The sequence below is a fragment of the Schistocerca serialis genome, chromosome 1 (genome assembly GCF_023864345.2).
Source record: "Schistocerca serialis cubense isolate TAMUIC-IGC-003099 chromosome 1, iqSchSeri2.2, whole genome shotgun sequence".
Lineage (NCBI taxonomy): Eukaryota > Metazoa > Arthropoda > Insecta > Orthoptera > Acrididae > Schistocerca > Schistocerca serialis.
The window spans coordinates 1,145,077,210-1,145,221,388 of record NC_064638.1 but is presented as its reverse complement, the minus strand read 5'-3'; the positions used below and the strand labels follow the sequence as shown (position 1 = coordinate 1,145,221,388).

General features: G+C 40.4%; 1 protein-coding gene across 2 annotated transcripts; it reads left to right on the top strand.

The window, feature by feature from the left end:
* The first annotated feature begins 72,090 nt into the window (after nt 1–72,090).
* On the top strand, nt 72,091–143,594 carry LOC126417668 (phytanoyl-CoA dioxygenase, peroxisomal-like). 2 transcript variants are annotated; one of them, XM_050085138.1, is made up of 10 exons: nt 72,091–72,403; nt 88,951–89,028; nt 101,595–101,758; nt 102,052–102,217; nt 114,080–114,193; nt 114,451–114,600; nt 124,956–125,090; nt 126,992–127,129; nt 137,578–137,632; nt 143,212–143,594. In XM_050085138.1, the coding sequence occupies exons 2-9, from the start codon at nt 88,963–88,965 to the stop codon at nt 137,629–137,631; spliced, it is 987 nt and encodes a 328-aa protein (XP_049941095.1). In that variant the 5' UTR covers nt 72,091–72,403; nt 88,951–88,962; the 3' UTR covers nt 137,632; nt 143,212–143,594. The 2 variants fall into 2 exon arrangements, with proteins under 2 accessions (XP_049941095.1, XP_049941094.1); XM_050085137.1 differs by having other exon boundaries at nt 72,092–72,399.
* Nucleotides 143,595–144,179: the final 585 nt, after the last annotated feature.

Below are 144,179 nucleotides of genomic sequence, written 5' to 3'. Positions count from 1 at the left end.
GGTCATGTATTGAAAGTAATTTCCGACAATGGACCACAATTTCGATCTGCTATATGGACACGTATGTTACGAACAAGAAACATTTCTCCGATCTATATATCCATGTATCATGCTTCTTCGAACCCTTGTGAACGATTAATGAAAGAAATTGGTAAACTGTGTAGAATATACTGCCATAAAAGACATATTGATTGGGACACACAAATACTCTCATTCCAGGATGTAATTAATTCCATACCAAATGAATCTGCTATGCTATCTCCGACTGTTATACTGAAAAATGTTGAACCACCTAACAAAATTAAAGAATTAGTATCCTTTCCTACATCTCGTCGACTACGACACCATGAAATAATTGACATTGCGCTGAACAACATCAAACGTGCCGCAGAGCGCCGGAGAAGACAGCAAAAACAGGTTTGTACACGCCGTGACTTTGACATTGGACAGAAGATATTAGTGCGTACACACTATTTATCTAACAGAGGAAAGAGTAGATGTAGTAAATTTGAGCTTCTATACGCAGGTCCGTGTCGAATTCGCAGCATTCCTCACCCCAATGTAGTACATGTCGAAACTCTGAGAACCAGAAAAAGTAAAGGCAATCACCATGTCTCGAATATTAAATCCTTTAGTGAATGAACATACTTTATGATTTCTCACACTGTAATGCCATTTTCTGATTTTTATATGACCACTTATGCAATTATATTTATATGAACAATTACTGATGATTATCATATTTTTTCTTGGCAAGTGCCCGGCAAGGTAAGGTTAGCAGGTCGCTTTTCTTGTCGTTACACATAAGACCGTGCACATTTTTCCAGATAAACTTACATATTTTATGAACAATTATGCAATTCTATCTAGTGACATATTAATTTTATCAAATTCTCTCTCCATTAAAGTCTTCAACTCTCGCCTCTATCAACTACACAACATACAAGCTGAACACAAAGAAAGTCATTTCTTGTCGTTATATATCAGACCGTGCACATTTTCCATTTTTTATGTATGTATGATTGTTTTCCTGTTTCTTTGTATGCACTATGGAACCTTTAAGATATAACAAACACCAGTTGACCTTGACATTTTTGCCTTATGATATCTCAACATCGTGACTATTTTACATTTATTTGCTACTACATTATAATACTGTGTACATTTTTGCACCTGCATACTGTCTGTGTTTTTGACATATTACGTTTTCCGTCATGCTATGCTGTATGCTTAATTATATCACTAGAAACCAGTTTTTATTTAATGGGTATATGATTTAAATGCAAGACATTGATCATTGTTCATCATTTTCAGAAAGCAATAACGTGTAAAAGAAATAAATGAAACAAACCACAGTGGATTACTATGAAATGGGAATTTCACCTTCGGAATGAACGAAAGAAGATGCAATACCTCGTCACGAAGAGTAAATGGATCAGAATTAACAAACCTTAACATGAATATACTATACACATCGTATGATAGCAGTCTTAACTAATTTTTTCTTTCAGAATACGAGGCGATTGATGCAGGCTGTCAGACAGAACTACACATCTTAGTTTTAGTGATGAAATATGCTAGAAATAAGGAACTCTATACTATGAATAGTTGTATGAAGTAAATGGTAATATGAATAATGAATAATGAAGTGTCTTTTTGCAGATGATTATGAATGATGATGAATAGTGATGAAGAATATGGTAATATGAATAATGAAGTTTTTCTTTGCAGGTGATTATAATAATGAAGTTATGGTGATATGAATAATGTAGTTTTTGTTTACAGGTGATGATAGTGATAAATTTTATATAGCCACTAAACGCATCAATTTTAAGTTTTTCTTTGCAGATGAGAATAATGATGAAGTTTATATATTTACTGTTAGTTAAGAAATGCTATGTAGTTGTTTAAGCATTTGTTGCAGTTCGTTTTGACAGTATGTCTTATGTCGCATGGTATAATGACTGAAGGTTTTGGAAAGGACAGCTAGAGTACATATCTATTGAGTACACATTTCATTACCTGTTAATTTGAAGTTCACTACTTTTCAGCATAATATGCGTTTCTTCTTTCAGCTTAATAATCCATTTTGTATTTTTTCTAGGAGAAGCTATTCACGAAATTAATATGCTATAAGCAGTTAATCGTTAAACTTGTTCTAGTACTTGCAATTTTTTTTACCCATTTGTGTGTATCATTCATGAATGTGATCACATGTACTCTACTTGTTTCATAACCTTGCTACAGCTGACTCATGACAAATGACGTTACCTATCCTCATTTGCAGCAATAAGTCAAAAGCAAATATTTTCATGCCCCAGCAATTAATTATCGATCCCAACGCAATGCATTGCTAGCAACAAAAAAAAAGTATTACCAGTCCCAAATAATGCTACCAGTTTAAGAAAATTCTGAGTAATACTGAATGATGTTTTTTAATCACAGACCTTGAGTAATAGTTACAGTGTGTTACATTTTCAATATGTCCTATGTCACTTGAATGATGAGTTCTAAGTAACACTGAATGATGCTTTGTAATAATGCATAAATACTATGCCAATAATTTCTGTAAATAATATTTTTGCTATACTCTATAAATGCTAAGCCAATAATTAACTCTCATTTTGAATGATAACTTCTGAATAATACTGAATAAGGTTTTATAAAAATATAAGAATACTTTGTAACTGGCCAATAAGTGCCAATAATTATTTTAAATATGTCGTATGTCACTTGAATGATGTAAAATGTTTTGTACTATTCAGTACTTGCTATATGTTTAGTAACTGGCCAATGAATGCCCTGTTTCTTATTTTAATTTTGTATTGTGTCACCTACATGCTATTGTATATGAATACCAGTAGCTTGATGCTACATTCATTAGCTCCTGTTTTGAATTATGACTTCTGATGGTTTGTAACTGGCCAATGAGTGCTAATGATTACTATAACTAGGTGAATTATGTTAATACTATGTCATTCATTAGCTCCTGTTTTGAATGATGACTTCTGATGATTTGTAACTGGCCAATGAGTGCCAATGTTTACTGTAATCAGATGATTTATGAACATTATTCTGTAGTACTTCATACATAGTACAGAAGTGTTAAGTAACTAGGCGATGAGTGCCAACAATTAGTCAAATTGGTTGATAGACGAGTGTAATTCTCAATGATGACTAGCATGAGACTTAATGTCCTTCACCTTCTGACCTAATTACCAGAAATTACTGCAATATACGTTTGTCCTGTCTATCCTTATGATCATGGAGCACTATATTTGGTTTCTGCACTAATTCTACGTTGGTGAATGAGTGTGGTGTTGACACATCATGGTGTCCACCCCCTTGAACAATGGAGATGATACTATGGTTCCACTGTTTGGTGTACCTAATGTCCTGCCAAAATGATAACATGGAATATTAATACGACATTTCAGTGTCTTGGCTGCACTGATTAATACTTCAGGGAGGAGAACTTCAGATTGTCTCACTTGGTGTTGTGCTTCTGTAGAAAGATATGGACTTTCAGTGCAGCTACGTGCTACCTAATGTGCTACAACCATGATGCAATCCTTCCCTTTCCTATCCTAGTTCTAGTAAAATGGTAACAAAAAAAATACTACAGTGCATATGCACTTTATGTCATTTGTTAATATGTTTTGTACTCATTGCGTATACATTTTTTCATTGCTTGATATGCTCTGTACTACAGTGTGATTGCCCTTTATGTCATTTGTTAATATGATTTGTACTCTTTGCGTATACATTTTGTCATTGCTTGATATGTTCTGTACTCAGTGCATGTGCACTATATTTCATTTCATGTTATGCACTTATATATATATGTATATACTCTGTGACTGTCAACTTAGTTAATTAAGTAGATTTTAGAAAAATTTGTTGCTCATGGCAAGTCCAATTGACTCGCCATCACTGCCAAATTTTTGCCCCCCCAGTGGAGGGTTATGTAAGAGGTATGTGCTGCCTGCGATATGTAAGCTATAAGAGAATATGAGACCAAAGAGCAGTGTTGACTGCAGTATGAAGTGTGTAGCAGTAGCAGTAAGTTGTTGCTAGAGAGCAGTCGCCTGTCTGCGCTTGTCAGTCGTGTCTGGTGTATCATGTTGGCTGGGCCGGTCGCGGTGCAGCGATGCCGGAGCCTGAGTATTATTGTATAAGGTAAAAAAAGCAGCCTCGCGCATATCTAGTAATATTATGTAAACTCACATGTAAATCTTTTAAAAATGTCCTAATAATAATCTTTGTCTAATTTCTAACAAGCATTCATTTCAATTTAAAGAATTTAATATTTTTTTTAATGCATGATCATTCCGATTGTTGCAAAAGAAAAATCATTTGCTTCCTTTCATAAATAACAAATGTATAGGCCAGCATTACACAGAGCTGTGCGGGAAAAGAGCTTTTGTAAGAGCAGATAGTTGCCGACTTTATCGAGGTGAGAATTTTTGCTTTTTATTCAGAATGATCTTACAGGGCCATGACGCAGCACTGCTGTCGTCCAAATTTTACCAGGTTACTGAATTTATTTTTTATTACGAGGTTTAGGAATTTTTCTGTTTCGAGCTTTCATTAAATGGGAAACAAATTTTTGTGTGTACATTAAATGTGAATGCATTTCTGTACGGAGGTTACAAATGTGAAAGGAATGAATTTTGTGGGGACGTTAGACTTAAATTAGAAACATTAACACAATAATATTCATTTATTTTATTATTTTTTTGTGGGGAGGTTACACAGTTCACTTCCTCGAAAGGCATCGGTGATGCAATTCTTGCTGAGAATGTCTCTATTGTACCAGAATATTCTGTGTATGCCATGAGTGCAGCATCTTTAAATACGAATTTTCTACACTCATCATCACAGAAACCTTGAATATCGTTCACACTGGAAGTTGTCATTGTGAAATGCTCTGGGCATGCCACAGCACTTGGTCATTTATATAGCATGCTGCACACCACCAGTAACTGGGCAGTAATTAATCACACGGTCATGTACAGCTAGAGCATAAGCTGCAGTGTGTTCTGGGAAATTTGGTGAAGATTCAAATTCGATTCGTACATCTATTGGTCCTCATTTAATTATCTCATACTGCTTAGAACAGTCTGTTACGATGACTGGTCGCAGCTCCTTTAATTTGCGTGGACTGAGTAGACATGCTTCTTCTTCAACACCTTCATAGTAAGAAGCATGGGACCTTGCATACAAGTTAAATGCTAGACTGTGTACATTCTGATCCCACTGTAGCAGTAAACTGTCATACGGAAAGAATTCTGAATTCAAATAGACTCTGGGATTAGTTAAATTACAATTCTCAAATAAGGTGGAATGTCCGTGTTCAGGCCCCGTGAGAGGACGGCTTCAGGGTTCAGTACGCTACGAGTAATCTGCCATTTGTCACTTTGAATCAGCAGATGAGGTCAATAGCGGTGTCGTACAATTAATGCCCACAACGTGCACCGAGAGAGTGCCTTTGTTGGGCAAATTTTCATCTACATTTACTGTGCAGTTTAAACCAATAACATCTGCACGCGTAGTATTTCACGTCGACGTGAAATTTTGATGGAAGCAGACGGGATTGTCGGCTACTACACGCTTAAACGTGGTTGCCGTTAAGTGCCCAACGCAGATAAAACATTCTCACCACCTTCGGAGAGGATCTCGAAACAGGTAACCACAAAATCTTTACAAGGTTTTTGCTGGTGCACTAGTCCCGTTGTCCGTTTCAACGCACGCTACCTTCATACCTTGTTTGCCATTGTCCCACAGTTTCACCGTGCGCTCACACATGAAAAAGCATTTTTAAAATAAATTTCACTGGATCGTAGTCTTCCAAACATTTACATTAAGGCGTTGATCTCTTCCTACAGCCTTTTGAAACTGGAACTTTAATTATGGTCACTCTGTATCCGTAACACATATTTGTGCGAAGCTAGTTAATCCTAATACCAGGCAGTTCGACAAATACTTCGACAAGAACGCTTTCTCAAATTGCTCGTTAGTTTGGCAGCATTAAGCCGTTTCAGATGCCAAAAGTACGGCTTCTCCTTGGCTGAATCTGGCAATAGAATGTATTTTCTTCGTGAGGGGAAGTTGAAAAAACAGCTAAATCAGTTGCGGTAGTAAAAGGTTTATTGAAAACCCCTTGACCTAAGTTTCGACGTCTTTATAAAAGTCTGCTTCAGAAGGAGCAACGATTAACATATAAAGTGGTTAACATTACATACAGGGTGTATGTAAAATGAAGGCAGAAAATGAAAGGGCAGCGCACGACGCCAGGCGTCGTAGAGCAGCGTCGCGCGCCGCCGGGAAGGTAGGCATACAGCATGGCATCCGGGCCGTCATGGCAGCAGGTCTGCAGCGCAACATTTTCAATGTACACTACTGGCCATTAAAATTGCTACACCAAGAAGATGACGTGCTACAGACGCGAAGTTTAACCGACAGGAAGAAGATGCTGTGATATGCAAATGATTAGCTTTCCAGAGCATTCACACAAGGTTGGCGCCGGTGCCGACACCTACAATGGGCTGACATGAGGAAAGTTTCCAACCCATTTCTCATACACAAACAGCAGTTGGCCGGCGTTGCCTGGTGAAACGTTGTTGTGATGCCTCGTGTAAGGAGGAGAAATGCGTACCATCACGTTTCCGACTTTGATAAAGGTCGGATTGTAGCCTGTCGCGATTGCGGTTTATCGTATCGCGACATTGGTGCTCGCGTTGGTCGAGATCCAATGACTGTTAGCAGAATAGGGAATCGGTGAGTCCAGGAGGGTAATACGGAACGCCGTGCGGGATCCCAACGGCCTCGTATCACTAGCAGTCGAGATGACAGGCATCTTATCCTCATGGCTGTAAAGGATCGTGCAGACACACCTCGATCCCTGAGTCAACAGATGGGGACGTTTGCAAGACAACAACCATCTGCACGAACAGTTCGACGACGTTTGCAGCAGCATGGACTATCAGCTCGGAGACCGTATCTGCGGTTAACCCTGACGCTGCATCACAGACAGGAGCGCCTGCAACGGTGTACTCGACGACGAACCTGGGTACACGAATGGCAAAACGTCATTTTTTAGGATGAATCCAGGTTCTGTTTACAGCATCATGATGGTCGCATCCGTGTTTGGCGACATCGCGGTGAACGCACATTGGAAGCGTGTATTCGTCATCGCCATACTGGCATATCACCCGGCGTGATAGTATTGGGTGCCATTGGTTACACGTCTCGCTCACCTCTTGTTCACATTGACGGCACTTTGAACAGTGGACGCTACATTTCAGATGTGTTACGACCCGTGGCTCTACCCTTCATTCGATCCCTGCGAAACCCTGGATTTCAGCAGGATAATGCACGACCGCATGTTGCAGGTCCTGTACGGGCCTTTCTGGATACAGAAAATGTTCGACTGCCGCCCTGGCCAACACATTCTCCAGATCTCTCAGCAATTGAAAACGTGTGGTCAATGGTGGCCGAGCAACTTTCTCGTCACAATACGCCAATCACTACTCTTGATGAACTGTGGTATCGTGTTGAAGTTGCATGGGCAGCTGTACCTGTACACGTCATCCAAGCTCTGTTTGACTCAAAGCCCAGGCGTATCAAGGCCGTTATTACGGCCAGAGGTGGTTGTTCTGGGTACTGATTTCTCAGGATTTTTGCTCCCAAATTGCGTGAAAATGTAATCACATGTCAGTTCCAGTATAATATATTTTTCCAATGGAAACCTGTTTATCATCTGCATTTCTTCTTGGTGTAGCAATTTTAATGGCCAGTATGGTAGTCGCGGAACCAGGACAAACGAGACGTCGGATTGAAGTTTTATAACCTTTATTTTAAAACATTTACAAAAGGTGCTCGATATTACGCCCCCCCGCTTGAATGCACGCCGTGCAACGACGCTGGAGCGGCTGTCGCACTCTTTCAAATACAGAGTGCGTTCCATAAGTAATACGACCAATTTTTTTCTGACGCAAAGGTACACCACAGCGTGTTGTAACCGGCTGGGCTAAGTAGAGGGGGTGTTAGCTTCAAAACGCTCTTTGTCTCATTCGGCTGCGAGCTGCCGGAAAGTCGGGATGTGCGTTTCCGTCAACCCCAAATGGTTCAAATGGCTCTGAGCACTATGGGACTTAACTTCTGAGGTCATCAGTCCCCTAGAACTTAGAACTACTTAAACCTAACTAACCTAAGGACATCACGCACATCCATGCCCGAGGCAGGATTCGAACCTGCGCCCGTAGTGGTCACGCGGTTCCAGACTGTAGCGCCTAGAACCGCTCGGCCACCCCGGCCGGCCCGTCAACCCCGTTTTGAGTTTTTGTAACACGGCACAATGGATCATTCTGTAGAGCAACGGTACGCTATCAAATTTTGCTTTAAACTTGGGAAGTCCGCCACCGAAACCTTTCCATTACTTCAGCATGCCTTTGGGACTGATATTTTGTCCAAACCACAAGTTTTCCGATAGCACAAGTCGTTCATGGAGGGCCGAGAGGAAGTCACCGACGAACCTCGCAGTAGACGGCCATCAACCGCACGAGTCGACAAAAATGTGACTCGTGTGCGTGATTGTTTGAACTCTGACAGACGGCTGAGCCTTCAATTGATAGCACAAACTCTAAACATGTCAAAAACAACCGTTTTCCGCATTGTGACCGAAGATTTGAACATGAGAAAGGTGTGTGTCAAACTCGTCCAGAGTTGACCGACGAACACAAGCACAGGCGAGTGCTTCGGTGCTGAGAAATGATGGAAATGTGTGAACACATCCTCATTTTTAAACTCAGTTATCACTGGGGATGAGTCGTGGATTTTTGAGTACGACCCTGAGACAAACAGGCAGAGTTCAGAGTGGCACACCCCATCGTCGCCTCGTCCCAAGAAGGCACGCATGAGCAAGTCCAGGATCAAAACCATGCTCATTGTCTTCTTTGACGTCAGAGGCATTGTCCACCACGAATTAGTACCTACCAGGACTACAGTGAACTCAGGTTTCTACTTCGAAGTTCTCAAAAGACTGAAAAGGAGGGTCTCGCGCTGCCGAAGTGACATCAAGGACATGTGGAAAGTTCACCACAACAACGCACCGAGTCACAGCGCCTTCATTGTTGACGACTTCCTGGCCAAGACCAAGACCCCATTGGTTCCCCAGCCTCCCTACAGTCCTGACCTGGCTCCCGCTGACTTTTTTTTGTTTCCTAGGTTAAAAGGAGTTATGAAAGAAAAACATTGGGACACGATTTAAAGCATCCAGGCGCCTGTTACATCAGCTCTAAAGGACATTTCGGAAAGGCATTCCAGGATGCCTTCCAGGCATGGAAACACCGCGTCCGGAAGTGTATCGACGCAAGAGGGTGCTGTTTTGAAAATTTTTGATTATTTGTACGAATATATTCAATAAATGATTTTTTATGAATTTGGTCACATTACTTATGGAACACACCTTGTACTCCTGGCAAACTGGAAATTGCGTCGGAGGCTGCCATAATGAGCGCTAACAGCTTTTCATCAGTCTCAATGGGTGTTTCATAGAAAACAGATTTCAGGTAGCTGTTGAAGAAAAAATAATTGGGCGTCAAGTCAGGGGAACGTGCAGGCCATGTTACCTGCCCACCCCGCCCTACCCAGCTCTCACCAAAGACTTCAACATACCATCTCGTGTAAAGGAGTGTAAGGAGTTAAGCAAAAAGTACACGGTTCGGGAAGTTCTGTTGAATCGCAAATCTCTGCAAAAACCACTGGTAGAATTCAGTTCGACGTGGAAAATAGTCTCGGTGAGGGGCGTGAACCTCCTGAAGGTGGTAGGGGTACAAATCATCTCGATGCCAGACACGTCAAATGTGGTATTTCCCGTGCAACACGCCGCGAGCTTGTTGAGGGCATATTTTCCAGCAGTGCTAACGCCTCCTCTTCAAGCCCTGATTTTAGGGGGGTAGGACGTTAGATATTTTAAAAAATTCGATTTTTCAAAAATATTTTCATTTGGCCGTGTTTTTTGTGTTCGTTTGTGGCATATTATCGCATAAGGTGCCTAGAATTCGTTGCTTCAACCGTAAACAACGTCACCAGGGCAACAGATACACAGTAAAGGAGGCTACAACAAATGTTACACCAGTGGCTCAAGACTGCACCCTCTCAGAGCCGGTAAACAAACCACCTCAGAGTGCTTCAAGAAGGAGTTTCTGGTGCTAATGAAAACGGAGGCTGTGAATCCGAAGGTTCGTGTAATATTATTGTTGATGTTAAAATACCGTCACAGACAATATTGGACAATGTTATGTGCGAGCATTGCTTTGGTGTACAGTGTGTTTCTGTGATGGAAGACGAGAATGCCAGGAAAGGTCTTGCTACGAACTTACCTGCGATATGCAGCAAATACAACGTTGGTGCGTCTTGCATGACATCTAAAATCGCAAACAAAGGTTATGATGTGAATTTGAGGCCAGCATGACATCAAAAGTCGTAAACAAAGGTTATGATGTGAATTTGAGGCTAGCATATGGCATGCGCTGTATTGGTAGGGAACAGAAGACAGCAAGAACACTTTGTGCAGTGATGAATGTTCGACCTCCTCAAGCAAAATTTGAGAGATATTATGGCTTACTGCTTGGGGCTGTAAAGGAAGTTGCAGAATCATCAATGAAAAGTGCTGCAGAAGAATCTGTATCGAAAATGATGGTGACAGGGATGATGGTACCTGGCAAAAAAAGATGGCACTCTTCATTGAATAATGTCATTACAACAACTTCTGTTGACACTGGCAAAGCACTAGGTGTTGAAATGTCGGGCAAATTTTGTCATAGTTGTGTGAAAGGGATTCCAGATCATGAATGTAATATGAACTATGAAGGCTGAAGTGGAGGTATGGAAGTGCAGGGATTGGACAGCTTGCTTACCAGATCTGTTGCCTCCCATGGCCTGCGATATGTGAAGTATCTTGGTGATGGTGATACTAAAGCTTTCCTTAAGGTTCAAAAATGTGCTCCATTTGGAGCTGAAACTATTGTTCAGAAGTCAGAATGTGTGGGACATGTATAGAAAAGACTTGCACTAGATTTAGGAAGCTCAGACAAGATTCTTCAGGAAAAAAATGATATGATGGGAAGGGAATAAAAGGGAGAGGGCGACTGACAGATTCAGATATTGACAAGCTACAGACATATTATGGCCTGGCAATAAGAAGGAACACAGGAGACTCGGAAACTATGAAGCAAGCAGTTTGGCCCTCATACTTCCACAAAATGTCCACAGAGAATGACCCAATTCATAATTTGTGCCCAAAAGGAAGTGAATCATGATATGGCTACCAAAGGTCAATTGCTGGTGGTGAAGAATAACATCACAGGAATTCTCTACCTACTGCTGTAATCGAAGCCATCAAACCTATATTCAGGGACCTTGCAAATTAAAACTTGCTGAAGAAATGTCTTCATGGCTTTACCCAAAACCCAAGTGAAAGTTTTACCAATATGCGTGGGAAATATCGCCAAAAACCATTTTTGTGGGAAGAAATGCACTTGCTATTGGTGTTTACGATGCAGTTTAATGTTTTAATGATGGTGTGCAAAACAGGAAATATGTTTTAGGCAAAATTGGAATTAAGCCTGGAGTGAACTGCATCAAAGCTTTGTTATGTGATAGACAGAGAGCGTGTAGTGAAAGCAGATAAATCATTTTTTAGGTGGAAAAATGAAGAAGATTGTATCATAGGAATGTGAAAAATAAGAAAACTAATTTATTAAATGAAAAACAATCTGCTTATGGCGCAGGACAGTTCCAAAAAGAATGCCAAATACAAGCAGAAACTTGAACGGCATTTTCCGCAAAACACAAATTTCTATACTTAGGTACATGTAACATTCAAAATAAATATACTATTACTTTCAAACTTGTTTGCTTATTAATCACAAACTTCTTAATGAAAAACTCTGGATTTTTCCAAATATATTAAAAACTGTGGTAAAAATTGAGATAATTAACAATAAAATTTGAGTTTTTTCTAAATATAAAGTTTAAAATGTAACAGTTTATTCATTTTTTACTAAATTAAATAAATTGTAGAGTTTCATACACCTGTAAGTATGGTTTGTATGCTGTGCAAAATTCATTGAAGAATATCTCTTACTTATGAAGAAAACTGTACCTATAGCAACAAATTCAGCCAATAGTAAGTGAAAAAATGATGAAATTTCACAACTAAAAAAAATTATTTTGTTATGTTCATGAACTTCCACTGCTATGAGTGTGAATCCTGAAAACTTCCTGGTCATGCTGGCAAAGTTTTATGGATTTATTTGTAAAAGTATAGACAGTGGAAATGAAAACGTTCTGTGGTGCCTCTCCTGCTCCAAGTTAGCCCCATCGACGTCCTAATCCCCTTAAATCTAGAAGGCCAGCAGGGCACATTCGAGTGAAGAGCAGGCGTAGCCACTAACATAGATGCCACTTTAGCAAACCGCATAGCAGCAGCTAAGATTAACAGTTGGCAAGTGCTCCAGTACCTAACATCCGGTGATTATAATGCAGTTGTCATCGAAGGGGGAAGGACAATAACACAGGGAGCCAAGCCGAGCAAAGCAGGATTCGGTTAGACATTGGGAAAACGAATTGGGATGGCTTAGTTGCCTACCTTGCAGCATTTCCAATGGAATCATTGCCGGTACCTGTAGACTAGGGTGTGCAGCTACTAACAGAGATACTACAAAGATCACAGGACATGTATATTGCTAAGAAAAGGGATAACAGTCAGGCTACAGTCCCTTGAACCAAGAACTTTGCACGCTGAGGCAAAGGGCTAAATCAAGAAGAAGGGCCTTTCAACGTGCTTTGGGGCAATCATAGGGAACTGCTAGGCTCCATGAATATAGGGCAACTAAGATGGGTCTGCTCTGTGATCGGTTGCAAGGAGCTCTCACGTTTAAATGTGTCAGTATGGATTCAGAATAGGGGTTACTAGAGCTCTTCAGATTGCAGGGAATTCGACAAAGAAGTATAGAGTCGCATTCATGAAGGACATCGCAGATGCATTCGACAGTCTTTGTTGGCCTGCAATGTTCGCACGCCTTCGACATCGCAGGGTCCCCAAATGTCTGTATAAGAGCTTTGTAGATTACTGTAGTGGACGTAGCATCCAGTGGCTTGCAGGGCAGAGAAAAGTGATAAAAAAACATTACCAGCAGCTGCCCTCAAGGTTCCATAAGTGGCCCACTGTTCTGGTATATTAGAACTGAACCCGTATTACATCTCTTAAATGGTGCAGATGCTATTGAAGGTAGTGTTGCATACGCAGATGAAATCCTAGTTGTTGTGTTTGCCGACTCCAGGGCGAGACTTGAGGAAAAGACGAACGATATGGTTGCTCAGAAGCAGCATTGGTGCAACAGCAACAAACTGACTATAGCTGTTCATAAAACCACATACATACTTCTGAAGGGAAGACTTTCTCATGCCAGAAATCCTTCCGTGAGGCTTGACGGAATACCTGTGAAACGCAGCACTGTTTGTAGATATTTAGGCATTCTTCTAGACGAGAAAAGAAACTTTCTAGAACACATAAAATCTTTCTCAGAAAGCAACCAAAATTATCCATAAGATTGCTGGTACTGTCGACTATAAATTACCGTCGCATGTGGTGCGGTCATATCACGAAACTATGGTCAACGCCACTGTGGGCTTCGTTGCTAGCGTTTTGGTGCATCGCCTTACACTAGGCAGCTACAAGACGATACTGTGACCAGTTCAGTGGAGAGTACTTCTGATGCTCAACAACCCCTTTCGCACTACCGCTGTAGAGCGTTTACTGGTGGCTCTCTGAATATGCCCGAGAGATGTCGTGGTACATTACAGGGCAGCGCTGTATGGGTTGGGGCATGAGCAATATGATCGTGTGTACGGCATCACAGGAACTCATATTACTGATAAAAGACATCTACGAGCCTGGACATTAGATGGATGGCAGTCTGACTGGGACACCAGGAGCACTGCAGAGCGTGTTTACAGCATATTCCCATGCAACAGGCTCAGACTGCGAGGTATGGTGCACCTATTAACAGATCATGGTCCATACCCAAAACATCTACATCGTGTGGGATGTAGTAACACACCAATCTATGGATGTGAAGAGGAAGGTTCTGCTGTTTATGTCGTTCCCCCTTTCTCAGGTAGAGAGAGACTGCAAACAGTTAGACTGCGACCTGCAAACAATTTTAAGTGACTAAAACTTGTGGACTAAATTCAATGTGATAGCACATCTGATATTTAAAAGGCAACTGCTTAATTTTCAATCTATAAGATCAAGTGGGCACTCTGAGTATCAAATTATGTCACAAGAAGCCTTTCTTCAATTTTAGATAATGACGGCAATATACATTTAATTAAGAGAAAAATGTTCAGATGTGTGTGAACTCCTAAAGGACCAAACTTCTGAAGTCATCGGTCCCTAGACTTACACACTAGCTACACTAACTTAAACTCACTTATGCTAAGGACAACACACACCCCCATGCCTGAAGGAGGACTCGAACCTCTGGCGGGAGCGGCCGCGCAATCTGTGAATGGCACCTCGAACCGCGCGGCTACTCCGCGTGGCAATTGAGAGAAACTTAAAATATGTTTCTCTTAATTATATATATATATATATATATATATATATATATATATATATATATATATATAAAATAAAAAGAAAATAAAGAGTGCTATGGCCAACCACACGGGTATCCGTAGAGTCGAAGATTGTCGAGGCATGTATAGGCCAGTGTGGGTGACGTAGAACAGTCTAGCAACAATAAGTTTAGAAATAGGTGTAGCTGTAATTAGTCGGCAAAACCTCGAGTTCCTCCGAGGTTACCAATAACATACATGGGATAGGCAAAATAATATGAACACCTGTACATACTTGGGAATGGTTTATTAATAAGGGTTAATAAGAGGCTGGACCCCCCCCCCCCCCCCATTTGCCTGTAATACAGCTGCAATTCTTCTTGGAATACTGACATATGATGATTGTGTAGTCTCCAATGAAATGTAATACCACTCTTCGATCAGAACCTCTTCTAACTCCTGTAGTGACGTGGGAGATGGAAATCTGCTCCGGAGTCTGCGCTGCAGTACCACCCACAAGGGTTCGGTAATGTTCAACTCCGAGGACTGTGCTGGCCATGGAAGACGGTGCAGTTCAGTTGCATGCTCCTCATACCACGATTGTACTGTCCTGGCTGTGTGAATGGATGCATTATCGTGTTGAAATATGGCATCATTGTTGGCGAACAACATTTGAATCATGGGGGTGAACCTGATCACCTAAAATGTTCACATAATCGTTGCTCTAACACAGCCTTTGAGAGTAATGATGAGACTAGCAGAATACCATGATATGGCTACCAACACCATCACACTTCCACCTCCATGCTCAACCGTTGCAGTCAGGCAGTCAGGGTGGTAGGATTCTTTTGGCGTTCTCTAGACGTAAACCCGGCCCGATGTTGGAAATAATGAAAACGTTGACTCGTCGGACCATGTGACGTGTTTCCAGTGATCAGCCGTCCACGATTAATGCTGCTGACAACATGTTTTACGCTTCTTTGCGTTGGCTGCCATCACTAATGGTTTCGGTATAGCAACTCATCCGTCAATATTCGATTTATGGAGTTCTCAGCGGACAGTGTCGACAGAAATGGTCTCTAAGGTGGCTATTGAGCTTCGCAGTCACTTTAGCCGCCGTAGTTTTGTGTTGTTTTGACACAATTCATGCTAACGTACGACAATGACCTGTCATTTAGTTTTCAAAATGGTTCAAATGGCTCTGAGCACTATGGGACTTAACTTCTGTGGTCATCAGTCCCCTAGAACTTAGAACTACTTAAACCTAACCAACCTAAGGACATCACACACATCCATGCCCGAGGCAGGATTCGAACCTGCGACCGTAGCAGTCCCGCGGTTCCGGACTGCGCGTCGAGAACCACTATACCACCGCGGCCGGCTTTAGTTTTCATTTGCAGGCACTATTACGTTTACACGATGATGTATTTCTATGTTTTGTGTAGGCTGTCATAACTGTTGAAACAGCTGCTCTTGAAACATTCAATAAGTTGGTTGTCTCGGTTACTGATGCTCCAGCTACTGGGGCCTCCACAATCTCCACTCTTTGGAACTCTGTTAGGTCTTTAATTGCACGTCGACCTCGGCCTCTGAATGCAAATACGAAGTGTGCACTACTCGTAAATAATCTGAACTGGTGCCTAGTCCGTACTGAACACGCACAGTCCAGCGCCACACGTTCCTTACCGGCGCTGTTGACTGTCGAACACAACCATCCCATTACTACTGTTGTTCAGATTAGTTTGCCTATCCCCTTTATCTCGTGATGTAAGATGACAGTTATACACCTGGGACATGAGTTAATTCGATTTATTTTAAGTTACATTTTTTTTAAAACTGATTCTTATTTTTCAAATGTTCTGTTGTATATCTGCATTAATATTACCATTGGTTGCTGTTAACGTGATTTATTACTACACACACTACTGGCCATTAAAATTGCTACACCAAAAAGAAATGCAGATGATAAACGGGTATTCATTGGACAAATATACTACAACTGACATGTGATTACATTTTCAAGCAACTTGGGTGCATAGATCCTGAGAAATCGGTAACCAGAACAACCACCTCTGGCCGTAATAACGGCCTTGATACGCCTGGGCATTGAGTAAAAGAGAGGTTGGATGGCGTTTAGAGGTACAGCAGCCCATGCAGCTTCAATACGATACTACAGTTTGTAACGCCGGAAATGCATATCATCCTATTTCCATCTATTATACTATAAAAAATTTTTTCCTAATTTTGTTACCTGAAGATATGACATTTCTGTGTCTTTTATATTGTAATTGTTTTACTATTTGTATACATATATATATTTATTTATGCATTTATGTCGATGTTTAATTGGTTTGTTTTGCAAATATTATTTGTATTTTTACGCTGGGTCCTGCCTAGGGAAAACTGTGCTGTCGAACGAATACATCGATAGGTCGTGTGGAGAACCAAAGTGTTTAGGATCTTTGGTAGTGTGAACTCGGCCGCGTGGAGCGCGGGCAGAGGGAGTCTGGCTGGAGTAGTGCAGTGGAGCAGGTGTGTTGTGTGACGCTCCCGCGAGCTGCCGCGCTTTTGGGGTTTGGCAGCATGTAATTGCGCTCGACTTGCTATGTTAGCCTCTGACATGGTGTCACGGACGGGAGCGTTAGCTGGCACACATCAAGAGCCCGTTTCGGCTGGAGACCGTGTGGAGAAGAAGGCGCGCCAACATCCAGCTTCTGCAACAGCGGCGGCCGACAATGAGTGACTGTCGCTACCTCCTCGACAGACGACTTCAAACCTTCAATCAACCAACAAGGAAGACTGGTAGCACGTAAAGTTTTAGAACTGTATGGCAGACCTCAGCTTTTCAAACTGTTAAATTTTTCTCACTAAATTACAGCAACGTAGCATGAACCTTTGTTGCTCATTGTCCCAATTGCATTACCAAGCAGGGTCCCTTCCTTTTCCGAAATGATCCCGAGTGTCGTTGAAATTCAAACGCCAGCATTAAAGTAATATCATTCCATTTCACTGCTTTAATTTCAAAGTTCAGTTAAAAGTATTCATAGCTGGCTACAATATTTCGATTACTCAAGCACAAATTATGAGTGCGAGTTTTGTTACCGTATTTTAGCTTACCTGTGACTACAGCTCAGCTCGGTACGTACTAAATTTTACTATTGTTAATTGTTCAGAATCATTTAATCCAAGTTCAAAATTAAATCTCTTATTTCTAAATTGCGTAGATTCAAGTAGCTTTTGAAATGATTGTTGAGGTAGCCCAAGACTAACCGTATTTTACTGAATTTCGATGTGCTTCAGAAACAAAGCTCACTATTAATTTCAGTCACTAAATTAACTTTCAATTTTCCGATTTTATTAATTCTTTTGCTAAATTAAGTCAGAGTGTAGCGAAATTTATTACTTCTGACAAACTTTCAGTTTTCACACTACACGTGTCAACCTTCAGTTGCCACGCTTCTAGTGCTAATTATATGTGTAATAACCTTTCTTTTTCAGTTATTGTAGTAGTTGTCCATAGGACTGGCGACCGTAATTTTCCCCAAATTTCAAATATCTAATTAACGCCAATTAATTGTTAACGTAACGGCCGCACAGTTACTTTCTTTATTAACTTTACCCCTTTTCAAAATTAATTTCCACCAGTTTCATTTGCATTTTTCCTTTCATTTAGATGTTACCCTTTCCTCCCTCTTTACCGACAGATTAACTTCGGTAACGATTTCTTTTCCCAAATTTCCATTAGGTACACGCGGTTTAATTTTTCACTGTCATCAAGGTCGATAAGCGAGGGGGAGGTTACACGTGGCGACCGTGACAGGACAATCTTCAGATCTGAGGTTGTTCTGGATACGAATTTTGTATGGTGCAAATCTCGTAACAAAGTACTGGTTACGAACAGGTCTTTACGTCAGCGAAAATAAGTAGTGGGAGGAATCCTAATTAGATTGGAGATTGGGCATTTATATTGAAAATTATTAAAATGAGTGAAGGCAACAATTACCAAAATTTTGTAGACTTGGACAATGAACAATCGGTCGAACAGTGGGAAACGCGCTCCGCGGAACCCATTGTTCAGGGGCAGGCGGCTAGCATGAAAGACGCGACCGCCGAAACGCAACAAAGAGCAGAAATGGAATTCCAAACTTTAGAAAATGTTTCAGAATCGGAAGCGAAAAACAAATCGGTACCCCTTGATGACGAATACGGGGGAACATATATAGAGGAACCAGCTACGGAAGTAAAACCGGTAGTTTCCGGGAATTTAACTGATTTATTGAATGTTTTGATTAATGAAATCAAGAGTCAATCGGCAGAAATTAAAGCTCAGTCTGAAAAAATTGACAGGAAGCTAGACAACCAGAACAAAGCTATTAATGTTGTTAACAACAATGTTGGAGTTGTTAACACAAAAGTTGATAAAATCAAAGAAGATATTGTTGTGATTAATACCGAAATCGGTAATCTTAAACAGGAAATGATGGGAGTTCAGGCGGAAATTGCGAGCATAAATACACGTTTTGATTCCGAAATTAGCAGAATCGAGAAAAGTGTAGGAGAAGCAGTGGCTCCGAACATCGAGAATAAGGTGACGGAACAAATTCAATTAGTGAAAAAAGAGGATCAACAGAAGGTGGAAACTTTAAAGGCTTTAGTATCCGAAGTAGATACTAAAGTGACGAAGCAGGCTAATGCCTGCGAAGAGAAAAAAAGGGAAGTAGAAACGCTTGCGACAACCACTTGCCAAGTAATTACGAGAGTGTCGGAATTAGAAAAGAAACTTGACGAAAAACAGAGCTATGTGCCAATCTGTGCACATAGTTCGGAATGGTTGACGAAAGAGGAGCGGTTCGACCCCTTGAAAAAAGGCGGTATACACGTGACGGATTTCATTAAAAATTGTGAAAGAGTTTTACCCAGATCATGGACTAATGAGAGAAAAATTAATGCGGTTATTGATGTGTTGGCTGGTGATGCCAAGCGTTGGGGCTTAAACCTCAACATTACGAACCTGACTTTTGACGAGTTTAAAAGTTTGTTTCTGGCTGAATACTGGTCAGAGCAAAAAGTGTCTGGCGCGAATTTGTCGTTTCGAGGCCTTTCGATGCGAATTCGCGCGGCTCGATGAAGAAGTTTTGTGAGGGCTGGATCCGCAAGTTGGAATATTTGCGTGATCGCCGCATGGAATCCGAAATAGTCTGGGAACTCTACAAGAAGCTTCCAGATGATACAAAACGATACGTAGGAAGCAATTACAAGACAATCAATGATTTCCTGGAAAGAGTTGAGGACGAGGACAATTGGCGCAATAATCGCGACAGTGGTAGAGGCCGTGGTAACAACAACGGGTACCAAAACAACCACAACAACGATAACCATGGGAATAATGCATACCGGTACCGCCAGCATGGCAGCAATAACAATAATGGTTCGGACCGTAATAACAATCGGTACAATGCAAATAATAACAGGAATGACGGAAATCAGTATCATACTAACGTGATACGGGCTTCACAGAATAGTAATAAAGCCAGAAGGTGTGATCAACCGCCTCAGCAGCATCCGGGGAGCGTATCAGCTGTGACGAGACAGGGAAACCATTAGCCGCGCCGGTGAGGGGCCGACCGGGCGTGGAGAAATTTTGGCGGCCCAACAACAGTAGAAAAACGAGGTGTCGTCGTTATGAAAATTCCGTATGGAATAATCAACGGCGGGAGAGTGTGTCAGTGTTAGGAGAAAGGAGTGCGCCCACAAGTAGTAGATCAGCTGTAGACACGGCAGCAGAAAATACATTCATTGTCAGTGAGAACAATTTAAGCAGTGTTCCGGAAATCGATTATAAAGTGGCAGCTGTAACACCCACAGCGGAACTGGAGATTGAGTTTAAGAATGATTCGCAAGTGTTGAGAGAAGATCAGATGTCGGATAAAACGTCCGTCATCGAGCGAGGGGATGCAGAGAGGGATGAAGTCTGATTAAGGCAGTTCGGTCGCTTATACGACGAACTAACAGATTATAGGGGCCTGTATGGGAGAAGTGTTTATGGGGAGCGCGTGCAGGATTTTCCGCGTCTCGTCCCGCCGGAAGATAGTGTTTGTGAAATGATAGAAAGTTCTGGCCCTAATCGGCAGACTTTATCAGAAATAGTTGATGTTAATGGGGAGCACGAGCAAGATTCGTCGTGTTTCATACCGCAAGAGTTGGATGTTGAAGTAGTAACGGAAAGTTCTGGCCCTGACCGGCAGACTTTACCGAAAGTTATAGTGTTAGAAGTGGCCGACTCATCCGACGCAAAACTCCAGTTTAAACATTGCGAAAGTATTGAGGAGAAAGATTACGAGAATTTTAGTGATAGCCGGACACGATTGGTAGAAAAGCACGTAGATTACAGCGTGTATGAGGTTAGAGCTGACGTTATACGGTCAGACGGTAGCAGTGTGGGTTGCGCAGATCCAGCGGAAGTAATTGCAGATACTACTGGGCACATTCCTCCAGGTAGATTGGCAGATGAGATCAATCTGACCAAAGAGGAATCAACGAAGGTGACAATTAGTGAATTGATAGCAAAGCAACACTCGCTAGTTGATGAGTTACAGGAAAAGGTTTCGGTATTGGAGACGAAGCTACAGACTAAGCCTCAGGACAAACGTGTTGAAATTAACACTGTATGTGAACAGAGGCTGAAAAAGCCGTCAGATAAACCGGATTGGGGATCAAAGCCGGATGGTTTTTTTCTGGAATGACCTGGGTATAGACGAGGATTTATGTGGGAAAATAAAGAAACAGTCTAGGATAAGCGTAGACAGATAGTAGTGTCTGTTAATATGCACGGTCTACAACTAAACGTGTTGATTGACACCGGTGCAGAATTGAGTGCTTTATCTGGAAAAATCTTTCAATTACTGAAAGACAGACCTGGTATCGTAGTTATGCCAGTAACAGGAGTGAAAATTATCGGTGCTACTGGGAAGGCCAGTAAACCAGTCACAAAACAGATTTTTGTCAACTTCGAGATATGTGGGGCACGATTTGAAAAAAGAGTTTGTCGTTGTGCCACACGTAACTACGGAAGTAATTATCGGGTTAGATTGGTTATTAAAGTACCATGCAGTGATTAATTGCGAAAGCAAAACTTTGACATGTACGTCACAAGATACAACAATTGTAGTTAGTTTTGACAAGGCAGGAGACGGTGTGCATAGGCAATACCGGCCTATACACATTGTTAACTGGCTGGATGCCATTGGCGTAGGCATGAATTTGAACTACTGTAACGTGAGGAATATTAGCATTGACATTAGTATTGGTGTGAAAACGAATCGTTTGCGAGAAATAATGAAGCTAAAAGCCGATGCTCGTATACGTCGTAATGAAGCTAAAGCGCGTTTTGCTAAGTTTGCAATCGGAAACTTAGTACTTATAAAAGCTCATGAGAAATCGAGTGAGATAGACAATGAAATCTCTAAATTTAAGTTTGTTTATAATGGACCATATTAAGTCATTGTATACCTCATACAAATGCTTATTGTTTAGAGTATCCAAGCTCTGTAAAACTATTAGGTATACGGAACATTGTAGACCTGAAATTGTACCAACCAAGGATTGATTAATACCACAGAAAGGGTAATTTGTACAGTATGTAAATATAGAGTGTAAGATTTAAGGATGTGCCATGTTGCGATGCTTTTGCCTGACATAGAGGTCGTTAAAGAAGTTGTCATTAACAAGTAATTAAATTTGATTAAATGATTTAAGAGTAACTGATTAGTAACCAATTGCAAAATCCAAGCTGGTAGTTTAAGTTTTCAGCTGGGTCACAGTAGATTGAGGAATGTAAATATGATTTTGTTCAAATGGCTCTGAGCACTATGGGACTTAACATCTATGGTCATCAGTCTATGATTTTGTAACTAGCTGTAATATTTCATAAACATGTGATTTACTAGTCATTGCCGATGTACTTAGACGCTGTTTTAAGTTTCAAGCTAGTACATGCGTGTGATGATGAACAGTGTCGAGTTATCCACTATGATAGTGTTAATGGACTCCTTGAGATTACTCGGGAGCGAGTTTTTCCGAAAGAATTCAGTGAAACGGACGTTCTGGAAATGCCGTTACAAGGGCGAGTAAGATCAAGCGTGCCGCACAGGCGGGCGCAACAATACTGGCGAGGCGGAGCCGCTGTCGGCTCTTGTGCCGCTGTCGGCTCTTGTGCCGCTGCCGGCTCTTATGCCGCTGTCGGCATGCTTTGTACTTGCGGGTACGGAAGGCGGAGTTGTTTTTCTTCCCGGACAGCCTATGTGAAAGAATTCTGTTGTCAACATTTATGTTTTTGTCGATCTGCTGTATATTATTTTCTTGTTTAGCGTTAAGTGGACTCTCATGACGAGAATATTAATTATGAAAAGGTTATATAAAATGTGTATTCTATGTAATTAATTATTAATTTGCGTATTTTGATATACCTGTTTTTATGACCACGTACTCTGGTTAATTTTGTAAATAGAATTCCACTTCTTGATACTGTTAGGAATTTTGATGATTTTACAATAGCTAAACCATTTTCTATGTTTTCTATGAATTTCAATATGTTATCAACCTGTTTTCTTTTGTGTAAGATGACAGAGTGGAATACGATTAGGAGTGTCTCCACTCAATTATTATGGTCTAAAAATTGGTTTATGGTTAATCAGCCTAATGCTAAAATTTCTTGATGTTTTGAGCGTATGCATTTCCGCTGTTTTTTTCTTTTCTTTTGGGGACATTTTCTGAGTCTGTTTAGGTTACACGAACATCCTCAGACAATGTGGGGCACGTGTAACGCCGGAAATGCATATCCTCCTATTTCCAATTATTGCACTATAAAATTTTTTCCTTATTTTGTTATCTGAAGATATAACATTTCTGTGTCTTTATATATTGTAATTGTTTTACTATTTGTATACATATATATTTATTTATGCATTTATGTCGATGTATAATTGGTTTGTTTTGTAAATATTATTTGTATTTTTACGCTGGGCCCTGCCTAGGGAAAACTGTGCTATCGAACGAATACATCGATAGGTCGTGTGGAGAACCAAAGTGTTTAGGGTCTTTGGTAGTGTGAACTCGGCCGCGTGGAGCGCGGGCAGAGGGAGTCTGGCTGGAGTAGTGCAGTGGAGCAGGTGTGTTGTGTGACGCTTCCTCGAGTTGCCGCGCTTTCGGGGTTTGGCAGCATGTAATTGCGCTCGACTTGCTATGTTAGCCACTGACATGGTGTCGCGGACGGGAAGCATTAGCTGGCACACATCAAGAGCCCGTTGCGGCTGGAGACCGTGTCGAGAAGAAGGCGCGCCTACATCCAGCTTCTGCAACAGCGGCGGCCGACAATGAGTGACTGTCGCCACCTCCTCGACCGACGACTTCAAACCTTCAATCAACCAACAAGGAAGACTGGTAGCACGTTAAGTTTTAGAACTGTATGGCAGACCTCAGCTTTTCAAACTGTTAAATTTTTCTCACTAAATTACAGCAACGTAGCATGAACCTTTGCTGCTCATTGTCCCAATTGCATTACCAAGCAGGGTCCCTCCCTTTTGCTGAAATGATCCCGAGTGTCGCTGAAATTCAAACGCCAGCATTAAAGTAATATCATTCCATTTCACTGCTGTAATTTCAAAGTTCAGTTAAAAGTATTCATAGCTGGCTACAATATTTAGATTACTCAAGCACAAATTAAAGAGTGCGAGTTTTGTTACCATATTTTAGCTTACCTGTGACTGCAGCTCAGCTTGGTGTGTACTAAATTTTACTATTGTTAATTGTTCAGAATCATTTAATTCAAGAATTAAAACTGTGTGCCCGACCGAGACTCGAACTCGGGACCTTTGCCTTTCGCGGGCAAGTGCTCTACCACCTGAGCTACCGAAGCACGACTCACGCCCGGTACTCACAGCTTTACTTCTGCCAGTACCTCGTCTCCTACCTTCCAAACTTTACAGAAGCTCTCCTGTGACCCTTGCAGAACTAGCACTCCTGAAAGAAAGGATATTGCGGAGACATGGCTTAGCCACAGCCTGGGGGATGTTTCCAGAATGAGATTTCCACTCTGCGGCGGAGTGTGTGCTGATATGAAACTTCCTGGCAGACTCGGTCGGGCACACAGTTTTAATCCGCCAGGAAGTTTCATATCAGCGCACACTCCGCTGCAGAGTGGAAATCTCATTCTGGCATTTAATTCAAGTTCAAAATTAAATCTCTTATTTCTAAATTGCGTAGATTGAAGTAGCTTTTGAAATGATTGTTGAGGTAGCCCAAGACTAACCGTATTATACTGAATTTCGATGTGCTTCAGAAACAAAGCTCACTATTAATTTCAGTCACTAAATTAACTTTCAATTTTCCGGTTTTATTAATTCTTTTGCTAAATTAAGTCAGAGTGTAGCGAAATTTATTACTTCTGACAAACTTTCAGTTTTCACACTACACGTGTCAACCTTCAGTTGCCACGCTTCTAGTGCTAATTATATGTGCAATAACCTTTCTTTTTCAGTTATTGTAGTAGTTGTCCATAGGACTGGCGACCATAATTTTCCCCAAATCTCAAATATCTAATTGACGCCAATTAAATGTTAACGTAACGACCGCACATTTACTTTCTTTATTAACTTTACCCCTTTTCAAAATTAATTTCCACCAGTTTCATTTGCATTTTTCCTTTCATTTAGATGTTACCCTTTCCTCCCTCTTTATCGACAGATAAACTTCGGTGACGATTGCTTTTCCCAAATTTCCATTAGTTACACACGGTTTAATTTTTCACTGTCATTAAGGTCGATAAGTGAGGAGGAGGTTACAAATTCATCTAGAGTAGTGACTGGCGTATTGTGACGAGCCAGTTGCTCGGCCATCATTGACCAGACGTTTTCAGTTGGTGAGAGATTTGGAGAATGTGCTGGCCAGGGCAGCAGTCGAACATTACTGTATCCAGAAAGGCCCGTACAGGACCTGCAACATGCGGTCGTGCATTATCCTGATGAAATCCAGGGTTTCGCAGGGATCGAATGAAGGGTAGAGCCACGGGTCGAAACACATCTGAAATGTAACGTACAATGTTCAAAGTGCCGTCAATGCGAACAAGAGATGACCGAGATGTGTAACGAATGGCACCCCATACCATCACGCCGGGTGATACGCCAGTATGGCGATGACGAATACACTCTTCCAATGTGCGTTCACCGCGATGTCGCCAAACACGGATGCGACCGTTATGATGCTGTAAACAAAACCTGGATTCATCCGAAAAAACGACGTTTTGCCATTCGTGCACCCAGGTTCATCGTTGAGTACACCATCGCAGGCGCTCCTGTCTGTGATGCAACGTCATGGATAACCACAGCCATGGTCTCCAAGCTGATAGTCCATGCTGCTGCAAACGTGTCGAACTGTTCGTGCATATGGTTGTTGTCTTGCAAACGTCCCCATCTGTTGACCCGGGGATCGAGACGTGGCTGCATGATCCGTTACAGCCATGCGGATAAGATGCCTGTCATCTCAACTGCTAGTGATACGAGGCCGTTGGGATCTAGCACGGCGTTCCATATTACCCTCCTGAACCCACCGATTCCATATTCTACAAACAGCCATTGGATCTCGACCAACGCGAGCAGCAATGTATCGAACGATAAACCGCAATCGCCATAGGCTACAATCCGACCTTTTCTCAAAGTCGGAAACGTGATGGTACGTATTTCTCCCCCTTACACGAGGCATCACAACAACGTTTCACCAGGCAACGCTGGTGAACAGTTGTTTGTGTATGAGAATTCGGTTGGAAACGTTCCTCATGTCAACACGTTGTAGGCGTCGCCACCGGCGTGAACCTTATGTGAATGCTCTGAAAAGCTAATCATTTGCATATCACAGCATCTTCTTCCTGTCTGTTAAATTTCGCGTCTGTAGCACGTCATCTTCGTGGTGTAGCCATTTTAATTGCCAGTAGTGTACATAATATAAAGCACTGTATGTAACCATGATCAACGAATATGTACAACCTGTTTAGAGTTTAGAGATAACAGGTCTAAAATTAGTGGCAATAAATTGAATTGAAATCGTACGCACTGTGCGTTAACAATAGCCTCTGTCAGAGCTTCGCAACTGTAACACAGAATGATTACATCGGGTTTGAAGTAGGGAGGGCTTAAATGCAAACCTGCCATTACGAGAACTTGCTAGTGGAAGTCGTATGTCAACTGAACCTGTCTCTCGTAGAGACCTTCGGACGGCAGTAAATGTGCGTGGATCTGGCACTCGACGGTTCGGGACCAGCTGGGCAGCGTGAGCATTTCCATCCGCCACCTTGTAAACAGTGGGCCAAACAGCTGGAAGTCGAAAGGTGCGAGATCCGAGCTGTAGGGTGGATGAGGAAGAGCACACCAATGAAGTTCTGTGCGCTCCTCTCGAGTGTGCAGACTCGTGTGAGGCCTTGCGCTGTCATGGAGAAGGAAGAGCGCGTTTGCATTTTTGTGGCGCCAAACAGGATGAAGTCGTTTCTACAATTTCCTAAGGGTAGTGTAATAACTTCAGAGTTGATCGTTGCACCGTGAGGGAGGACATCAAACAAAATAACATCTTCAGAGTCTTAGAAGGCCGTCAGTATGACTTTACTGGCTGACGGTGCGGCTTTGAAGTTTTTCTTCAGAGGAGAGGTGGTGTGGCGTCGGTCCACGGATAGCTGTTTTGTTATCTACATCTACATTTATACTCCGCAAGCCACCCAACGTTGTGTGGCGGAGGGCACTTTACGTGCCGCCGTTATTACCTCCCTTTCCTGTTCCAGTCGCGTATGGTTCGCGGGAAGAAAGACTGTCTGAAAGCCTCCGTGCGCGCTCTAATCTCTCTAATTTTACATTCGTGATCTCCTCGGGAGGTATAAGTGGGGGGAAGCAATATATTCGATACCTCATCCAGAAACGCACCCTCTCGAAACCTGGCGAGCAAGCTACACCGCGATGCAGAGCACCTCTCTTGCAGAGTCTGCCACTTGAGTTTATTAAACATCTCCGTAACGCTATCACGGTTACCAAATAACCCTGTGACGAAACGCGCCGCTCTTCTTTGGATCTTCTCTATCTCCTCCGTCAACCCGATCTGGTACGGATCCCACACTGATGAGCAATACTCAAGTATAGGTCGAACGAGTGTTTTGTAAGCCACCTCCTTTGTTGATGGACTACATTTTCTAAGGACTCTCCCAATGAATCTCAACCTGGTACCCGCCTTACCAACAATTAATTTTATATGATCATTCCACTTCAAATCGTTCCGCACGCATACTCCCAGATATTTTACAGAAGTAACTGCTACCAGTGTTTGTTCCACTATCATATAATCATACAATAAAGGATCCTTCTTTCTATGTATTCGCAATACATTACATTTGTCTATGTTAAGGGTCAGTTGCCACTCCCTGCACCAAGTGCCTATCCACTGCAGATCTTCCTGCATTTCGCTACAATTTTCTAATGCTGCAACTTCTCTGTATACTACAGCATCATCCGCGAAAAGCCGCATGGAACTTCCAACACTATCTACTAGGTCATTTATATATATTGTGAAAAGCAATGGCCCCATAACACTCCCCTGTGGCACGCCAGAGGTTACTTTAACGTCTGTAGACGTCTCTCCATTGATAACAACATGGTGTGTTCTGTTTGCTAAAAACTCTTCAATCCAGCCACACAGCTGGTCTGACATTCCGTAGGCTCTTACTTTGTTTATCAGGCGACAGTGCGGAACTGTATCGAACGCCTTCCGGAAGTCAAGAAAAATAGCATCTACCTGGTTCTCATGAACAAATAAAGCGAGTTGGGTCTCACACGATTGCTGTTTTCGGAATCCATGTTGATTCCTACATAGTAGATTCTGGGTTTCCAAAAACGACATGATACTCGAGCAAAAAACATGTTCTAAAATTCTACAACACATCGACGTCAGAGATACAGGTCTATAGTTTTGCGCATCTGCTCGACGACCCTTCTTGAAGACTGGGACTACCTGTGCTCTTTTCCAATCATTTGGAACCTTCCGTTCCTCTAGAGACTTGCGGTACACGGCTGTTAGAAGGTGGGCAAGTTGTTTCGCGTACTCTGTGTAGAATCGAATTGGTATCCCGTCAGGTCCAGTGGACTTTCCTCTGTTGAGTGATTCCAGTTGCTTTTCTATTCCTTGGACACTTATTTCGATGTCAGCCATTTTTTCGTTTGTGCGAGGATTTAGAGAAGGAACTGCAGTGCGGTCTTCCTCTGTGAAACAGCTTTGGAAAAAGGTGTTTAGTATTTCAGCTTTGCGCGTGTCATCCTCTGTTTCAATGTCATCATCATCCCGGAGTGTCTGGATATGCTGTTTCGAGCCACTTACTGATTTAACGTAAGACCAGAACTTCCTACGATTTTCTGTCAAGTCGGTACATTGAATTTTACTGTCGAATTCACTGAACGCTTCACGCATAGCCCTCCTTACGCTAACTTTGACATCGTTTAGCTTCTGTTTGTCTGAGAGGTTTTGGCTGCGTTTAAACTTAGAGTGAAGCTCTCTTTGCTTTCGCAGTAGTTTCCTAACTTTGTTGTTGTACCACGGTGGGTTTTTCCCGTCCCTCACAGTTTTACTCGGCACGTACCTGTCTAAAACGCATTTTACGATTGCCTTGAACTTTTTCCATAAACACACAACATTGTCAGTGTCGGAACAGAAATTTTCGTTTTGATCTGTTAGGTAGTCTGAAATCTGGCTTCTATTACTCTTGCTAAACAGATTTTTTTACATTCCTACTAACTTACATATTCAGGGATGCTGAAACGGCCTTATGAGCACTGATTCCCTGTTTTGTACATACAGAGTCGAAAAGTTCGGGTCTGTTTGTTATCAGTAGGCCCAAGATGTTATCTCCATGAGTCGGTTCTCTGTTTAATTGCTCGAGGTAATTTTCGGATAGTGCACTCAGTATAATGTCACTCGATGCTCTGTCCCTACCACCCGTCCTAAACATCTGAGTATCCCAATCTATATCTGGTAAATTGAAATCTCCACCTAAGACAATAACATGCTGAGAAAATTTATGTGAAGTGTATTCCAAATTTTCTCTCAGTTGTTCTGCCACTAATGCTGCTGAGTCGGGAGGTCGGTAAAAGGAGCCAATTATCAACCTAGCTCGGTTGCTGAGTGTAACCTCCACTCATAATAATTCACAGGAACTATCCACTTCTACTTCACTACAGGATAAGCTACTACTAACAGCGCCGAACACTCCACCACCGGTTGCATGCAATCTATCCTTTATAAACACCGTCTGTACGTTTGTAAAAATTTCGGCAGAATTTATCTCCGGCTTCAGCCAGCTTTCTGTACCTATAACAATTTCAGCTTCGGTGCTTTCTATCAGCGCTTGAAGTTCCGGTACTTTTCCAATGCAGCTTCGACAGTTTACAATTACAATACCGATTGCTGCTTGGTCCCCGCATGTCCTGACTTTGCCCCGCACCCGTTGAGGCTGTTGCCCTTTCTGTACTTGCCCAAGGCCATCTAACCTAAAAAACCGCCCAGCCCACGCCACACAACCCCTGCTACCCGTGTAGCCGCTTGTTGCGTGTAGTGGACTCCTGACCTATCCAGCGGAACCCGAAACCCCACCACCCTATGGCGCAAATCGAGGAATCTGCAGCCCACACGGTCGCAGAACCGTCTCAGCCTCTGATTCAGACCCTCCACTCGGCTCTGTACCAAAGGTCCGCAGTCAGTCCTGTCGATGATGCTGCAGATGGTGAGCTCTGCTTTCATCCCACTAGCGAGACTGGCAGTCTTCACCAAATCAGATAGCCGCCGGAAGCCAGAGAGGATTTCCTCTGATCCATAGCGACACACATCATTGGTGCCGACATGAGCAACTACCTGCAGATGGATGCACCCTGTACCCTTCATGGCATCCGGAAGGACCCTTTCCACATCTGGAATGACTCTCCCCGGTATGCATACGGAGTGTACATTGGTTTTCTTCCCCTCTCTTGCTGCCATATCCCTAAGGGGCCCCACCCATTACGCGCCTGACGTTGGAGCTCCCAACTACCAGTAAGCCCACCCTCTGCTACCGCCCGGATCTTGCAGACTGAGGGGCAACCTCTGGAACAGGACAAGCAGCCATGTCAGACGGAAGATCAGTATCAGCCTGAGACAGAGCCTGAAAGCGGTTCGTCAGACAAACTGGAGAGGCCTTCCGTTCAGCCCTCCGGAATGTCTTTCGCCGCCTGCCACACCTTGAGGTGACCTCCCACTCTACCACAGGTGAGGGATCAGCCTCGATGCGGGCAGTATCCCGGGCAACCACAGTCGTAGTCCGATCGGGGGATGCGTGGGACGAGCTGGCCGTCCCCGACAAACCCCCATCCGGAACCCCACAGTGATGCCCATTGGCAACAGCCTCAAGCTGTGTGACCGAAGCCAACACTGCCTGAAGCTGGGAGCGAAGGGATGCCAACTCAGTCTGCATCCGAACACAGCAGTTGCAGTCCCTATCCATGCTAAAAACTGTTGTGCAAAGAACGTCTGAACTAATCTACAGAGAGCGCAAACAAATCGACACAAAATTTAAACGGTTATTAAAATACAAGATTGCCTAGTAAATGCAGTAATGCTGCTACTTGCGCACTGCTGACACACTGCTCGCCGGCGGAAGGAGACTACGCGATTTTACACTATTCAGGTACTAAAACGCGATGCTACAACTCTCAAATACCATAATACGCCCGAAATTTATGAATTAGACAATGCAAGTACCAAAAACACGCAAAGAAATTAAGAATTAAACTATGTAACAAATGAGTGAGCTAGGAGTGTACGACTTGCTGCTGCAGCTGCTTATCCAACGGCGGCAGGGAGCACACTGACTGTGACCAACCGACACTGGCCGTTCAAAACAAAAACAGAAGACAAACGAGTACGCGAATTTACACTATTCAGGTACTAAAACGCGATGCTACAACTTTCAAATACTATAATACGCCCGAAATTTATGAATTAGACAATGCAAGTACCAATAACACGCAAAGAAATTAAGAATTAAACTATGTAACAAATGAGTGAGCTAGGAGTATACGACTTGCTGCTGCAGCTGCTTATCCAACGGCGGCAGGGAGCCGGGTCGAAGTGAGGAGTCTATTAGGCGTCGAGGAATCCAACAGCCACACACCTCTGAGTACCCCAACTGGTGGCCAAGAGTGTCAGCACTACCACCACAGACGTCCAGTTGAATGGCGAGGTGTTCAATTATTGTGATCCGTCGATCACGTCGATTGAGAGTGTCCGCACGTTGCAACACTGCAGCAGTCACAGCTGTGTGCGGCTGGACGGCATGCGGAAGACCAGTCAGGTTCGCCGGATCTTGTTGCGATAATGACGGACACCATGCTCAACGACTCACCGTGCTTTTGTTCACTGCCAGGTTTCTGTAGACATGCTGCCAGCGCATATGAATATCTGCGATGCTTTGGTTTCCCGCCAAGAGAAACTCAGTGACAGCTCTCTGCCTGATAAGGGCCTCTGCTACAGACGTCGTTTTAAAGGCTATGTATAGCACCGCCATCTATCGGAACTTTGTGAAACTTTAAGGGCTGGAGTGGGAATATTCCGCGACGTTCACAATAAATTTCCCATTTTATTCAACTGAAAGTGGCCGTGAAATGAAATCTGTTGCGCTACTTATTGATCGCTACTCGTAAGATAAATGTCAACAAATGTAAGAGAGATAGTAATGGTATGTAGCCAGATTAAAGTTGGCGACACTGACATAATTAAATTTGAAACTGAGACACTAAAAGCAATAAATTATTTTCTCCTTTCGGGCAGCAAATTTACAAATGAACGCCGATGTAAAGAGGATTAATACGCAGGCTGACGATGAAAAAATATGTCTGCCTGGAAAAGATAAATCTGTTGACATCAACCAAACACGCGTTTAAGTGTAAGGATGTTTTTTCTTAAAGTATTTGTCTGCGGTGTCACTCGATGTGAAAGAGAAACGCTGACGGTCAACAGTACCGGCAATATGAAAACGGAAGCTGTTCAAATGCGCTGTTACGGAAGAATGGTGGAGGTTACATGAGTAGATCGAGTGCATGATGACTAGGTAGTGAACCTAACTGAAGGGAAACCAGCTTTACGGCACATATTGGACAAAGGAGGCGACAGTTGATGGACACACCCTGAGGTGTGGCGCTGTCATTAAATGCGTAACGTTGGAAAGCGTGGGTGGAAAAAATTTTATGGCAGGTTCAAGTGGGTGTGGGCCGCAGCAGCAGGAACGCGGGGTCTCTGGCTGCGTCACTCTGACGACAGCGACAGCCCAAACATTACTAAACAGCATTCATGTAGTTTGTTACTGATATAGCGTGCCGTCTTCTTGGTGGGACTTACAGAACACCACGAATGACTGAATGTGTCCACCTGGTCATTTAGCAAAAAGTTCATCTCGCTAGCTATTAGTGTCTCCCTCGCTCTCTCTCTTTTCAGTCGCCTTGCTGCTATCGACATTTCCTTCATTAGCATTTAATCTCTCTGTCTTATCGCACTAATGATAGTGCTGAAGCCATACTCTGAAGCGTAAATAAACACTCCTGATAATGTTACTTTCGAAAGTATGAAAGTTCAAACTGATAAAATCCATTATCAACGAGAGCTGACCACGCACGAATCGATGAGAGTCTGGCGAGTGCGTCCCTAGGCGTGGGCAGTCGACACGGATCCTGGACCGGCTGCGTATGTGTCTGACGAGTCCGCAGGGGTACCGCTGCCTGCCGCCCTCACCGTGAGTACACCCAACTTCTCTTCCGCATCACACTGCAATGTATCCGCCTCTATGTTGTTGTATCTTTGATGATTCCGCGTAGTTCGTCCTCATTTCCTCTCTTTTCTGTTTTGTACCACTCCCTACACCTGCTCTCTTTCAGTCCGGTATTTATCAAAGGTTGTGGATACGTTTCTCTCATGTTGTTGTAGTCTTCAATCCGAAGATTCTGTTGAAGCAACTCTCCACGCCACTCTATCCTATGCGAGACTCCCCATCTCCAGATAACTACTGCGACCGACGTCCATTTGGAGCTGCATACTGTGCACATACCTTGATCTGCCTCTACAATGTTTAACTCCCGCTACGTTCCAGGATTTGAGTTGGTGTGATTGTGCCAGTGATCATGGCTTTGATTGGAAGAGAGCGAATGCAGACTGGTTCTTACTTGTTTTATTGCATTTCTACGTCCAACCACATTCGCTTCGACTAATTTTCGTATGGGCGCTGATAACCTCGACATTGAGCGCTCTTAACTCACCCACCCATGCATCCACACACACACACACACACACACACACACACACACACACAACACACAGGCACACACATACTTCCCTGCCTTACTAAACTGACGATTCCTCGACACTACCTCGCTGATAACCCGCCATTGAGCGCCCATGAGCACTAAACTGAACTCGATACCACAAGATATGTCCCATCAACTGGTCTGTTCCTCTAGTCGAGTTTCACCATAAATCCTCCAACATCTCACGTTTCAAAACTTTCTGTTCTCTTCCTGTCTGAACTTAATAGTCCTCATTCCACTTTCGTACAGGGCCACAATACAGACAAATAGTGTAAAGATGGCGCCGGTAGAATTGTGTGTGGTATACTCCAAAACCAGTTGAAAATAAATGACTCTTCGTGGAGAAAGTGTAAAAAACTTGTAGTCAATCTGATGTAGATATAACAGATTATCACAACAAAGTAAAACCCTTTGGCATAGGTGAAAACTCTGAAAACTTTACAAAATCATTAAAAGTTTCTGTGGAGGATGTAGATAACGCTATTCCAACATTAAGAAACAAAAAATCTGCAAGGTGTGATGGAATACCCACCAAAGTTATTAAAGTGGTACTCAATAGAATTGCAAACCCACTAGCTCAATTAATACAATTCCAAAACGTAATGTACTTTGTGGATAGCCCTCGTATCTTAGTGGAAGATCAGGATTTGGAAAAAATTCCCAAATCTGTGATCACTACCCTCAGTACCTTAGAAACTTGGTTTCAGCTGAATGGGTTGAGTCTAAACGTATCTAAGACTCATGTGCTGCAGTTCCAAACCAGTCAGTCAAAATGTGAGCAGATTAAGATTGTACACAACAACCAAGATATGGAAGAAGTTGACTCAGTCAAATTCTTTAAGTTGAAATGCAGATAAAAATTTCAGCTGGCAGGCTCACATTGAATATCTGGCAAACAAACTGAGCAGCTTTGCATTTGCAATGCAAATATTATTAACTGCAACTGACATGGACACAAGAAAAGTAGCATACACAAGCTACTTCGAATCTATTATTAGGTATGGTATTGTTTTTTGGGGTAACTCGAGAAATATAGTGCAGATACTAAAAATACAGAAAAAATCTTTCAAAATATCTGCACTACAAATCACAGAGAACCATGTCGACCATTATTTAGGAAACTTAAAATATTAACTCTGCCATCCTTATGCATACACTACTGGCCATTAAAATTGCCAGACCAAGAGGAAATGCAGGTAATAAACGGGTATTCATTGGACAAATATATTATACTAGAACTGACATGTGATTACATTTTCACCCAATTTGGGTGCATAGATCCTGAGAAATCAGTACCCAGAACAACCACCTCTGGCCATAATAACGGCCTTGATACGCCAGGGCATTGAGTCAAACATAGCTTGGATGGCGTGTACAGGTACAGCTGCCCATGTAGCTTCAACACGGTACCACAGTATATCAAGAGTAGTGACTGGCGTATTGTGACGAGCCAGTTGCTCGGCCACCATTGACCAGACTTTTTCAATTGGTGAGAGACCTGGAGAATGCGCTGGCCAGGGCAGCAGTCGAACATTTTCTGTATCCAGAAAGGCCCGTACAGGACCTGCAACATGCGGTTGTGCATTATCCTGCTGAAATGTAGGGTTTCGCAGGGATCGAATGAAGGGTAGAGTCACGGGTCGTAACATGTCTGAAATATAACGTCCACTGTTCAAAATGCTGTCATTGCGAACAAGAGGTGACCGAGACGTGTAACCAATGGCACCCCATACCATCACGCCGGGTGATACAACAATATGGCGATGACGAATACACACTTCCAATGTGTGTTCACCGCGATGTCGCCGAACACGGATACTACCATCATGATGCTGTAAACAGAACCTGGATTCATCCGAAAAAACGACGTTTTGCCATTCGTGCACCCAGGTTCATCGTTGAATACACCATCACAGGCGCTCCTGTCTGTGATCCAGCGTCAAGGGTAACCGCAACCAACGTCGTCGGACTGTTCGTGCGGATGGTTGTTGTCTTGCAAACATCCCCATCTGTTGACTCAGGGATCGAGACGTAGCTGCACGATCCGTTACAGTCATGCGGATAAGATGCCTGTCATCTCAACTGCTTGTGATACGAGGCCGTTGGGACCCAGCACGGTGTTCCGTATTACCCTCCTGAACCCACCGATTCCATATTCTACAAACAGTCATTGGATCTCGACCAACGCGAGCAGCAATGTCGCGATACAATAAACCGCAATGGCGTTAGGCTACGATCCGACCTTTATCAAAGTCGGAAACGTGATGGTACGCATTTCTCCTCCTTACACGAGGCATCACAACAACGTTTCACCAGGCAACGCCGGTCAACTACTGTTTATGTATGAGAAATCAGTTGGAAACTTTCCTTATGTCAGCACGTTGTATGTGTCGCCACCGGCGCCACCCTTGTGTGAATGCTCTGAAAAGCTAATTATTTGCATATCACAGCATCTTCTTCCTTTCGGTTAAATTTCGCGTCTGTAGCACGTCATCTTCGTGTTGTAGCAATTTTAATGGCCAGTAGTGTATAGGAAATTATTATATTTTTGTGCACTAGACGTGAATTATTTGAGAGAAATAATTTTGTCCATTCACATGATACTAAAAACAAAGGAATTTTATGCTCCCCACCCACCGCCTCAGACTGTATGCCCAGGGACCTCAATAAATAGGAATGAAAATTTGTAATAATTTAAAAGGGAACAAGTTGATGCAGATGAATTTAGGCTCACTTAAAAGAAAGCTATATGAGGTACTGACATCGAAGTGTTATTACTCAGTAGATGAATTCAGGCAGGACGAACTGGAAATTTGAGCCGGATACAAGGTGTTACACATTCCAACAAATATCCTTATAGTGTTGTTATGTATTGTAGTGCTATTATTTATTAATGTGAAAATCATTGTAGCTGTACTATAAATTTTTTACATGTCTCCTGTACGCAAACCAGTTGGATTGCAAATTTATGTATGAGATGAATAAAACACAATTATCAATTCACAACACAAAATACTTCCATCACTTTAATTTATATTCAGCATTCAGAACATTCTCTTTTTAATAAATTATTTTCCTCCTATTGCTAGTCTACATTCTATATTAAGTCTTCTTCAGTCAGCATCAGTTATTTTGCTGTCGAGATAGCAAAACTCAAACAAATAGCTGGGTCTAAGTGTTTGTGGTGTTATGAAACGAAACGATCACATAAGCTCAGTCGCTGTTAAATCAGGTAACAGAACTCGATTCATTGGTACACTGTCTACACCACACTTGTCCGTCCTGTGCTACGGTACTACTGTGTGGTGTGGGATCTTTACCAGGTAGGATTCACGGAGGACATCGGAAACATACAAAGAAGTGCAGCTCGTTTTGAACGGTCGCGAAATAGGAGAGAGACATGGGTATGAATGCGAGTTGCGACGGCAAGCATTAAAACACAAGCGTTTTCCGATGCGGTGATATTTTTTCATGGATTTTCTATCACCAAATTTCTCCTCCGAATGTGAACATATTTTACTGTCACCAAACTGCACGGGGAGAAACGACCGTCATAATAAAATAAGAAGAGAGATTAGTGTGCTCATTTTTCCTGCGCGCTTTTCGAGAGTGGAACGGCATAGAAACAGGTGGTTCCATTAAACGTACTGCCTCGGCCTGAAGCCTGAATTGCAGGGTATTCATGTAGATGTAGATGCTGGGAAAATGCAGTCAGTGTACAACGGAGATAGCGTACAAACCACTCCTGCGACCCATGCTAGAGTACAGGGTTATTCTAAATGGTGGTCCCATTTTCAAAAATTCGTATGTATTCAAGTACAAATCCAAAAAAAAACAAGCTTTATACCAATAAAAAGAGGAAGTTTAAAAGTTTTTGTCGGGCAGCGGCTAGTGGGCGGTGATGGTTTCAGAAGCGGCCCGTAGAGTTCGCGCGGCAATAGGACCGTCATTCCATTTCAGTGACAGTTGAGGGTGAGATGGCGACTGAGGAGCACAGGGTTTTCCGCGTTCTCGAGTACGCGAAAAGTGAGTCGCAAATTTCACTGCAGCGGGCATTTCGTACCAAATTCGGTATTCGACCACGAAGTCGCAAAAGTACCCCGTGCGAAACGTGGAAGTAACAAACCTGTAACTCTCAACTGGTTAAAGTAATTTAAACAGACAGGGAGTGTGTGCAAAGGAAAAAGCACAGGCCAACCGCTTGTGTCTGAGGATGATGTCCGATGGATTCGAGAAAGTTTTGTGCGCAGTCCAGGTAAGTCTACCAATAGAGCCAGTCGAGAACTTGGAATACCCCAACCAACGGTATAGAGAGTTCTGAGACGGCGTTTACCGTACAAGCCCAACATATTACAACTTGTGCTGGCTCTCAACCGCGATGACGAAGAGAATCGTCGCGCATTTTCTTGTTATGTGCTAGCAAAGATGGAGGATGACGCATTTCTACAGCATGTAATTTTTAGCGATGAAGTGACGTTCCACCTTAGTGGTAAACTCAACAGACACGATGTTCACATATGGGGTTTGGAAAATCGACATTCATTAGCGCAAAATGAAAGATCAACGTGTTCTGTACCATATCCCGTACAAAGGTTTATGGAGCATATTTCTTTACGGAAAGAGCTCTAACGGGAATCACATACCTAGACACGTTGGAACAATTGCTGTTACCTCAAGCTATGGAAAATTCCCAGGACTTCATTTTCCAACAGGATGGAGCTCTGCCCCATTGGCTCCATGATGTACGAGGGTTTTCCTCAGCACTGGATCGGTCACAGGGGACTTGAGGACCTGGCTGTGCCCTTCTCGCCTTCGAGATCTCCTGATCTCACACCCTGCGACTATTTCTTACGGGGTTACATGAAGGAAGCTGTTCATATCCTGCCTCTACTAAACACACTCAACGATCTGCGGAACCGGATCACTGCTGCCGTGCACCCAGTAACAGCAGATACGCTTTCGCATGTGTGGGACGAGTTCGGCTACCGCGTCCATGTTTGCCGTGCAGCCAACGGTGGCCACATTGAACATTTATAACAGCTGTCACATCTCTAATTATTAATTAATTATTAAAAACGAATTAATTATAAATTATTAAATTTATTAACTTGATATCAAACATTATGGTTAAAAAAACTTTGAAACTTGCTCTTTCATTGGTATAAAACTTGTTCACGTTGGATTTATACTTGAATAAAAACGAAGTTTTGAAAATTGGTCCGTCATTTAGAATAACCCTGTATTTATCGCTAAAGTCTGTGGGATCTGCGCCAGATAGGACCAAAGATACGTACAGAATTTTATCGTAGGGGACATTGGTTAAATGCTCTGTGTGACCGTTACATTACACTCGTAAGCAAACGCAACCAATCAGGAAAGAGCAACGGACACAGCCTGAACCAGTCAGTATCGAACGTTCTGAGTACAGCTCAGACGGCCGTGTCTCAACAAGTACCAGAACTTGTTTCCTCACAGACATTAGTTGGACCATTTTTCCTAGTTTTGCCCAGTACTGTTTCCTGTAAGGATTCGAGACACTTTTAAACACCCTGTGCGTAACGTGGAAGTAACAAACCTGTAACACTCAGTTGGGGAACTGTCGATTAGTTTCACAACTGACCATTTCCCGTCATTAAGAAGCAACTGTCCCGTCCATAGGGCAGCCAAATCGCGCTATCGACAGTGTTTCTGTGACGGTTTCCACGATGGGTATAGCTTTTCCCCATCAGACAGATCTATCATTTGCAGTGAATAAGTGTTTGAAACCATACACATGGGAGATCAGCCCTTCGAGATCGATACGGACGTGAGAAAAACTCTGTGTAGGCTGTTTGAATGTACCGATTGCGCTGAGGACATGGCGTCCCATTTTAGCAGGCCGACGAGGGAAATAAGTTTAACCCATAACCGACAACCATCCCGCTAACCCTGTCACGCGAGTCTGGCCGTCACCATTCGTGTAATGGCGTCAGCTCCTAAAACGCGAGTTCGTGGATGGCGTTAAAAATCTGTTTCCGGGAACATAGTGGAATGAAAATTCGTGGTCTGCTTTGCGAAACGTCACACCACACAAAAAAGTTGACCATAGGTAACTGCTGTAGACGCAGTCCTGCATTTGATTTTTTGATAAACTCCTGTAGCTCTGCGTAGGTTTTTTGGGCTGTAGTCAGTTGTGTGAAGTAAACACCTGCGGAAACTGCACTTGTTCGGGAGAAGTAGTCAGGCACAACATTTTCAGCAGCACCTCACAAGTGACGAATGTCAGCAATAAATTGGCTCATGAATTCTATACCCCGGAACTACTGTGGTGAGAAAGAGCAGCAGGTCTGTTGAAAAAACCAAGGAAACTGGTTTGTAATCAGTAGAAACTCTCAAGTGGTCTGCCTCTGCATCCAGTCTAAAACGCTTAACGGCTTCGTATATCGCCAAAAATTCGCTGTCATAGGCAACAGTCACTGCATTTTGTCTGTGCTTCCTCCAGTGTAAGGGAGAAGAACCCTAGTGGCTGCTGTGTACTATTCACTTGCAATTGTAGGGCTGCTCCAAACACAATTTGGCTACCATCAACAACAATAGCTAGTAGTGCAGAAGGGATAGAGTGTGTGCTTGTCTTAAACTGGATCCGAAGACCTCGAATGCAGACAACATTGCTCGCCTCCATGTTAGTGAGCGTTGTCCTCATAAAATTGGACTATGAGTGCAGTGGCTACTGACACTTGTGTGGCCGCGGTATGGGGCAGACGACACCTACAGAAATTTGCCATACCGAAAAAACGACGCAACTTATGAAAGTTGTCTGGATGTGGAACCGACTGAATCGAGTCAGCCTTACTTTGTAAAGGGTGGATGCCAGAGGGGGCAACCCAGCGTCCCAAAAAAATCACCTCTTGTGTCGAAGCACAGATTCGTCTGCAGTCACAGCGAGAAAGTCAGTCAAAAATAATCTGCAGATCTTAGTTGCCTTCAGTGGTGGAGGCTGCGAAAACCGACACATCGTCAAGATACGCGAAGCAGATGGGCAGGCTATGAAGGACTTCGTCGGCGAATTGCTGTCATATTTAAGCCACATTCTTCGGGCCGAATGGCATTCTGTATACTGGGTGGTTGCAATTAAAGTGCAGCTACTCACGAAGGCCCAATCTAGCTGCAATTATCGTACGGCAGCAAAACTTGGTATATCCTTTAACATGGAACCGATCAATGCTGAAAAAAAAATAGTTTCAATTTCGGCCATCAGATACAGATCTGGAGCTGTGAATGTAAGAAAGACGTATAGGTATGGAAATGTTTCAACTTGTAATGGATAAGGAATAGGACATGGGCAGAAAAGTTCAGACATGTGAGAAAGGTTCAAAAATGGCTCTGAGCACTATGGGACTCAACTGCTGTGGTCATTAGTCCCCTAGAACTTAGAACTACTTAAACCTAACTAACCTAAGGACATCATACACACCCATGCCCGAGGCAGGATTCGAACCTGCGACCGTAGCAGCAGCGCGGCTCCGGACTGGAGCGCCTAGAACCGCACGGCCACCGCGGCCGGCTGTGGGAAAGGAATAATATTCATTTTATTATAAACTGCCACTTACACGGTTTGATCAGTGTGAGCACCAAACACGCTGATGAGATGCTGCATTCATAAAACGATGTGACCAACGGTTGCTCACAAGAGTTCCAGTGGAATCTGAGCAACATGTTCCTGTATACTGGCCTTCGGATCAGATAGAGACTGAACATGTGCCTGGTAGATGCGTTCTCTTTAGACGTCCCAGAGTCAAAAGCCACATGGATTCAGATCAAGTGATCTTGCACGTCATGCATCTGGAAAACCTCTGGAGATAACACATTCGTGGAAGATTGCGTTAAGCAGCTCTTCAGTGGGCGAGCGACAAAACTTTTTTCCCCATCTTGCATGAAATCAGTGATTTCAACGCAGTTGCGCTTTTTCAAAGCAGGAATCATATGTGTAAAAGGAGATCTCAACGTCCAGATGTCATGGTACACCTGACGGGTACTCTGGGTGCATTCCCTTCAAAGAAGGATGAACCAAGAATAAAGGTACTTCTGAATCCACACCAGACAGTCACATATGGCGAGTGTAGTGGCTCTTCATGCACAACACGCTGCTTAACAGTACCCCAAATTCGGCAGTTGTGTATATTCACCACACCCTTTGGTATAAAATGTGCCTCATCACTCTATAGGGCATAGCGCAATCACATGTCATCAACTTCAATCTATGTTAGAAACCGAAGAGCAAATTAAGAACATTCCTGCGGATCATGAAATTCCATTTGGCTCTTGTCCAGGAACATTTAGCTCTTGTCCAGGACCAGAGTAAAATAAACCACAACACTTTCTGTCTCTCCTTAGTCAATGACACTCAATGCAGCACTGTAATTGCTGCCACTTACATAAAACAGTTACACAAACACCGCCAGATCGCTCTCCACGATAGCCATACTGTTCACTCTTGATATGGCTTGTCAAATGACAGCCTGGGTGTCACCTGTCATGTAAACAGTGTACAACGCCAGATTTGGATCTGGTGGCTAAAACTGGAACTATTTTTCCAGTTATTTCGGTTCTGCCTTAACTTATTAGCATATCTACCGAGTTTCGCTGCCATGCGATAGTTATAGCCCACAAAATGAGCTTCTGTGAGTGGCTAAGCTTTAATTATAACCACCTGTATTTGAAGAGGCCAAAGGGCATGACTTCTACTGTCTTTTGTATATCGGCAGCTGTCAGTGTAATCTGCTGATCAGCTGAACATTTGTTAACACGGCCGTAAACACCTGGAGTTGCGGAATGGGGTAGCAGTGCGATGGTCCCCACAAACATGCCAGGACTCGTATTTCGTCTTTACTACATCTAGGGGGCACGCCCTCAGGCTATCTGTATGTTGAATAATCCCTGCAGAAAATTGCTTCTTCGATGCAGTGTGTTTTGCAGGCACCAACTGGCGGGCTCTGAAAGCAACTGGCAGTCTGGGTGTAGTAGTGATTAGTTGTTAATATTGTGCCGTACTCCGGACAGTGACACGAACTGGTGCCTTGCGATTTCCAAGATCAATGCAGGAATGAGATCATTCCGTAGCTCACTTATGTGAACCCAGCCCATCTCAAATCCAGCAGTGTGGTTGTTAATGCGTGTGTGCAACACATCGTTGTCTGTGGTAATGTGTGACTTCTCTTCTTCCCTTGTTGTCACTTTCCCAATAAGTTCAGTAACAGTGTTCACTATGATAAGAAGTTCATCCAGTAATGGTGATTTCACGTCTTCAAAGGAACACGCAGGAGCAGTGTTTGGCTAGTTATGTGTGTCACGTCAACACGCAGAATTTCAGTAATCAGTCTCATCACCCAGCCCGAGTTGCGCCGCTCGCATGGACACATCTGTGCAGAAGTGAAAGACCGTACCAAGTATAGGATCAGCAATGTCCGCATTCAAGAAGGTCCGCCAGAACTTTTGAATGAAATCCAGACTTAGTATCTTACTCCCAAAGTAGGTATTGGAGAGTTTTTGGTGGCCATGAGCCAAGATGCAACTGAAGAAGGGCCTTTGACGTTGCTGCTAGGACACTAACATCCAATCCTGTGTCAGTTAAATACGTTCGTGCATTGCAGGTGTCCTGACTGTACAAACAGTGTGCTGTAGGAAAAACGCGAACAGGAGAGCTTCTGTCAGACATCTCAAGGGCAGTCACATTTCCAATACATGAATGAGATCTGCTTTTTCGTGTTGCAGGGTTCTCTGTGGGCTTTGGGTCATATGATGAGGAACCGTCTTTACTGGAGTGTAGGCACTTCTGAGCAGTCAGTTGTGCATCGTTCCAGTCGCTGTGCGCGTCTGCAATCACTTACACGATCATTTGTTAGGAGATGTGAATATGTTACAGCAAACTGGAGTGCTAATATTTACAGGGTTAATACACTATCAGAATGAAACATAGTTATGCACTTTTAATAAATTTATGATACAAGAAATACCTAATCACGACTCTTGTGACCAAGTGCTGTCAAAACTGGAGTCTGACAAACATTTTTACTTAAGCTGGCCCAACAGTCTCTATTAGGATAGTTAGCTGTAAAGTAGAACGAACTACCTACCAAAAAGTCTTTCAGACTCTGTTTCTAATACTTGCTGGCAATTTATTGAAAATATGTGTTCCAGTAGACTGGACCCCTTTTCGGGCCAAGGTAAGTGATTTGAGGTCTTTGTGTAGGTTCTTATTCTTATTGTTCTTATGTAGACTGCTCTTATTCCTAGTATTGATGCTATATATTGAGCTGTTGGTTCAAAATGGAGACATATTATTTGCAACAAATTTCATCAAGGAATAAAAATAATGAGAAGCAATGGCTAGAATAACCAGTTCCTTGAACAGGTTTCTGCATGATGTTCTTCAGTTTATACCACAAATAAGTTTTATTACACACTTATTCACTCTAAAAACTATCACTCGGTTTGACTAGTTACCCCAGAATATGATCCAATATGACATAATAGAATGAAAGTAAGCAAAGTATACAAGTTGTTTTAAATTTATACCTCCCACAACTGACAACATTCGCATTGAAGATATAGACTTGTTTACGTGCTTCAGCAATTCTGAGGTATGCCCTTTCCAACTGAATTTATTATCGAGTTGTAATTCCAGAAATTTAACACTGTCAACTTCTTCTATCTGCCTGTGTTCATACACACTTACTGGATGGAAATCTCTCATCAGTGAAAATTTGATTAGCAGCCATTTATAAATCCATGCCTGACTTGCTGTTTATTGCAGTGTTTGTATCATCTGAAAACAGACAATAGGTGATGAATGTAGGCTACACAAGAAAAAGCAACAGACCCAAGATGGAACCTTGAGGACCCTCACACGTAATAATTCCCAATCAGATGAAGACTGATTGCTTACTCCACAGCTATTTTGTAATGACACCCTCTGTTTCCTGTTAGTTAGGTAAGACCCTAACTACAAAATTGTTAAGGTTTTCGTGGCAGCTTGTTGATAAACTGCCTATTGGCTTCTGTCTTGGGTTCTTCGGCCGACGTTCGTCTCATGATTTTGTTGACGTTTCGCCAGCACAAGTGGTTGAAATTGGCAAAGATTCACCTTCCATTGCCGGTTGTGAAATGGAACCGAGCTCGCGGCCGCACGCCAACGTCCGAGGGCTTCTCTTCGGTCATTTCCGGTGCGATTCTTCTCTTGCTGCCTGCGACGGTCGTTCTCTGCAGTCGCAGTTAGCAAGAGAAGAACCGCACCGGAATTGACCGCGGAGAAGCACTCAGACGTTGGCGCGCCAGGTATATATAATATAGTCTGCGGCCGTGAGCTCGGCTCCAGTTCACCATCGGCAATGTAGAGTGAAGCTTTGACAATGCCAACCACTCGTGCTGGCGAAACGTCAGTAAAATCATCAGACGAACGTCGGCCGAAGAACCCGAGACAGAAACCAACAGGCAGTTTGTCAAGACTACTTGTTTTCCAGCGTTGCCAGTGACACCATAATATTCTAATTTACTTAAGAGAATGCTGTGATTCACACGGTCAAAGGCTTTTGACAGGTCACAGAAAAAGCCATCAGCGTCTAATTGGTTGGTTAATGAATTAAGTACTTTCTCACTGTACTTGTAAATAGCCTTCTCCATACTTGAACCCTTATGAGACCTAAACTGTGACTTGGACAATATATTAATTTCAGTCAGAAGCTTAAGAAGAGGCTTGGACGCGACCTTTTCAAATTTTTTGTAAAAGCCAGCAAAAATGAAATTGGTCAATAGTTTGAAGGTATCTCTTTATCTTCCTTCTTGTAAAGAGTCTTAACTTCAGCATACTTTAGCCAGTATGGAAATGTTCTGCTGATAAGATATTGATAACACAAATAACTTAAGATAAAACTCAACTCACATGAACACTTCTTGATGAACTTCATTGATATGTTATCATAAATAATGGAATACTTTGATTTTAAGGATTTTATGATGGATGCAACCTCTTTGATAGAACTGAATCCCATTTGAATTTTACCGAAGTTGTTTGTAGAAACTGGTCTCAGATATTCCAGTGCACTGTTTATTGAACCTGACAACCCCAGACCGTCCCCAGACTGTCAGTAATAGAAACAAAGTACTTGTTTAAGGAATTTTCGACACTACATGCACTTGTTACCAATGTTGCATTTATTTTTAGAGCTATCTGTTCCTCTTCATTTCTGCCCCCTTTTGTCTCTGTCTTCACTATATTCCGTATAGTTTTTATTTTGTTGCCTGATGTAATTACCTTTGTCTCATAATAAAGCTGCTTAAATTTCTGGATTAATTGCTTCAATATTTTGCAGTATTCTTTGTAATGCTTTGAAATGCTAACATCAGAGTTGTTGATAGTAGATACAGTTTCCTTTTTGTCCCACATGATATCTTTATTCCTTGTGTCATCCATGATTTATTTGATTTCTGTTTGATTTCAGTTACCACTGGGGGGAAAACTATTTTCAAATGAGGAAGTAACTGTGTTAATGAATGCTTTGCATTTTCCATTTGAGTCAGCAGTATTATAAACACCTATCCAGCTAATGCCTTTGAGCAGTCTCCTAACATTCTCAATTTTTGACAGATTTATTACCCTCCTGTATTCAGATTACAGAGATTGTATATCCTGACAAATTTCAACGTTTAACATAAGATGCTGCGCATCATAATCAGATAGCCCATACAGGTTAATAGTAAAAAAATGACTTACATGTGTTGTGGTTTTTATTGGGGTAGCCACATGTGAGAATGACAATCCACAGTTAAAGAAGAAGAACGTTAACACTAAACTATTCATGACATGCATGTAACACATAAAAATTATACAAGTAACGCAAGTAAGAAAGGCAGGAAGTCATGGAGGTAAAAAAAGGGAGTTGTCATTACGTGACAAACTTAAAGTCGATGTCGCTGGTGATATCTGTCGGCTTTTGTGGTTGCATCCGAAATAGCATATGGTCTTCTGATTGTGTCGAGGCATAGTTGTTTCATCAAAAATGTCAGTTTGCTTCATTTATGTGCATACTAATCGATCCTACTGTAATCAAAAGATTAAGGGGCTCCGGAAAGGCTCAAAATCATGAAAAGTTCAGTTTTTACTTTTTTGCGTTTTCTGAATCTGCAGACTATTACCTTTTAATAGATATATAATTTATTCAATTCCAAAGACTACAACTATTTTTAAATTTTTTTTGAAATGTGTTCTACATGGGCGTGACCCACTGTGGCGCTGTTAAACTGCTGTCAAATGGTGTTATTATTAACATCCGTGTTCATCAGGTACATTTTAGTGATGTGAGATAAAGTATGTGTTGTGGCTAACCTGTGATGGTTCAATATATATCGCTGGTGTGATTGTCGATTGTTTCATATTTATTTACTCTGTCGTTATCTCGAAAATATTCGTAATTAATTCTGTTTCTTGAGTCTCTGTTTTGTTGAAGTATGATAATGAGTAAAAGTAAAGTTATTAGAAATCCTCTGAAGGCTTTTAAGAAAAGGAGAAATGTTGGAAAGCCAAAGGTATGTGTTATTACTGTAAACAATAAAGACGATAACCAAGTGAGTGAACCTAACCTCTCAAGTACACCTGCCCATAGCAGTCAAAGTGGGAAAGAAAATACTTCACAGAAGAAGCTTGGTTCAATGAGTGAAAACTATGAATGTTTTATGGGCGAATCGGATGTGAATGAAATATTTGATATGTCGGTTCTCAAAGGAATTTTTTCAAACTGTGTAAGATGTATTCATTGTAGTGAAGTTGGTCTGGAACTCTCCATAATAAAGCACGTAGGACTTGCTAGTGAAATACAACTGAAATGTGATAAGTGTTCATACATGACCACCTTTTGGAACAGTGTTGCAGTAACTACAACTGAAGAAAATGGTAGCAAAATCTACGAACACAACATTAGATTTGTTTATTCCTTGCGTTCAGTTGGTAAGGGTGCTACTGCAGGTGCAATTTTCTGTGGCATCATGAATCTTCCAAATCCCCCAACCAAGTTTACGACCTATAATAAATTAATAGGGTCTAAAGTAGAAGATGTCTGTATAGAATCTATGAAGAACGCTGTGGAAGAGGCAGTAATGGAAAATAATGGTAACAGAGATTTGACTGCAGCGTTCGATGGTACCTGGCATAAACGGGGACACACATCTCTTCATGGTGTAGTATCTGCCACCAGTGTGTATACAGGGAAAGTTTTAGATGTAGCAGTAATATCAAAGTATTGTAGATGTCCACAAAAATATAAAGGTACACATGAAAATAATTGCAAAGCTAACTATAGTGGCAGTAGTGGAGGAATGGAAGTGGCTGGTGTTGCCAGTATATTCCAGCATTCTGAGGCGTATGATAAAGTGCGATATGTTAATTACCTTGGTGACGGTGATTCTAAAAGTTTCAAACATGTTCAAGGACTGAAGCCCTATGGTAATGATGTTGTAGTGCAGAAATTTGAGTGTATTGGACACGTACAGAAGCGAATGGGAACAAGACTTTGGCGACTGAAAGCTTCGTACAAAAAACAAAAACTCAGTGATGGTAAAGGGTTAGATGGGAAGGGAAGGTTAACTGACAGTGTAATTGACAAAATACAGAACTATTATGGAATGGCTATTAGGCAAAATACACAAAGTGTCGACGAAATGAAGAAGGCTGTTTGGGCTCTTTTTTTTCATACTTCTTCAACCGATGAAAATCCCCAACATAGCTTGTGTCCCAAAGAAGAAGACAGTTGGTGTAAATATAACAAAGGGTTGCTAACTGGTGAAGTGTACACTCATAAGCATAGTCTGCCTCATGCAATAATGGAGGTGATAAAACCTATTTTCAGAGACTTAGCAGCACCTGAACTGTTGAAAAAGTGTATTCACGGAAAAACTCAAAACCCCAATGAAAGTGTAAATAGTGTTATATGGTCGAGAATCCCCAAGACTGTATTTGTTGGAATAGAAACACTTCACTTTGGTGTGTATGATGCTGTTGCGACTTTCAATGATGGCAACATTGTAAGGTGCAAGGTATTTAGAAATATGGGAATGAAGATAGGTTCTAACATGGTATGAGCGATGCTTGCTTTAGACAAGGAACGCCTTCGGGCTGCAGACAGGGCTGTAAAGAGTCTAGAAATACAAGCAAGAGTAAACAGGAGGAGGAACAAGAGGAAGCTGGAGGAGGAGTTTGCAGAGGATGAAGATAATCCATCCTATGGACCTGGAATGCACTAAAAAGTTAATCCAATCTTTGTCGTTCGATTCCCAAAACTTTTATTTTCTCATACTAATTACATGTTTTCTAAGGATCTTCCAAACATATTTGTTTCAAACTTTCAGTAAATGTTACACAGTACCTTCTGCATAATTTAACACAGCCTTTTTCCAAAAAACTGTATATTTTTGAATATATAAATAAAAAATTGCAAAAAAATGTTGTGAATTTTCATTACAATTGAAAAAAAAAATCATCTTTAATAACTGAACTAAAATTTTGTAAGATCCCTGTGTTAAGTTGTAGCCCATATTCCAATAAATAATCTGTAAAAAGTTCAACTTCCTACCTCAAATACTTTGTGAGGAAAGATGTAATTTATAAGCGTTATTTTAACATTGCAAGTATAGGGCGTTCCGGAGCCCCTTAAAGGAATCACATTTCGTTCGTAACGGGAATCATTCGAGCAATATTTTATTTTATTTACATGAATTACAGCTGTGCCGTGTAGTTTAATTTTTCCTGTGTTTTTCGTTGCCTTCCAGACTGCAAACGGTATGACATCCGAACCATACTATATCAATGGTCTCATTCCTGCATGGCTTTGTAACAGTGCTGATTGTTGGTGCATCTTCTCATGCTCTAAAATCCTCCAGCCAATAATTATTCATTATTCATATTTCCTACCTCCTTAAAAAAGATTGTTGTTAGAACAGCCATAGACAGCAGTTTGTGTGTGTGTGTGTGTGTCCGTGTGTGTTTGTGTGCTTTGCTTCCTTTCTGAATAAGGTCTTGGCCGAAAACTTATATGAATACTTTTTTTGTCATTCGTGCCTGTTGCTCAGCGTGCGAGTAAAAATCTACCCATTTCACAGTATAGTTATTCCCTCATGAAGTTTGTTGTAAATAATCCACTGAGCTTCAACAGGAACTATGACGTACTTAATTACAATACCAGAAGAAAAAATGACATTCATTACGCCAAATTAGGGTTTTCTGTAGAACAAACAGGTGTTGGTAACGCTGCAACCAACAGTTTGGATCAGTTATCCAGTGATATAAAATGCCTGACAGACAGGAAAGTAAAATTTGAAACTAAACTGAAAACCTTTATGTTTGAGAACTCCTCCTATTCTGCAGGAGCCTGCATATTATTGTACACTGTAAGTGGTGATGGGTAGGAATTACTAACGTCGGTCTGTCTTTACTTAGAAAATAAAAAAAAAATCGAATAGATGATCAGCCTGAAGGCATATTTAAAAAAATTGATGTTAATATAAAACGATTCATTCCACATCATTAGGATTTATTGTGCAAATGATTCATGGAACATGAAACCTACCAACTAACTAACTAACTCCAGAATGAGATTTTCACTCTGCAGCGGAGTGTGCGCTGATGTGAAACTTCCTGGCAGATTAAAGCTGTGTGCCAGACCGAGATTCGAACTCGGGACCTTTGCCTTTCACGGGCAAGTGCTCTACCAACTGCGCTACCCAAGCACGACTCACGACCCGTCCTCACAACTTCAATTCTGCCAGTACCTCGTCTCCTACCTTCCAAACATCACAGATGCTCTTATGCGAACCTTGCAGAACTAGCACTCCTGAAAGAAAGGATATTGCGGAGACATGGCTTAGCCACAGACTGGGGGATGTTTCCAGAATCAGATTTTCACTCTGCAGCGGAGTGTGCGCTGATATGAAACTTCCTGGCAGATTAAAACTGTGTGCCAGACCGAGACTCGAACTCGGACCTTTGCCTTTCGCGAGCAACTGCTCTACCAACTGAGCTACCCAAGCACGACTCACGACCCGTCCTCACAGCTTCAATTCTGCCAGTGCCTCGTCTCCTACCTTTAAACTTCACAGAAGCTCTTCTGCGAACCTTGCAGAACTAGCTCTCCTGAAAGAAAGGATATTGCAGAGACTAGGTTCACAGAAGAGCTTCTGTGAAGTTTGGAAGGTAGGAGACGAGGTACTGGCAGAATTGAAGCTGTGAGGATAGGTCGTGAGTCGTGCTTGGGTAGCTCAGTTGGTAGAGCACTTGCCCGCGAAAGGCAAAAGTCCCAAGTTCGAGTCTCGGTCTGGCACACAGTTTTGATCTGCCAGGAAGTTTCAAGTTTCAACTAACTAACTGTTTGTATATCACAAAGAATGGTACAGGCTTACATATTTTGAAAATTTCAAAATGAAGCTCAAAAGTAAAATGAAGCGGATGATCAAATTAGATGAGCGTTTCAGTTGTAATATGTTTGGTTACTCCTGAAAAATTGACAGATTTACTAAAAGAAATGTTCTGGGAGGTGGGGGGAGGGAAATCAAATAGCACGCTGATGGAAAGGTAGGCCTATATGTTACACAGATTAGGCTATTATTACTTATAAAAAATTACTTACATACATGTTAAAACGAAATATCTATTTTACAGGGTCTAAGCATTTGAGACCACTTCCTTAATCACACTGCAGCGTATTGATCGTATTCAGTCAAAAAGTTTTCCAGAGCGGAAGTGAATTGCAACAGAGCCAGCCGCAGGCAGGCAAGAGTGTTATGCATTGTGAAGCAAAACACGGTCAAAGGACATTGCTAAGCAGAGCCAGCTGGGCGCAGTATAGCAATAGCCGACACTGCAGTATATTAGCGGAAGGACACAAGCCTTTCCTTATTTGCCATTTGAAATAGTAATGGAAGTGTGAAGGGTACGTGCTTTAAGCCCTAAACGGATATAGTCTTGACCGTATTAGTACACAGCCATTAGTGGAGTTAATTATTCTTGCCTTACTATCACAGTCTACACCATGAGCCTGTGACACCCGTAATAACATCCTGGAATGCAGTACAAGATCTGCTGTTCGAAAGTGGGGGGACAACTTCTGGTGCCAGAAAAACCTCGAAATTTTCGGACTTTTTCCAGTTTTTCCCTTATAACTCGAAAATAGTCCACATTTTGGAAATAACCATTCTATAGTAAACTAAACGTGACAAAATCCTGCGTCGATTAAAAGAAAAAAATCAAAATAGATCCAGTAGTTCGACTTTCATGGAGATCCAGAAAAAGGCAAATTTTTCCAAGTTTGTCAAAAACTGTGTTTTACCCATTTTAAATGTGGTGTAACTTCCCAGCATTAAATTTTATCAATACCTCACTAGTTAAAAGTTGTACATCATCAATCCATGAATTCAAAAAGCACTAAGTTTTTCGAAATTGGACCAATTTTTAAATTTTTTCGACTCATAAAGCAAAACTGAGGAAAACATTAAATTCATACTATCAGGTTTTCGAATTTTTTATGTCAACGAGTACAGGAATCAATTCTAGGTTCATTCTGAGGCAATTATGCCAAATGAATGCTTTTTAAATTGGTTTTAAGGAATTTTGTGAGAATTTTAAAATTTAAATTTTTCATAACTTTGACCTGTTCCTAAAATTTGAGATCTACATTTTCCATGACTTTGACATGTACAGCTGGTTTCTTCGTCCGTGCATATATATTTAATTTTTGAAGACCTTTTTCTAAATGCTATAGGTATTTTATATACTTATATGTACATATTATACAAATGTTATTGAGAAAGAGTAAGTGCTTAAAAAATCATTTCATTTGCAACTTAAAATACAGGAAAGATTTATTATTTACCTACTTTTAATTCCAGCATTACATAAAAGGTTAGGAATTACATTTATTTACAGGAATGCTTACAGTAATTACATAGTTAATGGAAATATTTCCAATTTTGGTCGTTTTGATGGTTCCAGTTTAGTGTCTTCTTCTTAAGGCTGACTGGCGCTATTTGCTGCCTCAGGTTGGCCATCGCCAGTCTCTTCCTCCTCAGCTTCTTCGCCCCAAAGTGCCTCACCAGGCTCAGCCTCATCTTCCTCCTCAAAGAGGCAACCGTCCAAGTCTACGTCGAGTTCAGTGTAAGGAGTGTTTGTGCAACCCCCCCCCCCCCCCCCCCCACACACACACAGTTTTTGCACACAGTGGTGCACTTGAGGCCTGATTTGCGCCAAGTGCATGGACTGGTGCATTCTTTTTTGCAGCTGCAGAACACCGGTATCAGAAGCTCTTGGGGAGCAGGTTCTTTCATTATAGGAATGGGAGTGAGTCCCAGGCTGTCCCATATGCAACATCATTCGAGCGGGTCTAGCGTGTTTCCCATCCACCACTGAACCTGGAGGAATGATCTGTAACTGTGCAGGTCTGCAGTGTTGAGTGATGGAGGATGTCGATGAACTTCACCTTCGTTGAAATCCTTACAAACAGACGTTACCTCAGCATCATTGATGCTGCAGGTGGTCGTTCTTCCATTGCCATACATTGCCATCAGGGTCTTCTCCCCAGATCTACTGATGTCTGCTGGAGTTCCAGATGCCTTTTAGATCACCATAGCAGCTTCCCTCAATGCTAGGTTACTGTCGGCGAGAATACACAGTTTTATTTTCCCATGCCCAAATGGTGTATAGGTTGTGTCACACCCAGAAAAGGTATGCAAGAGGAGGAGGTGTTTCTTCTCAAACTGGTACAAGGAGGTGGGGTACTACGTTTCAGCCGGCCGTGGTGGCCGAGCGGTTCTAGGCGCTTCAGTCTGGAACAGTGAGACCGCTAAGGTCGCAGGTACGAATCCTGCCCCGAGCATGGATGTGTGTGATGTCCTTAGGATAGTTAGGTTTAAGTAGTTCTAAGTTCTAGGGGACTGATGACCTCAGAAGTTAAGTCCCATAGTCCTCAGAGCCATTTGAACCATTTTACTACGTTTCAGCTTCCCCCTTCCTCCCTGGCTTCAGTAGGTAGATGTTGTTGCAGGTGGCATTGCTGGGAGCCCCAGACAGGATGACTGGGATGTCAGTTCCTCACTGACCACAAACACAGTGTCGAATCTGGGTGACTGAGAGCAAGCTGTTGTCACAATCAGTAAATCAGTGTCCTCTGCTGCCTCCAGTACTCGAAGCGAAGATTCTTCCATGTGTTTTCTCAACATTTGAATGAGGCAGCTCTTATTCGTTTAAATCTCACGAACTTCTCCTGGGAAACTCTCATCAAACATTACATCGGCTGAAGTCTTCACTTTCGAACGCCGAGCTCTTTCTGAGCTTTTACTGCCTCGCTGATTCGCCTGACTTGGGTACCCATCGAACGCAACAATCACTCTAGATCTGTAGTGCCAAGAGACGAAGCTGACATACTTTTTGCAGATGACACCAAAAGATTCGTGCTTGTCCCACACAACGTTGTGAAGACGCAATCTTCTACCCACAACAACTATTTCATTTTGAAATCCTGTGGGAACAGTTGCTGGCTTAAAAGCCTTGTACGACAGAGATTTGATTCCATTTCGTAATCCGTCTTTGCTGAACAATGATAATGAATACAGTGCCAGTTCATGGGTGACAAAGTGCTTCAGATCTTCGTCAGATTGTGTCGCTCTGCAGATTCGTTGAAACAACGTCATAGGATCAACAGCAGTCAGCATTTGGGAGCCAACTTTCAGGTTTGTGAAACCTGGGCGAGTGTAACAACTTCATCCATGTGTTTCAACTTAAGGCTGTGGAAGTTTTGGCCAGTCATCTTTGTCATACATGCCTTGCCTATTTCTTGGGCTGAATGACACTTCATCGTCAGTTCGTGAGAGTCAGCGTTGTCTCCAGCCACTCTGGTGGGACTTGCATAAATGTGCTCCTCAGACGAAACAGCAGTCACTTGGCAGTAGGTTTCCACGACGTCACACACATATTGAAGGTTGATATTCCCATGTGTCCACTTGGCAAGAACACTTTCACTGAAGCCTCTACCACCACTGAGCGCCCCCCCCCCCCTCCTAATTTTCTGGACCTCATCGATGTCTGCTCTATCGTCATGTCCGACCAAACACCGTACCAAATTTTTCCATTCCGCCTTATGGGAAAATATTCTCCTCTGGTGAGACGGTCGAACTCAGTGGTGTCCATCCATTCTTCCAATATCATCACGTCTTGTACGTAAAGATGAGCACTTTTGGCATACAAGTGCCCAGCTGCATGAAAGAAGGCAACATTTTTTTAGTAGTGACCTGGTGTAGAGTCCAATTATCCATTCATTCTGCCTCTATGAAGTGTTTCACAAGGGGGACCGACTTGAAGTAGATAACCCACAAAGTTGAATTAGGCCCTTTTTGCTGAAGAGATATCAAGGTGCTTCGAAATTTGTCACTGACTGACAGCACCACGTTTTTCTCATCAAGGATCCACGATTGACCTCCTCTCAACAGCCTTTCCCTTTCAACTCTCCCCTCCTCACTCATCTTCACCATTCCCATGTCGCTGATGCCAGTGTATTGTGGGTGAGGACCTCTGACCTGACTGCTAGCTCATAGGCATGGCCAGATAGCATTTGGTCAACACTGTTTGTAGAATAGATAACTGACAGAAACTCCTTCAACTCACTCCTGCCATAATCGTTCCAATACAGCCCATAAAAGTCATAATGAGATGAAAACCTTCGAGCCCCACAACCAAATTTTTAAAATCAGAATCCCCGATCCATAGCCTTCATGTACAATGGTTGGTCGAAGGTCACTGCACAACTTTTTGGTCCAATTTCTTAACTTTTTTGGTCGCATCCTGAAGAGAAGTGCAGGCAGTGTTGATGTCGGAAAGTGGTGCACTGATCAATGGGAGATATATAAGAGGTGAGCGGACGTATTCGGTGTTTTTCGTTGCTTCCTTCCTGAATCCATTCCATCCAGGATGTTCTGGGAAGTTCCCCCACTTCGCATACAACCAGATAATGTCAGTAAATGATGGTAGAATGTCGTCAGCAATATTTATGTCGCAAGCAATGATATTTTTGAAACCGTCCTGCATTCTACATGACTGGAGTTGAACAGTGTTTGAACCTTTTACAATCTCTGTAGAGGAGCAAATGGGTAGTCTCTTCATTTTTTCGACAGGAGCCATTGCAGAGTGAAGAGTGATACAAATGATGCTTCCCATTGAATGGAACATATTCAATCCGTCAAGAGTGTTGGCATTACAGTCAGAACTGTCAAAGACGAATTAACAATAAGAGGGCTGCAGCACTGAATTTGTCTGAGAACAGAGCACGCAAGATGTCTCAAAACGAATTTATTCCCAGTGGGATTCAGAAAATCTCTGGAATGACAACTTATCTATGAGTAGCCTGGAGCCAAATCTCTCACACAGATAAACAATTGTTCCAAGCAAGACTAGAGATAAAAACGAACTGGGTCAGGTTTCTGAAAAGATTGCATGGGAGTGCATAACAACTTCTTTCTCCGCTTTCCCAACTCGCCTTCCTTGTGTTTCACGACGCCTGTTTCAAGGAAGAGTTTCAAAGCGCCTGGTATTGCAGACATCGTTGAATAGGAAGTTGTTGCCAGGAGGTGGATATTGCTTTAAGTTATATGCAACAGAGCATGTGTCTTTCACAGCTATTTCTACTGCTGCTTTCACAGTGCTGTTTCGTCGGTCTTCAGTGTTTTGGGTTTTTCTTCCGTAGAAGGTGTTAGTGAGGATTTTGTGCCCAACATTCAGAAAATCGTCACCAAACCATCTGAACAGACGAGCTTTCACTGTCCTTATATCTGAGCGATTTTCCTCTTCCATCTGATTCATTAACTCGCAACAGACATTGGCATTCATCTGAGTGTTCTTCAAGGTGCCATTTTTTTGGCCGAAGGTTTACGTCTTGCTCCTTGCTGACCCTCTGATGAAGGCTTCCATTAAAGTTTATTGTTAGATACCCCGTGATACCATGTGTCAACTGCAACCAAGTCTAACTTCTCATCATGCAAACAATTTACTATATCGTGATCCCCACGAACAGTAGCTGCATTAATCATGCTCTGTCTGACTTCACGTTTCATGACCTGGTGAAGTTGGTATTTTTTGTCGTTTCATCTTTATTATTGAAGCTCTTTGAATTATTCTGTGAGACTCTCACCACATAAAAAAGTGTTCTCGAGAATTGAAAGTACCACTTTTGTCACGAACTCGTCGTGCTACAGTTGATTGTGTAACCTCTTTATACCCACAACGAATATAAACGTCAATCATTTTAGGGTTACTTTAGGGTTTTGACATGCAATATGAACAGTTACCTCTCGAACTCGCTCTCCAGCAGACGAGTGTGGTCAGCATTCTCGCATTTTCTGCTGCTCTCCAACAATGTTCTCACTCCTTTCTCTTTGACAACTGTCTCTTCACCTTCATCAACAAATGTTTCCACTCACATTGAGACAAAAACACAACAACTGCTCACAGCACATTGGTATCCATTCACTTTGGCAAAAAGGTTTGAACTGAAGAGCTCGGTGGGGAAAACAAAGGTGGGGGAGTAGGCCATCCCTCATGACCTTCGGCCTCACAAAAGGTAAACTGGCTACCTGGTCTCCACTCTCTCCATCCTACTTCCTCCTTATCTCAGCGTTACGAAATAGCTCACCAAGCGCCATTCTTTGATGTGCACATATACCTATATACTCACTGAAGGTATAAGTCAGTGGGATTTTCTTTAGGCGGAATATATTCTGGATGATCAACTTTCCTAAGTTAGTAATGCAATTCAGCATTGTCACATGTATTTAAATGAATGTGCAAGTAAGTACATGGAAAATATTTGTTCGGACCTAATATAGCTCTTCAGTTATTAGAGTCTATGTTGTGAACAAGAAGCCAGCAGTGCTAGTTGAAAATTATGAAAAAATTAGATTTTCAAATTTTCACAGATTTCATTGAAACCAATTTCAAATGCATTCAGGTGGCATATTATAGCCTTCGAATGAAATCAGGCTTCTAGGCATCAAAGAAGTGTGAAAACCCGAAAGTGTGAAATTAAGGTTTTCCTCAATTTTGCTTTATGAGTTGTAAAAATTTCAAAGTTGGCCCAATTTGGAAAAAGTGGTGTTTTTGGAACTCACGTAATGATGATCTACAACTTTTAGGCAGGGAGGTATTGATAAAAGTTGATGCTGGGAAGTTACAGCAAATTTAAAATGGGTAAGACACAGATTTTGGCAAAATTGGAAAAACTGTCTGTTGTTTTGATCTCCATAAAAATCGAACTACTGGATCAATTTTCAATTTTTTTCTTTTAATCGACTCAGGATTTCGTCCTCTGTATTTCACTATAGAACGGTTATTGCCAAAATATGGACCGTTTTCGAGCTATAAGCGAAAAACTGAAAAAAGTCCGAAAATCTCGAGATCTTTCGGCCACCAAATCTTGCCCTCCCCCCCCCCCCCCCCCCCACACACACACACACACTTTCGAGGTCCAAAACTTAGATTTAGCATACTCACACCATACCTAACGATCCTAGAAAAAAATATTTTGCTGGAATTAATGTCAGCTGAAGCACTTCTTGAGTCCTCTATATACTAGGCTATGGGGCATCTCCCTTCTTTTGTTACTTCCATGCAGGAAACAGAAAGCACTCCAAAGTAAATATTTCAACCCACTCAAAGACATTTCACAATTTCTGTCTTAACAATCGACTATTTGCGCCGCCACAATGAATGATCCCAGCACCGATGAGAAATTTTAAAAAACATTTGCTTAATAAAAATAACTATCCTTAAACTGTAATATGTAACTTTATTTCCATGAACATGAATTATGCAACAACATATGGCATAATTAGAAATGCTACAGGATGAAATGTAAGAACTGAAAAGCATAAGAAATTATTTTTGTTAAGGTATGTCCAAAAGGTACCTCTTTCGTCCAGTGTAATCACAGACACATGGGAATAAAAGAGCATATACAAAATTTTGTGGAAAGAATGCATGTAAACATGGATGTTCTCGTGTCCACACCATGTTTCATTGCATAAACAATGTGCTGTGAATCCCCTTCTTTGCTCAGGAGTTTGTGTTGCGTTTATTGTGATGAAAAGGCATCAGGAAAAGAAAATGCAATACCGACTGTAGGTCAAAACGTATAGAAACAACAGAGGTTTGAGAAATACAGAGTGATGCAGCGTTTTGTGTGCAAATTTCAGAAGGAAGTCGGTTTTAGATTTTCTGCTTGGGAAACTGAAGCGGAGGCTGACAATACAATTTTGTTAGCTAGTAACTGGCGAATTATATCCTCGTTTGAGTTATGTATTCCTCATCTCAAAGCAAAGCATTTCAATTCTATCAAATTTGTGACTTGTAAAGGCCAATTCACAATGGCCGTCACATCATGTCCCGTTCCCTCCTGTCCCATTCTGTCCAAACATTCTACAATGCATTTCAAATGGCGCCATCCGCACTGGCCATCCTATCCCATCCCATCACGTCATGGCACTTTCAAGGTTTCTCTGGAAGAGAGTTTGATGGCTGAAGTCATCCATCCATTGCTCCTCACACGACCCTAAAGCTCATTTACTCGCGATACATGGCCAAGGACAGATCTTCACATTTCGTCTCAGGTATTAATAACAATTTCAGCTGTATTTAATCCTTTATTACTGGATCACAACCGATTTTGTAACACTAAAAGCTACCTCTTCAGAGTGGAAAAGCTCATTTTCTTGACCTCAGTATGACAGAGCACGCAGGCGCATTCCCTGTACGAGGTTCCCTGTAGATTGGAGAAGTGACCACTATGGTACAATTTGTTTTGTATGCATTCACTGTACTGAAATCAGGCAGTTTTTAATCTATGACTTACCGTCTTTTAGCGGTGTTTTGTTTTGATGGACAACGAATGTTGGGTAAAAAGCTTTTCCGCTCTGGTGTTTTAATCACATATTCGCCTGAAGAAATGGCTTTTCGTGCCAGAAAACTGGTTGTGATCCAGTAATAAAGGACTAAATACAGCTGAAGCCGTTATTAATACCCAAGATGAATATTCGCAGCTGTGGTTGCCCCACACGCAAGGTTGTCTGCAGCTCCATATATCGATTCATCGTGGTTGTCGTGGTTGATATCAGTTGTTCGTTGTTCGATATTTGCTATAAAATGTTTCGTTTAGTTATTTCTTATGTTAAAATTTGTAATAAATGGCGATAGACTAATTGGAACAGTTAGAGAGAGCAGTCTAAATTTTACGATATGAGCATACTAAATTACTTGCTCTCTACAGCACTTACAAATTGGATATTTATAGATACCGGTACCATATTTATACTTAACAATGAAATGGATTGCAGCATAGCTGCAACTTGAAGTGAAATAAGAACTGTGAGTAGAATCAGATTGATTAATAGATGGAATTTATTAGTGTGCTGTCAGGCATTTTTGGTGATACATAACGAATGCACAGATATATTCAGGGACTGCAAGTTGTTTGTTTAAATATGATTTTGTGGCAGGCCTATTTATTGTTAAGCAGCTTTCAGAATTGTGAGTGGGACAGTTTGCAGCAAGCATCAGTGGTCAATCTTTATGTGGTTTCACTATCTAACTGCAGACCAAATAAGACACTAAAAGCCAAATACAATATGTAAAGAAAACCAATGTACCTTGAAGGGAAAGGTATTGTAAGAGATATGAGTAATGTATAAAAATTTGCATTGGACTAGCAACTAAAGTTAACCTTAAAAGAAATTTTCACAGGATGTGATGGCAGCTCGTAACTCTTTCCTTTAAGTAATTTTGGGTGCAGTTTGATATAACAAATGAAAAAACTGATTCTTCCACTTTCCAATATATTACATGCAGATACCTCTTCCTCAAGCTCCTTGTATAATGTATGAAATTCTCCTTCTGTACTACAATGACAATTTTTTGGACCCATGCACTTTCTTTGTGTTGTTTTGCACGTCTGTCTCCCTTCTATAATGTACAAATCTATTCCTGCATGCTCTAAACCACTGAGGTCCAACAATTTTTATACAAATGTGGACTAACACATTGTGTATTTGCACTTCATGCATAAAAACAGTTAAAAATCGTGTTGCGAAGATCGCAGTTTCCGTGAGAAGATCAGTTGAAGACAGTAATGTGTGTTGAGATCACATGACTTGACATACCGTGACGTGATGGGCAGTGCGAATACACCTTGATGTGATGGTGCCATGACGTGATGGACAGTGTGAATTGGCTTTAATGCACATTAATGAATTAACTATCTGCTTAGATGAATTAGAGTCTTCAAACCCAGCTGACATAATCTGCCTCTCTGAACATCATGTGACCACTGGTATAGAACTTTTAAGTGTTACAGGGTTTAGGTTAGCATCTCACTTTTGTAGATCAGAAATGGAGAAAGGAGGAGTTGCCACATTCATCAGGAACTGTCATAAATTTAAGAACATAGACATTCATAAATTTTGCCTAGAACAGCATATGGAAGCATGTGCAACAGAATTAGAATTTCACAAAAAATCTTTCATAATATTAAGTGTATATCGAGCACCTGCAGGTAACTTTAATCTGTTTGTAAACCACCTTGAAGCTGTACTGGCCCATTTAACAACCAAAAACAAAGAAATAGTGGTTGCTGGTGATTTCAATGTAGATTTCCTTAAAGACTCTCCCAATAAGAACCTATTTGAGTTAGTAACACTATCATTCAACTTAATTCCCACAGTAAAGTTCCCCACTAGGATAACCACTTGCTCACAAACAGCCATTGATAATATCTTTATAGAAAAGTCAAATGAACAAAATTATATTACAAAACCAATAGTCAATGGCCTCTCAGACCATGACATGCAGTTCCTTCTGTTAAATGTTAATACTGAACAAGATATAAAATCTGTTAAATCTGAGCTCAAGAGGGTAATCAGTAAGCCAAAAATTGATTATTTTAGGACACTCCTCAGAGACATTCACTGGACTGATGTTTACAGTGCTCATGGCATGAATGAAAAATATAACATTTTTGCTAATAAAGTGCTTACCTTATTTGAACACTGCTTTCCCCCAAAACTTACCAAGGTTAGAGCAAAGTCTACAAAGAAGCCATGGATTACTCGAGGAATAGGGGTATCTTGTAAAACAAAAAGAAAACTGTATCTGTCAATCCGAAACATTTCCAATGTTGATGCTATAGCACATTATAAGAAATACTGCAAAATATTAAAGACTGTAATACGGATGTCAAAGCAAATATATTACAAGGAAAAGATAGTCATATCAGATAACAAAATAAAGACAATATGGGATATAGTGAAGGAGGAGACCGGTAGAACCAGACATGAAGAGGAACAAATAGCATTAAGAGTAAATGATGCATTGGTGACAGATGTGTATAGTGTTGCAGAACTTTTTAACAAACATTTTATAACTGTTACTGAAAAGATGGGGTTGTCAGGTTCGGTAGATGCTGCTATGGATTACCTTAGACCAGACATTTCAAGTAACTTCCATAATATGAATTTGACCCTCACTACCCCAACAGAAATAATGTCCATCATAAAATCTTTAAAATCAAAAACATCTAGTGGGTATGATGAAATATCAACAAAGTTAATTAAAGAATGTGATTCTGAGCTAAGTAACATATTAAGCTATCTGTGTAACCAGTCGTTTATCAGTGGAATATTTCCCGAATGGCTGAAATATGCTGAAGTTAAGCCACTGTTTAAGAAGGGAGATAAAGAAATAGCATCAAATTTCCGTCCAATTTCACTGTTGCCAGCATTCTCAAAAATTTTCGAAAAAGTAATGTACAGTCGTCTTTATAACCATCTTATCTCAAATAACATACTGTCAAAGTCACAGTTTGGATTTCTAAAAGGTTCTGATATTGAGAAGGCTATCTACACTTACAGTGAAAATGTACTTAATTCATTAGACAAAAAATTGCAGGCAACTGGTATATTTTGTGATCTGTCAAAGGCATTTGACTGTGTAAATCACAATATCCTTTTAAGTAAACTAGAATATTATAGTGTAACAGGAAATGCTGCAAAATGGTTCAAATCTTATATCTCTGGCAGGAAACAAAGGGTGTTATTAGGAAAGAGACATGTATCAAGCTATCAGGCATCATCCAACTGGGAACTAATTACATGTGGGGTCCCACAAGGTTCCATTTTGGGGCCCTTACTTTTTCTTGTGTATATCAATGACCTTTCATCAGTAACATTACCAGATGCCAAGTTTGTTTTGTTTGCTGATGATACAAACATTGCAATAAATAGCAAATCAAGTGTAGTCTTAGAAAGATCAGCCAATAAAATATTTGTAGACATTAATCACTGGTTCCTAGCCAATTCTTTGTCACTAAACTTTGAAAAAACACACTACATGCAGTTCAGAACTTGTAAGGGGTGTCCCAAGAGTATATGTCTAACATATGATGACAAGAAGATAGAAGAAGTGGACAGTGTTAAATTCTTGGGATTACAGCTTGATAATAAATTCAACTGGGAGGAGCACACCACAGAACTGCTGAAGCGTCTTAACAAATCTCTGTTTGCAATGCGAATTTTGTCAGACATAGGGGATATAAAAATGAAAAAGCTGGCATACTATGCTTACTTTCATTCCATAATGTCATATGGGATTATTTTCTGGGGTAATTCATCAAGCCAAGCTAAAGTTTTCCGGGCACAAAAACGTGCAGTAAGAATTATATGTGGTGTGAACTCAAGAACATCCTGCAGAAGCCTGTTTAGGGAACTAGGGATACTAACTACAGCTTCCCAATATATTTATTCCTTAATGAAATTTGTCATTAAAAATATATCACTTTTTCAAACCAATAGCTCAATTCATGGAATCAATACTAGAAATAAGAATAATCTTCACAAGGATTTAAAGTCACTTAGTCTTGTACAAAAAGGTGTGCATTATTCAGGAACACACATTTTCAATAACTTGCCAGCAGCCATAAAAAGCTTAACAACCAATGAAATTCAGTTTAAGAGAAGCCTAAAGGATTTATTGGTGGCCAACTCCTTCTACTCCATTGATGAATTTCTGAGGAAAACCAACTGATTTGTATATAAGTACAACATATCTTCTGCACAATTTCAGTGCAGTAATGTGTTCACTGAAAATTTGTGTGTGTGTGTGTGTGTGTGTGTGTGTGTGTGTGTGTGTGTGTGTGTGTGTGTGTGTGTGTGTGTGTGTGTAAGTATAATCTAACTTCTGCACCATTTCAGTGCAGTAACGTGTTCATTGTAAATAAGTATTACAGTAGTTGTATTACATGTTTCTTACCTTATAAATAAATAAAAAACTTTTTTATTTTAAATTCAGTGCAATAGTATTTGTAAAATGACTCTTAGTGTTCATTAAAAAATGACGATCATTCCACTTGGGACCTGTGGAATGGTACATTAGCTTATTTGTTTTAGTTTAAATATTTGTCATGTATTGTTGTTTTTCTGACATGTTCCACATCCTGGAGGACCTCCTCACTACGGATCAATTGGAATGAAAGTAAATCTAATCTAATCTAATCTGTGGAATAATGGTAATTTATTATTCAATTGTTTTATACCTCTTTTCATTGCAGGAAATGCCCAAGCTTGTAATTATTAGCATATTTTGCTCCTATGCAATATTATAATTTGTATCTGTTAGGATCTATAAGTACTGTTCTCGTGTAGCCTATATTATGACTCATTCCATATCCATGCAATTCTCTTGCATACTGGATCGACAGAAAACGAATCAATAAATGGAAATAAATGCGATTGTTCCTGAAACTGAGAAATACTTCAGGGAGGTTCATAGTCGTAATGTGAAGGTTAATTTACTTTCAGTGCGTCATTTGTATTTAATCATGAAATATGATATGTAGATTAACATCCTGGGACTTTGCAAATTTGGGAATTTCATAGACGCCAGAATCCACTAGAACGGCGGCTGTGTTTTTCAGTTTCGTATTTTTTGCATCATCAGTGTCCTTTATTGCTATTTTTGTTGAGGAGCTACATATACCCTATCACTTCTTTTGTCTGTCAGGCTCCTCAGCAGTTGTTCTTGTAAGTCACCATAGCATGAATATTCACCCACATTTTTCCATAAAGATTTTTATAAATTTTTGCCTTATCCTTCTCAGTCATCCTACTTTGAAACTTAGGGTATTTTATTCTTTCCAGAGATATGATGGTAGACTTAATCTAATCGTGACGCTCAGGGCAACACATATCGAATTTTTATTGAAATAATCTTCAGAAGCGACATTTTACACGACTTTTGTCTGTAATCATCAAGGGCTATCAACTTACGTGTGCTTCCTTTGGAGTCAACTTACATTATTGCACATAAATCGCTTTACAACATAACCTCAACATGCTATATAACATATATGGGCCCCTGCTACCTGTCGTCTGCTAAGCGCAAAGATTCCCAACAAAGGCGGACAGCAATGCACTTAATGCACGACCAAATGTGCATGCATAGTTCCACTGTTGCAAATTTATGTGCATATGCAAAGTTGAACACAAAAGGCATCGTGTGAATGCACCGTTACTGAATAAAAACCTTTGTATCAACCACTAATGTAATCATTCAATGCACTTCGTACCACAGGAGTATAAATAAATCAGTTAGTATGTACGAATGATCTCAGATGGCGCCTTATTGAAAAGAGCGCCAAGTTTGACAAGAGCATCTGTAAACAGCAGCACACCCACCACTGCCTTGTCAGCTGTCATGCTACGTGGTGTGCGCCACTTTTGCTAAATGAAGAAATTTCGGCTTGAGGAAAAGAAGAATACATCACGTAAACTGACGCACCTCAAAATGTCAGAGGCACTTGTGCAACATTTCTTTCAAACAAAATTTAAGAACAAACAGAAAACGAAAATTTCCATACACTATATATTTTTGTAATCATTATGAAATTATCTTTCGTGTAGATCAAAAATACTTTTTTCAAATTCCGTTTGTGGTCTTTTTCACGAGCGTTCTCCTTCACGTCCTACTTCTGCTTGTGTAGTGCGGTTCCTCTTTGTTCTACTTTAAAAAAAAAAAGTTAAGATGGGTGGAGGCACTGTTTTCCATCTGCCCACCTAACTGGACACCATTACTGGTGCCATTTTTTCTGTGTTCATTTCCATGGGAGAGTTTGGAACTGCCACTCTAGTATCTCTTGTAGGTCAGAAATCTAACCCACATATACTTTAACACATGTATGTAGTTGGATTAGAGTCAGAATAAACAATTCTAAAGATAAACAAAGAATAAATATTCAACTCTCAAAATCAGTTACTCTTCCAACGAATGAACAATGCGCTTCACTGTGTGACGAAGCAAGTTGGGATATTTTTTCTTCCCCTCTTGTTTTGCCATCTACCTACTTCAATTCGTTTTTTTTCATTTCATTAACATACGTGAATATAATCTGCATTTTCATAAAAGAGAAAGGTTGGCCCTCAGTTTTAAAGAATATAACACCAGATTTAACTTTGTGCCCAGTTTCGTGTATTTGATTGATTTTCTTATTTATTTTAAGTATTCCTAGTTAGTATCTTTTGTTACAGGGTGAAATCAGTAATTGTTTCGTAACGTAAATTCTATTGTTGACACATAAACAAATATAAATTCTGTACTAATTATAAACGTTCAGAATACGAAATTCTAGTAATCTTAGAGTATCTATTTGGCTCTATTCGAAAACATGTTGGCAAAGCCAGCTCTTAATTATCTCAAAATTAATTAACAGTTTTGTCAAAAGTATTTTTTACATAACGATATTTGTTAATTTCATGATTTAATTAAATAATTCGGCCTAAATCTTGTAGTAGAAGAAACTGTTAAAAGGAACGAATTTTTCGATGTATTCAGTTAATTTCATGAGTTAAATTTTAATTGTAATTTCTGTAAATTTAACTTCGAACAGTGTGTAGTTTCAACATCTATTATTGTGAGGATATATAAGGGCCCGATCTTTGGTCACGAGACAGTCACTCCACAGCCGAATTTCAAACGAGGAACCTGTGTTGGTTAGGACGACAACAATACATCAACTTCACAGTGAAATAAGTGTTACACCAATAGACCATGTGTTAAAGCAATGACAGTGTCTGTTCCATACGTACCTGATTATTCCGAAAGAACTGTGAATTATGTGGTTAGGTTTTTACTGCTTGTAGATATTCAGTATTAAACTACGGTAACAGTATGTGGAGGTTTGCCTGAAAACGATTAATGAGGCTTATCGAAAGTTAAACAATAGTGCACTGCCCATATAACTGTTTATTATTGGGGGGTTGTGAACGGTGAAATTAGAGTGCTGTGAAACACAACTGTGCACCTGTTGCCTACATTATTTACTGTAGTCAGCGTGCAAATTTCAAACCTCATTTTTCCGCCAGTGTAGTAATGCAGTACATCGACACCGAGGACAACAAACGAAGAAACAAAAGAAGGCGAACCGCTGCAACCGGTCGATCTCTTGTTCTCACCCAGCTTCCCCACCCCCTAAAGTGCGGAGCACCTGGGATGTAGGGGTACTTGATTTTGGCTGGTTATCCAGCTCTTGTATAGACGACCGGTTGTTGTGTCGGTGTGAGCACAGGTGTGACTAGTTGTTCTGTAGTCCTCTGGTATCTTGCTATTACCTCTTCAGTTCGACTGGGTGTAGGCTCGCCTGAACCTTGGTCATCCTGAACTGGAGGGGTGCTTTCGTGCGTTGGCGATGGTAAAATTCATACTGGTTTCACTCTCTCAGGTGACACCATGAAAGTATTTCCATTTTTGAGATGTCTGTAGCACGGCCATCATGTTGCGGTACATGGTAGGGCCCAGTACGAGGAGGCTGTATAGGAGCCCGTATGGCATCCATGTGCAACACGACGTGCGAGTAGTTGGTCAACGTTTTGTGCATGAAGATCGGATGTTCATCACGGCAGGATGCCGGTGGCTTTCTCATCTTTGCCAGACGGCCACGAATGTGTTGTACCAGCAGTGGTAGCTCCATTTGTGGTGGTAGTGGTGCTGTTGTTTTTTTGAGACAGCCTGCCAGAATTCTCAACGGTTCTCCACAAACCATGTGGAGTCCGTAAACCTAGAAGTACTAGTGGTAGCACCTTTATCCAACTCTGAACTTCAGTGTTCTGTACCACCTTTCCACCATCCCATTGCTTGCTGGGTGGTAACGGGTTGTGCGGTGATGCTGGAATCCACACAATCTAGCCAGTTCACTAAATAGATTACTCTCAAATTGTCGAACCTGATCTGTAGTAATTTCTAGGTGTCATCCAAATCATGCCAACCAATGTGCAACAAATGCCTTTGCTACTGTCTCACTTGCTACATCTGTCACTGGTACAGCCTTTGTCCATCTTGTTCAACTGTCTGCTGGCGTGAATAAGTATTTATAACCCTCTGAGGCCAAACGTAGACCCACTATTTCGAGCTGAACATGACCATACCTTGTCTACGAGTCAGCAAAATTTGCGACCTCTGCATGAACATGTTGTCCTACTTGACAACACTGGCACTGAAGACATGAGCGGCTCCAGTTCCTGGCATCCTTGTTAATCGACGGCCACACAAACTGCTCGGTTAGCAACTTGATATTGATGTTTGCCCCTGGGTGTGCTAAGCAGCAGAATTTCTGCGTAATGTAGGATCGTGGTCTCTTGCACCATATTTTGATCTTGCTTCCTGACACTTCTATTTGTTCCAGTGGCAGTCCTCTGTGCCAATCTGTTAGTAAGACTTGCAACTCTTTATCTCTCTCTTGTGCTGTGGTGAGGTCGTCGTAATATAAGATGCTGACTAACCTGCATACTCGCGAAAAGGCTGACGAACTCCACGTGTCGGAACTGCCGTGGCGAACATTTGTCGTTGATGTTGTGGAAGGCTGACACGATGTGTTTATGACCTGTGAAAATTGTCAGTTCAATGTAAAGGCGAAAATGTCTCTCACTCTCATATATCGCCAGTAACTCCCTATCGTAAGCACTCCATAAAAAAAAAGGTCAAAGGCTGCCAACGTCCATTCACTTCTTGTGCAGTGCTGCTCCAATCCCGACCTGGCTGGCACATGCCACAATATTCAATGGTGTACCCAGGACAGGAAGGGCAAGCAACGTTGCGTCTTCAAGGCTGGCTTGCAGTTGGCTGAAAGTGTTACTCCTCTCTGGTGTCCAATGTAATATTCGCTTGTCCTTGCCATTCTTACTGGCAACCGCGTCCGTTAGTAGTGACTGAGCTGTTACCAGTAAATGACGGGGTAAAAATTTACCATGCTTAAAAATCGTCAAGTTGCTTAAAGTCCATTGACTTTCGTAGATTACGCAATGTGGTAATCTTTTCAGGCATAAGTTGGATCCCATCGGCTGAAATTTTCTCACCTAGGAAAGTTACTTCGCTTTTGCGCCTGTCACACTTGTCTTCATTTAGTACCACTCCATAGTTACACAACCTCTGCTTGTCGTTAACTTGTGCATCAGCTGAATATATTAACATGTCATCTAAAAACAATAGGCAAAGTTGCAAGCCTTGTAACATTTTGTCAATGAATTCTGCCAGGTTTGCGCTGCATTTTCAAGACCAAATGGCATAAACAAAAACTCACAGACAAAAAGGTGTAATAACTGCTGTCTTTGTAACATCGGTATGTGCCACTGGTATCTTATTGTAAGATTTCCGGCAAGCCAACACTGAGAAAACTTTCGCAACCTCCAGAGAACAGGTAAATTCTTGAATATTAGGTATCGGGTACTTGTCTGGGACTGTCCCTACGTTCAGCTACGGCAATCGCCACAGGGGCCGTCCTTTTTGCGCACTAGGTGTGTTGGGTATGACCATGGGCTGTCTGATCTTCGTATAACACCAGGACGGAGCATATACTCAAATATCGCCTTAGTCTCAGCCAATCGTTCTAGAGCTATTCTACGGACGCGCTTTGAAACCGGCGTACCTGGTGTCGTGTCTTTGTAATGCACTGCATTGTGCATAAGACAGCTTGGTTGTACCCACGTACGTGGGGTGGACTGTTTACTTGCAACATTAATTACTCCTATTACCTTTCTGAATTACCTTCACCATGTCACACTGTGCCCCGCCTATAAGGCAGACGTTTGCCATGTCTACGGCCAGTGCAAGTTGACAGAAAATAATCACCTAATATGGGTTCTGTAACGTCTACCACCACGAAACTCCAATTGTACGGAGTCGAAAAACCAATGTCTACCGTCATATCTTTGCATCATACGTGTTGATGCTGGAGCTGTTCAAGGCTAACAACTGTAAGGGCTCCTGTATCGTCGTCTTAACTGTGCCAGTGACTGGAAGGGTGCTGACCTCTGAACCAGTGTATATTAAAAATCTTAGACCTGAATCTTATCAATCACGTGCAACCGACGCGTTGTCGTGCCGCGACTCGTCGGAAAAGTAGTAAGCATGCCATCATGGGCCTTACCTTTGGCGTGTGTCCATTTGAGCGTTGCTGCAATGAGACTCCTTAGTCCTTACGTCGACGGCGCCGTTTGTGAGTGTCGCAGTCCCTAGCGCCTAATTCGCCCTGCCCTTGCCATTTGAGTACTCCCAAGGTTTCGTGCACTTTGTAGCATCGGTGCCGACCCGTCTGTAGTACCAGAAGATGTCACCGATAGTAGCTGGACCTTACGTGCCGTCTAACGGCAGAAGGTTGGATGAACGACGCGACCGCGTCCTCTTATCGGAGTCCGTCCGTAACTTACGAGTTCTGTAATTGCTTGACGGTTCTTCCCATTGTGGTCCGCAACTCTCGGAGTTCCCCAGCGATGTCGTGGTTGTCGATAATATGCGGAGTTCCCCAGCGATGTCGTGATTGTCGATAGGATGCGGCACACAATTCGGCATCGGCTCCTCCAAAAACCCCGATGCATGTTTGTCACCTACTGCTATGACGATAGTATTTATCCAGCGGTTGACGTTCATACGATATTAATGTCAACTGTACTTGAGACTGGAGCTGCTGTCGCTGGATATGTACCAGCAGCTCATTAGATATTACGCTACAGTCCACTATCGCTCACAAATGTCTCTAAAATTCCAACTGGTTTCTGTTCTCACGTTTCTCCCGGTAAGGAACTTGTGAAAGTCTATGCTCGGGTAACTTCCTGCAGCGAGTGATTAGGGAAGTCTTCAGGGCGAGGTATGCTTGTTGATGAGGTGGGTGTAGAATCACACTGGAAACTGTTGTCGTCACTCTCTGGTCCAAATTGCTAATTGCCAGCGTAAATTGTTCACGGCCTTCTGTGATCCGTTGTTCTGCGAAAATGTTTTCCAAGATCACAAACCTTATGTGCGGTTGTGTGGGCGTAAATGGAGGAGCCCGCAATTGTAGACGCAGCGCACCTGACACGAACGAACCGGCACGCATAAAATTTTCGGTGTGGGTGTGCGCAAGCGGCGCGGCAATTATCGCTGGAGTTTGTGATCTCGTCGTGTCCGTCTTACCGTCGTTTCTCAGCATCGACAGTTCTAAGACTTCAATCTCTTGTAGCTGCAGCCGGATCTCGTCACCAACGGTTTGTAAAAAAATGTTTGCACCTTCCATGTTTGACTGATGTAATTCGAAACATGTTATTGCGACTTAAGCCGTTCTTGTTTTCGGGGCCTCCAATTAAGTAACTCAGAAATCAAACCCACACGTACTTCGAGACATTTATTTAGTTTGATTACAGTCGGAAGAGACAGCTCTAAAAAAAAAAAAAAAAAAAAAAAGATCCAACTCTCAAAATCAGTTACTCTTCTAAGGAATAAATAATGCACTTCACTGGTCGCTAGCTTGTTCCCACACCCTTGTTCTACTGGTGTTTTCACTACATACTAACATTTCCGAAACAGTGAGAGCGGACATCTACATTGTCGAAATAAGTAATCATTCTCTCTTGACAGCACAGTCTACTTGACAGCAATTGTGAAAGCTTTTTATTAATACAATCCCGTGCTGTTTCAGTGAACTTTGCATGAACTTTGACCAGAGAGCAATAGTTGGCCAGAGTTTAATTTCGAGTGTTTGTTGTTTGTTTTGGATAACGTGGCTGTCAAAGTAATCAGGTGACTATGGAGGTGACTGGCTTATCGTTATCAGGGAATAGTTCGTTTCAGAATGCCTGTGATACCATCTTTCCAGTTATAGCGATATCGTTGCGTACGAAGGTAGAAGAAGGACAAAGTGTTTTTGCCTTAGTGCTGTGACACTGCAACAATTGTCAATGTCATAGCTCCTCGACTTGTGGCTACACTAATAACAAGATTTTAGAAGTTTATGTCGGAGCAACTTAGGTAGGTACGTAATATAAGACATTATATTCGATAATCGTATACATGTAGAACAGCAATAGTTTTAATACACGTAATCTATTCATATTGCACAGTATATCTGAAATGTGCATTTTCTGCTCATAGACGTAGTAACTTAAAACGCGAATAAATCGCTGAGAATCCAGTCTAACAACTTTCAGTATATGGTTATAGTTTGAACAGCAGTGTTGATAGCTGTTAAGGCCAGCGTGTGATGGTGTTCTAGAACAATGTGCTGCTTGGTTATTTGTAGGATCGGTTTTGGCCACTCATGTACAATCTTCGTGCGTACATGCACTCCATTTTAGTTTACTGAGTAAAAATCAACCGTCCAAGATTGTTTAATGTTGTTATATTGGCTGCATAGACTGATTACCCACAATGACAATCTTCCCTATGATAAACAGTTCATGTCATGTATTGTCATTCACAAGCTGCAGGTGATGAATGTTGATACCTTGTTGTGTTGTGTAGTAGTGATGTTTAGTATGTGTTCATATGCCAGACATAGCCCACAAAGAACTAAGTGTAAATGACTATCTTTATTAAATATGTGACATATTAATGAATTCATCAATGGTCTTGTTGAATAGATCAATTTGATATTCACTCTAAATGATTTCCATAATGCACAGAAAAACACAGTGATAATTACTGTAAGTCAATTTGTTTTATGGTGATAATTACTACATAGCTGACACTGTTAAGCACTCTGTTTTGTGAAATTCTGGGCTGTGATTCATGAGTCTGTATGCTACTGTAATAAAAACTGCAAGAAATCTGATTATATTTGTATCCTGCTTGTTTCCTTCTTGTTCGTAGTCATCATCTGGGTTATAATGCTTTTGTTGAAAATATTTATTCACATTATAGGAAGCATTTAATTAAAAATACTGTTGGCATATGTTAAATATCTTTATTTCTTTCTTAATCCATCTGTTGACAATTTTCATTGTATAGATGTGGTCATGTTATACATTAGCAAAATGTAAATTATTAGTCATTCATTCCAAAGTATATTGTATTTGTTTTCTTTATGTTAAGTGTTACTTTGCTTTCCTGTGACCATTTGTAGACCTCCCTCAGCACTTCAGTAGAATTTTCCAGCATTTGTGCTGGTGTCTTACTGGTGATTAATATGTTGCTGTCATCAGCGCTCCCTGGCTGATATGTTGTGAGAAATCATTTATGTGTACCAGAAACAATACTGGGCCCACTACACTTCCTAGAGGAACCTCAGTATTGATATATTGTGGATCCGATATATGTTTCTCGTTGTACTTTGATCCACTGGAGTCTTGGGATCTCTGCTGACTGTACTGTTTTCTAGATATGAATGAAACCATTTATTAACCACTCCCCTTACTCCTAGAGCCTCTAACTTATGCAACAGTGTCTGGTGATCAACTGTGTTAAATGCTTTAGACAGGTCTAAGTAAAGGCCAGTTACGTAGCTTTTCTCATGGTCTGTAGTTCTCAATGTTTTCTACGCCACCTTTCTTGTGAACTGGTAAAGTTTTTGCATGTTTCAGATAGTCAGGTAAGCAACCACTTTTGAAGGATTCATTTATGATTTTCGTTAGTGGAGCTTTGATACCATTTATGCACATTTTCAGCACACACATTGGGATTTCATCTACATTTGCCAAGTTTTTGTTCTTTAATTGCCTTACAACATTCCGTACTTTGTCGTTAACAGTTGGAAGCAATACCACTGAGTTAGCTATATGCTTTGGTGTTGGTTGATTAACACTTTTTGGAAGATGTTTCTGTAATTTCGTTGCAATACTGCTAAAGTATTTGCTAGTTCTTTAAGGTTACTTGCTAAGTTTTCCTTGTTCTTTATTTGTGTGTTTGTACACATCTGCTTCATGTTCCTGCTTCTTGTTTCACTATAGGTCATGCAGCTTTACTTTTATTATTGGCTAAATTTATGAACCTATCATTGGCTGGGTTTTTTTTTTTTTTTTTTTTTTTTTTTTTTTTTTTTGCAATAGGAAATTGGAATTAACGTTTTGGGGAATGTTTCTTCAAATTTTAGTTTAGACTCAGACATGAAATTGGAGAATTTCCTATTCACTTCAGTTTCTGTATTAACTCCTTCCCAACTTTCATTTGTTAACTGTAAGGAAAATTCTTGCAAAGCTGATGGAGAGTATACTATTTTATATACATGCAGTTTGGATTCTTTTTCTACACAAGCTTTTACTTTTATAATCTGACATAGATTGTCTGACAGTACCAGATTTTTAACAAGTACATCTCAGTTTTCTCTGCCTACATCTGTAGCTACATGGCCAATGGTAGATGATGAATCTGTGATTATTCTTTTTGCACAGCTGACTAGAGATGACATCCCAAAACCAAGTAGGATATTCAGAAATGTGTTACTGGTGTCATCTGTTTTAGCTGTATTCGTGGTAAAGTCCCCTCGCAAAAGAATGTTATGTTTCAGAGTCAATGCTAGTTATAGGCTTTGTATAAGTTTTGAAAAGTATATCTCTAAATTACCACTGGGAGAACAGTACAAAAATAATATAGTTAGTTGCTGCCACTTCAAAGTCTTTGTTGTACATAATAAGATAGGCCTAATGTCATTTCTGACTTTAAATTCAATACCGTTCTTAACATAAATATATGATCGTCCACCTTTCATTGTGTTTGTGCAACAAGAACATGCTTGGACATATGAGGGAAAATTAATATATAAGATTTCATTTTCTTTGCGCTCGTACTCTGTTATGCAGAAGCTGTCAAAGAATTGTAACTTGACTTTGTTTTTTACACACTGAATTAAATTCATAGATGAAATTTTGAAATTTTTCTTAGTTAAAACAAGGGTAAGAAAAGGATATGGGATCTTGCCACTCTTATTCAACATTGTTTTAGACAAAGTAATGTAAGACTGGGAAATGGAACTAAGAAATCAAAACTTTTGAAAGCCAATTGAACTAGGAAGAGGCCAAGGAAAACTGAATGTTTGATTTTTAGCATTTGCAGATGACTTAGTGATCCTAACGGACAGTGAAGAAACAGCAATAAAACAAATTGAGACCCTCAAAGAATGTGCGGGGAAGGTTGGCTTGCAGATGTCCTTTGAGAAGACTTAATTCATGTGCTCCAATTTAGATGTTCTGAAACTGAAAGTAAACTGTGGTGAAATCAGCAGGGTCAAACACAAGTATCTCAGTGACATTATTGAACCAACAGGACAAAAAAAAAAAAAAAAAAAAAAAAAAAAAAATCAGAAAAGCATAAGAATTTGTTTCAGGCTTGTGTAAAATCACAAACTACTACTCAGTTATCAAACTGACAGTTACATACACAAGTGAAACACTCTCATTGAAGCAAAAATTACATTTACCAGAAATTAAGAAAGTAGAGAGAAAGATTATTAGAAAAATTCTGGGACCGCGATACTTACTAAACGGATACCGACTGAAAAAAAAATGTGAAGACAAAAGAAAAAGTATCAAACATCAAAATTTATATTGGAAAGACATGAATGAAGTTTCATGGGTACCTAGATAGATTACCTGGAAAGAGGCTAACTAAATTGTGTGACATCACTTAAAGCATCAGTACCCTGGGTAACTGAAGTTAAGGAGGATTTTATACAAGCAAAAACTGATGTAACAAACACATCAGACAGTGAGAAATTCAGAAGCAAAAGTAGTCAAAGTTTACTCCAGAGATTGAACCAAACCCGTACCAACCTAAGTGGACTGAAGAAAGAAAGAAGGCCTTTCGGGAGAAAATGAAGAAATATTGAGCAAATAAGAAGAACCCTATGAGAGTTTGAAAATCGCTTGCTTATCGTTCTCCAGTGTGGACATTTGCTAGTAATAATAATAATAATAATAATAATAAGTGCTCAATCACTTAAAAAAAGTGCCTTTAACATAACCTGAAATAGACGGAAACATGGATATTAACACTTTCAAGACAACGCTATAATCACATGCTTGCCTTTACAGTTTCACATTATTATACTTTTACCATCACACTTCAATAGTGAGCACCAGGCACTGAGTAATCTCTGGTGTCTTACTGTCTGGCAGCCTCACTTTACAACAGCATGTCTTTCAAAAGAGCAAGCAGCAGCTGGACCATTCTTATATAATAGGACACTACATATATTTTATATTTGTGCTCATTGGCTTGTGGATACACATTTTATGATGGCCACCCTGCTTGAACAAACTCCTCTCTACTGTTTAGCTTCTAGATATTCATTTAAACTATGTAGGGCTAAGGAGACCAAATAAACTTTAGATTTGTTTCTGAAAACAGATCTATTTTCATTGCTTCTTATTCTAGATAACAATTTATTGTGTAAAATGCACCCCTTAGTTATTGTTATAGGATAATTTTCGGATAACTTGAGCCACTTCCTTTATAGATGATAATCATCCTTGTTTCTTGTATTGTAATTGTGTATATATCTATTTTACTGGATGGTACTGTTTGCTTTCATATGCATAATTGTTTCCAATTTAGATAATGAAGGGACTGTTAATGATATTAGGTTCCCTGAATTTATTGCTGCAGGATTGTCATAGGGTCATGTAGCGGGACTTTGAATTTTGCCGCGCTGCACTTGTTCCCTCAGACATGAATTGTGCCGTCGCAACGGTATGAGCGCTCGGCGGCAGAGAAAATACTAAAATTGTAACTCTTTTTTGTTTTTCTATCCGTTTCTTGATTGACCCTTGATAGCCGAAGCTTAAGGCAGACGTGATCTGATGAAGACGTTAAAAAAACTTATTAGCTAGTCTTAATCTGATTTTAATGTGTAGACATATTGTGGAAGTTGTTAAGAAATTCGGAGGATGGAAGTAGCAAAGTAAATTAAATTGCATACAGTATCAAGATGATTTTAATTGGTGTAAATTAGTGATTCCTGGACGATTGCAAGATTTCGGAGCAGACTTTTCACGCCGAAATGAAGGAGATTTTTGAAGACCTGGACATCGCATGAAAGAAGACAAGTTAACCTGGGTAAAGGATGAACTCTTATCTACGCCATTTCCCCCTGTCAGTTACATTTTGTTATTCTCTGTTTCTTTCCAATAATTTTTGTAGTGGAAATTGGTTTAACTTTTGCTCAAAAACGCCACAAGGACCACCCCAACTATAGCTTTTCTGTAATACAAAGTCCGACCTGCATTTCTTTCTTTCTTTCCCTTTTTTCGCGATCATTAACGATTTAAAAAAAAAAAAAAAAAAAAAACATTTTCACTTACGATTTCTTCCCACATTTTCAACCTTTTTTCTTTTTCTTTTCTTATCTTTTTTCTTTTTTAATTAACTGCTACAGTCAGATTTGCATTGCATCTAATAGGCTTCTTTTGAAGCTTCACTAATCTATAGATATTCATATGTGCAGTATTTTCCCAGACTAAAATGCAGTATGGTAAGTGGGGGTAGACTAGACTATAGTACATTGTTAATAGCGTGCCTGTGTTTACCGTCCTAGACATCTTCCTCATTAACCCTAGGATGCACCGGGCCGAAAGCACACATGAATGCATATGCAGGGCCTCCAAGGCCCTGCCCTAATTTAAAATTTTCCTCTTTTCATATAATCAGTCTTTGGAGTTAAATTTATTTCTGTCAAATTTATTGTCATATTGAAAGATTCCTAAGATACAGTAACAGGATCTGGTGGGCCTGATTAACATTTTATTAATTTTTTAAAAAACTCTAAGAGTGAATTTTTATTAGTTACATCCATTTACATCCAACATATACAAATAATTTTATTAATCCACTTATAAGTTGCAGTTTACATTTTATAACATTTATTACAGCCAATTTCTTAACTTAAAACATACTCATTATTCACAATATTATGTATATAGACAATATTTTAACAAAAAGTTATTGTTCATTGTTCACATAAAATTGCATTTTTCTTAGTTTTCAACATGTGACAAACAGGAAGCACAAAGAACGCCACTATGTTCCTTACAAATGTTGGTTTTACACTTAATGCATATCATAGCACTTTTTCTATGTTTATTATATGGACAATAATTGCATCTTCTTCTTTTTCCTGGAACAGGTAGTTGGTTCGGCAATATGACATCTTTTTGAACACTGCATCTTTGCATGGCATCAACGATTTTCTTTGGAAGATTAGGGATCTGAATACGGAGTTACCATTTCCTCTGCTAAATCTCTTAGGAACAAATGCCTTTTATCACTTCTTCAACTATGGTATGTCAGATGTTGGGCAGAAAATAAAATTTCACTGTTCATTCCTGCGACATCCATCATATTCATCCATAATGCAAATGGCCATCTTCTTGTTTGTCTCTTGCAAGTGTAATAATGAATTTTCTGGTCCATTTGATCTACTCCACCCTTCGTAGAGTTATAGAACATTATTATATCTGGTTTCTTTTTTGCATGAGTTTCAGCAGTGTTTCTGTCATGATGCATTGTGCTAATGAGAACTACAAACTTTTTCTTTTTGGGAACATAACTCACCATTGTAATGTCACCTCTAAATGCAAACAAAGAGGAATGAATTGGTCTTGAGGCAAATGGTTTCATCTATTAGGAATTTCTGGTTTATTTTGTTTGATTGTTCCCACCACTGTAATTTGCTTCTGAAGCATCTCTTCTGCCAGCTGCACACTAGTAAAGAAGTTGTCAACAGTAATGTTTTTTGATGATCCTTCAATGCTTTTAGCAAGATCTGTCACCACATTCAATCCAAGATGTTTCTGAATAGGTTCATGGGGCTTCCTTTCCGTGTAAATAATTCCATCTAAAGCATATACAGATGTAGCATCACATAACCAAAATATTTTTATGCCATACTTGGCTGGTTTAGAGGGCATATACTGGGTGAAGCTGCGTCTTCCACGGAATGGGAGTAGCTATTCGTCAACTGTGAGCAAATCATTGGGAGTCATTCTATTTCTACACTTGTCAAGAAATAGTTCCCATACATAGTGAACAGCTGCAAGTTTGTCATCTGCAGATCGAGCTTCATGGGTACGCCTGTCATCAAATCTAATCATTCTCTCTATATCCTCGAATCTATTTACTGACATAGTGGCCTTATAGTAGAATTTGCCTTTTCATCCAAGAATAATTCTCTAATATGGACATCTCAACTCTTCTCAACACCAGAAAGCATTAAAAGATCAAGAAAACCCTCCATTTTAGCAAGTGACAAGTTTTTCCATGTTTTACCACGTAAAGCAGCCACTCTTCTGCTTTCAATATTTGTGCAGTTGATGATTTCCTCTAGTATTTCTTTGGAGATGAAATAGTCCCAGGCATCCTTAGGTTTACAGGTTTTCAAACCATGGGCTGGACCAGGTGCCTTCTTTACGATATTATGGACAGGCATACAAAAATTTGCAGGAGGATCTAATTTCCAAATCGTTCCATTCCGACGAATGTATGTGTGGTCTTCTATATCTTTTTGTGGTGGTTCTTCATTTTTACTCTCTGATGAAGTAATATTATCAGAAGGACTGTCATTTGCTTCAATATTCACATCTGCAGGTTCATTGGCTGATTCTTCACTACTTGCATCTTCAAAAATATTTCCTTCCTCGCAATAATCATCTTCTTCAAACCACTGAGCCACAACACTTTCAAAATTAGCTGCATTTGCACGTACTGACTCTCTTGCTTTGCGTGTCGAAGCCATAGCAAAGGGTGTGTCTCTCGAACAGCAGCTTGTGCAGCACTAAACAAGTCATACTCGTAACAATATGGGCCTTGCAGCAACAAACAAACTATAGTTACAGTGAGGCTGACAAGAGCAGCACAGGATAACAATACTATGCAATAATAAAACATTTGATAGCAAAAAGAACAATAATACACCGACGTCGCCAATATGTGAAAGTAGTGGCTATTATTTTTTAGTTATACTATTACTACTACAGCTACTGCTGCTGTTGGCACTCCTGTTGCTGGAAATACCACTACAGTTATTGTTGAATTAATAATTGCTCCCAAACAAATGTTGAAGACACTATAGGTTAAAGAACATTTATAAATGTGTGAGGGCTTCTGAACCCCTTCTTATGCATTCACAGTGTATGGGTAAACGTATTGAATTAAACAAGAAACTTAAAGAGGTATCTCGTTCAGACTTGATAGGAGGAATGTCACAGAGTTAGTGAAAGAGTACTGGAAAGCGATTTGAAATCAAACAAAAAATTATAGAATTTTTTTTAAAAATGAAGACAAGGCCCTGTATATGCATCCTAGGGTTAAGAATATGTTGCTGCATACTTTTGATCATACTTTGCAGATATGGTCCTCCCATGTCAAATGCTTACCAACAGTGACACCCAAGAACTTGTAATTCCTTATTTCTTTGAGAACTGCATTACCCAATTAAAGAAAGGTATTGTCAGTCTCTGCAGTTTTATTTACTTGTAATTATATATGTATTTTAATTTATTCACATTTACAAACATGCTGTTTTCTCTGAAATATTTGTAAGCCTCACTCAGATTTACATAAGAACTTGATTTCACTTCTTTTACTGAGTCACTTTTTACTACAAGTGAAGTGTCATCTGCAGACATTACTACATTGTCACCTACTGCTGAAGTCATATCACTTACATATATAATGAAGAGAAGGGAGCCTAAAACTGATGAATATTTGTGTAGAATTTGTATATGGGCATCCAGTTAATTTATAAAGTACTAACTCTTGCTCTAAATGTGAAACAAAATATCACAAAATTGATCAAGTTAATTATGAAAGTGACTTTACCAAACAAAAATGAGATTAGTGATTTAATAAAAATACCCATAGGAAATTCTAATGTTACTGGAAAAATCAGTACTGGTAATAAAATAAACAAGAACAGTAAAAGTCTTTCTGTTTGCCTTCAAAGTACTTAATCAATCGTAAGCAAAGTCTTAGATGTAGAGATTTTGCTAAACATAGAACTCCATTTTATTCTGTGCATTAGGCAATACTGGCTAAATATTGACCGGATTGTCTCTCTTTCTGTATCAGTCTACATTGTATTGTATTGTATTGAACTGGGGACCTAGAAACGACGGAGAGGCTTCGTCTCCACCGTAGCCCTTAGTGGTTCACAACCCCACAACAGGCTACAGCATTCGACTCACCCCACCGTCACCCCACACTGAATCCAGGGTTATTGTGCGGTTCAGCCCCCGTTGAAAGCCCCCCCTCCCCTCCGGGAATGTCTCAGTCCAGATGAGTGTAACCCTGATGTTTGCGTGGTAGAGTAATGATGGTGTACGCAAACATGGAGAAAGTGTTTGCGCAGCAATTGCCAACATAGTGTAACTGAGATGGAATCAAGGCAGGTGGAAAACCGCTTTAAAATCCATCCACAGACTGGCCGGTGCACCGGACCTCGACACTAATCCACCGGGCGGATTTGTGCTGGGGACCGGCATGCCTTTCCGTCCAGGAAGCAGTGCGTTAGACTGCACGGCTAACCGAGCAGGCTCAACAGTCTACATACTAGTAAATTATTTCTGTAGGAACAGTTAGAAAATGGGGGTACTGTAATTTTCATCAACCAAGTGTTCAAATATAAATCTATATATAAGTGTCAGCATTTCGATGCAGAAGGATCGTCAGGCTAGCACTCATTGAAGTCAGTGAAGCAAATTACCGTTATTACAAATTCTTTGTTATTCACCAGCCATGGCTGGACAGACAGCATTACTTTTACAATAATATTACCACTTTAAAATTAATAAAAAAAATTAAACTGTATTACTAAAGTGGGTACTGTAAAATATCCGTTTAACTGCTAGATTATGATACATAGTAGAATAATAAGACAATCTGTACTAGAACACAGAGTTGTAAAACAGTAGAGTTGCTGCTGTTTTCTTTGGCACTGACTTGCAGCACAAGTAGACAGTGTTTTATCGCCAGAGAAGTATTCTTCTTCACTGTACAAAGGTTGTTCTTTTTATTATTATTATTATTATTATTATTATTATTATTATTATTATTATTATTATTCACACATGGGCCCAGTAGGACCAAGTGAGGTACAATCAATCAGTGTCACTTTTGATGGTTGGCCTTCTTTTGTATCCAAAGTTCTTTCATCCTTTCAGACTGAAGTCTCTTTCTTTCATCAGACCATGGAGTGCCAGACCGTTTTGTAATTTCCCTCTGACCAACTTTCCAACCAAATATCTTTTGTCTGAATATTTTCCTATCTGTAATACCTGCCTGAGTTATAGCGGCTACTTTAAGATCCTCCTTAATTGCAGTTATCCATTTAATTGGCTCAGTTTTGACCTTACTTCTGTTTTCGTAGAATTCTGCTATTTGTTTTGTCAACTTAGTGGTTGCCATTCTTTTAATGTGTACATAAAATTTAAGTCTTCATTTTCTTATGTCATCAAATATTATGTCTGTGTATTCTTCTATTCCCTTATTACTTTTCATCCTATAAAGTTCCTCCATAAGTAATTCTGGGGCCTAATATTTCTTAATTTTCTTTCATTCTTTTGAAATTCTTCAATGTCCATCTTTTTATTTAAAATTAAAGTGTCTGCTCCATAAAGACATTCAGGTCGGTTATAGTGTTGTAATGTCTAAGTTTCCTCAGTTTAGAAAGTGATTTTTTATTATAAATACTTTGTGTTAATCTGAATGCAGTTCCCATTTTTTGACAGCGAACTTTGTTTCCAGCTCTTTCCAGACCATTTTCTTGTAGTTTCCCCCAAGTATTTAAGCTGAGAAACCCTTTTTATTTTTCCATATTTCGCATTCAAAAACTTTGATGTGTGTTTGTTGCATGTCTGTTTTTTCAAATGATATTTGTAGTCCTAATGTTTCTGCAACTACTTTAAGAATTTGTTTTTTTCCCAAAACACAGTTATATAGTAATGGGGAGGTTGCTCTTTTAATATACACAAAATTTTACTCATAAATAGTTCAACTGATAATGACTGAATACTCTCTGGTAGAGCATTAAATAATTTTTAATTTTAGGGCCACCATTGAGAAGCTGGTCTGCTTCTTAGTTAATCAACATCTTGGCCTGTCTGTACTGTCTTTGTATCGAGTGCTGTATTGATTAACTTCATTTCTCTTTCTATAGGCCTCATGATTTGTCTTTGTGTGTAGAAGGCAGTTGAAAATATGTTGGCTGAAAACAGTCAGAACTCCTAAATTGGGAAAAAATGTTTTTTGAATTTTGTTTGAGGTAATGCTCCTCAAGGCTTTCTTTCATAATATAAGCACATTCTTGCAGCCTGCAGAATGGTCCCACAGTAATAGCCAATAGCCGATGTGACTGCGGAACATTGCATAGTATATTGTTAATAGATACATGTGTGATGTAACACTTTTTAGTTTCCTCAAGAGGTATGGGACCAGTGAAAGTTTGGAACATACATGATTAGTATGTTGTTGCCAGGTTAACTTGGTATCAATGACAAAGCCCAAAAGCTGGTGTCACCCAGTGCTCCAGTATTACTTAGGCTGCGTATCATCCTCATGGTTTGTCTTAATTAATGTTCATCTTGTTCATGGCGAACTGGGCCTTATCCTCATCGAGTAGGCCTTCTCCTCTTTTGTGAACAAAGTTGTGTCATCTGCAAACTGCAAGGTGTGCCTATTGGAGCCTATGTCATTAATGAGCAGGGGGCCAAATTGTGGATCCTTGTGGGACACCATGTTTGAACTTCATTTCACCTGATTCTGCTCCTTGCTCTTATATAATCTGTTGTTTGTTATTTAGGTAGGATTCAAGAGTTTCTAGAACAGCTCCCCCAATACCATATGATTTTAGCTTGCTGAGCAGGGCCTTATGCGGGATACGATCAAATGCCTTACTAAGGCCGCAGAGTACTAGTGCTATAGGCTCCTTGCCTTCAAAACCATGCCATATATTTGAAGTAAATTAAGTACTGTTGTAGTTGACTTGCTCTTCCAAAAATGCAGTTGCAGCATGTATTTATCATTCCTCAGATAGAAATTTTGACTCATTCCTAAATAAGCCTGAATATGTACCATATGTTCATCTAGACAAGAAATCAACAGTAAATGTTGTTGTGTGGAAACTTCAACATTGATTTTCGTGGAATCACAGAGGGAGAGGGGGGGAGAGAGAGAGAGAGAGAGAGAGAGAGAGAGAGAGAGAGAGAGAGAGAGAGAGAGAGAGAGATGGATGGAGGGAGGGAGAGCTCTAGCTGCTGCTCAGCTGTACAGTAGTGGTAGTAGTAGTTTATGCATCCAGAGACCAGAAAACACACATGCATGCACACACGCAAGGTGCACAGTACCTTACACAATCTCCCATTAAAACTGCATATACGACTTTGATTAATTACGTATTTTTCATGGAATACTCTTTTGAGATTTAAATAAAAGCATGTAATTGTTGTAACACTTTTTTTAAAAAACTAATTGGGATCATAGCAAATGTTTGCTTGAAAATACTGTTGACATTGACTAGTGTGTAAAGTTCATTATTTATTTGGGGCACTGGTATAAGAATGTGTACATCCATACAGTCTGCTATTTTAAGCATTCATTCGAACTTGTACCAGTAAAATGCATGTTGTAATATTACCAGCAATCAATTGTTCATAGACAATAAGTATTTGTACAATATATAAAATGCTTACATAACTGTGTATTATTTCACTTGACTTGTCTGTATTTACATTACTAGCACTAGATATGTAATCAACAGGACCAAATAAAAAATCAAATCAAGTATGGCATATAGTATATGAATATAATTATTTGCTACTAGGTTGTTGAAAGTATTCATTTACACTGTAATAGCAGTTGGTCATTAAAAATGTGAATTTGCTTCCATAAATGTAGACAATTTTTTAATTTCCTTATGTGTGCAGGAAGTTGGTTATACAATTTTGTACCTTGAATGTTTGTTTGTTTCTGTGCAACATGCTTGCTTACTCTTTGTACATGGATATCGTTGCACTTTTTGTATTACCTGAATGCAGATCTGAGTTGGTGTTGAAATTTTGAATGCACCTTTTTATGGTAATTACACCTGTTTGTATGTACAGTCACGGTAAAGGTAGAATATTTAGCTGTTGGAATATCTGTTTGGTGGGTGTTAACCTTGAACTGTTGGTAATCATACTAACAGCTTGTTTTTGTGGTGTGAAGATGATTTTTAGATTTATCATAGTATGACCCTAGAAACTGCAGCTGTAGGTAACAGCAGTGTGAATGTAAGCAAAGTAGACAGTTCTGCTTCACTATATACTAGACACATTACTAATTCTATGTAGTGAAAAGCAAGAACTTAACATGCTAGTGAGATAGCTTATGTGGACTTTAAAGTCTACATTTTCGTCTATATGGACACCTAAAGATTTTGTGATAGTTACTCTCTTAACTTCTTTATTTTTTATTCTGTGGTCCAGGTCATTTTGTGATTGTTTTGCTGAAATGGATGTGATTAGTTTTTGAAATATTTAAAGTTAGCTTGTTCATTTCAAACCAGTTTTGTAAACATTCCGAAACTGTGGTTGCAGATGTTGAAAACATGTGATTTACATTAGTTACAATGACTTTGGTATCACAGCAAACTGTGTTATATGGCACTGATTGGAATTTTGATGTCATTTACATAAATTAGAAATAAGAGAGGTCCTAGAACGCTTCTGTGATATCTAAATTGGTACAGTCCAAAAATCAGATCTGTAAGCAATACTTTTTTTAAAATGTTGGTTGAAGTAATTTCTACTACATATCTTCTTCTATTATGGAGAGAAGACTGAAACTTTTATTTTCGACTCCTCTTATACCAATAGCTTCTAATTTGTTTAGCAAGATATCATGTTGGACAGTATAAAAAGTCCAAATTTATTTCTATTTTACTGTTGTGTCTGTCTAGTCCCATTACAACATTTTCAATGAAATGGGTAATAGCTGATTCTGTACTCAGTTCTTATGGAAACCTTGTTGGTTTACAGAGAAGAGATTAAATTTTTCAAGGAACTTAGTATTCTACGTTTCAGGACTGGCTCTATTACTTTTGAAAATACAGATAATAAAGCAATTGGTCTATAATTTCCCACTTCATATCTATTGCCCTTTTTATACAGTGGTTTTATTTGTGAAATTTTTAATCTTTGAGAAAACACTCCTTCTGATAATGATATATTCATGATGTGTGAGGGCAGTCCTGGTATGACAGTAGCATTTTATGACTGAATCAGGTACTTCGTCAATTCCTAAAGACAATTTATTCCTCATTGTTTTTAGTTTTCTGAGAACTTCTGATTTATTTGTTGGGCATAGCAATATTGAAATGACACTTAGTATGAAAAGAGGAAGAAGGTGTATTGTACTATGAAAAAAATGCAAAATAGAAACAGTCAATGGTCCAAAGACAAGAAGTGCAATACAGGGCAGTTTGAAGTAGCAACAGCATTGTGGTTAAGTGGTTATGGTATTGGACTGCCATGCAAATGGGTGTTCAAACTTCACTTGTGCTCCGGTATATAAGAGGGGTAAAAGAGCAGACCCGCAAAATTACAGTCCAACATCTCTAACTTCTATTTGCTGCAGCCTCCTTGAACATATTTTCAGTTCAAATATAATAAACTTTCTTGAAACTGAGAACCTTATGTCCCCGAATGACCATGGTTTTAGAAAGCACTGCTCATGCAAAACTCAGCTTACCCTTTTTTCACATGATATACTGCAAACTATGGATGAAGGATAACAGGCAGATTGCATATTTCTAGATTTCTGGAAAGATTTGACACAGTGTCCCATTGCAGGCTGTTAATGAAGGTATGAGCATATGGAGTAAGTTGACAGGTATGTGAGTGACTCGAAGACTTCTTAATTTATAAAACCCAGTATGTTGTACTCGATGGCGAATGTTCATTAGAGGTAAGGGTATCGTCCGGAGTGCCCCAGGGAAGTGTGATAGGACCCCTGTTGTTCTCTGTATACTTAAATGATTTAGCAGACAGGATGGGCAGCAATTGATGGTTGTTTGTGTATGATTCCGTTGTGTATGGTAAGGTGTTGAAGTTGAGTGACTGTAGGGAGATACAAGATGACTTGAACAAAATGTCCAGGTGGTTTGATGAATGGCGGCTAGCACTAAAGATGGAAAAATGTAAGTTAATGCGGATGAGTAGGTATATCAAACTTGTAATATTCGGATACAATATTACTAGTGTACTACTTGACACTGTCAAGTTGTTTAAATATCTGGGTGTAAAACTGCAAACCGATATGAAGTGGAACGAGAATGTGAGAACTGTGGTAGAGAAGGCGAATGGTCGACTTCAGTTTATTGGGAAAATTTTATTAAAGACTGGTTCACCTGTTAAGGTCACATATAGGATGCTGATGCGACCTGTTCTTGAGTACTGCTTGAGTGTTTGGGATCTGTACCAGTTCGGATTGATGGAAGACATTGAAGAAATTCAGAGGAAGGCTGCTAGATTTGCTGCTGGTAGGTTCGAACAACATGTAAGTGGTATGGAGATGCTTTGGGAATCCCTGGAGGGAAGGCGATGTTCTTTTCGAGAAACACTATTGAGAAAATTTAGAGAACCAGCATTTCAAGCTGACTGCTGAAGGATTCTACTGCTGCCAACATACACTGCATGTAAGGATCGCAAAGATAAGAGAATGAAATCACCCTCTAACCTTCCCCCCACCCCCCCCCCCCCTTCCCCCCATTTCGTACCAACCTTTACACTGTGTTATCTGTTGAGATTATTAATGTTGTCTGTGTTTTTGTGTTTTTCTAGCTTCTTATGATACTAGTCATCTGGAAGGCTGACATAAGAATATGAGAGTGCTCTATTCTAGTTAGATAACATAACTATTTTGGTCCATGGTTCTGTGATTCTTCATCCTGGATGTATTATATACCTCTGTTTTAGCCTAAGAACTTATAGTGATGTATCACATTACGTAGAATGAATTGATAATTCTCTCTATTGGGTATCATAAATTTACCCCCTTTTTTTTCTTTGAAAATGCTTGTAGTTGAATTATTGTTTTCATTTCATATGTAATTTGAATTTCAGCTATTTTGTGTTGTAATTCATCTTTTGCTGGCTGCTAGTTACCTTACTCTTCCAAATCTTTACTGACTACTACTGCTGTTTCAAACATTTTCCATTCTCAGTTGTGGATGCCTTTGATTAAATATTGAAAGTTTCTTAATCTTCACAAATTTAAAAGGCATCTACACTGGACACTACCAGTGCAGATGACTCAATTTTCTTTCTGTCCTCTTGTTTTTACCAACAAATTTAAGTGACGTAATGCCTTTTGTTTTGCAAATGGTTCAGGGTATCAAAACATGGTTTTCAGCAAATGAATGTACACAATGTACATAAGTTTTTTGTTCAGTTAGTACTCTTTAACTTTTGTATTAAAACATACTAATTTTTGATATCTTGAACCTTTCAGGAGATGAATGTGCTTTTTTTCCAATTTAATTTTTATTTGAACCCGTGCCAAGTAATCATGACCTAGGATGACCAATTTAACACCAGTTTCTATTATTGTTTGTTGCAGAATTGAAGCAAAATGGCTGTGGACAGACTGAAAACCATACAGCGCCATCTGCAGCACCGCTTGGAGTCCCCTCGTCCTGTATCCTTCGCTGATTGTCTTAGAAAGGCAGCGGGCTGCTGCAGAAAATGAGCTCATAAAAATTAGCAACAGGACACAACCCAATTTATTCAACCTTTCCTCCTATTTTCCAAACAAATGAACACCAGTAAGTCGTAACACAAGTTAATATCCCCGGTGACATGACTAATGGTAAAAGAATGAAATATTTGACCACCAAATTCAGTTACTCTATTGACAGTGACCGAAAGCACAGAGATAAAAAATAACCAACCAAATAGTTATAGGTACACTGTATTTAGTGTTGCAGATTGAGAGGGGGAGTAGCTGAGCTTCTTGTTCAGTGAACTGACTTGGTGATACATGGTCATTCTTCAGTTTCTTTTTAACATAATTTCAATCAATTTCAGAGAGTTAAATCCTATCACCAGGCTGGCACCTTCTGGGATTTGTCAATAATCAACATTGCCAACCTGAATGGGAGTCATGGCACTGCAACAACCGTCAGCCGACAAACCAACTGGCCAGTCAGCTTCTGGAAGGTGCCTGAGGATGGTATTCAAGCATCCCAAAGTCGACTGCATGAGAGACAATAAATTTTTAATGGGATACAGTACGATGAGCAAACGAATTGAACAAATAGAAGCAGCTGATTTACTCGAGTTTACAGTGCACTGATTGCTGTCATATAATAGTCTGAAGCCCACAATCAACAAAGAGATTACATAAGAAATTAAAGCACCGAAAACAGTTATTCTTCCAGTTAGCTGTATGAGGAGGAGAATAAAGTCCATCAGAATGTAAAACTTGCTGAGATGGGAAGACTGGCTTGTACTTGCCTACAGCAGGCACAACTCACAGTGCTGCTGATAGAAAATGGACAGCTTTTGAAACAGTAGGTTCCTTCTTCGAGGAGGGCGAGGAATTTGTTGTGGAGGACTGGTAAGGGAGGAGAGAGGGTAGCTAACTCAGATTGTAAGTTAGACGAGAAAGGGGGCAAGAACAGAGAAAGATCGACAAAACATCTATGTGCTTCAGGATCTTTGAGCACATTCAGAACATAAATACTGTGAGTTTCCTACATCTGCATGATTACTCTGCAACTCACATTTAGGTGTTTGGCAGAAGGTCCGCAGAACGACTTGTTGGTAATGTTTCATGTGATGTGGTGGGAAGTGAATGCAACAAATCGCATGTCGAATGTGGCTAGCTAGTCATAGTGGTTGTTCATAATTTCCTGTGCTTCAGACATGTCAACTGGTAACTTGTTTCACCCACACCAATAAAACCTGACCTATTATGTCCTATCCTAACTACCATATTGGAAATTGCAACTTATTGGGAAAACACGGCCAATGTTTATGATGACCAAGATTGTAGGATTTGTACTGGACAACCAGAAAACATTAATAATTGGTTCCTTTTACTGATCCCCCGATTCAGATGATACATTTGTTGAACAGATCAAAGAAAACTTGAGTGTCATTTCAAATGATACAGTGGCAAAAATACACACTTAAAGCTGGTTGTAGGCATAACATAACATCCGAAATTGTACTGAATGCCTTCTCAGAAAATTATTTTGAACAATTAGTTCAGGAGCCCAATTGAAGTGTAAACAGTTGTGAAGACATACTTGACCACTGAGCAACAAATAATCCTAACCAAATAGAGAGTGTCATGCCAGATACAGGGATTGGTTTGTAGCTAGACTAAATACCATAACATTCAAATCTATCAAACATAAATGCACAATACATCTACTTAAAAAATCAGATAAAAATCTCTAGACACCTTCCTAAGAGACAGTCTCCACTAATTCCAATTTGACTTTGTGAGCATAGACTTGATATAATTTAAATGGAAAGAAATAGTACTGACAGCAGTTGAGAGATATATATATCAAATAAATTAATAAGAGGTGGTACTGATCTCCCATGATACACAAAACAGATCAGAACACTATTGCAGAAGCAATGGAAAAAGCATGGCAAATTTAAAAGAAATAAAAATCCACAAGATCTGTAAAGTTTTACAGAAGCTCAAAATTTAGTTCAAACTTCAATGCAAGATGCTTTTAATGCCACAACAAAATTCTGTCTTGAGATTTGATGGAAAACCCTGAGAGATAATGCTTGTATGTGAAGTACACCAGTGGCAAGACACAATCAGTGCATTCGCTGCACACTAACAATGGTGGTATTATTGATGATAGTGCCTGTAAAGCAGAGTTACTAAACAAGTTTTCTGAAATTCCTTCAAAGAAGAAGATGAAGTGAACATTCCGGAATTTGAATCAAGAAAAAGTGCCAGCAAGATTAGCTTAGAAGTAGATACCTCCAGATTAGCTGAGTAGCTTAAAACCCTTCAGAAAGGCAAGGCCTCTGGTCCAGACTGTGTACCAGTCAAGTTCTTTCAGAGTATGCTGATACAGTAGCTCCCTACTTAGCTGTCATATACAACCACTCACTCATGGAATGATCCATACCCAAAGAGTGGAAAATTTGCACAAGTCACACCAATACCCAAGAAAGGAAATATGAATAATCTGCTGAATTACAGACTCGTATTACTAACATTGATTTACTGTGCTTGAACATTATGAATCACCTTGAAGAAAATGCTTTATTGATGAACAGTCACCCGGTTTAAAAAAATATTGTTCTTGTGAAACACAATTAGCTTTATAGTTTCATGAAGCAATGAGTGCTATTTACAGGGGATGTTAGATTGATTCCGTATTTTTAGATTTCCAGTAGGCTTTTGACACTTTCCTCACAAGTGACTTCTAATTAAATTGCATGCGTATGGTGTATTATCTCAGTTGTGAGACCAGATCCGTGATTTCCTGTCAGATATGTCACAATTTGTAATAATTGATGCAAAGTCATTGAGTAAAACAGAAGTAATAAGTAATATCGGGTGTTCCCCAAGAAAGTGTTATATGCCATCTGTTGTTCCTGAACTACATCAACGATTTAGGAGACAATCTTAGCAGCGCTCTTGGATTGTCTGCAGATGATGCAGTCGTTCACCATCTTGTAAAGATGATCCAAAAGAATTGTAAAATGATTTAGACAAGATATCATGTACATTATAATTATCCGGGCTGTTATGCCGTGGTCGGTTGACGAATTCTGTGTCGATTCCCAACGTTTCGTCTCTGGCTGCGGGAGACATCTTCAAGGGCGTCCGTAGCTCAATGGAAGGTCCAACACACCCACTGGCTCGCTACTGACTGCCGCTAAATTCCGTGTCCGCGCGCTCCCATGCCGCGGCGTGACGTCACATGTTTTGAAAACGTCAGTGCAATTGGCCGCTGTCCATTGCCGTCGATCGCCGTTGCCATCACCCAGTAGTGGGCGGGTTGTACACATCTTCTTTAACACCGGCATCCATATGCCGTTTAATTTCACACCCTCCTCCTTACGGTTGAAATTATTAGGGTGTTTAGCGATTTCGATTGCCTCCCTGTAGAGCCTTTCGTAATATCCGCTTGTGGCCGCTAGTACTTGCGTCTCCTCGAAACGAATATTGTGGTTCCCTGGCTGGAAAGCATGCTCCGCAACAGCTGACCGTTCCGCTTCTCCTCTTCTGCAGTTTCCCTTACGCTCTTCCAAACGTTTAGAAACAGTTCTTTTAGTGGTACCCACATAAACATCACCACACCTGCATGGGATCCTATACACTCCAGCTTTTTCCAGTGGTTTGCGAGCGTCCTTGGCAGGCTTAAGGTATTCCTGTATCTTCCTGGTGGGCTTGTAAATTACGGTAATATTCCGCTTCGTCAAGATTCTCCCTATTCTTTCCGTTACATTTTTAACAAACATTAGATTTTGCAGTAGCCTGTACGTCGGTATGATTTCTGCGTGGGTGCCTCAACGCACGTTTTATTTCGGCGGACAAATATCCGTTCTTCATTAGTGCATTGTGGAGATGTTCCATCTCAGCGTCGAGCAACTCAGGTTCACAAGTATTTCTAGCTCTGTCTGCTAACGTCTTGATAACACCCCGCTTCTGTTGTGGGTGGTGGTTCGAACCCCGGTGCAAATAACGGTCCGTGTGCGTGGGTTTGCGGTATACTGAGTGGCCCAAACTACCATTTTCGTTTCTAAAAACAAGCACATCGAGGAAATGTAACTTGCCGTCTACCTCCTCCTCCATTGTAAACTGAATTCTCGAGTTTATACTGTTCAGATGGTCGTGGAACTGTCTTAGTTCCTCCCTACCATGTCTCCACAGCACAAACGTGTCATCCACGTATCGAAACCATACATTTGGTTTTTTGCTGGCAGTACCTAAGGCCTGTTCTTCGAATTTCTCCATAAAGAAGTTTGCAATTACGGGACTTAGGGGGCTTCCCATAGCCACGCCATCCATTTGCTCATAAAACTGTTCATTCCACTTGAAGTATGTGGTCGTCAAACAACGCTTCTGAAATATCGGCAGGAAAAATTCGATCCAGCTGTTCCAATACATCATTAAGTGGAACCATAGTAAACAGCGATACCACATCGAAGCTGACCAATATGTCCTCCGGCTGGACCACTATGCCATTCAATCTGCTGATGAAATGTGTCAAATTCTTTATATAAGAGTCCGAACGGCCCACATGTGGTTTTAGCAGCGTAGTCAAAAACTTGGCTAACGAGTAGGTGGGCGAACCAGTGGCACTTAGTATCGGTCTTAACGGCACATTTTCTTTATGAATTTTGGGCAATCCATACATTTGGTTTTCTGCTGGCGGTACCTAAGGCCTGTTCTTCGAATTTCTCCATAAAGAAGTTTGCAATTAGGGGTCCAGCCGGAGGACATATTGGTCAGCTTCGATGTCTTCCTCATGCCATGAAACAAACAGAAACAATGATTATTTTACAAAAGGACAACACATTTAAATAAGAAATTAAGTTCTGAATCGAATAACATGATAGATATCGTGAAATTACTCTTATCTTGTCACCTGCATACACTGGGGCAGTGAGAATCCTGGTGTAACTGCTGCTAATTTCTGTTATACACGTGCACACACACACACACACACACACACACACACACACACACACACAAAAGCACCATTCATTTGTCTTTAAGATGAATTGCTGTGTGGCTGTTGATCAGATAAAGGATTTTAAACACACTTTATACTTTCACTCATTTGTGGTTCACAGCAGTTTGGTGTAGGGGAGCAGTCTTGCTGTGGTTCGGATAATGAAGCAGCTGCTGTGTGCTCTGCAGCTAGGTATTTGGTGGCTTTTTGTCAGCACTTGGGATGGTCCGTGTACATGCAGAAGGGTTAGAAGTTGATGGGCTCCTATAATATGGTGTACCTCAGGTGAGAGAAGCATCATTATAAGCATTATCCAGACAAAGACCATAGGTAGTATGTGTAGGTGGCAGTATCAACTGCATAACGCCAAAAATGAAATAATCTGTTTGACCGAAGTCAGCTTTATAACACAAACTAAAACACCTTATCAACAGGATGTATGGCGTGGGATATTTCACCTGAAGATCACTGGATAAAGCTAATCTAGTCCCCTTACCAAAGGAATAATACATCACAGAAAGTAAAGATTATGGACAATTCTTTTCATACACTGCATTACAAAGTCAGTATGTAACCTTTTAATCAGATGATTTGAAAGAAAAATTGAAGAAAGCCTGGGGTACAAACAGTTCGGGTTTTGGAAAGGCAAAGGTACAGGAGATGCTGTTGCATGATAGAGGATGATAGTACAGAGAAAGTTATCATTTGTAACACTTTTACTCTCATTTGTCCTTGACTACTGAATTTCCACAGATTTCAACTGTAATTCCAGTTTACTCCAAAATAATGAGCTTGTTGCATTTTTTAATTATTCAAGAGCAGGAAGAGAAACATAATTTTTTTTTTTTTTTTTTTTTTTTTTTTTTTTTTTTTTTTTCTTTTAATCGATCCTCTTGATGATGGATGATTGCAGTAATCCCATTAAAAGTGTGGCTTTTTGTTATTTGTGTACTACATGTGAAACTGGTGAGTTTTTAAAATTAATTTCAACATCAAATTTCAATAATACTTTTATTTATTCATAACTTACTTGGTCTCACAACATTTGAAATTACATAACTGCATATTAGCACAGCCTTCCACTGTAATAATGCAAACAAAATAGTGTGTGTGTGAAAACACAGTCAACATTATGAATCTGTTTCATTGCAGGAAAAGTGTGACATTAAAGGTTCCAGATGGATATATTATATAAGTTGTATCCGAACACAAATCTGTAGTGCTACCATCTTTATAACACATTTGTAACTGTGAATTACTGGTTACCCTAAGACAACTCACCTGTAAAGCAATGCATCATATGTTTGTTGAAAGCAGTCTTATGATGAATTTATAAATTTGCAATTGGTAACAGTACTTTTTTTGAATAAAGTAACCTGAAACCAGTTTGTGGCTGGTTGCAGTACACCATCAACAATTTACTTCACATAAAAGCCACAGGATCCAACAATGTTTTTATTTGACAAAATTACATCATTCCACTCTGCATGCTCAGCCACCACTGTCTTACAAAAATTCCCACCAAAACTCTCAACAAAAAGAGTTCAGAGATATAGCTTACATATAAAGATGAAAGTAGTCAATTTCTGACAGTAGAATGTAATTGGATAGTTTTAATATAACCTACATATAAAGATAGTTAAATACAAAGATTTCTTTATGGCAATTGACTTTATAAAATGAAATAATTAATTGAGACATTTTAATTTTATATTGTGGTTGGATATGGAAATGAAGTCCCATGCTTCTTGATAGAGCGTAGGGGAACGATTCGTGAGACCTGCACCGCCGTACTGGGCGAGGTCCTAATGGAGGTGTTTTGCCATTGCCTTCCTCAGAGCATAATGGGAATGAATGATGATGACGACAAAGACACAACAACATCCAGTCATTTCAGGGCAGATAAAAATCCCTGACCTCGCTGGGAATCGAACCCCAGACCCCGTGCTCAGAAAGCAAGATCACTACCGCGAGACCATGAGTGACAGACTTATATTGTGTTTAAGAAAATAAATAAAAATCATTACTAATAGCTTATGCAATAGGATAACATATGTAATTGTTAGTTATACTATCTTCTCTTCAATATAAAATCATTTTGTTTCGGCAGAAGTATACCTATAAAATGGTAGATGGCACTCATCAGTGCCACACTGTTGTGACACCAAATGAAGAGACTCTTACACAATGGAACAAACATCTGTATCTTTACATATATAAAAAGTCAAGAAGTATATGTAAATCTGTTTTGTCTACTGGGGAAAGGTGACTGAGAGAGTTGACTCTCAAAGATGTGTGTGCAGAGTGGAAGGCCAGAAGAACGATAAAAGAAATAAAAAACTGGTGCTAAGGATTGGAGATTAGGAATTGTGAAATGGATGATGTAGGAGGTGAATAAAATGTTCTGTTCTCAGGCCACGTCAATGGTGATAAAATTCTCAATCTTCCAATAACTGTCATAGCCATTGCCCTCATTAGTTAACACTACTGACTGTGGCACAGCTTGGAAACAGAGAACTTTCTATCCAGTTATGCTGCCATGAAAGGCTCAGATATTCAAAGAAGTGTTAGATGAGTATGTTGTCTGTTACCAACACTTTTCAATATTTATGCTGAGAAAGAGACAGAGGTGTAGAATAAGGGATGTAATAGTAGGAGAAAAGGTAGACAGTGAATTATTCAGACAATTAATCAGTGTCAGCTGAATCAGAGCTTCATAAAAGTTTGTGGAATACGGATAAACATAGGAAAGACTGAAGTTATGAGAATCAGCTGACAAAGGTTTCATCAAAATATCATTTGGCAGAAGACTTCAGATTGGATAAAACCTTTATCTACTTTAGAAGTTTTTTGGTGGAAATGAGAAGCCATGTGGACAAAAAATAAGTAGAATGTCTATGACTAAAATTGCTTTTGGAAGATGAAAGGTTTATTGACAGCAAAAAGAATACAATTGGAATAGAGAGAGAGAGAGAGAGAGAGAGAGAGAGAGCGAGCATGGGAGGTGGGGTGGGGGGAGGGTGGACGACATCAGAAGTGGACGAAGTTGGAGGCTGGCAAGACATTAAAGGAGAGGCACAGTGTCTCAGAACTCTGCAAGTGGGAACTGGCTGTAAATGTGCTTAGCTTCTATGACTCATCTGGCTTAAATTAAGTCTCACCTGGTGCAGCCACTAACAATTAGTTGTTCCTTCTCGTATCATCCAGTAAGTCTCCCGTGACCTGGGGTTGTGGGTGACTTTTCCATAAATCTTCCCTTAAACCTCATTAGTCCTTTTCTTTCAGCCCATCTCCTTTCTCATCGCCCTTTTGAAATGAGGAGGAGCCACTGGCTCTGCAAGCTTGTATGTTTCCACCTCTTTTGTGCATTTGGTCCTGGTTGTCTGTCCATATTATGTTTTCCAACAGTAATTTATCTGAATAAATTTTTAAGATCAGTAAGCCTCTCTCTGATTCACAAGATGTTTGTGAGTGTAAGTACCAGGGGTGATCAAAACATTTCTGTGAAGCTGTAGAGTTCAGAATCGGTATCAAAATAGCCATGAGCATTGAGGCAATCATTCCACCAAAGCACCAGGTCAGAGATACTCGTTTGATAAAACACTGTGTTCTGCCGCACGAAGAAGTCCGTAACTGCCCACTGCACACCTTTACCAGCCAGGAATTGTCGATCCTTGAGACCTGAGACCTTTTTAAACGACCAAAGGCATGATAATTCTATGGAGAGAGCTTGGGACTATGGAGCAGGTGGTGAAGTGTCTCCCACTTGATGGACTGAGGTCTCATGTCGAATTGCAATGAGGAGGGAACTTGGCGCACCATTCCACAACAGTGATTTTTGACAGATGTGTTGCTCGACACAACATTCTTCATTCCCTGGTGAATGTTCGCTGGCGTTTGTTCTTCAGCAGCTGGAAAAAGAATAACGGCACATTGATCCTGTTGGGACACATTTGGTGATAAAATTTCTGTAGTTCACATTTCTGAATTAGTGCATGCATGTCAGAAAGCCACAAATGCCACGCTAATCCCTTGCCTACATGGCAGAGCTTGTGTACGTGCGTCAGAGTTGTGCTACGTGGCACAGCTCCAGTAATGCCCTCAGATGAAAACATTTTGATCACCCCTTTTATTGTGCGGCTTGACTCTTCTCAGATTGTATGCTCTCAGAATTTTGTTAGCAATCTCTGTGATGCACGACACCTCAACATCTTCACTGTACACTGTTACCCACTGTGAAGTGCTTGGCAGAGGGTACTTCTGTTTTATACCTCCATTTCCGTTGGGAGGATGTTTGCGTAAATCCCTCTGTGAATGCAGTAATTAGTCTAATCCTGCCATTGCAACCCCTGTGGGAGTGACATGTAAGGGTGGTGGTAAATTCCTAGATTACTCACTTAGTACTGATTCTTGAAACTTTGTAAGTAGATTTTGTTGCTCGAGAGTTGATGTCTGTCATCCATCCACTGCCATTGGAGGTTTCTCTTAATTTCTGTGAAGCTGTCTCATTCGTCAAAAATCTGGGACCATCTACACTGCCCTTCTGTGTAGACTTTAAATATCCTGTGTAGTCCTCTTGGTTTTCAGGCCTCTCTTCTATCATAGTTTTACGAGTAACACAGTCACAAAAGATGGTATTAACCTATGTTACTTATCTGTTTGCTTAGTTTGGTGTGGATCCCACTAACTTGAAAAACAGTTTAGGATGATTTGCAAGAGTGATTTGTAAGCAGTCTCCTTTGTAGACTGCTTGTATGTTTCCAGCATTCTACTCATGAAATGAGGTCTACAGCTTGCCTGACCTCCAACCGGGCATTTCGTTTTATATCCCCAGAAATTATTTTAGCCACACATTTGTGTGAGTTGACCGATTCCACTCATATTGTTATTATATGGTACTGTGTTAATGCATTTTGTGAAGTGTAAAGTTTTACATTTGTGAACCTTTAGAGCAAATTACCAGTCTTTGCACTACTTTAAACCCTTTTGAAGATATGAATGAATATGTGTACAACTTTTTCCAAATAGTACTTCATTACAGGTAACTTAGAAACACTGAAGAAACCTTATATGAGAAACTGCTGCAGAAATGTCACTATTCAGTGTAGAATTCGTGAGTACAACCTGAAAATTTGAGTAGGAGAGAGCAAATACTTATGTCAGTCAATTTTTAAAGGGTTGTTACTTTTTAAGACAAATTATTGGTTACATATTAATTATGTATCCAGTATATTATATTATATTATATTATATTAATGATATAAGATAATTGTAAACCAATTTTTGTTTTTTGACGAGTCTCCTGTACATTAAGTTGATGACTTGAAATTGTATTTTCTGAGACAATAAACTTCTATTGTATTCTATTCTGGTCTCTACCAACTGCAAAAAGTCTGAAGCTTTTCACAGTTTTGTCTGCCAGGTCACTACAAAACAATATGAACTTCAGGAGCTCCATCATCTACATCAGTCAGTGAGTCTCCATCCGAGTTAACTTGCTGCACTACCAAGAAGTCTTCTGTTGATTCACAGATTTCATTGATAGCACATACAGATGTGCTCTGGTTATTAAGTGTTGATCTTATATGGATTCATATGCTTTTCAGAAATCAGGAAGTGCCACAGCCACTTGGTTGGTTTGATCCATGGGTTACAGGATATCGTGTGAGCAAGAGCAAAGTGCACATTGTATTTCAAATGACCAGTGTTTTCAGAATCTGTACCAGTTGGTGCAGAGATCAGTCTCTCTGAGACACCTCATTACATGTGAGCACAGAATATGCACTAGAGGGATGTCAGTGGTAATTTGTGTTGCAGATGTGTGTGAACTGTTGTTTTTTTTTTTTTTTTTTTTTTTTTTTTTTTACAACTACTGTGCATAGTTTTATTTTTTTAAGGAATATGTGGTACTTACAGTTAAAAAAGGGGCTAAATCAGTCACAAATTCTGTAGAGTGTCTGACTGGGATTGCATCAGTTTCTGAGATCTCATTTAATTTTAATGGTTTGAGTTGTTTCCCACAGGAAGACGGCACTATCAATACATCTTGCAGTGGTGCTAGAATTAACCTGCAGCGGTACTCGTCGATCTGTACATGAAGCTCACCATTTCTGTTTATGCTTCCCTAGTCTCTCTTGTAGCATTTACCATTGGAGTCTGCTGAGCATACCAGTAATGGCTTTCCACATACTAAGCGAACCTGTGATGAAACATGCCATTCTTATTCAGGTCTTCTCTGTTTCACCTGTAAATACTATCTAGTAAGGAACCCAGACTGGTGAGTAGTATTCGTAAATTATTGAAGCATGTTTTTTGTAAGCCACTTCTTGTGTGGTTGCATTATCTTTCTTAGGATTCTTCAAATGAATGTCAGCCTGCCATCTGTTTTTTCTACAATGAGCCTCACATGGTCATTCCTCTATTGGTCAATCTGGTCAGTTACCTCTATTTATTTTTTAGTCATTACTGGTTCCAGTGATTTATTGTGTAATCAGCAGTAATGGGCCTTTCCATGGTATATTTATTTACATTCATGGTCAGCTGGAGTTCTTGCTCTAATCATCTGTCCTATGCAGGTCTCCTGCATTTCACTATAGTTTTCTTGCACTCCAAGTTATTTTATATTTGGCAGTTTCATGCTGCTGTGATTGATGTTCTGAGTTCTGCCTGTTATTAAGTCCTGAATCGAGTCACAAAGAGGGTCCGATATTTGGTTAGCTCATATTTCGTGTACTGAGTGATGATGCAGAACTGCAGAAAATGCCTTTCAGAAGTTGAGAATCTCAGCATCAACCACTACATTGCTATTTAATGCCCTCTGGATCTTGTGGCCAAACAGAGGAAGCTGAATCCCACAAGAACTTTGTGAAATCCGCATTGACACCTTTAGAAGAGATTTCTGTTCTCCAGGAAAGTTAGGATTCACAAGTATAAAATATGTTCCATAATTCTCCATAAACTGATGCAATCGTATAGGCTGAACACTGAACGACCTGCACTTCCCTCTACTTGCTTTGGAACCCTTCATTTCTCCAACAACCCGTGATAAATTGCTGCTAGAAGGTGTCAGTTACATTTGCAAAATCTGTTTTCGATCATATCTCACAAATTCCAGATGATTTTCTTCAGTTGTACAATTGTAGTTGATTTTCTATTCAATGATCTCAATATCTGCCATTTCAGCGTTCACATAATATTGAAAAGAGGAATTTGATCTACTGCTGTGAAACAATTTTGGATGACCAACTTCTGTATTTTGGACTTTTGCCTGTGTTCTTCCTTTTGCATATTAATTTTTATTGGAAAATTAAGAACTTACATTAGTAAGAGCTTCAGATAGGTTTGGAAAGAAATGTATGAAATATTTATCAAATTTGACTCATTTTATATGTAATTCAAGTTAGACACGAGGGGGAGTGGGTTCGGGGTGTGTGTGTGTGTGTGTGTGTGTGTGTGTGTGTGTGTGTGTGTGTGTGTGTGTGTGTCGGGGGTTTGAGTTACCATAGATCTTGCAATATTTCTCCTTAACAAAGTTCAACAGACACCAAATTTAACATCTACAGCAGTTTTTCCAAGTAGTAATAGTGAATTTAGATATTCTCTGGACAACAAACTGTTAACCTATGCTCAAAGAAGATTTTATGAAGAAAATGGCTACATTGTTATTCCCGGCTTAATTGAAGATGGCCTTCTTGATGAATGCAGGTGAGTAATTTCAGATATTACAGATTTGATTGTGTGTGAATTGCTTTATACCACCTAAACTATCTCCTCCTGCTTGCTTTCCTATAACACTGTCTGTGCCCTCCTTTGCGCACTTTCAGTATTCTCAGGACACTAACATTTCCTTCCAGTTTTAATGCTTATCTTTCACTCATCATATACTGGCAGCTTTTTATTAGTGTACTGAAAAGAGTTCTTCAGAAGTGTTGTTTACCATTGTTACATTTGCACCTTTCTTTTAAGTCTTTTGCCCCTATAGATTGTTTTTGTTTCAGGGATCATTTTGTTGACATATGCCATGGACGCGTTGACAAGGGCAACATGGTTTTGATGAAAGACATTTCACTGGCCAAAACTGGAGCAACAGGAGAGTACCTGTATTATAAAGCTCAAGACATTTTATGGGATGAAATCTTTGCCAAGTACATCACTCATCCATTGGTAAATAATGTTCACATGTAATACAAAATGTAACATACAAACTTGGTTAAGAAATGGTGTATTTTTGGCATCTCCTAAACTGTGTCTCTATGGCACATGCAGTGTGTGAAAGTTATAAACACCGCAATGAAAACATGGGTGTTAATAGAGCAGTATTGACTACCATCCACAATAAGAGGAACGTCAACGTAGTTAAGCAGTGGTCATATATGGACTCTGTGGCAGAGACTCACACCATGCAATCTGTTAGTAAATCAATTTATTGCTTTTATGTTCATAGGCTTAAATGACCTGTGTCAATATGAATAAAATTATTTTGGGTATTAGGCTGTGTCGTCGGAAACATGAAAACAACTTAAGTGCCGGTTGTCATTAGAAACACTAAAACAACTAAAGTGCTGATGGACTTTGCAGATATCCTGTTCAGAGTGTCCTGAAGAGCAATGCTGCAAAGTTGGTCCGTATGTCAGCACTTTAGTTGTTTTAGTGTTTCATAATGATCTGACCAAAACCCAAAATGATTTCATTAAAATTTATTGCATTTTTTGGCTTCAGATATTAATGAATAAAATTACAAATGGACAACGTGGCCGACCTATACTACTCTGAGCCAAAATTTCAAAAACTGCCATCAGAAACAGTTAAAAAAATGCTATAGCTAGCTTTCATAAGTGTTTGCAACATGAACAAAGGAGTGAAGAATAAGTTGTGACAGGTTGGAAAATGGGGACAAGTCACTCAGACCCTAGGTCAAGAAGTACACAATTGTGTGGACAAAGGGAGACAAAGATAAAGTGGGAGCTTCAAAGAGTTCAAAGACAGTACCTTAGTAAGCACAGTTCTAATTTCAGTTCAAAGATGACAGAACACAGAATAGGAAGCAAAGGGGGATAAGAGGTAAAAGAAGTGGAATGAATAATGCAGTTAAGAACGAAAATAAAAAGAGTGAAATATTTGAATTTGTAATTAAGTGTTCCAATGGAAAAGGTGAGACAGACTGCTTTCAAAGGAGGCATAACCTAGCATTGTGGCAAAATGTACAGATATGTTGAAGAGCAAGTTTGTGTTTTCAGAGCTCCAGTAATATAATACTGGGTGAGAGGATCCCTATCATATAGCAGGCATTTAGTTGGGTTCCTTCAGTCATGCTGCAGAGCTGCCCAGCAAGTGGGTACTGGGTTTCTCCAAGGTGGACGGTTCTTAGGAGTTATTACTCAGACAGTATCTGTCCGATAAAAACATGTTTGTCTACAGCACATATGGTTTCAAACATTGCTCTGTATTTGATATTGTGAGATTTACAAATGGTGGGGCAGAAGTGCTAAAGGGTGGGTGTATCAGGCAGACTTTTCAGGGGAATATCATGCAGTTTGTCAAGGATGACCTTACACTATCTGATGAAATTTTATAGAAAAGTTGTGGTAGAATGTAAATACTTTGGGAGTAAAGGAGACCTTCATCAACAGTCAGATGAAAGAAAACTTTTTAGAGTTAGAGTATGCACACATAGCACTGCCGGAGTTGCAGATCGCCAGGTGGACTAGTGTGAGGTGGGTAGGGGGGGGAGAGAGAGGTGTGAGGCAGGAAGCAGGACAAGATTTTGGAGGTGGATGGCTTGGAGGGAGGCAGCCAGTTAGCAGGCTAGGAATGCGGGATGGAGGGGTAGCAGGTGCATGGACAAGATGTGTGATGCCCAGTTGTCAGAACCGATGGCGAGCACCACATGCTGAAGGCGAAGTGAATTGCGAGGGGGGTGAAGGGCAGAGGTAGGGGAAACAGTTGCGTGGAGGTTGTGGGTTACAGGAGATGGGGGCAAGGATGACCTGGGAGCGAAGTATGTGTTGCAAGGATATCTAACACCTGTGCACTTCAGAGGAGCTGGTGGTGGAGGAGAGGATACAGGTGGTCTAGGTTGTGAAGCAGTCATTGAAAATGAGCATATTACTCTCAGCTGCACATTATACAGGGTGATTCAAAAAGAATACCACAACTTTAGGAATTTAAAACTCTGCAACGACAAAAGGCAGAGCTAAGCACTATCTGTCGGCGAATTAAGGGAGCTATAAAGTTTCATTTAGTTGTACATTTGTTCGCTTGAGGCGCTGTTGACTAGGCTGAAAACCAAACTACCCGAGGCAGCCCGTGACAGAGCACTTCATCACTGGCCTCCAAGAAGCCCTGATCTTACCCCCTGCGATTTTTTTTTATGGGGGTATGTTAAGGATATGGTGTTTCGGCCACCTCTCCCAGCCACCATTGATGATTTGAAACGAGAAATAACAGCAGCTATCCAAACTGTTGTTACGCCTGATATGCTACAGAGAGTGTGGAACGAGTTGGAGTATCGGGTTGATATTGCTCGTGTGTCTGGAGGGGGCCATATTGAACATCTCTGAACTTGTTTTTGAGTGAAAAAAAAAAACCTTTTTAAATACTCTTTGTAATGATGTATAACAGAAGGTTCTATTATGTTTCTTTCATTAAATACACATTTTTAAAGTTGTGGTATTCTTTTTGAATCACCCTGTACTACTGGGTGGTCAACTTGGTCCTTGGCAACAGTTTGATTATGGTCATTCATCCTTGTCATCAGCTGATCATACTGACATAAAAAACTGTGCAATGTTTGCATCGGATGGTATATGACATGGCGAAAGTGCTGAGTGCATGGATTGGGCAGGTCTTTCATCTTGGTCTTCCAAAGGGATGATTACTGTAGCAACGGGTTGGGAGTGAGAGTAGTATAGGGATGAACTAAGATGTTGTGAACATTGGATGGGCAGTGGAAAACCACTTGGGGGGGGGAGGGGGGGGGGGGGAGGATGCTGGATAATGTCTCTCATTTCAGGGCACAATGATAGATAATCAAAGACCTATCAAAATGTATGGTTCTTTTGTTGCAGTCCAGGGTGATTTTGGATCACAAGAGGGGCCTACTTTGTATTTGATTCTTGGAGGGTAGTGGGAGGATTGGGGGCATATGAGGATGTGGCATGGGAAATCTGTTTGTGGACTAGATTTGGGGGTAGTGTCTGTCTGTGGTGGCCATTGTGAGACCTTCAGCATACTGAGAAAATTAGTTTTCATCACTGCAGATTCATGGTGCACAGGTAGCCAGGGTGTGGGAGGGATTTTTTGGTGTGGAAGGGACAGCAGCTGTTGAAGTACAGGTACTGTTGATTAGTAGATTTAATGTGGACAAAGTTACGGATGGAACTGTCAGAGAGGTTGAGGCCAACGTCCAGGAGGGTACCACATTGAGTTGAAGAGGCCTGGCTGAAACAGATGGGAGAGATGTTGAGGTTGTGAAGGAATGAGGTGAGGGTGTCTTGGCTCTTGACTCCAGATAATGAAGATATCATCAGTGAACCTGAACCAGACTCGGTGTAGGGAGTTGTGGGAGGCAAGGAAGGTTTCCTCTAGATGGCCCATAAACAGGCTGACATAGAAGGGTGCCATGTGGGTACCCATGGGGCTGTGCCACAGATTTGTTTGTATACCTTCCCTTCAGAGGAAATTAGTTGTGTGGTAGGGTATAGTTGGTAAGGTGTATGAGGAATGAGGTAGTGAATTTAGAGTCTGAAGGTGACTAGAAGAGATAGAGTTCAATAGCAGCAAGCCCAATGGCATGAGAGATGTTGGCATGTAAGGAGGTGGCATCAACAGTTACGGGTGTGGATCCAGCAGGTAAAAGGGAGGGGATGGTGTAGAGTTGTTGAAGGAAGTGGTTATTACACTACTGACCATTGAAATTACTACACCATGAAGATGACGTGCTACAGACGTGAAATTTAATGGACAGGAAGAAGATGCTGTGATATGCAAATGATTAGCTTTTCAGAGCATTCACACAAAGTTGGCGCCCGTGGCGACACCTACAATGTGCTGACATGAGGAAAGTTTCCAATCGATTTCTCATACACAAACAGCAGTTGACCAGCGTTGCCTGGGGAAACGTTGTTGTGATGCCTTGTGTAAGGAGGAGAAATGTGTACCATCACATTTCCGACTTTGATAAAGGTCGTATTGTAGCCTATCGTGAGTGTGCTTTATCGTATCGCGACATTGCTGCTCACATTGGTCGAGATCCAATTACTGTTAGGAGAATGTGGAATCGGTGAGTTCAGGAGGGTAATACGGAACGCCTTGCTGGATCCCAATGGCCTCGTTTCACTCGCAGTCGAGATGACAGGCATCTTATCCGCATGGCTGTAACGGATCATGCAGCCACGTCTCAATCCCTGAGTCAACAGATGGGGACGTTTGCAAGACAACAACCATCTGCACGAATGGTTTGACGACGTTTGCAGCAGCATGGACTATCAGCTCGGAGACTGTGGCTGCGGTTACCCTTGACGCTGCGTCACAGACAGGAGTGCCTGTGATGATGTACTCAACGACGAACCTGGGTGCACGAATGGCAAAACGTCATTTTTTCGGATGAATCCAGGTTCTGTATACAGCATCATGATGGTCGTATCCGTGTTTGGTGACATTGCGGTGAACGCACATTGGAAGCGTGTGTTTGTCATCGCCATACTGGTGTATCATCCGCCGTGATGGTATGGGGTGCCATTGATTACACGTCTCGGTCACTTCTTGATCGCATTGACAGCACTTTGAACAGTGGACGTTACATTTCAGATGTGTTACGACCCGTGGCCCTACCCTTCATTCGATCCCTGCGAAACCCTACATTTCAGCAGGATAATGCACGACTGCATGTTGCAGGTCCTGTACAGACCTTTCTGGATACAGGAAATGTTTGACTGTTGCCCTGGCCAGCACATTCTCCAGATCTCTCACCAATGACAACGTCTGGTCAATGGTGACCGAGCAACTGGCTCGTCACAATATGCTAGTCACTACTCTTGGTGAAATGTGGTATTGTGTTGAAGCTGCATGGGCAGCTGTACCTGTACACGCCATCCAAGCTCTGTTTGACTCAGTGCCCAGGCATATCAAGGCTGTTATTACGGCCAGAGGTGGTTGTTCTGGGTACTGAGTTCTCAGGATTTATGCTCCCAAATTGCGTGAAAATGTAATCACATATCAGTTCCAGTATAATATATTTGTCCAATGAATACCTGTTTATCGTCTGCATTTCTTCTTGGTGTAGCAATTTTAATGGTCAGTAGTGTATCTTTGATGTGTTAGGCTAGCTTTTGTGCTATTGGTTGGATGTGTTAGTCAACAAGAGCGGACATTCTTGAAGTGGGAGAACAATAGCTAGCTGCAGTGTGGCATCCAGAATTTGTGTGTGTGTGTGTGTGTGTGTGTGTGTGTGTGTGTGTGTGGAGGGGGGGGGGGGTGTCATTGGGATGAGGTTGTGAGGATGGAGGTGGACTTACTGCGATAGGTTTTAGGAAGAGCCTATGGATTTCCTTAGGGATTGGAAGTTATGTTGAACTTATGAGATCTCTATGACAGAACTTGTCTCCTCTCCTTCCCCTGATCCTTGCAGTGGAAACAGTTCTTTGCAACCAGTCCCTCCAACCAAAGCCAACCTAATCCTAACATTGAACCATGTATTTCCCAGTTCATACCACTATCCAGTTGTGACTTTGTCACCTTCCAGGAATTCTGTACCCCCCAACTTGGCCACACTATCTGTCCCCAGGTCCCTTCGTAACAACACTAACATTACATCAGAAAAAAGGACAGCAATACAGAACCTGAAAGCAGGTCCTGACCTAATCATTCTCCCCACAGACAAAAGTTCCACCACTGTCATGATGAGTTGCAGTGACTTCCTGGCAGAAAGCCTCTGCCAACTGTCTGACCCCTCCAGTTACAAGGTCTGCCATAGTGATCCCGTTTTGGAAGACCATTATAACATCCAGTCTGGACTGAAATCAAAAAGGTCTTCCCAGGACCTTTCCTCAAGTCCATCTCCCTCCTCACTCCAAAATCACACTGCATGGCCATCTTCTACATGCTCCACAGAATTCCTGAAATCAGTGACATCCTACCCAAGATCCTTTCCTCTCCTCCTAAAATGGTGTTCCATCCCCCATTCAACTTATACAGTGTCCTAGTCCACCCCTGTGTCTCTCCCATTCCCAAACCCTTACCACAGGGGTCATATCCCTGTTGAAGATCCAAGTGCAAGACCTGCCGAATCCACACACCCAGCACTTCGTACTCCAGCCCTGTCACAGGCTCATCCTACCCCATCATAGGCTGAGCCACCTGTGAAGGCAGCCATGTGATACCAACTCTGCTGCAGAACCTGTACAGCTTTTTATGTTGGTATGACTACCAACCAGCTGTCCACTAGGATCAACGGCCATCACCAGACTGTTGCCAAAGAAAAAGTTGACCACCCAGAGGGACTTGTGCAGCTAAGCATAAAGTTCTCAATTTCAACGGTTGCTTCAGGACCGGGACCATCTGCATTCTTTCCTCTACCAACTGGTTCTCTGAACTAGGTAGATGGGATTTATCCTTGCTATTTTGACAATGGTAGTACTCGAAGCGAGCATCGTTACTCTGAGTCCATTTGCAATGGTAAGTAGAGAGCACCTGACACATTTCTTCAAAAGAGAGACTGGCAGGTTCCTGAAGAGCATCTAGCTAGCTGACACAAAAGGTGATAAATACGAGGAGAAATCCATGACAGAAATAAAGCTTATGCACTCCAATTGCTTGAAAATGTTGCCGAAGGCATTTTTGATATGCATCATAAATTGTCATACAGAGGAAACAGTGAGGGTTTCATCATTGAGGCTGCCCATTTGTTTAGTGCCATAGAGAGAGTCTGCTGCTGGTCGGTGAGAGCAGACAGTTTATCAGAATGCCAACCAAGTTTTATTCTGATTCCACATAATCTCAAAGTCTTCTAACTATAGAACACGTCAATATACAGTCCCTTAGGTGTGCATACAAGGCCGACGGCCTGTGGTGCACCGGACTTATGTTGGGCTGTTGGGCACACGGCACAGTGCTTGTTGCGCCGTCTGTCCACGTTGTGAGGTGACCGCTCTGTACCAGCTGTGGAGGCACATGTATTGCACACTGTTTGATTACACGTGCTAATAGTATAGTACTGGAACAAATTTCTTCCCTTTTATCATTCTGTATATTTGTCCATGTTATTGCATTCATTATTCCCATTTCTCAGTTTGCTGGGATTTCATTTTATTTATAATCCCTTCTTCCATTTAAATCTTTGTCTGTGGTACTTTGTCCATTGTGCAATAACGATTTGCATTTTAAATGTTTGTATGGTGATTACCATTAAAAAAAAAAAAAAAATTGTACATCTTGTAACAAAAAGTGGATTTTTGATTACATTGTATAGTCGATATAAGTAGGTTACATCATCCATTGTTTTTTAACTGATAAAACAGCAGTTTCAGATGTTTAAATATTATGATAGATAAATAAAAAGAATTAAATTCACATGCCCAGAGATTCCTGATGGAAAACAAATTGTAGGAAGAAAAAAAATGAGGGCAGTTGTAAAAGTTAATTCTGTAGTTAAGATGGTGTGTCACAGGAATAGAAATAAAATAATTACTTTAAGGCAATTAAGGGAGTAAACATAATGACCAAAAGTCATTTCTATAAAAATTTCAGAGTTTCTAACAAGATCCGAATTACAACATTTTGCATGTGAGGCCTGGAAGCTGCAGCAAACATACTAAAGATACTGCCTGTATTTATATTTTGCGTATTTGTCTTCTTCTGGAATATTGCTGTGCAGTGTAGGATCCTTAACCCATATGACTGATAGAGGACATTAAAAATTTCAAAGAAGGGTGGCTAGTTTTGTACTATACTGAAGAGATGAGGTGGGAGTCTCAAAGATATGATTAACAAGGTGTGGTAGGACACATTAAAACAGTGTTTTTAACTGTGGCAAAATATGTTCAGAACATTTCAATCACCAACTTTCTTCTCAGAGTGAATAAATATTGTGTTGGCTTCCCATACACAAGGAGAAATGACCCTTGTGATAAAATTTAGAGCTTGCACAGAAATAGTTCAGTGTTCTTCACAAATGCTGTTTGAGAATGGACCGGCAAAGAAATGGCCTGAAAGTCATTCTATGAACTGTTTGCAGATGTAAAGATTTTCTCACTGAAAGAGGATATTTTACGTTATATTTTACCAACTTGACACGCTCACTCCTGCATAAAAAGCACTATGGATAAAAGTAAGCAAAATTTAACCTACCAAATTGTCAAAAGAGTCTGTACTTTAAGAAGAACACGCCCACACAAAGGAAAAAAGGAAAAAGAAAGAAACTTGTGCCCCTACATATCTGGCTGGGTGCACAGTGCAAGGATTGCACACTGTGGTGGAGCAGTTTTTGTGTTGGGTGAGGCGGGTAGAGGGAGAGGGTGAGGTGTGGGGTAGGAAGAAGGAAGAAGGTGGCTGGCAGCTCTGAAGGAGGGATCCAGTTTACTGTCTAGGAAAGCGGGAGGGAGGGAGGCATGATAATTAGACAGGCTAGATCTCTGATGCTTGACCCTCAGAGTTGATGGAGAGTGGTTTATGCTGAAGGTGACGTAGGGACATGAATTGGGAGGGGATGACAGGATGAAGGGAAGGGGAACTGTTGGGTGGAAGACGTTGGGACAGTGAGTTCTCGGAGATTGAGGCTGGGATGATTGGGTGCATGAAGAGTGTGTTGCATGAGTTATTCCCATCTGTGTAGTTCAGAAAAGCTGGTAATGGAGGGAAGGGCCCAGGTGATGAAGGAGCCACTGAAATAGAGAATGTGCCCAGGTTCATGTTGGGCCACTGGGTGGTCAACTTTGTTCTTGGCAACAGTTTGGTGGTGGTCAGTCATTGTGGTGGACAGCTTGTTGGTAGTCATATTGCCATAAAAAGCTATGCAATGTGTGCGGCAGAGTTGGTATGTGACATGGCAGAAGTGCTGGGTGTGTGGACTGGGTGGGTCTTGTATTTTGATCTTTCACTGGGATATGAATCACTGTGGCAAGGGGTTGGGAGTGAGAGTGGCATAGGGATGGACTGAGACTGGCAAAGGATTTGGTTCAGTTGTTCCACTCGAGGGTGATGGGAGATGAGGGGAGCACTATTTGGTAACTGATTCTTGGGTTGTAGTTGGTGGATGGATTGATGTGTTGATGTGTGTGAGGATATAGCACAGAAAATAATTTTGCAGAGTAGATTGGGGGGGGGGGGGGGGGAGTAGTGCTTGTCTGGGAAGACACTTGGGAGACCTTCAGCATACTGAGCAAGGGAGTTCTCATCACTGCAGATATGCCATCCATGGATGGAAAGCCTGTATAAGAGGTATTTTTAGTGTGGAAGGAATGGTAGCTGTCGAAATGGTTACGTGGTTTACTTAACTGATGATCCAACATAAAAACCGAGGATGCATTTATTGAAATGCGACCTGATAAAATGACAGATCTGTCCTCATTTCTTCCAGTTGTTTACTGAAAGTTGCTCTTGCAATGGAATCGATATTTGAATGGAAGAGGATGCTGCTTGTTAAAGTAAGCACTGGGTGTGCTTTAGAAATTATCACACAGTGTTGCGGATGCGAGGATGGTGCAAACTTCAAAACTCCTGAAGGTGGAGAATGTACCTATTGTGTACGTAGCTGTTGAGATAGAATACTCATTAATGGGAACCTGCCACACGCCAAGTATACTAGGATTTTCTGGATAATGCATGGGCCCCCGTTTTGACCTTGGCTTTCGTACCTACTTACAGGATACTGTGGTTTCTGTTCCTTCGATAAAAAATTCTCCTAGCAGGCGTGGCACTGATGTCAACAAGTGGGGCTTTGGATAGGACAACAACTACGTCAGCTCAAAGAACGATACATTTCTGTAAAAGGATACTTTGTGTGTCACAGAATGTTTTACTTATAATAATTTTTTAAGGCGAAGGAATTTAGAAAAAGTTGACAATATTTTGTATTAAAAACACTATCTACATATAGTAGGTATGCTTATGCTGAAATCTGTTAAGTACTTGAAGGATTTGCACTTCTTTGGTTGAAATGGCTACACTGAGGCTAGTCAAACAGACCCAGAAGTCTAAAGTTTGTAGTGACTTAGTAAAATTGCACAGCACCCTTAATTCCATCAGGGATGGTGTCTCATGCAGAGATTTGATGAATATAGATGTAAAGGAGCTAAAATAAGTGGGGGAAAGGGAAGTTAAAAAGATTTTGAAGAGAGTGTACAGTTAATTGGAAAAAGACACTTGCACTGATACTGAATTTTCAACTCTCCAGCATTGCTAAAGCAAAACACAGCAGGTTTCATCTACCTTATAATAAGACCATACATCTCAGATATTTTAACTGTTTCTAATGTTATCACTGTATACACCAACTATGGTGTGTAATGGATCTTCATAATGTGAGAAATGTGGCCACCCTATGCATCTTCTAGTTTACCCGCATTACTTTGTGCAAAGTGATGTGCCAACTATGCTGTTTGCAGTCCTTTTCAGGAGTTCATTATACACAGTGTGTGTCCAATGCTGATGTACAAATCCAAAACAAAAGTTTCCTTTACTTATAATAATGTTCTTCAATGGCTGTTCTAGTTATGATTAATCATTGGCCTTAAATCTAAATGGTGATATACGACATGTAGCTTTTGCTCTAATAAAGGTTTTACAGGTAACATGTAGGAACAATGGGGGAGAGCTTATTAAGTTTTGGGACTGAGTGTGTTAGCATTGTCAGAAGTAATCACAGCACCATGTGTTACACATGCTGTACTCTGACAGTGTGTTGATTTTTTTACATTTTAGTCAATCACATGAAAAGGAGATATTGAAAATTTGCTGTTCTGTATTTAAAAAATGACAGTTGAAAACATTAACATACTTTGTTGAAGACAGGCAACATAGTTGTTGATGTTGCTTGTGATTCTACATTATTCTTTTGTAAAGTATTTTAATTTTCTGTACCTTTGATGCTTTAGTATTATTTTCTGTTGCTTTTGTTGACTACTTCTTAGTTAGAGTATTTGTTTATTACTGGTTTCTGCTACATAAAATGAGTGAAATCATTAACATTACCTCTACATTCCAAAGGATGTTAAACATAAATTTGTGCAATCATTAATTTGGTGGAGCCTGTGCTATTGCGTTGAGCAATAAAATCCCTAGGCAGTTAGGACTAAAAGTGAAAACGTGGACCTGTGTGGGCTTATATCTGCAACATCTGTCTGTATGACCACATCGATGCTCCATACACCAAGTTAGGATGATGTGGTTAGAAAACTTACTTGACAGCCATATGCTGTGTCTACCTCTTCAAGTCCTCAGTGTGTGTGCACCACAGTACCTTCCATAACAGATTAAGTTCCTAGCAAATCATCATAATTACAACATAAGGCCTCTCTTATCTAATATCCAACTGTATCTATCTGTAAAATAGAAACATACAGAAATTCCTTCCCCACTGGTGCTGTCTACCTCTGGAACAGGTTACCCTGCACCGTCTGTGGAATTCAATGTCCTGTTGCGTTTAAGAAACTACTGAATCACTTACTTTTGTCAGCCTCAAAACTCTTCAGTAAAAAAATTAACATATATGACCATTTCTCCCTGTCAAATGGTGAAGCAAATTCTCAAATCTTCTTGGAATTGCATTTCTTTCTAATTTCATTTGTCAACTTCACCACTTTCTTCATTACTCGTGAACCCATGTTATGCCCACAGTCATTGTCATTAGATGTAAGAGAGGACTTAATGTTCATTGCCTTTCCAGGATAAATAACGCAGCCAAAAAAAAAACAAAAAAAAAAAATTAAAAATAATAATAATTTTAAAGTGGCACTTTTATTAGTCTACATAAGTAACATCTCCATTAAAATTCTTAAAATTATTATAATATTACTGTAACATTTATTGCAGCTGCTTGACTACGTTGAGTGCTTTACTGGACCCAACATAAAGGCAATGCACACAATGCTTATAAATAAACCTCCAGACTCAGGGAAGGCTACCTCTGTACACCCTGCACATCAGGTGAGTAAAATGTTTCGAAGTTTTCTTGTTCCCACTTCACCCCAGTTCATCCCCATCCACACTCCTCGTCCACCTTCCATTTCCTTTATTTCTCATTTCATTTCTGTCTCCAGCCTCATCTCTGTGTCTCTCATCCAAATCTTGTAATAATAAAGTGACTTGTAATTGACATGTCTTACTTCCACAATTACAGTTTACTAATTCACTCCTTTGTCCTGTCTCTTCTGTGAACTTCAGACTTCAGTTTTCTGTTACAGGACCTCCATTACTTTCCCTTTAGGCCAGCTGATCGCATAGTGGCAGCGTGGACAGCCATGGAGAGGGTGACTACCAGGAACGGCTGTTTGTACGTGCTCCCCGGAACTCACAAGGGCAAACTCCTGCAGCATGACTATCCTGATCTGGAGGTAAATGTCATTACTCCTAAAACAACTCAGTGCAACCAAATTTGCACTTAGAATCATTCCAAATCTTGGAGGGGGGGGGGGGCAATAGTAATGTCATATGGAATAATTTTCTGGGGTGATGCATCTTTAAGAAAGACATGGTTTCTCAAAAAAAGTGTTATAAGGGTAATATGTAGTGCACACCCGCAGTCATGCTGTAGACATCTGTTTAAGGTGTTGGACATTCTGACTACTGTTTCAGTCCCCCATGAAGTTTGTTGTAAATAATCCAATGCAGTTCAAAAGGAACAATGCTGTATGTAATTATAATACCAGAAGGAAAAATTTCATTATTCCACATTAAGGTTGTCTTTAGCACAAAGAGGGTTGCACAGTGCTGCAACTAAAATTTTTTCTCTCTTACCCAGTGATATAACATGTATGATTGACAGCAAAGTAAAATTTGAAAACAAACTTAGAAAGTTCCTCCTTGACAACTCCTCCTATTCCATAGAAGAATTTCTATTGTAATGTGTAAAAGGTGGTAGGTAGGAATTACTAATGAAAACCCTTCAATAAATGTTCAGCATGTAGCAATAGCTAAAAGTTAGTTTGTAGGGTGTACATAAAATCACTCATTCCACATCATCACAGTTAATTGTGCAATTGATCCATGGAACATGAAACTAATTAACTAATGACAGTCAGTCAAGGCAACTTTTTACCAGTCAGGGTATCTTTGTACCAAATACCGCTTTTGTTTCAAATGGGTGCTGCCCCACCTATTTGCATTATTTTAAACTAAAAGTAGTAGTCTTATTACCTCTCTGATTTCTAGTTAATATTTCTGTTCACTTCCTAACTTCCTACAATTTCATAGGCTTGTGATTATCCTTTAATTATGTTGTCTATGAAAGGAGCTTCTGGCAACAGTGATTTAACTGGAACAGTGCCAGGTCGATACCAATATCCTGAAATTTCAAAGTAAACCTGCACTATTGTATTAACACCGTTTGTTTTTACTTCTTATTAACATCTGATGTCCTTCTGGCATGATGTAAATTTGCCAAGAGCATTAGACATAGGAAAACTTCTTTGTTTTTTAAGACCAATCTAAAATTGCCCTGAATGATAGTGTAACTTTGTACCAGCATTAACACTGAAATTTTACTCTAATAGGCCATAGTTAGTATACATTTTCACTTTTCCAAGCATTTAGTAACTGAGATGTAAAATGTTAAATGCCTGTTGTGATGTGTAATTTATTTTGTGTCCAGTTTGTTCAAAAAATGGAAATAGGTGATATACAGGTACCCTAATTGACTAACTACTTCACTAATAAAAATACTGGTTGTGGTCATTGTGCAGTACAAACTTCATTATTTTAAAAGGAGTTTTTGTATAACCACACAAGATCACTGCTATTAGGTCAACGAAGTATCACGTGACAAGAAAACTGCAGTACTGGAATGTGACATTGGTCTGAAACTAGTATAACTCTATAAATATTCATGCTAGTGTCAAACTAGCAGAACTGACTAAGTTTTGCAACTATAACATTTCTAGTAGGGTACACTACATTATTCAGAATTGCCAGTAGGCAGTTCTGTGATCTGAAATTTTTCTCTGTTGCAAAGTACATGCGCACACGCAGCTGTTTGCATTATCAATACACACAAAAAATTAGGCTGATAAGTTTTTAACCAGCCTGCTTATAAAATTCTGACTTTTTACCAATAGCTCCTACAACTTGAAAACTAGTTTCAACAACTTCATGTATAATGAAATAAAAGTGTAGGGGGCAGAAAGAATTGAGTCGGGTGCCACAGTGATGAAACCTTGGACTCCTACTATGATTTTCTGTTTTTCCACTAAATCCTTTGAGACAAATGTAGGGAGGGTGACATCTCTGAAAATGGTAGGGATGATTTCTTTGCCTATATTAATTCAGTTGTGTCATTACTGGATGGTATGTCTCCCCTGACGTGGGGTTCTGGGTAACTTCTCCAAACTGTACCCCTTTTCCTAAACCTGTCCAGACCTTTTCCTTCACCTCTCTTCCTTCCCCTTCAGTTCTTCTGCCAGAAAAAGGAGCCACTGGCTCCAAAAGCTTGCATAAGTTAAACCTAACCTTTTGTGTCTGTATTTACTCCTGCCGCTACTTGGTGAGTAGATTTTTTTTATCTGTGCAATTACTTTATTTTGCCAAAGGTTGATTATTTTCATTTGTTACATTCCATCCTGGATTTTCCATTGTTTGAAAAATGCAAAGGCAGATGTAATTTCTCTTCCCATTGTGCATGTCAGGTAAAAGTGAACTTACAACATACCGCTGCTTTTGTGTTGCGTGCTGCTACTGGTAACAGTTTGTGTGACGAATGATGGAAAGTAAACATGACAAATAAAGTTTTGGATGTGGGTTGGCAGTCGCATTGCTCGTTTGTCCTATAATTTGTAAATGAAGTTAGCTTGTGTTTTGTTTAATTCGCAGCAAATTAAGCCGGGCTATTAGATGTCAAACGTAACTACAACCTGTAATGGTACTTGAATTACGTAACCATTACGGCACCTCATCTGAACCTCTCGGTACCAGTAATATTCTACCGTATTTCTGTTAACTACTTAACACATTTCTGAGACAACATTCAAATTTGATTTCACTTTTGATACATTGATATGTTTATATTGCAATGATATTATTCTTATGTGTATTCTTTCTTTTGTCACTATGATCTTTGACATACTTGTAACTCTGATTTTTGGGTGCATAAGCGATTATTAGTTAGTTAGTTGTTAACTTGTTGGAGAGTCGGACCTTGAGAAGGTCAAGTCTTGGACATCATGTTGGAAAGACACATATTGTAGTTGGCTTATAAAATGTGAGAAAGATGTTTTCAAGTATGTTTTGTATTGTGAAGTGATGTTTGTGTGTCACGTGATATTGCAATAAAAGCAATTAAAAGGGAGTGTAACTTAAATTCGGAGTGCTGATTGCTTTTTTTACATCACTATTGTGCTAACTTTGAAAGGTTTAATCTCCAAAAATGGTTGGAGAAGCACATCTACAAAACCTTTGAATATAGCAGAATAAAACCTAGGCCTCTTTGCATCCGAGCTTGGAATCATAACCACCTAGATTTTCAACGATTGAGTCATGATTTTACGACAAGACCAGCGTGGGAAACACAAAAAGATGAGTGCCTAGTTTTTTCATTATTACATGAAATGACTATTAACTGTGCTCTAATGACACCAGCCACATAATATGACTGTTGTTGCCCGATAATGCAGTATCTAGTAGCGTGAGCAACACCACAATCGTTATTAAAATTTTGACCTTTGTTCTGGTAGGGTTGTTAGAAACCTCAGAAATTACGACATTTAGAAAAAAAACAGTCATATATTTGTGGCAGAAAAAATTATAAATTCCATAGCTGCTTGTTTCACTTGCAATAATTTATGCTGTGATATTAGATTCCAAGACAGTTCAGCAACATAACCACAACCCCAGAAGTCAAGACTTTTTGGAAGAAACAGCCAAGTATTTGAGACAACCAAGATTATAAGATTGAACAATTCTCATTGGTTACCTTGAAGATGAAATGGGAGATGTCATAGTGCATGAAGGATTTGACAGAGCACTGACAGACCTAAGTAAAAAAAAGGCCCTGGGAATAGACAACATTCCATTAGAGCTACTGATAGCCTTGGGAGAGCCAGCCATGACAAAACTCTACCATCTGGTGAGCAAAATGTAAGAGACAGGTGAAATACCCTCAGAATTGAAGGAGAATGTAAAAATCCAATTCCAAAGAAAGCAAGTGTTGACAGCAGTGAAATTACTGAACTATTAGTTTAATAAGTCACGACTGCAAAATACTAATACAAATTCTTTACAGACGAATGGAGAAACTGGTAGAAGCCTACCTCAGGAAGGATCAGTTGGATTCCGTAGAAGTGTTGGAACACAGAGGCAATACTGATCCTATGACTCAAGTTAGAAGATACATTAAGGAAAGGCATATCTACCTTTCTAGCATTGGTAGACTTAGAGAAGGCTTTTGACAGTGTTGAGTGGAATACTCTCCTTCAAATTCTGAAGGTGGCAGGGGTCAAACACAAGGAGCGAAAGGCAATTTGTACAGAAACCAGATGGCAGTTATGAGTCGAGGGACATGAAAGGGAAGCAGTGGTTGGGAAGGGAGTGAGACAGGGTTGTAGCCTATCCCCGATGTTATTCAATCTGTATATTGAGCAAGCAGTGAAGGAAACAAAGGAAAAAATTTGGAGTAGGAATTAAAATCCCTGGAGAAGATATAAAAACTTTGAGGTTTGCCGATGACATTGTAATTCTGTCAGAGATAGCAAAGGACCTGGAAGAGCAGTTGAACAGAATGGACAGTGTCTTGAAAGGAGGATATGAGACGAACATCAACAAAAGGAAAATGAGGATAATGGAATGTCGTCGAATTAAATCAGGTGATGCTGAGGGAATTAGATTCCACATATGGAAGTGAAACGTGGACGATAATAGTTTTGACAAGAAGAGAATAGAAGCTTTTGAAATGTGGTGCTACAGAAGAATGTTGAAGATTAGGTGGGTAGATCATTGTAACTAATGAGGAGGTAATGAATAGAATTGGGGAGAAGAGGAATTTGTGAAACAACTTACTAGAAGAAGGGCTCAGTTGGTAGGACATGTTCTGAGGCCTCAAGGGATCACCAATTTTATATTGGAGGGCAGCTTGGAGGGTAAAAACCATAGAGGGAGACAAAGAGATGAATACACTAAGCAGATTCAGAAGGATGTAGGTTGCAGTGGGTACTGGGAGATGAAGCAGTTTGCACAGGATAGAGTAGCATGGAGAGCTGCATCAAACCAGTCTCAGGACAGAAGACAACAACAACCACCTTTTACTATTACCTTACTGGCTGCAGACTATGATAACAAATTGCTAACAGCAGCATGCAGTGGGAGCGCCACTGTAACCTGTAAGTACACTTCAGCTGGTTGTCAGACGAAGGGGCTCTAAAGAGAGTGAACTTTCGTTCTTGTAACAGCTTTGCTTAAATAAATGGTGGGTTTCAAAATTGTTTGGTGTGGACTACATTAATTAACAACCTATCAATGATTTTATCTTTATGTTGATAGAAGGATGGAAAAAGAGTGTTATTCTGAAAATAAAGAAAATATTCCTTGAGGCAGTCGCTGTATGTTAACAGTCTTTATGCAAAATGTTTATTGGTGGCAACAGAATCATTTGCAATGAGCTGTAAATGTTGGTTCTTTATATTGTCAATAGCGCTTCACTTGAAAAAAAGTTGCCTTCCTTCCAGGGATTCCCATTTGAGTTCACAAAGCACCTCCACAACACTCGCGTGTTGACAGCACCTACTGGTAACAAATCCGGCAGCACGCCTTTGAACTGTTTCTGTGTATTCCTTTAATCCGACCTAGTGAGGATCCCAAACATGTGAGCAGTACTCGAGATTGGGTCACACTAGTGTTTTATATGTGATCTCCTTTACAGATGTACTACACTTTCCTTAAGTTCTCCCAGTAAACACAAGTCTACCATTTGCCTTCCCTACTACCATTCTTATGTGTTCATTCTATTTCATTTTGCTTTGTAATGTTACATCTAGATATTTAATAACACAGCTTTATCGAGCAGCGTACCACTAATACAGTTGTTGAACGTGTCGGGATTGTTTTTCCTACTCATCTGCATTAACTTACATTTTTCTACATGTAGAGTAAGCTGCCATTCGTCACATTAAATAGAAATTGTGTCAAAATCATGCCGTATCCTTCTACAATCGTGTAATGTCAATACTTTCCCGTGCACCATAGCATCAACAACAACCAGCCACAGATTGTTGCTCACCCTATCTGTCAGATCATTAATGTGTGTAGAGAACAAGAGTGGGCCTGTCACACTTCCCTGGGGCAGTCCCGACTATTCCCTTGTTTCTGAAGAATGAAACTTATATTACAGTGAGTTTGTAGAAGATTTTACTTTATGATTTGTATTTTGTATTTATCCTTCCTAAAAACAATAAAATAAATTAATACAGTAATGGAAAGTCCTGGTATAAGGTATATAATTTAGGAGTTAACGCTAACAACTCGCCACTCCACTGTGCCACACCCTGCACCCGCAGCCTCTGTTCAGTCACCCCGCCCAGCCCAGTCCCCACGTCACCATCATTAAGTGTCGCTGCCTGTGATGCTCTCCTGCCCCTCTGAAACTGCTGCCTCCCCCCAAGCCATCAGCCTCAACCCCCCCCCCCCCTCCCAATCAGCCTTCCCTCCCACATCCCACCTCCTCCCCTTAGGCCAGTCCACCTGACACAGTCTGTATACCACTCGAGCTACAGAACTGCAGTCACGGCATCATGTAGGCGGTTGGCACTGTGTAACTCTACAGATTTGTGTGTACCTGTACTCTACCTTGAGAAAAGATTTGTCTGAAAAGTTTCCGGTCTTTTTGGTGTGCTGTTGGCAAAACACCTCCGTTATTTGGTGATTTATCACCGTCACTCCTAAATTATTTATGTATGTAAATTAAATTTCTTGTTACTGTACAGGCAGATTTCATCCCTTTTTCCGTCCACCATAAGTTTGGGATGAATAAGTAACTGAGTAACTGAGCAATTCTGGGTACTCAGCTATGTGTACAAAGGGAAACATAGACAGCTGGGTTCATTAACTCTTAGTGTACTGGTTGGGGCAGTCATTGACTTCAACGGAGTTTTGTCCTTTTGTCTTCTGTAGCACTCCGTACTCAGCAAGTGTCAACTAATGCGATGACACTTTCCACAAAAAAAAAGTTGGTTGTCCATTTGACTATCTTAGATCTGAATGTTAATTGTATACAGGGTGTTACAAAAAGGTATGATCAAAATTTCAGGAAACATTCCTCACACACAAATAAAGAAAAGATGTTATGTGGACATGTGTCCGGAAACGTTTAATTTCCATGTTAGAGCTCATTTTAGTTTTGTCAGTATGTACTGTACTTCCTCGCTTCACCGCCAGTTGGCCCAATTGAAGGAAGGTAATGTTGACTTCGGCACTTGTGTTGACATGCGACTCATTGCTCTACAGTACTAGCATCAAACACATCAGTACGTAGCATCAACAGGTTAGTGTTCATCACGAACGTGGCTTTGCAGTCAGTGCAATGTTTACAAATGTGGAGTTGGCAGATGCCCATTTGCTGTATGGATTAGCATGGGGCAATAGCCGTGGCGCGGTACGTTTGTATCGAGACAGATTTCCAGAACGAAGGTGTCGCGACAGGAAGACGTTCAAAGCAATTGATCGGCATCTTAGGGAGCATGGAACATTCCAGCCTATGACTCGTGACTGGGGAAGACCTAGAACGACGAGGACACCTGCAATGGACGAGGCAATTCTTCGTGCAGTTGACGATAACCCTAATGTCAGCGTCAGAGAAGTTGCTGCTGTACAAGGTAATATTGACCACATCACTGTATGGAGAGTACTACAGGAGAACCAGTTGTTTCCGTACCATGTACAGCGTGTGCAGGCACTATCAGCAGCTGATTGGCCTCCACGGGTACACTTCTGCGAATGGTTCATCCAACAATGTGTCAATCCTCATTTCAGTGCAAATGTTCTCTTTACGGATGAGGCTTCATTCCAATGTGATCAAATTGTAAATTTTCACAATCAACATGTGTGGGCTGACGAGAATCCGCACGCAATTGTGCAATCACCTCATCAACACAGATTTTCTGTGAACGTTTGGGCAGGCATTGTTGGTGATGTCTTGATTGGGCCCCATGTTCTTCCACCTATGCTCGATGGATCACGTTATCATGATTTCATACGGGATACTCTATCTGTGCTGCTAGAACATGTGCCTTTACAAGTACGACACAACATGTGGTTCATGCACGATGGAGCTCCTGCACATTTCAGTCGAAGTGTTCGTACGCTTCTCAACAACAGATTCGGTGACCGATGGATTGGTAGAGGCGGACCTATTCCATGGCCTCCACGCTCTCCCCTCAACCCTCTTGACTTTCATTTATGGGGGCATTTGAAAGCTCTTGTCTACACAACCCCGGTACCAAATGTAGAGACTCTTCGTGCTCGTATTGTGGACGGCTGTGACACAATACGCCATTCTCCAGGGCTGCATCAGCGCATCAGGAATTCCATGCGACGGAGGGTGTATGCATGTATCCTCATTAACGGAGGACATTTTGAACATTTCCTGTAACAAAGTGTTTGAAGTCACGCTGGTACGTTCTGTTGCTGTGTGTTTCAATTCCATGATTAATGTGATTTGAAGAGAAGTAATAAAATGAGCTCTAACATGGAAAGTAAGGGTTTCCGGATACATGTCCACATAACATATTTTCTTTCTTTGTGTGTGAGGAATGTATCCTGAAAGTTTGGCCGTACCTTTTTGTAACACCCTGTGTAATACTAATTTCTATTTTTTATATTTATTCCATTTTTATTTCTATATTTTAAATGTTGTTTAAAACTGTAGTCTTGATCCAATCATCCAGTCATGACCGGTGACTGCTAAAGCTTTCATTATCTCAATACACAAAAGGCAGTGTCCTGACTGATTCAACATTGCCCAGCCCAAACCACTAAGGATAGAGACTTGAAATTTGGAGAAAGTGTGGATTTTATACTGTAGGCATTGTTTAGGAAGCCATTTTTTGTAAATCCAACCCTAAGGGGGTGAAATAGGGGATGGAGTGTTTTCTTGAAAAATGTCACTATTAGGGCAACTTTGAAGCTAGATCTACGAAAATTTGTATTTGGTTTCTTGGTCAGAAATAAAGAAATAGGTCTTTCAGCAGTTTTGGATATTTAACCGTATGGGGCGAAATAGTGGGTGAAAATGTTTTTTGAAACTATATTTGACTTCTCAGTTACAAATAAAAAATAAATTGTTTCAATGTTTTTGGAAGTTGAACCCAAGGAGGTAAAATAGGTGACGAGATTTTTTATGAAAATATTCTATTCTGAAAGCATTTTTAAAGCTAAATCTATGAAAATTTAAATTTGACATCTCAGTTAAAAATAAAGAAGTACGTGTTCCACTGTTGTTGGAAATTCAACCCATATGGGAGTGAAATGGAGGATGAAAGTTTTTATGGAAATATTTCATTGTGCAAGCAGTTTTGAAGCTAAATCTATGAAAATTTGTTTGGTTCTCTGTTAGAAATAAAACATATACATTACTGTTTTTGAAAATTCAGCTCATAAGTGCATGAAATAGGGGGTGGAACATTTTATGAAAATATTTCATTGCAAAAGCATTTTCAAAGCTAAATCTTTGAAAATTAGGTTCATGGTTTGAGATGAAAAAATGCACGTATCACTGATTTTGGAAAATCAACTCCGAAGGGGGTGAAAGAGTCAGAATGATTCACTGACTCATTGCCACTCAGCCCATATTTCTAAGTGTAGAAACTTGAAATTTGGAGAGGATTTGTATCTTATACTGGAGGCATTATTTAAGAAGGGATTGTCCAAAATTGTGAAATAGGGCATGAGAGACTTTTTGAAAGTATGTGACTATTAAAGGAATTTTGAAGCTAGAACTATGAAAACTGGTATTTGGTTTCTGAGCCAAAAAATAAAAAATACATGTTCAACCACTAAGTGGGTAAAGTAGTGGCTGAAAGTTTGTTTGAAAATACACAATTACTAAAGGATTTTTAAGGTAACATCTATGACAATTGGTATTTGACTTCTCAGTAAGAAATTTAAAAAAAAAAAAATGTGTGTTTCAGTGTTCCTGAAAATTCCGCCCCTAAGGGTATGCAGTAAGGGATAAAAATTTTTAAGAAAATATTTCAATACATTAAAAAAATGTTAAAGCTAAATTTAAGGAAATTGGTGTTTCACTTCTCGTTCAGATATAAAAAAATATTTGTTAAGGGATGAAAGTTGCTATATGGAAATATCTCCACAAAAACAGAAAAGCTATAATTAACAAAAACTTTGGACTCCTTCTACATTCAGGAAAGACAATGCTTATATGTCCTTAATTAGCATGAAAAGCTTCGAAGGTGTTGCAGTTTGTGAATAACATAAAAATTTGATTAAATAATAAAAAAAAAAACCTCTGCACACCATACAGTTTACACAAGTGAAGCAACAGGCACTAAGCTAGTCAAGTAACAAAGATCTCATACTGTCACTGAAATATTTTCATTCTACAGTGATCATGTTGCAGTAAAGTTAGATTTTGCTCACTTAGAGATGTTCTTCATTTCATCCTTTTTACTTTCTAGTTTGAAATTCTAAAATGGAGATTTAGTACATGCAGTAAATTAATGATTTAAAAAAAGTTATATTTCCTTTTTCCTTTCAGAATGGTGTCAACAGAGCTTTTCATGGAATCAAGGGGTACGATAACCACCCAAAGATTTTTGTTGAGATGGAAAAAGGTGATACGGTATTTTTCCATCCATTGTTGATTCACGGATCTGGTATTAATGTTACACAGGTTAGTAAAGCACTTGAAGTACCTACCTGAATATTTCTGCTTTCTATTTATGAACGTGACTTTGATTCCACTACATGATACACAAAGTTACTTATTTCAAATTGTAGCCAAAAGTTGCTATGGATATGTAGATTTTTAAGAACACAATAAATTAGTCTGTTTCATATTTAAAATGTAACTCATCTGTTAAAATGAACTAATATATGTCTGTTCATTGACTAATTCATTCAAATTTTGTGCTTTTAAGTCTCTCTGTGAGAACCTCCAGAGATAGACAACAAGTCAGCTGTTTCATTTCTAGGAAGGAGCAGCTATTAAAAAGCCTTTTCTGTGATATAGTAAAAGTTCCAATGAACATTAGCGTTATTAATCATTGAGCTAGTGAATGTCACTGTGCCCTAAGGTAGTGTTGAAAATTTAAATAAAATGGTTAAGATTACAAACTTCTATCAAATCACTCTCAGACAATAACTAGTGAACAATTTTTATAATTTGTTATGAATAAACCTGTAATGTACCTAATATATACTTCCTTCTCATCCCATCTGGTAAGTCTCCCCTGACCAGCAGTTCTGTGTGACTTTCCCAAAATCGACTGCTTTTCCTAGACCTCTCCAGTCCTTTTCCTTCACCCCTCTTCCTTCCCCTTCAACCCTTCTGCCCGAAGAAGCTTTCTTAGTTAAAACCTTCTGTTATTTGAGTGTTCTACCACCACTTGGTGAGTAGATCTTTTATCTATGTAATTAATTTTTTTTTGTCAAAAATTGACTGTTTTTGTTGTAATATATACTTACGCTACATTAGTCCCATTTTCCAGCAAATGTGCCTCTATTAAGAAGAACTTTAGTGGCATTTTGGTAGACAATTTGATGAGTCGTGCACGTATGTGCCAGCCTGGCAGCAGTCAGGTGTTCCAGTGAGGAGATTCCTTAGGCAATACTGCAGTTACATTGTAGCAGCAATCTCTGACTCAGTTGGCTTTTGGCTTGTGTCATGTACACAGGCATTTTGTATGCCTCAGTGTCTGTTAATAAAGCGTAGATATTTGATATTTACAATCTCCTTCATTCCATCTGGAGTATTCCTACCTATATCTACACTACAAGTGTATTGGGAACACACTTTCAGTGAACTGAACATTTCAGAACATTGGCATGCCTTGTCATTGTCCTTTGATATGATTTTTTTGTCACCCGTGGGAGCTATGTTCTGTCAATTTTCTTTGCAAGTGAGTAGTTCTTTAGTGCCAAAAGTCATTATTAAATCATTTGAGTTTCATGGTTATTATGGGACTTGCATTACATTTCTGTGTAAGTGTGAAGTAGGATACTGCTTGTACATTAATTATACGATTTCACTGACACTCAACAGTTACACAGTTGTAATTCAAAAGATAAGTATATTGTTGCTATCAGAATTTCTTGGACCACTTTATCTTACAGCCTGCTAGGAGTGGTAAGTTACCATAATGAAAATCAGCTCAGGTGTCTGTGAGTAATTGTCTGACTCATTTAACTCTGACTGTAGTAATTACGAAGATTTAAATGTTTTGTCTGCCAAATGCAGGGTAATGGCTTTTCTTCTAATTTACTATGTTTAATTTATGGTGGCATAAGGCTAAATAGTATTAAAAATGCAGTGGCAGTTTTTTGTTAATACAGTGTACGAGTTAAGTTTCTATGCATTGTATTTCCTTTGATTCATTTAGCATCCCTGGAGGAACTTCTCCTTGATATGAGGTTTGGAAAATAATGGATAAATGAATGCATGGATGAAAGTGTGAAAATATTTTTCATCACAAGTTTTTGACCCTGGTGTTGCAATTTTCTTGTATTGTTTTACTGTTATTGAGATTTTGTCTGAGTACACTTTGGTAAAGTGTATTCTTTTTTTTTCCCCAGGGTTTTCGAAAAGCAATTTCTTGCCATTATGCTGCATCGGACTGCGACTACATAGACGTACGAGGAACAACACAAGAAAACATAGCTCAGGAAGTACTTGAAATCACAAAACGCAGAGGTGTGGAACTCACCTACCAGGTATGTTACACAAAAATACAAGAAAAAACTAGTTCAGAAACAAATTTAGAAACAGAGCCCATAGACAACACTCCTGCAAAGTGAACCCTCTCTGATCAGTTCTCCCCTTATCACACAGTACCTCTCTGGCCTTTAGGAACTTGGCCATATTCTTTGCCAGATCTTCAAGTACTTTTTATCAAATCCTGAGATGAGGAATATCCGACCAAAAATTGTATCCTTATCCTCCGAAGTAGTATTTTGAAGCCTACCCATCTCGTCCAACATCTCAGTCCAACCCAGTACCACCTCTACATCCAATTATGCACTTCACAGATCATCCCCAAAGAGACAAGACAGGTCCATGACTTTTCCCAGACACCCACCCATCCACTCACCTCCTATCGGTGAAATTCAACCACTGGCATATCATATCCCGCGCAACAAAAGGCTACATGTGAGCGCAGTCACTTAACATGCTATCTGTACTGCAATTTATGGAAAGAGGTATCATTTTGAACTGGATGTGGCAGATATTAATGTTTTATGCCAAGAAAGAAGTAAATAGTCTCCTTAGCTTCTTAAGTGTCCCAGAGTTGTTTTAAATTCATATAACTTTAGAAAGGAAAACACTCCAAATGTGATTTTTAGAGCCTTGGTTTGTAGCATTTGAGATATACTATACAATTTTAAGATTGTGTAAACAAATTAGTTAAAACAGGGAGAATCCCTTCACCTGGTCATGCTTTCAGAATCCACCTACCAGGAATTTTGGCACATAGCATGTACATTTCTACAGAATTCTGAATGTAGTGTAGCAGATGAGATAATACAAGTAATAAAGTTTGTCATCTGCTCCAGATTTTGTAGTGTTCTTCAACTGTTCCAACAAATGCACCCAGCTGAAAAAATGCTACAACAGCTTAGAAAGGATCTGGCATTTTGCATGGTACTGGGGCACATCAGAATACAAGTAAAGCTGATAAATCAGTCAGGAAGGCTTGTAGGAGTGGCAGGAATTAGATATTTCTTTACACTAGCTGTTGAGACAGATGGTCATGTCAGTGGAAGAGTGGCTGGAACTGAAGGATAAGAAACTGTTGACTGTGAGGCCGAATATTCTGTCATGTTTCTCCTGCCAGGCAAAGCTGAACCGAAGTCTCACTGACCTCTCCCAAATTGGACATAGCCCCTTGAAACATGGCAGTTTGGCTGGTGGAAGGCCCCACCTGATTTAGTGCCTGTGGCATACACATCTTGGTGTGCCTTCTTTTAATGGAATGCATTTCGGATTCTGACAACATCTTCATGTACATACATACTCTGCAAACCACTGTACAGCCTGCATTACAGAGGGTACACGTACCAATACTAATAATTCTCTTTCCTGTTCCACATGCAAATAGAAAGAGGGAAAAACAACTGCCTAAAGCCTATGTATGAGCCCTAATTTCTCATTGCTTATCTTCCTGGTCCTTACACGAAATATATATTGGCTGCAGTGGAATCATTCTGCAGTTTGCCTCAAACGCAAGTTCTCTAAATTTGTGTCTTGCTCTCCTGGGATTCCCATTTGAGTTCACAAAGCATCTCTGTTATACTAGTGTGGCAATATAATCTACCACCAATGAATCTAGCAATACACTTCTGTATTGCTTCAATGCCCACCTTCAATCCAACCTGATGGGGAGCCCAAACACTAGAACAGAACTCAAGAATGGGTTGCACTAGAATTCTGTGTGCTGTCTCATTTATGGATGTGCTACACTTCCCAAAATTCTCCCAATAAAACGAAGTTGAACACTCGCCTCCCCTATTACAGACCTGACTTGTTCATTCTATTTCATATCACGTTGATGCCAGAAGACGGGAACTGCACAGCTATGTACCCTCTACATAAGAAAGAGAATAAGACATACGTCATCAATTAGGGATTGATATCTTTACAGAGGAAGGGGTAAGATAGATACTTCCTACAGGAAAATTAAAGAGACCTTTGGAGAAAAGAGAACCACTTGCATGAATATCAAGAGCTCAGATGGATACCCAGTTCTAAGCAAAGAAGGGAAAGCAGAAGGATGGAAGGTTATATAGAGGGTCTATACAATGGTGATGTTCTTGAGGACAATATTATGGAAATGGAAGAGGATGTAGATGAAGATGAAATGGGAGATGTGATACTGCATGAAGAGTTTGACAGAGCACTGGAAGACCTAAGTTGAAACAAGGCCCCAGAGTAGACAACATTCCATTAGAACCACTGACAGCCTTAGGAGAGCCAGCCCTGACAAAACTCTACCATCTAGTGAGCAAGATGTATGAGACAGGCGAAATACCATCAGACTTAAAGAAGAATATAATAATTCCAATCCCAAAGAAAGCAGGTGTTGACAGATGTGAAAATTACCGAACTATCAGTTTAATAAGCCATGGCTGCAAAATACTAACACAAATTCTTTACAGACGAATGGAAAAACTGGTAGAAGCGGACCTCGGGGAAGATCAGTTTGGATTCCGTAGAAATGTTGGAACACGTGATGCAATACTGACCTCACAACTTATCTTAGAAGAAAGATTAAGGAAAGGCAAACCTACGTTTCTAGCATTTGTAGACTTAGAGAAAGCTTTTGACAATGTTGACTGGAATACTCTCTTTCATATTCTGAAGGTGGCCTGGGTAAAATACAGGGAGCAAAAGGATATTTACAATTTGTACAGAAACCAGATGGCAGTTATGAGAGTCAAGGGGGCATGAAAGGGAAGCAGTAGTTGGGAAGGGAGTGAGACAGGGTTGTAGCCTATCCTCAATGTTATTCAATCTCTTTATTGAGCAAGCAGTAAAGGAAACAAAAGAAAAAATTCGGAGTAGGAATTAAAATCCATGGAGAAGAAGTAAAAACTTTGAGGTTTGCCGATGACATTGTAATTCTGTCAGAGACAGCAAAGGACCTGGAAGATCGGCTGAACAGAATGGACAGTCTTGAAAGGAGGATATAAGATGAACATCAACAAAAGCAAGAGGATAATGTAAAGTAGTTGAATTAAATCGGGTGATGCTGAAGGAATTAGATTAGGAAATGAGACGCTTAAAGTAGTAAATGACTTTTACTATTTGGGGAGCAAAATAACTGATGATGGTCGAAGTAGAGAAGATATAAAATGTAGACTGGCAATGGCAAGGAAAGCGTTTCTGAAGAAGGGAAATTTGTTAACGTCGAGTATAGATTTAAGTGTCAGGAAGTCGTTTCTGAACGACTGGAGTGTAGCTATGTATGGAAGTGAAACATGGACGATAAATAGTTTGGACAAGAAGAGAATAGAAGCTTTCGAAATGTGGTGCTACAGAAGAATGCTGAAGATTAGATGGGTAAATCACGTAACTATTGAGGTGTTGAATAAAATTTGGTCGGAGAGAAATTTGTGGCACAACTTGACTAGAAGAAGGGATCGGTTGGTAGGACATGTTCTGAGGCATCAAGGGATCATCAATTTAGTATTGGAGGGTAGCGTGGAGGGTAAAAATCATAGAGGGAGACCAAGAGATGAATATACTAAGCAGATTCAGAAGGATGTAGGTTGCAGTAGGTACTGGGAGATGAAGAAGCTTGCACAGGATAGAGTAGCATGGAGAGCTGCATCAAACCAGTCTCTGGACTGAAGACCACAACAACAACAGCAACAACAACATCATCTTTACTGACCACTGTTTACAAAATTCTGTCGCAGTCCCTGCACAGGAGAATACTGAGCAGGCTTCATACTGGGAAGGTCCTGTGCTGAAGAGATACTCAGTTTAAAGGTACTCTTGAGGTAACCAAGCAATGAGAAGCACAGAGGCTATAGTGCACCTTTGTTGTCAATTTCAAGAAGGCATACAGCTCTATAGGTAGACTGTCATAGTTGGAAGGGAAGGCCTTGGATAAGAAGACAGTGAACATTGTCAGACACACTCTTAACAAACACCAGATTGAAAATTAAATTCATGGGAGAGTTATCAGAGTCCTTCAACATTATTATGTTCAAGAAGAGATGTGCCGATCTTCAGTACCGATCTCCATCACCAGCAGAACTACAAGAATGGACTTGGCCAACTCGGACATGTACTGCAGCCACCAGATGACCACTGAGTATCCTACTAGTGCACATACAACCAATTCCTATGCCACGTGTAATGTCCTGCAGAAGAGGACGGAGAACAACAAACCGGCATGTTGATGTTGAGGATGCTGTGTACACTTACTGTGCTATTGCAGAGAAAGAAGGCGAGTTTTCGGTGATTTCTATGCACTGTGCTATTAAATGTTAACCATCACAATGGTTGTATTTACACCAGTCAGCTGTAGACAATTATAGTAGATTAGTAGCACAGAGCTGATTGCCGTACCCTGTACGAGGCCACTGCTCGACAAGTTGTAGCTGATTCCTGTTGCAGTACAGAGGTACCAGCTGCCCGTGTGGGTCCCAAATTCAGGAAAACTAAGCGAAGTGACCGTCTGTGGAAACGAGGCCACCACAAATGAAATCCTTTGTGGCGTACAATCACCAGGATGTCAGAAAACGTCATTAATGTCACCATTGGGACACAACCTGTCTGGATAATAGTCAATGCAGAGACTTCCTTTCCTGTAATGTTAGATGCTTACTGTAGTCGGCTAATAATACTCGTTCCACGATACGAAGGCAATTACGACAAAGTCGCAAATTGGAGATACGTCCAGCCGACAGGAAGACATATTGCAAGAATAACTCTCAATAAAAGGAGACAGCCCTTCAAATTAATCATTTTAGCAGAATGTAGTCATAATGTTATTCTCAGATGACTCATTCCAGGCATCACAAGCCATCATAAATGCAGAAAATCAGAACTCCAGCGTGATAAAGATATTTCAACAAGTACACATAACAGGAATGTTTACTGGTGGGACTTGGTTATCTGGTCATCATCAATGAAATGAGTTTCATTCCTCATTTGAGATGCTCAAAGTGTGAAGCTCTTGTCAATTGCAAAAGCTACTGTGGCTCACAAAAGAAATTTACATGCCAGTGCCAATCTTAATAATTTTAGGTGGTGAAAAAAAACTTTAGTTCGCTAATGTCACAAGCAGCAACACCTCATCCGTAAAGGTACATGCATAGGGGTGGCCAAACCAGTCCAGGAAGGCCAGCTTAGCGCTATCGCCAAAGACTGGGCTCTGCCAATGCTCACCATGTCAGGCAGTGCTGGGGAGAAAGCTACTGTCAAACTGCTAGTAGGATCTGGCCCGACTGGGGAACATCATCAGCAAGAGTCAGCCATTCTGCTCCAACTTTTGGGTGCTTTTAAAAGACAGACCAAAGTGGCCCATGGTAAAACACCATATCAACACTGGGGATCAGTCACCAATTAGCCAGCACTCGTACAGCATGTATGACAGGTAATCCAATGCTGCAAGATGATATCACTGAACCGTCAGAGCATCCTTGGTCCTTCCCTATGGTCCTTGTGAATAACAAGGACAGCATATCTTTCTTGACTTCTGATGACTGAACATAATCACAAAAAAGGTGTGTATCTGCTGCTGTGTTTTGCTAACGCCGTAGAATGCTTGAAAGGAACAAACTAAAATGGACAGTTCCTTCCAAGCTATCGCCGTCCATCTTTCCCTTTCTGGATTCACGTTCTCTCTTTGTACGGTATACATTCCATCATCCACACCAATGGCACGAGCTGATCTCCTTCATCTTCTTGGTCAGCTTCCACCCCCCTATTTGCTGGTTGGGGACTTAAATGCCCACCACCCGCTTTGGGGATCTCCACATCCTTGTCCATGTGGCTCACTATTGCTAGACGTCTTCCACCAAGCGGATCTAGTTTGCCTCAACACTGGGGTCCCCACATTTTTGTCTGCCTCCACGACAAATTTATCTCATTTGGACCTTGCGGTCGGTACTGTTCCGCTAGCTCGGCGCTTCGAATGGTTCGCCCTTGATGATACACATTCGAGTGACCACTTTCCATGTGTTCTTAGACTGCAGCCTCAACTGCCATATATGCGCTCGCGACGCTGGAAGTTTGCCCAAGCCGATTGGACACTCTTTTCGTCTCTAGCGACATTCGATGATCGTCGCTTTCCCAGCGTCGACGATGAGGTCACGCATCTGACCAACGTTATTCTTACAGCTGCGGAACGCTCAATACCACGCACCTCCGAATTGCCCCGGCGCCCCCCAGTTCCTTGGTGGAACGAGGCATGCCGTGAAGCAATACGTGAGCGGCGACGTGCTCTTCGCATTTTCCGTCACTATCCAATTTTGGCCAACTGTATCCGATATAAGCAGCTCCGTGCTTTCCACAGGGCTGGTGTAAAAAGCTCCAGACACTAAACGTAATCCACGGTGGTGGATAGAGTCGAGACGCCGAAGAATAGACGGCCGAGCAGAGGAGTAGACTATGCTTCCATAATCCTATTTCGAGCGCACTAAGGCGCGATAGAGGCGGAGAAGGACCACTCGGTCCGCTCCCCAGGAGGTACCATTCAGGACACGGACGGTGTTAAGGGAACGCAGACAGCGAGCCGAAAGATAGGAAACGTGGGAGGACCAGCACAGTTTTCTGTCAAACATAAGACCCAAGAATTTAGCGACGTCGGAAAACGGAAGGTTGACAGGACCTAGATGGAAGGAGGGCGGAAGAAACTCCTTACGTCGCCAAAAATTAACACAAACGGTCTTCAAAAAAATGGTTCAAATGGCTCTGAGCACTATGGGACTCAACTGCTGAGGTCATTAGTCCCCTAGAACTTAGAACTAGTTAAATCTAACTAACCTAAGGACAGCACAAACATCCATGCCCGAGGCAGGATTCGAACCTGCGACCGTAGCGGTCTTGCGGTTCCAGACTGCAGCGCCTTTAACCGCACGGCCACTTCGGCCGGCTAACAAACGGTCTTACTGGGTGAGAAACGAAAGCCGGTTTCGATGCTCCACGAGTGGAGGCGATCGAGACATCCTTGAAGACGTCTTTCAAGAAGGCTGGTCCGTTGAGAGCTGTAGTAGATCGCAAAATCGTCCACAAAGAGGGAGCCCGAGACATCAGGAAGGAGACAATCCATAATTGGATTTATGGCGATGGCAAACAGTACAACACTCAGCACGGAGCCCTGGGGTACCCCGTTTTCTTGGGAGAAAGTACGGGAGAGAGTAGTGTTCACCCGCACCCTAAATGTGCGCTCTGCCATAAACTCGCGAAGAAATAGGGGCAGCCGGCCTCGAAAGCCCCAAGAGAACAGTGTGCGGAGGATGCCTGTCCTCCAACAGGTATCGTATGCTCTCTCCAGATCAAAAAATATTGTTACCGTTTGGCATTTCCGGAGAAAATTGTTCATGATATAAGTGGAGAGAGCAACAAGATGGTCAACTGCAGAACGATGCTTTCGGAATCCGCATTGGGCTGGTGTTAAAAGACTGCGGGATTCCAGCCACCAAGCTAAACGGTAATTCACCATACGCTCCAAAACCTTACAGACACTACTCGTGAGAGAAATGGGGCGATAGCTAGAGGGGAGATGTTTGTCCTTTCCAGGTTTCGGAATGGGAACGACAATAGCTTCCCGCCATCGTCTGGGAAAGGTACTGTCGGTCCAAATTCGATTATAAAGGCGAAGGAGGTAACGCAGACTATGGGTTGATAAATGCAGCAACATTTGGACATGGATACTATCCGGTCCTGGGGCAGAGGAGCGAGAAGAAGAGAGGGCATGTTGGAGTTCCCGCATGGAGAAAACAGTATTGTAGCTTTCGTGATTTTGAGAGGAGAAAGCAAGATGTCGCACTTCCGCTGCACGTTTCTTCGGGAGAAACGCTGGCGGGTAATTTGAAGAGCTCGAAATTTCAGCAAAGTGCTGACCCAATGAGTTAGAAATTGCGATGGGGTCCACTAAGGTATCATGCGCGACAGTGAGCCCAGAGACCGGGGAGAAACTAGGCGCGCCTGAGAACCGTCGAAGCCGACTCCAAACTTCCGAGGAGGGAGTGAAGGTGTTAAATGAGCTAATAAAGAATTTCCAGCTTGCCTTCTTGCTATCGCGGATGTCCAATCGGCGAGCAGTCCTTCTGAGTCGTTATGCTAGCCATCTGTCTTCCATGCCTGCTAATCCAGCCCATGACCTTTTTTTCGACGCCTCCTTTGATGTAGGGTATGCAAGCTGCTCCTCCTCCCTACTACCCCTGGGAGTCTGCTTCCGTCAACTGCTCCATTCTCTTTCCTTCCGCTTTCCTAAAACCCTCTTGACAACTTGGGGTACAGCACCGCCTTGGCTCCGTCCCCGGATCTACTTGCTCCGTGACCTATGTCAATTTCCCAAGGATGGTACCCCTACACTTGTTTACCGTCGGGCATTTGCTACTCTATGTGCACAAATGACGGACGCCACATTTATTTACACCGACAGCTCGAAAACATCATTAGGTGTAGGGAATGCCTATATTGTTGGCGACACCCCAAATCACTTTCGGCTTCCCGACCAGTGTTCGGTTTATACTGTGGAGCTTTACGCTGTTCTCCAGGCTGTCCACTACATTCGCCGCCATCAGCGGATACAGTACGTAATCTGCTCAGATTCTCTCAGCTCTCTCCTCAGTCTCCAAGCTCTTTACCCTGTGCACCCTCTGGTCCACCGGATTCAGGACTGTCTGCGCTTGCTCCACCTGGGGGGCGTCTCGGTGGCGTTCCTCTGGCTCCCGGGACACGCTGGTATCTGTGGAAATGAGGCGGCCGATATAGCGGCCAAGGCTGCAGTCTCTCTTCCTCGGCCAGCTCTTCAGTCGCTTCCCTTCACCAATCTACGGAGCGGTTTATGTCGCCAAGTTGCTCATTTATGGCATGCGCATTGGTCAACACTTCCCCATAATAAATTGCGGGAAGTGAAAGCCCTTCCTTGCGCTTGGACCTCTTCCTCCTGAACGCGTCGTCGGGAGGAGGTAATTTTAGCTAGACTCCGGATAGGGCACTGTCTTTTTAGCCATCGACATCTTTTAAGCGGCGATCCTCCCCCACTCTGTCCCCACTGCTCTCAGCTGTGGACGGTCAGACACCTTTTAATTGAATGCCCCTATTTTAATCCGTTACGCTCCCGTCTACAGCTATCGCCTGATCTATCGTCGATTTTAGCAGATGACACGCGCTCAGCCGACCGCGTTCTCCAGTTTATTAGTGACAGTGAAATGACGTCAGTCATTTGAAGCTTGTTTTGGGGACAACCAACCCCTTTCTGTAGTGGATTTTTAAGCATTCCTTCTGCTTTTAGTTTCTCAAATTTGATGACTTTGTTCCCATTGCTGCTGGTTTTAAATTTCGGTTTTTTCCTGTTTCCTAAGTCACGGGCTGGGCGCTAATGACCATAGAAGTTTTGCGCCCTAAAACCACAAACAAACAAACAAATAATTTACTTCTACTAATAATTCTAATAGTTATCAAAGTAGTAAGTATAAAATTATTATGAAAAGAAAAGTTGCCACTCACCATATAGTGGAGATGCTGAGTCGCAGATAGGCACAACAAAAAGACTGTCACAATATAAGCCGCGCTGTAGCTTCAGCTGCTAGAGCTGAGATTTATTTTTGACAAAAGCCTTTTTGACTGAAAGCTTATATTGTGACAGTCTTTTTGTTGTTTTTATCTGTGACTCAGCATCTCCACCATATGGTGAGTGGCTTCTTTCCGTTTCGTAATATTGTTACATTCCACACTGGATTTTCCATTGTTCAATAAGTATAAAATAACTTTTCATTGCCATACTTAGTGAAGAGCATAAAGATTGTTCACAGGACTGTTTGGAAATGGCTGATAATGTTGCCCACACACCTCAACAAAATGCAAGGTGGTTCCATACAACGTGTCAGGGCGGCTGTCTTGTTGAAGCTGTTGCTTACCTAACTAATATTATTACCGGGCCCATTATAGTGAAATCCACATTTACAATCCTGGAGTCCTGTGTCACACAAGTGACCCTTCCACTGTATTTAAAGATGCTGGATAGCTTGTAGTCAGTCCCAAGTACTCTGCAACTGAAGACTTACACCATACACTTTGTGAGTTCCTAACAGGACTGTTACCTTCTGCTTTCCTTTGCTGACAGTTACTTCTGTCTTTGGTCTCCCACTTAAGGTTAAAGTGTACTACAAGTTCCTGCATTTACTTCTATCATAGTACAACTTTTCACAATACTCGTACAGAAATTGCACATTTTTAGCATTTTACTCTTGAAAATATGCCATTTTAATACATATACATCAGCTTAAGCTGCTCAACATATGTATGTATATTATCATGAAACTTTTTCAGTATTCACAAGCTGCTGTGTGCCACATGTACAAGGCTTTCTTGTTTCATTCTTGCCCACAGATCCCAGAATTCTGGAGTTAAAGCCACTTTATTATTCTGTACTCAATATTATTGCTAATATACTACATGTAATTATTTGTTCTTGCAGGATGTCTGGAAATACAGGAGCAGACTTGTTCGTGGGCAGGAGATATCACTGTAAAGTAAGTTCCTGTCTCTCTCATCAGCAAATTTATATCCTAGATCCCTTATTGAGGGAAAATGCTTAGGAATGTGGAATGAGTGACAATATACCGCAATGTAACCGCAAAGACATGTCAGTAGATTGATTTAATAACTGACAGTAATTCAGGATAGACGACTAGTATCATTGACAGTATCCTCCTACCAGTATTGGGAGACACTGAGTGAATGTGTCTTGTGTATACTGTTCTGCAGCATCAACAAAATGTATGAAATGCATACTGTTGCAATAATAATCCAGTAGAGCACCTTTTTTATATTTTACATATGGTACAAATCGATTTTTGTCAAAGATATAAATTTGGTAGTGAACCAAATCTCTGACGCACAAATCGATGACGTTACAGCTGTGCACAAATATGACATAACAAAAGTAAACCATATTTCAAAAATAACATTTAAGCTCCTGTAACATGTGTAAAAAATTATAATACAAACAAAAATTACATATATAGCCCAATTGTATCTAGGTATTGCTTGAGAATGAGGCATCATTCGAAAGTTGTACCAATAAATAAAATATGAAAAATGCAGCCCTGGTGGATTATTATTTCATTAGTATGCTGAGAGAATACATGTTTCACAAAATATCAAAGTGGACTCTAAAAACAAAAGAGTATTGAAAGGCATACTGGGCATTGGTAGTCAAACTCTGCTATGAATAGCAGCCTGAGACCAACAATAGTACCCAATGTGGTTGGATTCTAGGCATCAAGTACATATAATGGCACAATTCACAGCACCAGAAGGAGACAACCAAGTTGGTTGTCGAAATATTGTGCATTAAGTGGAAACAGTAATTCGTGTGAATACTCAGCACATCATTAAAAAGAGAGGTGTTTATACGGCACCATAATGTATTGCTGTTGCCATTCACATATCGTATTTCTGTAGCTATTGTCAGAGAATTTTGTAGTTGTGCAGTAGTCCTGTATTATTCAGTATTAGGTTCACTGGAGAATCGTAAATTTGGACCACATGGTCCAGAGGAGTAACAGCAATCTGGTGATACAACTCAGTTAAAACAACAGTCTAGATTGCAGTAATATTTTATTAATCACTGGTTTTGACTTCATGTAGAAGTCATCTTCAAAAAGGTGTGTTGCTGGGTGAGCACCGAGGAGCTGGTGGCGGTGGCGGCAGCAGCAGCAGCAGCAGCAGCAGCAGCATCATCATCATCATCAGCAGCTGCCAGAGGTGCTTATTTTCTGAAGATAAGTTACACACAATGTCAAAACCGGCCATTAGTAAAATATTACTGTGATCTAGACTGTTGTTTTAATCTCACTGGAGTGTAATATAAATCAGTCTTTCTTCTATCAACAATTCAAGAACAGTCTTAATCGCATTTATTATTATTATTGTTATTATTATTATACCGCCAGCCGGATTCAACCTGATGTAGGGGTCATCTTCTGGGCGTTTACACCATTGTTCAATTGCTGGTGGTTTCCTGACATTATGTAGAGAGGAGTGACACCACCAGCAGTCGACCAATGGTGTAAACGCCCAGAAGATGACCCCTACGTCGGGTTGAAACCGGTTGGCGGTATTATAACAATAATAAATGCGATTAAGACTGTTCTTGAATTATTGATTAATCATACTAATCACTGCTTCTCTCCACAATCATGTTGTTCAAAAATTCTTCCTTCTAGTGTGGCATATACCATTATTTTCAGACTGGAATGGACTGTTGACAACGTATTTATTCAGATTAAAAATAAAAAAAAGCATCATGACAGATACAGGGACTATGACCACAATGTTTTGCAGCTAAACTGAGTACTGTAACCCCTCCAAACCCACCAAAAATAAATGCAAAATGCATCTATTTAAAAAAAGATAAAATTTGCTTGACACCTTCTTAAGAGACAATCTTCACTCCTTCTAGTCTATGTAAGCATAGACCGGGTGTGGTTTAAATTCAGAGAAATTGCAGTTGAGAGATATATACCATATAAATTAATAAAGAGGTGTTACATATACCCCGTGGTACACAAAACAGGTCAGAACACTATTGCAGAAGCAACATAAGAAGCATGCCAGATGTAAAAGAAATCATAATCCCCAAGATTGGTAAAGTTTCACAGAAGCTCAAAATTCAGCGAGAACTCAGTAAAAGATGGTTTTAATAGTTTCCACAACAAAACTTCATCCCGAAATCTGGCAGAAAACCCAGACAGATTCTGTTCATATATGAATTACACCAGTTCCAAGACGCAATCAGTGCCTTCACTGTGTGGAAACAATGGTGGTGTTATTGTTGACAGTGTCTCTTAAAGCAAAGTTACTAAACACAGTTATCAAAATTCCTTCACAAAAGGAGACAAAGTAAATAGTCCAGAATTTGAATCGAGAACAACTGCCAACAAGAGTAACGTAGAAGTTACTCGGTGTAGCAGAGCAGCTTAAAACACCTAAGAAAGGCAAGGTGTCTGGTCCAGATTGTTTACCAGTCAGGTTTCTTTCATAGTATGCTTATACAGTAGCTCCATACTTAGCAATCATATACAAATGTTCACTCATTGAAAGTTCCGTACCTTAAAACTGGAAAGTTGCAGAAGTCGCGCCAATATCCATGAAAGGAAAGAGGAGTAATCTACTGACTTACAGATACATGTCGCTAACGTCAATTTGCGGCAGGATTTTGGGACATATATGTGCTTGAGCTTTATGGGTCACCTTAAAGAGAAAGTTTGTGGACAAATAGCCAACATGGGTTAAGAAAATGACATTCTTGTGAAACACAAGTACCTCTTTATTCTCACAAAGTAATGAGTGCTACTGACAGGGAATGTCATGTCAAGTTGATTCCATATTTCTAGACTTCCAGAAGGCTTTTGACACTGAACCTCACAAGTGACTTCTATTCAAATTGTGTGCCTGTGGACTATCATTTCAGTTGTGGGCCTGGATTCGTTATTTGCTAGCAGAAAGGTCACATTTCATAGTAATTCATGGAATGTCATCAAGTAAAACAGAGGTAATATCTGGCATTCCCCCAGGAAGTGTTATAGGCCCTCTGCTGTTCCTGGTCTACATAAATTATTTAGGAAACAATCTGAGTAGAATTCTTAGATTGCCTGCACATCAAGTTGTAATTTATCATCTTATAACATCATCAGATGGTCAAAACAAATTGCAAAATGATTTAGACAAGATACCTGAAGCGTGCAAAAATTGGTAATTGACTGTAAATAATGAAAAGTGTGTAGTCATTCACATGAGTACAAAAAAGAATCTGCTTAATTTTGGTTACATGGTAGATAACACAAATCTAAAGACTGTAAATCCAACTAAATGCTTAGGGATTACAATTACAAATAACTTAAGTTGGAATTATCACACAGACAATGTTGCGGGTAAAGCAAACCAAAGACTATGATGTATTGCCAGAACATAGAGAAGATCCAACAGGTCTGCCAAAGAGACTGCCTACATTATGCTTGTACACCCTATTGTGGACTATTGCTGTGCAGTGTGGGATCTGCATCAGATGGATTGATGGAGAACATTGAAAAAATCCAAAGAAGTGCAGCTCATTTTGGACCATAGGGGGGAGGGTGCCACAGAGCATCTTCTCACGAAATTTCAGTTACCAACTTTCTCCTCAGAGTGTAAAAATATTTTGTTGGCACTCGCCAGTGTAGGAAGAAATGATTATCATAATAAAATAAGAGAAACCAGAGTTTGCACAGAAAGATTTAAGAGTTCACTTTTCCACATATTGTTAGAGAGTGGAACAGTAGAAAAATAGCAAGAAGGTGGTTTGATGAACCCTGTGCCAGGCATTTAATTGTGAATTGCAGAGTAATCATGTAGATGTAGATATAACATTTTTTAATGTAATAGCATAGGCTTCCAATGTCAGTTAGAATAACATTCTTGTGTTTGTCAAAATATCCACGGGTGTGCTGCCGGTTGGACACTATAGACCGGCAGCACACCCGTGGATATTTTGACTATCAAATATGCCGGGAGAAACTCAAGAATCACATTCTTGTGTTTGTTAGGCCACATCATAACGAAACACTAAATCAACTCCAAAGCTAAGATCTAGACCACCTTTGCAGTGGTCCCATATAGGGTGAGTCAGCTGCACATTAATGACCCTGAAGAGTATCGTTGCAAAGACACTCAAAATTTTGACTTTACATTTGTTTCAGTGTTTCATTATGATATGGCTGAACATAAAAAAACTAAAATTTAGTTAAATTCACTGTGGAAAAGTAATGAAAATGGGTCTGTAAATAAACATGTAGAACCAATTGATGAGTTTTTGTATACAGGAATGAGGAAAAGATCAGCTGAAAAAGAATAAATAGATGAGTAAAAATGGCCTGAAGTGCTTTTGCTAAACTTGATTGTGTTTTAAAAGCTGAGTTTTAAGAGTGTCTGAAATGGTAAGTTTACTTGTCAGTTTTGATTTGTGGTGGTGGGGTATCGACTTTCATAGTGAAAGCCAATGCAGACTGAGATCACCCTGCAAGCTATGAAAAGTGGAGAGATGCATGTAGAGAATTACCAAGAGGGATAGGAAAATTAACAAGTGGCTCTAGACAAATTGCACTGAAAGATGCAGTTCTGACTGTAATGACAGTGGACAGCACTTGCAACCTAGTGAATGGATGGTAAGATGGATCAATAGTGTTGTTTGTTTCAACCAAGGAGATAAGAAAAGGCGTAATGGAAAGTGGGCGGTTGATATTAGGAAACATGTAGGCAGAATGTGGGTTATTAAAGCACGGAGAAGTCTGTGGGAAGCATTTTTTCTACTCTCTCTGTCAAATTGATGACGACAACAACACAATGACTCGGTTGTAAGTGGCTAGAAGCATATCTGAAATACTTTTTGCCAAACCCTTACAAAATTTAGATTATGAGCATCATTACTCAATACTACTATATTTTTGTCTGTCAGCTAGTCATGAAAAAATCCGGTAATTTACTGTGATATGCTGTAGCATCTCATATGTGACTTACAAACTCATCATGGGTAACCTACGTCTTGGTCTTTCCTCTGTAGTAAAAAATTCTTCTCAACTATCTTCTTTAGTTGTGCACCACAAATATTTGGCTTTTCCCTTCTTTTAATCAACCATTGCTGTTAAAATTTTTAGATACTTCATTGCATGAGTTATAAACTACATCGTTACTGTTATTATTATTATTATTATTATTATTTGCATTTTTGCAATGTTTTATTTCATCTATTACATTCTTTTTCTCCTCTTCAACCTCATGCTAATAATCCCTTTTCCTGAACTTTCCTGCCTGTAACACCCCCCCCCCCCCCCCCTCCCGTCTACAGGCACACACATTCATCTTTCTCCTGTTATATGCCATCCAGCATTATCATCACTCTTATTGTAAACAAGAGTTCCTAAGAATGATACTGGTGTGAAAAAGTTTTGACATGTTGTTATTAGTATACTTAAGTGCACTTAACTGTGTGGTAAAATACAATGAAACAACAAATAAATTTCAATAAATCGCTTCAGCAGAAGGTTATAATGATTATAATTTCTCTTTACAGCACTACAGTGTGAAACATAGGCTTTGGGAAAATGCTGTTTGTTTGCTGGTCCTGATATCCTGAGTTAAGTATTTTTCCAGATACCAAAGAAGACATTTTTCAATCATGCATATATATATATGCTCCATGCCTAGTGATTTTGTATTGAAAGGGCAACAGGCTGGACTTGTAAATGTCTATTATTCACGTTATATTAAGATAAAAGAATTATGTATTCCTTGAAATCTTTGTATTTTTATGCATCAACTTTAAGTTGGGTTTTACTGTGATATAACTAATGGGTACTGTTTGTAATCTACGTACAAAATCGTAAACAAATTAACAATAGACAGAGGCTATACTATATTTTGTGCATTTTTAACAATAAACTGTTATGACAGAAAGCTTTTTAAAATGTTTTTAATTGTTATTACAATCCCTTTCTCATTGAGGTTCTTCTTTTTGAACTCTTTCTCATTGACAGGCAACACGATGCATCAGTTTGTACCGAAACAGTAGAACTTGTATCATGACAGTTAACCATCCTTTTGTGAATTACTGAGTGAGGTGGTGCAGTGGTTAGCACACTGGACTCGCATCCAGGATGACGAAGGTTCAAACCCACATCCGTCCATCCTGATTTAGGTTTTCTGTGATTCCACTGAATCGGTTTATGCAAATGCCAGGATGGTTCCTTCGAATGCGCACAACTGAATTCCTTCCCGAAGCTGATGGCACCAATGATCTTGCTCCTCCAAATCAACTGACCAACCTTCTGTGAATTGTGACATACATTTGCAATCCATACAGTCTGCATACAGGGAACATTTAAGTTACTTCTGCAAAAATTTTGACGCTAACAGATAGTACTGCGATAGAGAAATTATATACGAATGAAACTGCACAGGCTAAGAGGATATATGTTGTTACGTCAGTGATTACAAAATTGAGTCAAATTTGCAAAGAATTTGTCAGTGTGAGCACACTTG

Coding starts and splice junctions, on each gene's coding strand:
- LOC126417668 (XM_050085138.1), top strand. CDS start 88,963: ATGGCTGTGGACAGACTGAAAACCATACAGCGCCATCTGCAGCACCGC. Junction 101,759..102,051: donor GGCCTTCTTGATGAATGCAG/GTGAGTAATTTC, acceptor TTTTTGTTTCAG/GGATCATTTTGTTGACATAT. Junction 127,130..137,577: donor GTGTGGAACTCACCTACCAG/GTATGTTACACA, acceptor TTGTTCTTGCAG/GATGTCTGGAAATACAGGAG.